At 39.5% G+C, this 112214-nt stretch overlaps 2 protein-coding genes and 1 long non-coding RNA gene across 4 annotated transcripts; 1 reads left to right on the top strand and 2 right to left on the bottom strand.

Annotated features, from left to right (window-relative positions):
* Positions 1–2890: 2890 nt before the first annotated feature.
* Positions 2891–31223, bottom strand: IFITM10 (interferon induced transmembrane protein 10). Its single transcript, XM_070735693.1, has 3 exons — positions 30924–31223; positions 29270–29702; positions 2891–3900 (listed from the first exon to the last, which is right to left on the bottom strand). The coding sequence occupies exons 2-3, from the start codon at positions 29480–29482 to the stop codon at positions 3751–3753; spliced, it is 363 nt and encodes a 120-aa protein (XP_070591794.1). The 5' UTR covers positions 29483–29702; positions 30924–31223; the 3' UTR covers positions 2891–3750.
* A 2112-nt stretch (positions 31224–33335) lies between these two features.
* Positions 33336–68700, bottom strand: CTSD (cathepsin D). The gene is made up of 9 exons (XM_070765011.1): positions 68534–68700; positions 63588–63744; positions 50673–50796; positions 46544–46662; positions 45076–45275; positions 44362–44484; positions 40614–40758; positions 36002–36100; positions 33336–35217 (listed from the first exon to the last, which is right to left on the bottom strand). Exons 1-9 carry the CDS (start codon positions 68593–68595, stop codon positions 35047–35049), a joined length of 1200 nt encoding a protein of 399 aa, XP_070621112.1. The 5' UTR covers positions 68596–68700; the 3' UTR covers positions 33336–35046.
* LOC139174570 (uncharacterized) lies at positions 68624–102093 on the top strand. 2 transcript variants are annotated; one of them, XR_011560388.1, is made up of 4 exons: positions 68624–68822; positions 86496–86759; positions 99871–99931; positions 101946–102093. It is a non-coding gene; the product is annotated as an uncharacterized lncRNA (long non-coding RNA). The 2 variants fall into 2 exon arrangements; XR_011560382.1 differs by lacking the exon at positions 86496–86759.
* The last annotated feature ends 10121 nt before the right edge of the window (positions 102094–112214 follow it).

Raw genomic sequence — 112214 nt, 5'->3', positions numbered from 1 at the left:
AATTATTTGAATACTATTCCTCCATACCTTGCATGATAATTCTTCAAATTATATCAGATGATTATGGTAAAAACCATAATCCTTATTAATAATAAGGCTACCAGACCTAGCCTATAAGCATCCAGATGGCCACTAGATAGCAGCAAAGAACTGTAGAAAAGATTTTGATGTCATTCAACGGTCATCCAGATTTTGCAATCTGTCTCAAGGTGATGTTTAATTAGGTGTTCAGAATTATATATTCCCTCAGGATGTGTAATTGGCTCTTTTGATCCCAGTAGCCCTGTGAAAGTATTGATCTTTGTATAACAAAATACAGTAATTATGCAGTTATAAATAAAAAAAAAAAATGGCATCCTGTTAGACGCCTGCCAATCCTTCATCTTGGATTTCCTGATCCTGGCAGAGAGATGTCAAGGTGACACCAAAACTTGAGACAAGACAGGCTAAAGCAGTGTTTCTCAACTTTAGCAACTTTAAGGTATGTGGACTTCAACTCCCAGAGTTTCCCAACTAGCATCCTGATTGGAGAATTCTGGGAATTGATGTGCATGTATCTTAAAAATTGCCAAAGTTGAGAAATACTGCTAGAGAATCATCTGACAGGAGGAATGTTGCTTTGAATTTGAAGCCTGGTTAAAATAAAATCCAACAATTGGAAGAAACATCCATCTGGGTTCTGTTCCAAGTAGGGAGAAAGACACTGGAAACATGGAGACTTCTTGGAAAGATGGCTTAATGGTGGGCACGACCACATGGGTTTTTTTGGATCCTGTTTTTTTAAATGTTTTCATAATACATTGTTGTTTTGTAAGTTTGTAAATGGAACTGCATCTGCGTGGAGGGAAATATGCAGTGGAGTACCCCAGGGCTCTGTTTTAGGCTCAGTACTCTTCAATATCTTCATCAATTACCTGGACGAAGGGATAGATGGGGAACTCATCAAATTTGCAGATGAAACCAAGAGTTGGCAGGAATAGCCAACTCTCCAGAAGATAGACTCAAGATACAGAAGGATCTTGAGAGACTTGAACATTGGGTGCTATCCAACAAAATGAAATTCAATGTTGAAAAAAGTAAGGTTCTACATTTAGGCAAGAAAAACAAAATGCACAGATACAGTATATGTGGTACCTTGTTCAACAGTAGTAACTACGAGAGGGATCTTGGAGTCCTAGTGGACAACCATTTAAATGTGAGCCTACAGTCAACTCCAGATGTTGCTGAATTTCAGTTTATTTTTATTTATTTAATTTTGTCCAATACACAATAATACACAATGAAGGTAGTAGAGGACACCTTCAAGGAAATAAAATTAGAGAAGGGATAGAAGAGAGAGCATAGGATAAAATAAATCAATGAGAGAATAGAAGAAAGATAAAGGGATAGGAGAGAAGATAGGAGAAAGATAAAGAGAGAAAGATAGGAGAAAGATAAAGGGATAGAAGAGAAGATAGGAGAGACAATAGGACAGGGGTCGGAAGGCACTCTAGTGCACTTATGCACGCCTTCTTCAACATTAGCCATGCTTCCTGGGGAATTCTGTGATGTGTAGTTCAGCAGTATTTGGAAAGACATCAGTTACTTACCCCTTAACTATTAGAAATAATTACCACCTAGAGCAAATGGAGGTGAGTTTGGATGGGTAGGTAGGTGAATTATAACAAGCCCTTTACTGCTCAGCTACTCACTGTGTTGTTTGCATGGTAGTGTATGTTTATCACACTTATGCAAACCCATTCTCCATTGGTTTCCTTCCAAACAGATGGCAATCTGGACAAATGTTGAACATTCATATCATTCGAAATTTTGTTCCTTTGTGACTCCATACTGCATCATTCCAGTAGAGCAAGGGTGTTAAACTCGCATTGTCATGGCGGCATCATAAGACATATCACTTTCCCCCCCTTTGCTAAACTGTGTGTGGGCATGGCCAGCATATGATGCATTTGCCCCAGGCGCCATGGATTTAACAGCTCTGCAGTAGAGCATAAACAGCTATGTTAGGTAAGAGAAAGGGTCCCACTACAGTTTGGATTAATGTATGGAACTGCAATATCTAGACTGCAGAAATCTTCAGGATCATTGGATGCAACAATAGAACATGCTGATATCTAGCAGTAACATCGAGTAGCCCTGTTAAAAGTAACATCTAATCCCATCTCTACAATTACAAGTTTCACCATTTTAGATGTTGCCAAAGTAATAGTGTCATGCAACCACAAAAAGTGGCTTCTTTGGATAAGGGCTATTTGCAGTGGAATAAAATTAAAAAATAAAAATATTTGGACGTGTAGCAGTAGGAATCCAATGTAAGTGTTCGATCTATTTGATATGCCATACCATCAATCATTTTAATTGATGGAACTTTTCTGAAGTTAACATGCTGAATCATTTAGTATTTTTAAAGATATTTTTTAAATCCCACTTTTATTATTTTTATAAATAACTCAAAATAGCAAACATACCTAATGTTTCCTCACAACATTCCTGCGAGGTGGGTTGGGCTGAGAAAAAGTGACTCATGCTGTCTTTGATGTCTAAGGCAGGACTAGAACTCACTTCCAGCCAAGTGCCTTTATCATTAAGACTAAATTCGCTCTTTTTTGTTATCAAACAAAGTTCTACATTCATCCAATTCTGGAATAAAAAAATAATAATATAATCTGTTTTTCCTAAGATGTGGAATTGCATTGCTACATTATGCAACTTTAAAGGGGGAGGGGAAACCACTTCCCCTTTTAATATTAGAGTGATATTAACCTAATATTCAGATAGTATAAAAGCAATGTGTGTGTAGTTAATAAAATCCAACAACTTCAAAAGGATTTCAGAGGTATACTATAGTTTTTTCCCATTAGAGAGTAAAAGATGAGACAGAAACATGAAATTTGTAGTAATTATTTGATGGTTAGAGGCTTTTTTTCTTTATTGAAAGTTGGCAGCGATACAAGAACTATGTAAATTTTCAGGGTCTCCATGAGGTTCCAAAGAAAACCTTTTTTTCCTATTTACTTTGGAAAACTCCAGAACTGATCAGGAGAAGTTGAGAATAAATTCTGAGGAATCCAAATTTCCTGATGGTTGTCCTTTTGCTTTCGTTTGGTTTTTTGGCAAGCTATTTTGGGCGTAAGTCCAATGTAAAAACCAATAAAACATACATAGCAAAGGATGTTTGTTGGGGATACAGGACAGGGAAGCAGTAGGCAAAGACATAGCAGCAGTCTGGATGCAATGGATTAAGTTCCACAAAGTCATGCCTGTTCCTTAGCTCGTTCTGTCCTCTGCAATGGAATGGAAGTTGTATACAGACTTGGTCGTAGAGCCCCAAAATTCCTGTGGATTCCTCAACAGAATTACCCATCCCAAACTTTCGATCCCAATGTGTACTCAGCCTGGTTCTATAACATTCACCTGAAGCTCTGATATTTTCTCCCCTTGGGGGAGAAAAAACATTCCACCATCAAATTCTACTTCTTTTTCAAGAAAATAAATATTTTGTGTACAAAATGTAAAACTAAAAGTTTCTGCTACTTAAGTTTGCATTCCAGCCAGGCTGGGTGCAGATAGGGGGGCAGGGAGGCAGAGGGTGAGTATATGTTGAAGCTTGCAGCATACTTTTAGTATTGAGGAGAGCGGGCATCTGCCATTAAGAGGGGGGGTATTGTTGTTTGTGTCCCTTAGGTGAGAAACTCCACGGCAGCTACTTCTGACCTGGAGGGCTTTGAGCAGCAATGGCTGAGCCATGTTCTAGTAGTCAGTGAGTGGGTATCGTAGGAAGATAAAGACAAGGATGATGCAGAAAGTGGCAAGTGCCGAGCTGGTAATGTTAAAAAGGCGGGCGGTCTTGGCATCTTCCACAGCACCATTCAAATCGTTGAGGAGTTTTTTATCTCGCACCTGGAAAGAACAAGAACAAAAAAACAAAGTTGAGGATACAATTTAAAAAATAATAATAATAATAATAGGAATCTAAGAAATAAGGTTGAGTTTAATACTCCAAAACAAGACCATGTTTTCATGGCATCGGACCAGAATATCTCCGGGACCGCCTTCTGCCGCACGAATCCCAGCGACCGATTAGGTCCCACAGAGTTGGCCTTTTCCGGGTCCCGTCGACTAAACAATGTTGTCTGGCGGGTCCCAGGGGAAGAGCCTTCTCTGTGGCGGCCCCGACTCTCTGGAACCAGCTCACCCCGGAGATTAGAACTGCCCCCACCCTCCTTGCCTTCCATAAACTCCTTAAAACTCACCTCTGCCGTCAGGCATGGGGGAATTGAGGCATTCCCCCCTCTCCCGGGCCTATACAATTTATGTATGGTGTGTATGTCTGGTTTAATAGTGGGGTCTTTTAATGTTTTTTAAATTTATTAGATTTGTTGTGAATTGTTCTATTGTATGTTGTGAGCCGCCCCGAGTCTACGGAGAGGGGCGGCATACAAATCAAATCAAATCGAATCGAATCAAATCGAATCAAATCAATCAATAATAAACAAACAGTCCAGGACCATTATTATTATTGTTATTATTATTATTTTGCAATTTCTGACTTGAACCCAGCAAACAAAAACACCTTGAAATTTGCTGCTAGCATCTCACATCCAGCAATATTTCCTCTGGCTGGAAACAATAGCTACTATTTTCAGTTTCAAACAGTGAAGGCAGGACTGCAGTATTTGTTTCCTGTATAGGAAAAAGCCATCTCAATAAGAAGGCGGAAGGTGATGAATTGGGAACAGTGGGATCAATGACAGAGGTGAATGGTACTAATTAGTTTTGCTTAGAAGAAGAAAAAATGGTAAGGGTACTGCAATTCTTAGCAATTCAAAATCTACTGTTTGGGATGTAGATCATGGAGTGAAAATGAGATGTGGGTGAATGCAGCGGTTGCTCCTGGTTCAGTCTGATCCAGTTTTCCGAACCTGTAGCAGCGGCGGTGGGAGGCTCTGCCCAGACATCTGGGATGCTTCTGCACATGCGCAGAAGCATCGCATGCATGTGCATAATTCAGTAGCAAAGTCATTTAGAACCCACTACTAGGTGAATATGCCATTAACCCGCTCCGAGTCCTCAGAGAAGGGCGGCATACAAATCTAATAAATTATTATTATTATTATAACTATTATTAAGACCTTGACATGGACTGCGGTGTCATGTGGGAGAAGAAACCCACTGTATACTCACTGAAAATATGTTTTATTTTCATGAGATCTGCCACTTCATGGACTTGAAACCTAGAAATGCCTCCTCTTCAAGTTATTTCAATCCTGAATTCTGTATTTATTTGTGTGTGTGCACATTCTGTTCCTACTAGTTAGGCAACTGCACTCCTTTTCAAAGAGAAGGTAAAACATGTCACAAGTTTTCCTTGCAATAAGAAGCTATTGATGGGACTAACAAACTATTATGGGAATTGAGCTAACAGGACTGTCTGCAGAACATCTACAGTTTAACAGGGACAGAGAAAGATAAAATTGTTTCTTAGAATGGATTTATATAGTATTCTGCACATCGAGATTATTCTTAAGACATGTTAAAGCAGCATATTTTGGAGTCATTCTTGTGAAACAGATATATTTTAGAATAACAGCTTGAAAATGAATAGAGTGAGAATCCGAAGTTGTACCACTGAGAATTGTTCCAGGTGCCCATACTCAAAAGGCATGTGGATTTAAATTAAGGTGGTGTGATTTCAAGTATGCCTAAGAATTTTGTGCATTGTACAATTCTGCTATACTGCTTCGTCAAAGTTTTTGTCAGCTACATTCCTCTTCATCAGCCATAAAAGCATTTGTCACAATTGGCAGATATATATAAGGAGGGAACAGTAATAAATAAGGTCAAGTGGCAATAAAATAGCAAAGGTACAGTTTGGGACAACACATTTAAATCAATGCAGAAGAAACAGAGTGATCATTTATAACAGCAGGAATAAACCATTCATTCTAGCTTTATTACGTTCTAGCTTTATTACAAAATTTGTGAAGTAGATGAAAGTAATTATTGTTGTACTTCATGGTCAGACTTATATAACTGGACCTTTAAAAAAATAATTCTGTAGCGTCCCATTGGAATTTCAAGTAATTAGTGATTTGGAGACCAGTTTTTGTCATAATGTCCTTGTTTATCTTGAACTCTCATAAGTTCTGTGGCTGCAACAAATTAATATGACAATCTGTCCCCCCCCCCCTCTCAATGTGAATTTAATGAACAACCAACCTGGCTCTTAGCATGATTGGCCAGTTTCCATAAATCAATTCACAAGGTCAAGAGGGGAAGTAGTATACTGTATTCTGGAAAGGCCGGAAAGAAGCTAATTGATTCCAAGGGGTCTCTCTTACTCCAAATACCCCAAAGACCCTTGCCCCACAATATAAACGACTGAGCCATTCTCTTTCCTATTCAGTGGGTGCAAAATACCAGCAGAATTATTTCTGAGAATGGCAGAGTTTGCATTGCAACCATCATCCACGCCACACAATTTTAGACAATAAAATTAGCTATCTGCTCTGGTCCATTAAAGATACAGTAATAGATTCCGACTTCCAAAAAAAAAAAAAGCAAAATGTTGCAGCTAAGTATATTTGCTTTCTAGTGCCTATCAGCAAATAAATAATCAATACAAAATGTGATCTGGGAAATTAGCCTCAGTGGAGTCGGCTTGAAGCTTGCAGCATAAATGTGTGTTTGCACCTCCCTCACTTTGCTGAGGCAAAAATCTCTGAGAGATTGCAACAGTATTTTATCTATTCCCAAGGAATGCAGAATGGAGAACATTAAAGCAAGTCCTGAAGAAAGCTTATCAATATTCATGTAATTGAAAATGGATAAGTTGCAGAGAAGCTCTTTGGATCTCCCCGAGAGGGTGATACATTCCTGAAGGTTGAATTAAATCATTTTGTCACTCTGTATCTTGAATCTGCTGCTCGATGATATTATTTCTTTGGCTTTATCTAACAATAACAAATATTCTGGAGAGGGACATATGATCGCAATTGATTCATTAGTCTCCACCAGTGCGATTGTCAGATATTAGAAAGGAAAGCAGCCTGGCTGGAGCCAGATGAATCTTTAGCAATGTTAATAAAACAACTTGCCAGATTTTAGCTCTGATTCCAAACAATTCGATCTCTAATCTCAAGCCCTGATTTAGAACACATTTAGGAGTCAAAAAGCAGGGGTTCTGGTGGCATAAAAGGGATTTGGAGGCAGGACCAAAATTAGAATGTACTATATTTTTTGGAGTGTAAGATGCACCAGAGTATGTTGTGAGCTGCCCCGAGTCCTCAGAGAGGGGCAGCATACAAATCCAATAAATAAATAAACAAACAAACAAATAATAATAATAAATAAGTTTGTAATTCTGAGTGGTGTTTGTGTTGAAGATAGAAGAGAGAAGGCAAGTCTTTGGCCTGGGAAATAAAGAATTTAGGCTTTGAACTTTCAACTATCTGAAATCTCAGTCCCTTGTACTGTTATTGGAAATGGGCAATGTAATCTTAACAGTTAGGTGCTGTTTTCTTCCCTCAGTTTTATTGCATATCTTTACACTTCAGAAAAATAAATAAGCAAGTAAGTAAGTAAGTAAAGAAATAAATAAATTTTGGGGGAGGAAAATAGGGAGGGGAAATCTACCTACCAGGTATTCATCTGGTTAGCGTCCTTAGTCTGTTCAGCTTCAGCATATCATTTTATCTCCTGGTTAGGGCTGAAAAAGCCTTAACTTAACTTTAAGAACATCCCATGAATTTCTTTTCAACAAAAACAAGAAAGTAGTTTCCTTTTACCTTAGATTAGTGCAGTGCTTCTCAAATAGCGGGCCTTGCTCTCTGGGTGGGGGAGGGTGAACAATGCCAGGCCGTGTTCTCTTGGGGGGCGCGTGACTCCAGGGAATGTGCTTTTTTTGCCACAGGGGGTAGGATGCGTGTCCTATCTGACACTAGTACCATTCCTTAGCATTGTGTCCAGGGCAGTCCATTCTAAAAGAAAATGTCTCACAAGTTCAATCCAACTTCTCAAACTCACAAGACACTTTCTTTTAGAACAGGCTGCCCTGGACACTACGCTGAGGAATGTGACAGAGGTACCAGTACAAGTGTCAGGTAGGATGCCCGTCTTGTTGTGCGGCGCAATTTGGGGGTGGGAGGTCAGAAAGGTTGGGTTGTGAGATGCACATCAATCTAGAGTTGGGCAAATGTTTACTTCTTCCTGGGGGGGGGGGGCGTAACAGAAAATAATTGAGAAGCACTGGATTAGTGTAATTTATTTATTTATTTATTTATTAGATTTGTATGCCGAAGACTCAATATATAAAACAGGCCGTTGTGTCACCTTAACCATTTTTAAAAAATTGTAGTTAAAATCTTGGCTTAACATTAATGTGTGAATTAAAGGGCGGCATACAAATCTAATACAGTGTTTCCCAACCTTGGCAACTTGAAGATATATGGACTTCAACTCCCAGAATTCCCCAGCCAGCATTTGCTGGCTGGTGAATTCTGGGAGTTGAAGTCCAAATATCTTCAAGTTGCCACGGTTGGGAAACACTGATCTAATAAATAGTACTAATAATAATAAAACCTGCTTATGGGCACTCTTAGCATGGCTGTAACTGAACACCAATAGCGAAGAGTATTCAATTTTTTTCGGCCAATGGGCACATCTGGAAATTGGGGACTATATTGTCAGTACTGTGGCTGCAGGGAGTGAGGGTGGGAGCTTGTCCATTCATGCTAGTAGAGTCATCCCCCCCCCTCTTTCTTGTTCTCTCTCTGGTCTGCAGAAACATGGATGGCCAGGGTCATTGTTCTGGGATCCCATAATTATGACTGTAAATCATTACTCTAAAACATTATTTCAGATTGAAGCATATGCACTGAAAGATTATAGATATAGTAGTTGAATTTTATGGCTAGAGGCCTTTTGTTATGGACAAGGAACTGACTTTGATTGTTGTTTTGCTTAGTGTCTTCCACTGGGTGCACTGAACAAGGCTAAACACAAGGTGTCAGTGGTGGAGCATGTATAGAAAACCCTTGTTCTGTAATGCAGCAGAACAGCATAGATCAAATGATTATTTTTTATGAACTCCAAAAATAATTCCACAAGTGCATACACCTTACTTCTTTATCATTATCCCTGCATTCACACGTTTCCCTGAAAGAACAGCCTCCAATATACAGTATTTTATGAACTGAGAAACTGTGTTTCCCCTCTAAGGCTTTATTGTTATTTATCCCTGCCACCCAGGAAGGAAATTTCCCTGGAATCAAATTAGGATTTGATTTCCTTTGCTGGCAGCACCAGCATTAGAGGTTCTTCTTCCTTTAAGAGTTCATGTCAGCCTTTTGAAGGATGCCAGATCGGGAAGACTAAAATATTTATTTTAGAAAATATTTTACTGAAAGAGTAGTAGATCCTTGGAACAAACTTCCAGCAGATGTGGTTGGTAAATCCACAGTAACTGAATTTAAACATGCCTGGAATAAACATATATCCATCCTAAGATAAATACAGGAAATAGTATAAGGGTAGACTCGATGGACCTTTTCTGCCGTCAATCTTCTATGTTTCTAAGACTAGAATCCATAGAAAGGCTAGAAACAGAAATCTGGCAAGTTGGGATAAGAAGTAATGGGTAGAAGATCATTTAAGAGCAATCCAGTCTAGAACTAAGGAGAAATTTCCTGACAGTGAGAACAACAATTAACCAGTGGAATGACTTGCTTCCAGAAGTTGTGGGTGCTCCATCATTGGAAATTTTCAAGAAGACAACAGGCAACCATTGGTCTGGAATGATACAGGTAGTCTTCGAGTTACAAATATGAACTCCCTCTTTCGCCCATACGCTCGCTAATCAAATATGCAGGATGTTAAGCAGTGGTGGGTTCTCAATGAGTTTGCCACTGGTTTATGCACCAGCAACACTTCTGCACAGATGCGTCCCGGGTGGGTGGGCGGAGCCTCCTGCCACCACCACTACCAGTTCTAAAAACCAGTGTGAACTGGGTGCAACCATCGCTGATGTTAAGTACACATCTCAGCATGGGAAAGGAGGGGCTACTGATAGGACAGGACACCTACTTAAGACCATCCGAGGCCTGCCCCCATCCCACTGGGATACCCCATGCTCCCCACAATTGCTTCCCCACCCCCATTCTTGCCATCCTGGGTCACTTGCCTTATGAAGATCTAGCAAGCTGTTTCCTCTCCAGCCTCTCTGCCGCGCAAGATCACGGCCACCAGAAGCTTCCAGTCTCAGCGCACAAAACATTTGCATGCCAATGGGGGCTTTGGAGCAGTGAAATCATGCTGCCTCAAAGTGTCCTATCGGCTTGCAAACTCTTCAGAAAAGAGTCGGTTTGCTAGGCAAGAATGCACTGGCCTCTCCCAGGCTCCATTTTTGCTGGCAAAGGCTTTTGGCAAAGACAACCAGAGCCTGCAGACTTCGGCAAGGAAACAGCAAATGGAGGGAAGGCCTGAAGTCTCCCCTCCATTTGCAAAGCCTTTTGCTGCAGATCTCAGCCAGGCCTCAATTCACCAGACACTTAAAGTAGTGTGAGATCAGGCAAGATCAGTAGCATGAGATCTCACACTGCTGATCTTGCGTCATCTTGTGGTGCTTTTATGCCTCTGTTATCTGTGAATGCACCGAAGGCCCGAAGCAATGAAGCAGGAAAAGAAACCGCAGAAGAGACAGCTCGCTAGATCTTTGCAAGGCAAGTGAGTCTCTACAAGCCCAGTACCTGCGGAGAGGCAGATGAGGAGGGGGCAATAGGCAGGGTAAATATTGCAGTGCCTCTGCGGTCATTTGTACAGGTGAAGGACCACCGTGATGCTGCAACATTCGTAACCCAAGGACTGTGTCATAAACACTTTTGCAATTTTGAACAGTCGCTAAGTGAACTCTTGTAACTCAAGGATTACCTGTATAGGGCCCTCGGGGGGGGGGCGGACTAGAAGACCTCTAACGTTCTTTCCAACTCTAGTTTTCCTGTATCTGCATCTTCTGTTATTGATTGATTGGATTTCTATGCTGCCCCTCTCTGAAGACTCCCTCTCATATCCTAGTCAGGAACCTGGATCTCTTTTTCGGACAATCTCCTTTCGGTTGATGCAATAGATTCTGACTATTCACTTATAAGCTATTTTCATAGCATTTTTAAAATTCTGATATATATGTATGTGTGTGTGTGTGTGTGTGTGTGTTTTCGTAGATTTTCATGGGTATATGTATGTAGATTGTTCGCATAGACACACAAAATATTACATGGGGCAAAACCCGAACTCAGAACAATATATATATATATATATATATATATACACACACACACACACATACATACACATACATTATATATATATATATATAATTTTCAAATTCAGCAAAAAAAAGTGACATATATGTGTGTGTGTGTGTGTGTTTTAATGTCGGATCACCCTGGTATATTGAAGGAACGTCACAACTCCTTTTTGCCTCTAGGCCCAACCCAGCTAAAAAAACATTTGATACATATACATATATACATATACATATACATATACATATATACAGTGATCCCCCAATTATCGCGAGGGTTCCGTTCCAAGACCCCTTGCGATAATCGATTTTTCGGGATGTAGTGGTGCGGAAGTAAAAACACCATCTGCGCATGCGCGCCCCTTTTTCCATGGCCGCACATGCGCAGATGGTGGAGTTTGCGTGTGGGCGGCGGGGAAGACCCAGGGAAGGTTCCTTCAGCCGCCCAACAGCTGATCTGCTCCGCAGCGCGGCAGCAGCGAGGAGCTGAAGATGGGGTTTCCCCATTGCCCAGGCAACGGGGAAACCCCATCTTCGGCTCCTCGCTGCTGCTGCGCTGCGGAGCAGATCAGCTGTTGGGCGGCCGAAGGAACCTTCCCTGGGTCTTCCCGCTGCCCAGGCAAAGGGGAAACCCCAAGATCGCTTGCCGCTTGCCCGTTCACCCGCCCGCCCGGCTGCTCACTTGCCTGTTCACCCGCCCGCCCGGCCGCTCCGCTTGCCCGTTTGCCCGCCCGCCCGGCTGCTCGCTTGCCCGTTCACCTGTCCGCCCGGCCGCTCCGCTTGCCCGTTCGCCTGCCCGCCTGCTCGCTTGCCCGTTCACCCGCCCGCCTGACTGCTCCGCTTGCCTGTTCGCCCGCCCGCCCGGCTGCTTGCTTGCCCGTTCACCCGCCCGCCCGGCCGCTCCGCTTGCCCGTTCGCCCGCCTGCCCGCTCGCCCATTCACCCACCCGCCCGGCCGCTCCGCTTGCCCGTTCACCCGCCCGCCCGGCTGCTTGCTTGCTGCTCGAGAGCAAGAGGGGGAGAGATAGAGAAAGAGAGAGAAGGAAAGAAAGAGATGAGAGAGGGAGGAAGAGAGTGTGAGAGAGGAAGAAGCAAGATAGAGAAAGAGAGAGAGAAAGAAAGATGAGAAAGGAAGGGAGTGACGTCATCGGGTGGAAAAATCGCGATATAGCGTTTCCCAACGATCGAGATCGCGAAACTCGGGGGATCACTGTATATATAAAAAGGGAAGTCCTATTTGTTATATCCAAGCCTTCTCACTGTCAAAATATCATCATTTTAAAATTGGCTATTTTAATTTTTTTTCCCCTGTGAATTTTATTTTCTGGACATCATTATTTTATAACGTTATTATATTTTAAAAATATCTATGGTAATTTCTATTAGAAGGCATATGCTTTTTTTGGTCATTATTTTTATGGATTTATATTGGGAGCTGTCATGGTTTGGCTAGTTTTAGAGAGAGCAGGCTAGAAATCTGTTAAATAAATAGGAAAATAAATCACTGGTGAACTTGGTGCTGTTTGGCGAACATTCACCTCTAACTCTTGCTGCACGTCCAAGGATGCAGTTTGTGTTTCCAGCTCACCAATTTTTAAAGCCTGAAGTTTATTTCAGGCCATAGAGCAACATCCTGTGCATCCTAAATATGTGGAATCTTTCACTTCGTTCTTCTGTAACGATGGTCCTTGCTTAAAAATTTAGTCTGCTTGCTCAAAGAAGAAAAACAACTCACAAATGTTTATACAAATGCAAACACAAGATTCTTAATTAAAAAAAATTCTTGCATGGGTATCTGAGAGGGGTGATTTTTCTTGTAGAAAATAAAGGAAGTTGCCTTTTGTTTTGCCTTATCCAATGTCCTTTCGCAGCATCTGTCCATTCACAATCCAGAACTGCTACAGTAAATGGGAATCAAACTATCAAGGGACATGGAAAGTACATTGATGAAGAAGTTCAAGCCTCATTGGGGAGAGGAAAAAGGGGAGAGAGAGAAAGAGAGAGAGAGGGAGGGAGAGGGAGAGGGGGGAGAGAATGAATTAAGAGAAAGGTGGAGAAAGGGATAGAAGCATCCTTGGTTTGCTTTCATAGCAACATAGCTGTGATTTTCTGATGATGTGGCTCCCTTAAAATTGGGGAAACAACAGATACTTCTAAGCCGTGGAAAACCAGCAACTCCCACTGAGAGGATTAGTTGACTTTGAAAATGTGGCTAATCTGCTTATTTCTCTTTGTAGATTAAAATATCATAACTGATGGTAAGAAAAAAGCAAAATCTGAATTTGGAATACATTAATAACTGTAATTTGCAATGAGATTTTGAAAGAGGGATAATTAATTGGCAGTGACTCAGATTGTACAAGAAAATAACCTTAACGTGCTAGCAGACCTAATGTTAAAGCCAGAGTCACCTACACAAAAGATTTTAAAAGTGGTTGTTCTACATAATATACCAAGAAAAAAAATCTCTCTCTCTCTCTCTCTCTCTCTCTCCCACTTTTTCCATAAGGGAGAAAGACAGATTGAACCAGGGAGAGAGAAAAAGTATTTTAAAAGTGACTGGAAAGAAAGGAAAGATTTGGGATGGATTTCAGCAATGGCTATTGGCTTCCAAATGATGAGCATGATCATATGAGGAAACTCCAGTCTTTTATAATGCATGCAATATGCCCAATGCATCTTGATTAAGGACGGAGCTCTTGATGTCCAGTTATGAATGCCATTTTAAAACCAATGACTGTCATTGTGGGCTTCCCTGATAGTGACAAGAGGCACTTGACCTTTTCTCTATTAAAGTGCTGGATGCAGAACAATGTATTAATGTTATGAGAAGAGCAATTTTGCTTTAATTTTTTAAGCCAGAAGAGTTCTTCAACAGAGAGTAGTTTTTGGCTTGCCAGGTACTAAAGATCCTAGCTTCCACAGAATAGCATGGGTGAAACTGGACTTGGGCTGGGCTTCTTATATATTGTCAAAATGTGGCAAAACTGATGACGTTATATTTAGATTTAATGGAGGATGCTATGGTATGCATTGGTAAGATTTAAGTTTGTTTGTTTGTTTATTGGATTTATATGCTCCCCTCTCCGAGGACTTGGAGCGGTTTACAACATATAAAAAGAAATAATAAAATACAGTAGGCTAAATCCAATTAATTAAAACTAAGTAAACTAGTCTAAAATCCCCGATTATGTTTAAAATATCGATCATACCCATTCAGAAAACACCCATACATATCATTCATCAGCCAGGGCCTAAGATCTAATCGCCCCGAGCCTGGTGGCATAAATAAATCTTAAGACTCTTGTGGAAGGCGGGGAGGGTGGGAGCAATGTGAATATCTGGGGAGAGGTTAGTAATGTAGCCTTAATTTTTCTGTACTACTAAAACTGAAAGCCTTAATTCTCCAAGGGCTGTAGATGAATCTTCTCATTTAGAGACAATATCTGTATCTTCCTAAGGGGCATTTCTTCTTGGTCTTGGGAGCATTGTGTATATTCTCCTAATGAGTTCCTGGGCAATGGAGGTTGCTTCCCTGGAACTTGCAACTTTTCACTTGCATCCCAGATACCCTTAATCAGCAATTCCATCTAATAACAGATTCTGGGAATTGTAGTTCAGTATTACCAGAAGGCTTTTGATTCCCTGCAGCTGGTTCCTTTTCTGCTGAGATGGCAGTGAGTTCTTCTATCCATCTTTGCAAATGAGTTTGTCGCTTCATTTCTCCCAGTAGCATCAAAGGCAAGGCAAATTTATGAACACAACGATACATCCAACAGAAGATGCTTTATGAGTTGTTTTAAGTATTCTGACAGAAGGGCTTATTCTTCAGTCTGCCTATGTGCACAGGCATTGCAATCTTTACTGTCATTGCGAGAGCCTGTGTTCTGTAAATATCTGTTGGTTGGGCAATAGAAGGAGCAGAATTAGAAAATTTTTCCTCTAGCTTAGAATCAAGTTCTTTGAAGTTTCAGACTCAAGTCTCTGCTGTGGGTGAATCTGTATAAACGTTCAGCATGTGGATGGACACTTCCGATACAGAAAATGACTGCATTCTTGTAATCTTTTGGTTCCTCCTTGCATTGATTACAGCAAGTAAGAAAGAAGCCGATAGAAGATACAGTAGTACCTCTAGATACAAGTTTAATTCGTTCCAGAACGGAGCTCGTATGTTGAACAACTCGTATCTGGAACAAATGGCTTTAGACTTTGTTTTTCCCCTCCGAGATAACCAGAAGCAAGGATTCTTGCGCCACCTAGTGGAAGCTCAGCTCGTATCCCGAATTTGAGCTCGGGTGTTGAAAAGAAATTTCGCTCTCGTCGTGGCTCGTAACTTGGAATACTCGCATGTGGAGCAGCTCGTATCTAGAGGTACTACTGTAGTTCCTTTTTCCTTCAATAAAGGTAAAGGTAAAGGTTCCCCTTGCACATATGTGCTAGTCATTCCTGACTCTAGGGGGCAGTGCTCATCTCCGTGTCAAAGCTGAGGAACCAACACTGTCCGAAGACGTCTCTGTGGTTTTGTGACCAGCATCACAACATGCACAGAATGCTGTTACCTTCCCACCAAAGGTGGTCCCTATGTTTCTACTTGCATTTTTAATGTGCTTTTGAACTTCTAGGTTGGCAGAAGCTGGGACAAGTAACAGCAGCTCATCCCGTTACACGGCACTAGGGATTCGAACTGCTGAACTGCCGACTTTTTGATCAGCAAGCTCAGCATTTTAGCCACTGAGCCTCCACGTCCCTTTCTTCAATACTTTCCCCCAGATGGGGAAAGCCTTCCACAAATCATCTTTCAGTAAGAAATTCCAAAGTTTGCAGGCTTTTTAAAAAACATCACTTCTATGAGAACTCACAAGTGAATGGCTTAACTCAGTAGATAACTCATGTTGCCTGTAGGATGACTTTCCAATTTGTTGATCCTAAGTCCAAGAAGGAATAGGAGTCAATGCATCAATAACCCTTTTTAATCCAGCAACACCAATGCAATACTAACAAGTTATATCAGATTTTTAAAAGCATGGGAGAAGCTTTTTAAAGTGGAAAGTGAATATATGTAGAGTTGTGGGGAAAAGGCATTTCTGCTCCGAAGCCATATCAAAGATGCGCAAATCTTTAAAAGAAGCAAAATCATTTTTCTGCTTTTTCTAGAGATTTAAAAATAAAAGCAAACTGCAGCTATAGCAAAAAAGCACTGATTACTCAGAGCTATGAAAAAACTAATTTTGGGATGGAAATTCAGGCAAAGCTTGCCAGCCTTTCATTAGACAAAATCAGGTGTTATTAGTATAAATGTGCATGAGTTTAACCATTTTTTAAAAAAAATTGAAGCAGCGGGGCTTATCTTATAATTATCTCTGAAATTACTATATAGCAGCATGCTAGAAAAATTACATTGTATAAGTGATAAAATTCCATTTGCTCTTCCTGAAAATGTCACGATTTCTCTCACAGCTGTAGCACTGTATGTTGATGTATAACATAGAAATACATTTTCAAATCAATTGATTCATTGAAATGCACCCGGAAAAACATCTACATCAGCATAGCAGTATTTCTGAAACAATATACTACATTAAAAATCCCTCCCTCCCATTGTCTTGATGAAGAGTCATGAAGGTTACAAGAGTCAGCAAGAAACATTTATCTGCAGACAAAATTATTTATCTATGATAAATATACAAAAATTTAAATTATTAATTAAAAATTACAAAATGCAAAGGTAATTATAATAGTAATAGTAAAGTAAGTAAAGGCATAATAAAACCAAGAATAAAGATAACATAAGCAAATTAATTTAAAATAAATTCGAGACCAAGTAATGAAATAATAAACTAGTCAAGTCAATGCTCTTCTGTCTTCAGAAGCTACTAGAACATCAGAAGGAGATGAACAGATGAATTCTCAGGGGATGCTAATCCATAATCAGGGGATGCTAATCCATAATCAGAAGGAGATGAACAGATGAATTCTCAGGGGATGCTAATCCATAATACCAGGGCAGAAACAGCGTCTCCTGACTTTCTTTCAGTTGTTGAGGACATCATCTTACAGTACTAAAGAGCACACCCCCACACCTTGTAGGCAACTCACTGCTAAGAAGATTGAGATTACCAAGTTGTTCCAATAGGAACATAGCGTTTTCCTTGGGAAACTAATGCCATGTAGATCGGGACTACTTTTATTGTAGCAGCTATAGATGCATCCCTTTGGTGTCACCTGGTGATTGATGGATTAATCAGTTGATAAAATCATGTACCTATTGAGCATCCTTCAAGTCCAACACTTCTTTCTCACAAACTAAAAGACCCTTTCTTGAACTATGGCTCCAAGAACACATTCACCAGATGTATATTGGCTGCACAAATCCAGGTTCCTGCTGCCTTTCAGTTAAGGGAGACATGCTCTTGCCTGCTATGAAGTGGTCAATAGATTGACAGCCTTTTGATAAAAAAAATGATTAGAAGAGAAGATTGGCTTAAACCTTACATAACCATCTGACATGCAGAAGGCATGGCAACCGATGTTTCCCATGGCTGGGGATGGTCAAGTGTTAGCTAGGGGAACATGCCAATCAGTGCCCTAACAATATTGCATGGAAGAACTATATGTACATCAGCACAGCATGTTAAAGGCAAGGACGATTCATGCTCACATGACTTCTTCCCTCCTCTTAGATCAGGCAGGAGTCTCCAACCTTGGCAACTTTAAGAGTTGTGGACTTCAACTCCCAGAATTCCTCAGCCAGCAAAAGAATTCTGGGAGTTGAAGTCCACAAGTCTTAAAGTTGCCAAGGTTGGAGACTCCTGTCTTAGATGGAAAGAAAGCTCTCTGGAGATGAGTGTGGATGAGTCCACAGATCTGCTGTTGACAGATCTGAAGATCTCTTTCATGACTCTCACTTGGAAAGGGTTTTGGTTAGAAGCCTCCAGCACTATGAGGCTCTTTTTAATCTCTCTGATCGCTCTGACTGGTGTGAATGGTTCCTTCTCCCCGTCTCTAATGATGACATTAGAGACAGATTCTTTATCAGTTTATCTTCTTAACTCCAGATCTCAGGAGGTTACTGAAATTATAGTACAGTACTTTACAATTATGAACACTATCCCTGCCCCACCTGTCTATGTTTACTTTGCTATCTGCAGGGCAAGCTTGATGTTTCTTAATTTCTATAAATCTTTGTTCTTCAAAGAAATATGATAAAATTATGAGAATTTTGCCGACTGGGTTTCTTCATTAAGAACTTGCTGCCAGCTGGCCTACCACCTGCGAACTCAAGAGCTGCACACTCTTTTTATTTCTCATAGTGAAAACTGGAAAGTCAACATTCACTAAAACGGTATAAGTACTCACTTATTAATAAATAATTTCATTGGACTAAGTAAACAACAGGCTTGACTTACCCTGCATATTTCCTGGGTATCCTAAGTTACAATTCCAAGAAATCTAAAAATCTAGGTGGTTTATATGCTTGGCTCCTACATGTAAAAGAATGTAATAACTGGTTCATATATGCAAATTTATTACTAAGGGATTGTGTGATGAAATTACATATCACCCACCCCCCAAAAAAAACCCTCAAAAGAAAAAAAAGAAAATTGTCTCTCAGATATATTGCCTTTAAATGGACACAGTTCATACATTCAGATGAAAATAATTTATATGATGAAGCTTGAATTCATCTTTACGTTTAATACAAAACACAAAAACTATTACAGGAGTCAATAAAAATCAGCAGGGAAGATGAATGTTTAAGATACAGTCCTGAAGAAAATTATTCTTTGAAGCTGCTAGCTGTCCTGAAAAGGAATCCTTCATTGGCATAATTTGGAATTGGAATCTTATATACAATCCTCGGAGAGGGGCTGCATAAAAGTCCAACCAACCAACCAACCAACCAAACAACCAATATTTCCTATATTTGTAGGAATGAGTTCTTCAATAGGGGTTGGATATCAAGAATTTGCAGCTTGGAATTCTAGAAGTTGGAGTCCAGCACATTCAGAATGTATACTGCTAAAGAGGGTGGCTATATACACTTAGTTGGGGTGCAATTATAATAATGTAAGCTTTTGTATGGAGTCGAGCACATTCAAAATGTATACTGCTAAAGAGGGTGGCTATATATACTTAGTTAGGGTGCAATTATAATAATGTAAGCTTTCGTATGGCCCTAAATATGATAAAATGACCAAAAGATCATTTGGCCTGACCTTTTGTTCAAAGATAAGAACTGATTCTCTAAATATTGAACTATACAATCTAAACATATAAACAACTGATCTGGAAGAAGAATTATCTTTAAGGAAGCCATGAACAGACAACCTTAGATTTGAAATATAGGATTAGCAGCAATTTCAGATGAAGAATGGTACCACTTTGAGCACAGTACAAGATTGGATCCACAGAGCATACAGAGGTTACTTATTTTTATACTAGGATTCTGTGTCAGTCTGAAAGCGGCCCCCACAAACTCAAGTTTCAGTTGACGGCAGCACTAGTGGACAATTGAGCTAATTTATCTCAGGCTCAATTGCAGTACAGCTGAAGTTGCTGACATGTTGCAATTCCATTTAATTTTAGGAGATAAACTTTACCTTACCCTTCCCTTTGGCTACTATGAATCACTTGGTCTCTTATTGGTTGGATTCACTCTGAATGTTTAGTGAATACAAATAAAAAAATATGGTCATTGAAATGTCATGGTCCAAACTAAAATCAGTGAAATGAACAACTTATCTATAATTGTAAACTATAACTACTTTGTTAAAGAATCATTCACTCTAACTTGATAATTGCTGCTGATATATAAATTAGACTTTTCAATTAAGATAATAATTTGCATTTTAAAATTTATTTTATTTTGTTTATTTAATAGGTTTATTTGCTACCTAACCAGGCTTGCAGACTCTGGGCAACTTACAACATTACATTGTTGGTGAAGCACATCCTTTTAAATCAATTTCTTCCTGACTAAATAGACATCTGCCAGGTTTTGAAGGACATGACAAAAATGTCATCCTGTTAACAAAAGTTAATCGAGATATCCCTGGACCTAGAATTGCATTTGCAGAATGTACAAACATGCTTTAGCCATGAATATACAAACATGCTTTAGCCATGAATATACAAACATGCTTTAGCCATGCCAGTTCCACCTGCTGAGAAAACTGAAACTTTATTAGGTAGAAATAAATATGTTGCAATCAATCTATCCTTTCTCTCTCTCAATAGGTATTATGGGCAGCTATGGTATTTTTACTGTGGAGTTTTCCTGGATAATTACCATACCTTGGAAGTATCCACTAGAAAACTAGTGGTGGGTTGCTCCCATTTCGGACCGGTGGCATTGTGGCGGAAGGCTCCACCCACCCGCCCAGGATGCTTCTATACATGTGAACCGGTAGCAAAAGCATGTAAACAACTGCAGAAAAAACAATTGCTGCCAACCTGCCTTCCATTGAGGACCTGCCTATTGCACGAGTCAAAAAGAGGTCTGTGAAAATATTTACTGACCCCTCGCATCCTGGACATAAACTGTTTCAACTCCTACCCTCAACACGGAGGTACAGAGCACTGCACACCAAGACAACTACGTAGACACAAGGTTTTTTCCCAAACGCCATCACTCTGCTAAACAAATAAGTCTCTCAACACTGTCAAACTATTTATTAAGTCTGCACTACTATTACTACTAGCTTTTTCTCATCATTTCTATCACCCACTTCGTCTCACTTATGACTGTATGACTGAAACTTGTTGCTTGTATCCTTAATAGTTTTATTAATATTGTTTCCTCATTGCTTATTTGACCCCTGTGACAATCATTAAGTGCTGTACCTCATGATTCTTGATAAATGTATCTTTTCTTTTAAGTACACTGAGAGCATATGTACCAAAGACAAATTTCTTGTGTCATAACTGGCCAATAAAGAATTCTATTCTATTCATTTAGAACCCACTACTAAAAACAACATACAGAAGATCCAAAAGGAACATGTTTCATTTCTCCTTTGCTTTCTTTACTGTTTTCCTGTTGAATGAAATTCAAAATATAGCTTTTGATTGATAAAAGTATTCCATATCTTCCAAAGAACTTAAATGGAAATCACCATTGCCTCTGCCCTGCTATCAGAATGCATTGGCTAAATTATTCTTCTATACCAGGGGTAGGCAAAGTTGGCTCTTCTATGACACGTGGACTTCAATTCCCGGAATTCCTGAGCTAGCATGATTGGCTCAGGAATTCTGGGAGTTGTAGTCCACAAGTCATAGAAGAGCCAACTTTGCCCACCCCGGCTCTATACCATTTAACCAATATATGTAAATGAAGGTGATGCTGAGAGATGGCACTATCAAGCATATTGGGGGAGGGGGGAGAGTATTTCCCCCCAAAATGGATACTATCACCTCCTCTAGGGTACTTGATATGTGATTCTATTTCCTATGCTTCTTTCTCTGTCTTGAAGATTTTTATGCCTTTAACCTTGGTCATGCAATTTCTTTCTGTATTTTTGAAGATATGTTTGCATTTTCCCCTTTCTCTCCAGCTTTTACTCTCCTATAAAATCAGAGCCTAAAGATAGAAGAGCCCTAAAGGCTTTCTGCAGAAATTACTGATAAAAAATCTTCCAACTTTATGCCATGTAGAATGTCATAATAATTGATCTTAACAATCCATCACAGTGACAGTTATAAAGACGCAAACGTTGTCTAGCCTAGCACATGTTCTTGCTAACATTTCTTATATTGTGTTTAAATGCAAATAGTTATATTTCTCTGGTTTGGCAGACTTGACTTAGTGACCCATTTATCTTTGTCAACTTGAGTCAATGTTTTTCAGAGCTGTTAGGATGGCAAAAGTTTTGTTCACTATTTTGCTCAGGAGAATTTCTAATTTTATTTTCCCAATAGGTTTTACATCTGAATTATATTTTTAAAAATGGCAAGGTACTTTCTTCCATCTTTCTAACTTTATGAAAATTGGAGTTAAAAATAATACTTTGCGCCTCTGCCTCGCGGATCTTTGGACTTGTTTTTCCTTCAAAAGAACTTTTTGTTCAAAGTTTTCTTTATGTTCATAATTGTTTTTGTTAGAATGAAAAAAAATATCGCTGCACTCTCTTTTCTTTTCTTTTTCAAAGTTCCATTTGAAGTTTGAGTTTTGGATAACTTCTTTGGGGCTTCTACATATATCCAAATTTACCATTTATAGTCAGTCCATTTTCAATTCCTTTCTCATTATGCATATGTAAAGTTTTCTTTCAGCTTCATTTTTAAATGGTTTAAACCAGAGGTCTCCATCCTCTGGGAGTTAAAGTCTACAAGTCTTAAAGTTGCCAAGTTTGGAGACCCCTGGTTTAAGCAGTGTTAATGCCATGCTTTCGTGGCATTAACTACCCAAGCTCCCAAAGCCTCCTGCTTCCAAAAAGTATTTATGCCCAGACTTAGTACTATGTTTAAACACCCAGGCAGTTGTCTAAGACATCAAATTTTAAAGGATGTCAAAATTGAAGTCTTCCAAAATATACAATATGAGTATAAAATTATATATTCTTTCCTCATTCCTTTAGGACTTTTTCTTTTTATGCTTTTCAAACACGTCCACCTGTAAAGTTGGAAGTGACATATGACAACATTTGGGCACTGATGTAATTAAAATTATTTACTGTGATTCATACTATAAAAAGTTGAAAAAGATAAAAATTTGTTCAGGGCTAAAAAATTTAAATATAATATTCAAATAATAAAAAATAGAAGATACAAGTTGGCACCTCTTTGAAATTCCTTTTAAAAAAACAAAACAAAAAAGAAGATAAACCAAACCTTAGGGATGCTAAAATATGTCTTTGGCTATTGTATCAAAATGTCACGTCTGGCCCTGTTTGTGCATGTTTTGAACACAAGAAATTATGTCTCGAAACAGATGAGAAATGGTAGTGTTCAAATTGGATTTAATTTGTAGCAGAATTCTTCAGTCCTAGAACTTCATTACTATCTCTGAGGAGTTTCAGAATATCTCAGTTTCTACAAAATCCCTTTTCTCCACTATAAAAGAACTAGACGTTATTAAGATCTACTTAGAGGCTTAGAAAAAAAAAGTTTGCAGAACATATAGGACGATTCTCAGATACTTCCTCCCCTTCATCATAACAGATTAACATTCAGTCTTCCCAAACATAAACATTTGTTCTTCTGTTTGCTACATGTTTAGCAAACTCCTCCTCACAATGGGATTTATTTATTGAAAAAACTCTGTTTTTTTTATTTTATTTTACAGTGTCAAATATTCCATGTCTCCTAGTTGTTATAATTCTGGTAGAACACCATTCATGGCAGAATCAATTCCAGTTTGATGAGATCCTCTATTAAGGTTCTTTGATGGGTCCTGTAATGGTAGATATGTAACTAGCAAAACTGAGTTGTAACAACACTTTTATGTACACTGAGAGCATATGCACCAAGACAAAATCTTGTGTTTCCAATTACACTTGGCCAATAAATAATTCTATTCTGTTCTGTTCTTCTCTATTCTATCAACAGCATTCTCTGGTGAACAGCACCAGTACATTCTGAATAGCGACATTAACTTCTACTTGTTTGCGCTCTACCTTGTAGAAAATCAACAGTGCCAATTCTGAGCCACGCAGTATTGATCAAGATGCTGCTGCTATTTTTTTAAAGCAACTGAGGGCAGGACACAGCATCTTCTATTCTTCTTACAAAAAAAGAAAAAAAATCCAACCTGAAATCCAATTCTTCTATCCTTCTTTTCAATGAGGGCAGGATTCCCTCCCTCCCTCCCTGAAATAGCAACTTCTGGGTGAAAATAAGTGGCAGCATTTTTATCTATAAATTGGCAAGGGATTAGGGAACGGCAGAATTAATCTCACCTTCACCACTTCATTTCACCTTTCTTCATGCAGCAGTTGCTGCACTTGGGAAAACTTAACCAAATATAAAAAGGATATTGGTCCTGTTTTCAGTAACAATCATGCTGCTACTAAATTGTTAGCATTCATTTGCTTTTCCATTAAAAGTTAATGAAGAATTAAGAGATACTGTGAAGGACAGGATTATAGGACATATACTGTATGTCTTGAAAAAAATGACACTGAATACACAAAAAATGGACCAAACTATAGAATATTTTGACCATATTTGAGACATGGATGAACACATTTAAGGCTTATGGAATCTATTTTGACATTTTCCAGAACATTATGACCGAAAGCCTGATACAATAGTAATATAATCAGAACTCAGTTATTCAGCACCTGCAAAATTGTTTTGATGTCATAATTGAATGGAACTCAAAATTCTGCACATCAAATATATTTCTTGTTGCCCTCCTCTTCTTATACTCATCATATATTTTGGGACAAGAGAGATTATTATTATTGTTAAATAACAGGAAGTCAAATAGTATTGAATGACTGCAAATCCCCAAAAATCTACCAGTAAGTATTAAATTATCTTCCACTGCTTAGGTTGTTTTTAAAATCTAACCCTCCTTTGGCGTACAATAATTGTTCAGGTGTCTTTGCTGATAAGCTTTAGATTATAGCAAAATGTAATCTTGCTTTTCCATCAGTCCAGGTTATTTTAAAATTCAATAACTGAATAACCTAGCCTACTCAACATAAAGCCAACTTTTATAAAGACACTGAACACAAACGCAATAGCGCTTCCTATTTTCATGGTCTCTTTGCTAACAGTAGTGTAACGTGAATGAAACTATTTTCACTCAATGTTCTTACAAGCCCTTTGGGCAGAGACGTTTATCAGACTTTAAATTTTCACTTTTACCAGGCAAACAGATTTCTTACCCTGGCAAAGATATTAGAAACTGCTACCATTACACTATGTTGCATAGCCTTAGCAAAGGTCACAAAGAGGAAATATCAATTAGCTTCCCTTCTGTCTACTGCAATGTCCTGGGGATGAGCTGTTGATCACATGAATATGTCCATATTGTATTCCTAATAACCGTACAGACATTTGATTTCTTTTGCAACTTTCCAATCTGATCTATACTTTTTAGGGTGTTTGTAATAATCACCCATCCATCTACAAACCAGTCCCATGCCTATTTAAAATTTCAAGCTCAGTCAGGGCTACCCATATTCTTGGTATAACTTGGGATGGTACTTGGGGGAAAAAGAAATAAATCTGATGAGATTTTTATCTGAGAAAGACATAAATCTGAGAAAGAGAAATTTATCCAACAGCCTTAACACAGTTCCCTGTTATGATGTACTCTTATATGCTCAGTAAAGATTCTGCCATGCTTTGTTTTAAAATTTTAAGTTTTGCATGGAAAATGTTATAAATGCAGAATATTTTACATTTGAATTTGTTTCAAAGGTTGTATAGTCCCTCATTGCGCCCATTTATCCTTCAACCAATAAGATGTATATTAGAACCATGAGAATAAAAAAATAATTTATTAAGAATGAAGACATGCCATAAGAATAACATTTACTACCTGTCAGGCAAGAACTGTAGGGCCTAAACCTCAGGTGCCTAGGACTGTGTGTATCCATGGCTTTAGAAGGAAGTCAAAATGAATAATATACAGGCAGCTGTAGGTTAAGAACATTTGACTTAAGCACAACCTCTAGATATGACAGACTGCCTATTACAAAAAAAATGGTGGACAGCATTCTCCTTCCTCAAGCTGATGAAGTGCTGAAGCTGTGCAAGGCTTGTAGGAACCGCTAAAAACCGGCTATACTGTATTTTAAAAACATGCAGCTTCAGCACTTTGTCAGCTTAAGGATGGAGAATGCCACCTGCCATTTTTATTAATAGACAACCCATTTATGAGTTCCCATTTAAATACAAATTTGAGTTCAGGATTTAGGGAACAGAACTCATTCTTAACCCACGGACAGCCTCTATGAACTTAAAATTGACCCAGGATAATTATTGCATGCCCTTAGATAATACAAGAGTACTTTATTTGCTACATTTCAGTTTCAAATGCAGCCATTAAGATGAAATCTCTTTGCTCCAAGACTGAATTTGGCTCAGTTAAGACCCTAATATGTTCTCCAAAACACTATAACCAAGTTTTTGCATGGGCAAAAAACGAGTGTGGACTGAAGAAATGTCCAGCATGAAACACAAGGATGTAACCTGAAATCGTTTGATAAGAAAACATGACCTGGATCCACAATGCGTTATGTGACCAAGAGCGATAACTTACTAGCCAAGTCCATGCATGGCCTACAAGATGGATTTGTATGGAAATTCAACTGTCTCCTCAATGCTCACAGATGCAAATTCAATACAACAGACTATTTGCAACTGTTCCATATTGCTATAAGAAGAGCATTGCATTGATCCATTTATCCACAGAGGACTGCCACAGTCACACAAGGAACATGAGTTAGGGCATGTAATAATACAAAAGCATGAGCTGCAATATTACACTGGGAGCAGGGGACCTTGTGATCAAAATGACTTTCCTGTATTTGTCAAAGACCATAAAAGTCTTAAACTGAATGCAAAGCCAGTTTTCAAAAGATGCCAGTTGTAATCCATGTATCTTGGGAGTTACCTGCAAAAGAATGCTAAGCCTGAACACTACAGCTGTTGGCTCAGCACATTAAACACACACTCAACCTCCTGAAATCTCTTTTCAAGAGACTACAGTAAAGCAGACTAATCACATATAATGCAACTGAGGAATGTAGGCCAATCATTGAGCTTCCCCCTCCCCACTCCACTCCAACCCCAGGCCAAAAGAATTGAAGACCATAGGAACCCATCAGTCTAAGTCAAGTTTGGGGTAACCAGCTTGTACTGCTAAAGAGACAGAGTGCTAACTTGGAAATGATCCCACTGCCCTCTTGCACAATTTACAGTTGCTGGACACAGGCAATTAATTGATCCGTTTCTGGGATGAAATAAATCCTGGGTTACACAAAAATAGTACTGTATACATGCTGCCTCTGAAACATATTATATATACTTTGCTAAGGCCATTATCAACTCCTCATTCCAGTTTATTAAAAAAAGCAAAAAAAAAAAGGGGGGGAGAAGTATATGGAGGGGTAAAAATTACCATTCTGTGATCATTGACAGATGATAATAATTTGCTTTTTGGCTGCACTCAGCAGTGAAATTCCTGGAGTCCAGCTGTCTCATATTCCCCCTGCAGTTATGAGAAATAATTACAGCAGGTTTGCTGTGTTTAGAGGGTTATACTACATTAAAAAATATTATACAAGATAGAGAAGCTCTGTGGTCAGATCATCCCCTCTTTAATGAAACTATTTCTAATTTTGTAACGGCCAAACAAGCCAGAGTTTTCAATAACTATGTAGCAGTCTGCAGGTTCTCTTTAAATGAACTCTCTAAATGAGTGCATGCTGTTGATTTCCCATTTTTTAAACAAAACTGTTCCAGATCTATATTTTCTGATCCGTAATGCATGTCTTATCCATGCATCCTCCTCGCTCTCCAATAGCTTCCATTATTCTTGGTAAGAGTTCTGCCAGAAGGTCTCTATTTCTGACCTTGTCCTTTATGAGTCCCAGGGGAATGTCGCCTGCTTCTTCTTTGCCTGGGTGATATGAGTGCCTATTCTTATTTTCCCAGGGAAGAAGGTAGTACAGTATATGGAGGGAACAACAATGGTCTTATAAGAGGTTTAGAGGTCCCCCAAAAGGCAGGCTTAGAAGCTGATAAGTACAAATCTCTGCTCAAGATTTCCAACTGCTCTTTCTGCCCAAAGGATCCTTTCCATCCATAGCCACTCAAATTCTAGAAACAAAAATATTTCTTCCTAAAGATTAGGATCCAATGATTGACTCTATAGGACTATCAGATCTGTACTGCAGAACTCTGGATGATCACTAGACAATAGCAATGGGCTGGCGTTTTCTGAATTTGCCAGTTGCCATCTAATAGTCTTCCAGATGTTTTTAAACACAAGGTGGCAACCCTAATCTTAAGTTCTTTTGCCCATTAGAACATTACATACAAAACATTTTATGGGGTGACCAAAATCAAAAACAATAGATTTGCTGACCACAAAAAATGTATAGGACCTGCAATATTCCTGCCCTTTAAGATGAAAATTGTTTTGTCTACATATGCAGTGAAAGTTTGGAAGTGCAGAAGAGGAATAGCGGCAGAGCATGAAATATTTTACAAGCAGAAGATCTATGTTTGGTTCCTGAATTCTTGAGAGATGTCCCAGGCAGTTGCTACCAGTTAAGATGGATCCATTGCTAGATGGGGCATTGTCTAATTATATGAAGCAACTTCTCCAATGCTTCATAAACAAGGAGAGTTAATGAGAATGCCTAGCCCTAAGGCAAAATCTCTCTACTAATGTGGATTCTCTTGAAAGCTGTACTTTTGTTATCAATGTGGATTTTTGTTTTTGTTATGTAGATCTACTCTACAAGTTTAGTATAAGGATAAATAAAAAATGCAAACTGATGAAAGGAATTAGAATACAACAAAGGGGTCCCTCTGATGCTGACAATAGCATGAAGAAATTGTATCCCATAAGGTAGAAGATATATTTTTAAATCCCACCCACTGAACTTGTTCTTACCATTTAACCCACCAGTTATAAAATTAATCGATCTTCCTGGTTTGTCATGAAACAGAAAGAAGTAATTAAATTGCAACGAGCAGTTTAATTTATTCTTGTAGCTATCTAGATGGTTTATTATTTCATTTATAAGTATGCTTCCAGGTTATCTTCTTCCCTCTCCCCCCTCCAAAAATCAACAGCATTCCTCTTCATAGTATTTTTGTATCACAGATCTAAAATTTTCCTACTAGAGAATAGTCCATCTTAAGAAGTGATATACTTCCTCCTTCTTGGAACAAGGTTCTCATTTCCAAACTGGAGTAAATTAGCAACAATTAGTTGAGTCTTGTTAAATGAACAGAGACTTAACTCCAACAAGTTTAATCATGCAGGACTGAGATTCATACTCACTTTCAGAGAATATGCCAAGGCAATGAAGCCCAAACAGCAGAAATTGAGGTATACAAAGTTGAAGATGGACCAGAGATAATAATCATTCACTTCAGTGGTGTCTGGGTAGATTTCAATTACAGCAGTGGGATTAGTCATCGTTTTCTTCTCCACGGAGTGTTTGCATTGCACCGGTGGTCTCAGGCTGTCCCCTTTGCAGGTCTTGCTCTCCATCAGGCACACGGCAGAAGTAGGCGACAGCACAGGGGACCCTTGCTGTATGGGGGGCGTCTTGGAGATGCAGGCGAAGCACCCCTGCGGGGGTACATGAGGGGGTCTTCGAGTCCAGAAAGCCCCGTCAAGGGGACATGGAGGGCCCAAGGGGGGTTCCTGTGGCCTCTCCGTGGTGGCAGCCCCCAGTTTACACAACTATATCCAAGGAAAGTACGTTCCCCTGAGAGAGGTAGGGATGGAGAAAGTGGGGAGGGTCAGGAAGGGAAAAGATGTGAGAGATATTAAAACAAAAAAAAATACCAGGATGCAGGAAATCAGAGGCAGTGGAAAAGGCAAAAGAAAGAAGAGGGGGAAAAAAGAGACGGATTTCCAGGCAAGGAGAAAAGAGGAGCCTCTTTAAACACATGTACCACAAAGGGAGTATTCTCTAGCAGACAAGAGCAGTCATTAATGTATGCAGCAGTGTTAACAGTTCCTGGATTCCCTGCAGCTGGGTGTCCCAGCTCCGCAGTAGGCTTGGCTCGCCCTCCCTCCCTTGCTTCCCACACAAAACAGCCTGTGGGGAGTTCATTAAATTCCCTGGGAGAAAGGCAGGGAGCTTTGACACAGCGTCACATGCCTTCGTCTTCTCCTACTCCTCTCAGCCCTTTCTTTCCCCCTCTGCTCTGTTTTGGTTTCCACCTCTCTCTCCCCCCCCCCAATTAAAGTCCTTTGCAGTCGGATCGGACACACAAACAAGAGCAATTCTCAACCCTCGGCAGTCCCTCGTGTAAAACATAACCAGGGGTGGGGGTTGGATTCGCATCCTCCCTCCCCCATCTAGGGAAGACTTCCAAAGGGAGAGAGAGAGGATCCAGGGTGGGAAAAAGGACTCCTCTCTCCCTGCCACGAGACTCAAGTCCTCATCCCCCCCTCCCGCCTTCCCAACGCCCCGCATATCTCCCTCTGACCCTTTCCCGTCTACTCTTCGCCCATTCTCTTTCCGCGGGGCCTCTCCTGTCCCGCGTCGGGTAGCAGCCCCCCCACCCCCGCGGCCGGATGGGGCAGACGAAAGCCTTGGAACCGATTGCACAAGCTGCGACAGAAAAGCCCGGCCCTCCCTAGGTTTTTTCCTCGGCTCTTCCGTCGGTCTCTGCCCATTTTTTCCCCCTGAGGGTTTCATCTCGGGCTATAACGTTTCTGCTTGACTTTTCCCCTTCTTCCCCACACCCGCCTCTTCACCTGTCAGCAGTTTCTGCCTTTGGACGGCGTCGGCGAGGAAGGAAGAGGAGGAGGAGAGGGGGGGGGGGAAGCCCCGGGAGGAGGGGATGTGTAAGAGTGAAAGAAGCGCGCGCGCCTTCTCTTCTCCCATATTATCCCCCTCGGCTTTTGCAATTACGAAAGGGAGCCCGCCCGGCGCCGGAGCCCGTCCATCCGTTGAGCGGGGCGAGAGGATACTTACGGGTGGGGAGAGAGGGAGGGAGGCGGGCAGTTGTGCTGCATCTCCGGCTCGACACTGCCGCGCTCTCTTCTTTAGTAACTGGAGTTCGCGGAGGCGCTGAGGGAGGGGAGAATGAGGAGCGGGCGGGGGAAAGAGGTCAAACGGCCTCGCTCCGGCCTCAAAGGCTTGCGCGCACCCGTTCCAGAAGACCCCGAGGACATTTTCTTTTTGTTCCCCCGCCTCACCAAGCCCGCTATTTCTAAGAGTGCGCGGGGTATTTCCTTCCCCCGCTGCTCTCGGCTCCAAGCGCGCAATATGTGCGTGCTCTCTCGCTCTCACACACAGAGAGAGACAGACAAGCTTTTTTTTTGGCGGGGGGAATCCCACAATAGAATAGAATTTTATTGGCCAAGTGTGATTGGACACACAAGGAATTTGTCTTGGTGCATATGCTGTCAGTGTATATAAAAGAAATTGTCAAGTCCTCCCCTCCCCTCACAACCTACCTGCTGGAAACGGAACCCTCCCGCTCTTGCCATGCATCATAGTGACCGGACTTTTTGGGGGGAGGGGGTGGAATTTGAGAGCGCTTTGAAAAAAGCAGGCGAAAAGGGCGATGGGGTCATCCTGAGGCTCGCCCTCAGCGCCTACGCCGCGCGTGGCTTAGCAACACGGCAAAAAAAAAAAAAAAAAAAGATTAGCGGCTCCTGACCGTCATTCGCGACCTCTTTACAGTGAGGGGTTTGGGGATGAGGGGGCGGCGGAGGAAGAGACTCGAAGTGAGAACAAACGGGGCGCCGAAGGGAAAGAAGCGCGCGTCGTGCTCCAGTCAGGGGGGGCCTGGATAGGAATCGGATCGATATTGGCTCCAGGCTGTGTCAGCGCGCACGCAGGCAAATGCAGCCACGGTTTGAATCTCAACAGCTCTCCTCCATTGTTTTATTGAAGGCGTTGGATGAAAATAAGTTCTGAAGAACTTGGGGTGACCTTAATGAGTTCTCTAATAGCGGAATACATGGGGATTCAACAGGTTGTCTCCGCACTCCACTGTTGTTAAATAATGAAACGCAGCAAAAAGTGCTCAGATCGACAGGAACACAAGTAGTAGGCCCTGCAGATGATTTCACTAGATGTGTACTAATATGGTCAGGGAGTCTCTAGTTCAGAGGTCTTCAAACTTGGCAACCTTTTAAGACTTGTGGACTTCAACTCCCAGAATTTGGGGGGCCCTGCTCTAGTTGGCACATGAAAAGGTATCTTCAACAAAACCAAAGAGCTCTTCCCACAATATCTTAAGCCTGAGCATTGTCTTATTTTAGTTCCTAAATTGTAATTTTTACAAAAGTTTGTAGAAAAAAATACCACTGTTATAGTAAGTAATACCACTATACACAAGTATAACAATCTAGACATATTTAAATTGCATTTTATTTTCTCATCACAATACACTAATAATATATATAATAATACTGTATAAGAATAACAGAGAGTTTCTAAAACAGTAAAATGTATTCAGGTGATGAAACAAAAACATTCTTGCTTATAAAGGTAACTTTGAATCTGATTAGTTTTTCATGTAATAGTCATAAAAATGTATTTGACTTTTGAACAATTGGAGAGGAGTAAAGTCAGTTTCAAAATATTATTTGTAATAAAAGTACAATATTGCATTTTGATAAGCCATTAATTTGATATGTTTGTAATCTAGAAAATGAATTAGTCCAAATAGTGTTTCTGGAATGCAATTCATAGATGTGGATAGAAAAAAAAACTGCAGTCAAAGCAAAATAACTTATTTTCTTGAATCATGCTTGGTTTATATTATGTTCCTGATATGAACTGCCAGGAGTCTTGCAGATTTTGGTGACACATAAAGTGGTTGGGATCACACAAGATACTAAATCACAAAGGCATTAATGAATGTTTATTGAAATCAAACTTCCAATATTGGGCAAATGTCTTGGTTGGTTGAGAATGAATTTTGCTCTTTTCATTTTTCCACATGCAAATTACCTATTTAACCTTCCTTTTATTAGGATTTTCATTTAAAAATACTTAAGATTAAGTTTATGCTTAGGACTGAGCTGCACAATCTAACCATGGTTTGAGAACATCAATATTCTGTAATAAATTAATTGTAGCTTGTTCAGTCAGTTTGTTGGGTTTTATCCAAAAAAATGGTCAGATCAGGGGAAAAAAGTAAATCAAAATTCTGAGTTTATGCAACAAGATAAGCTTAGAATAAACAGGTTTCATAAAACAAATCTTTGTTTCATTTTTTTTTCCTGGGAAAGGGTTCATATGTCATGATAAAACAAGTATATACAATATTAATTTGATATGATATATGAATCAGGTCAGTGTTTGCACCAAATCATGTATTCCCTTTAAAGTTTCTTCAGACTACTTTTTAAAGAATGACATGATAGTATGTGGCAATGGAAACTGTTTATTTTTAATTTATTTGATTACTAGTTGAAAAGAGAACAGTTATGAAACAGATTGTATCTTTTGAACAGGCAAAAACACAATAGCATTTCACAAATTAGAGAAAACAAGCAAGTTAAGACACCAGGGGAATGACAACAAACTACTAATCCAGCAGTGTGAGCTGTATGCCAAATTTACTAAAACAATTTCCAATAAGATGTGGTGTAGTTTATTCTTCTCGAGAATGTGGGATCTGCTATATAACAGCTTTCTCCTAGTTCACACAATGGCTTAGGCTTCCAATATCATAATCGTATAAATATTGGTAATGGCAATGGAAGACTTTTACGCATCCAACATTAAGATGCAACGTGTAACACTGCCAGTCTAATCAGTCAATCAGTGCTAATATATTTTATTATGGCGGTGTCATTCAATCCCACATTTGCACAAATCTTTAAGACTCTTTTAAGATGCTTATGCAAAATCAGGGTGCTACTGGCTTTACCTGAAACTGTCTTAATCTTAATCTCATTCCATTGTCCATGGATTCTCATAGCCTTGTGATTGGGCTCAAGTATTATGAAACATTTCAAATGAACTAGTCTAGCATTAACAACGGCCCAGCTCTGTAATCTATCAAGTCTCATTCGCTCTACAATAGTTGATCATATGACTTCTTAGGCCCAAAACAACAGCTAATATAGAAATCTTTCTGAAACACCTGATATAGAAATCCATGCAAAAAGAATTTGGCTATATAGAGGTATTCATAGAATTTCAATCCCCAGATTAAATTGCTCAGAGTTGAACATATTTTTCTGAGTTGCTTACAATATTTTTCTTCACAACAGAATGCAATGGTAGAGTCAACCTCTCTAAATAAAACTTGTACTGCATATTAATGATAAAAGATTAAAAACATCTTCAAAAAAATGAGCCAAAATGTCTCATAAACTTTTATGTGAAATACTTTTTGGGAAAAGTCAGATAACTCTGTTCTCATATCTTCAAAAAGACATTAGGAATTACAAAAGGTTTGGAAAACTGAAGAGCAAAATATTCACAAAAAGATCATACTATCTGAGTTGGGAAAACTTAGACTAAATGGCCATTTAACATTTATCTTTACTTTCACTTTACCATTTACTTTTCCCATTACAATTGCTATTTGGGAAGCATTCATTACTTACCATAACCATGTTTTATAAAATGTGTTAATTCAGAACCACTCTGTTACTTTCCATTCATATATGACAGAGATGTAACCAGTGTATATATTTTTTTAAGGATCAACTGCAATTATACCTACATATGTACATGTATATGATGGGAGAGTTGCTAGGAAACTGTATCCAAAAACATAGATAATTTGTGGGACAGTGAGCAGAGAACAAAGTTTCTTATGCAACTTATGCTCGAAAACATGTGAAAGGATCATGCTTCAAAGAACCAGAAATCTGAAAGTACATACAATATTAGGACTCCCCAAAATTTGTAATTTTATTAGAGCCTTTATATGGTATATTATCAGAAGGATGACAAATAAACTTTGGAAGATCAGTAGTAATTTTTTTTTAATTTAAAAACATTTCTTCTCATTTCTACTTTCTTGATTTTGTTCTGAATGCAATCAGTCACAATATAAAAGCAAAGCATGATGTGCTTGGGAGTGCATTTGTATTGAGACTGCGGAAGCAATGACTAATTGCTTTTACACCCTGCCAGTAGACTTTGCAAAACCAACAGAGTCATTATCTCGATCAAATACTGTGTAATAGGGCCCAATGAAAACATCACCAAGAATCCAAAGTGGTCCACCGGGTGGTGGGATATCCAAGCCTGAAAATCCACTCAAACAAAGAGTTTCTCCTTGAACAGTAACCTGTAGAAGAAGAGGAAAAAGTAAAATGAATAAGGTAATTTGTTTTATAACTTTATTTTTTGTATAGAATTAATTCTACGGTAAAATTTAAACAATTTGAATTGAAAGCTTTACAATCTCCAAATATATATATAAATAAACAGTGAACAATTGTTCTTAATGTCTATGGAGATTCTCATTATCCAAGTCATGGTTGTTTCAAATGTACTTTTTCCAAAAGGCAACTGGATTTCCTTGTTTTATTCCTTTGAAAATATTTTGCTTCTTATTCAAGAAGCTTCTCATATGAAAAGTTAAACATTCTCAAAGGGGGGGAAAACCAATAAACAAAGACAGTCCTGTTGCCTTTTGGAAAAAGCCGCTTTGGGACATCATTTTTTAAAATAACTGTGTCAAGAATTCTTAAGGAAAAACCATATTTTTATTCCTATGTTTCAAGGACTGAAAATGCTATTTTAGTTTTTCAATTCATAACATTTTCTTACTGCTTAATACAGATTTGTCAACTAACACAAGATAACATGCACTTAAAATTCTTCTAGATCTTTTTTCAAACTCATATGTAATATTTGTTCAACATTACTCCTGTCTTATCTCAGTGTATAACCACACTTAGGATTAGTCCAGTGTACTTTCTAGTACTTTCTACTACCTTCTTAAATGTGCAGAAGCAATTCATTATATGTCCAAAACAGCTATCACAAGGTACACAGGGCAGAAAATATGCTTAAAATAAGCTAGTAAACATTAAGAAAAAAAAATATCAGAATGTCACGGAACTTACTTTTAAGGCATACTGATCTGCAGAAAGAACATAAGGCCGCCCTCCCAGCATTAAAGTCACAGTGGGAAGTGTAGAAAGCTTATCACATTGGAGCATGTACTGCAAGCAAAACAACAGAGAAGAGTAAGCACCTGCTAGACAAATACTGGGGTATTAAGACTGGAGAAAAATCGTCTCCTTTCTTGAAAGGTGATAGAAGCCAGTAATTAAGATGGCCTTCTCCAATACAATAATTAAATTAATTTGGGAACCACTAGTTTGAGAAAGGCTGCCTAAGAAATAAATGGCTTGAGCCGTGATGGTGAACCTATGGCATGGGTGCCACAAGTGGCATGTGAAGCCATATGTGAGGGCACACGAGGCATTGCCCTATATGCATGTGTGCACTAGCCAGCTGATTTTTGGCTTTCTAGAGGGGGGGCATTTTTGCCCTCCCAGGTTTCAGGAAAGCCTCTGGAGCCTCCTGGATGGTGAAAAATAGACCCATTGGGCCTACGGGAAGTTTGTTTGTTTGGGCCTGGTTTTCGCCCTCCACAGGCTCTGCAGGCTATTTTGAAGCCTGGGGAGGGCGAAAGACAGCCCAAGGGGCCTACCGGAAGTCCGGAGGCTTCAGTGAGGCCTGTGCTCATATGCGCCGGAGCAGGGGGTTGTGCGTGCACTCACCAGGGAGGACGACACACGCACGCACAAGGCTAGAGGTTCACAAATACTTGTTCAATGTACTGTTTTTAGAGTCTAGTATACCTTAGGCAGAATTGTAACAATAAATAAACAATTATAGAAAAAAACAATAAAAAGAGTCCTAGGCACCTGGACAAATACAGCCTCTCAAACAAAAAAGCAAAACCAGCAGGGCTTCCCAAACACCTTAATCCAGAGCCTGAAGAAACATATTTTTAAAGACTTCTAGAACATCATCACGGTGGCACCTACATAGATCCCGAGGTTGGGAGCAGCATTTTAGAGTACAGGAGTCACAAAAGAGAAAGCATACTTCCTGGATCCTGTTTGACTGTAGACTCCTGGATCCCAACGTGGGGGCCCATGCCCCACAGGGGGACAATTTCATTTTTAATGGGGGCAATTGGAACCTTGTTTAAACCTAATTAGTGGCCTTTTAGACTTCCCATATAGTTCACTTTTTGAATAATAAGAATTATATGTCATGGGGGGAAGGCCTCAGGATTTTAGAGATGCTTAGGTAGGGCATGGCCAAAAAAAGTTTGGAACCACTGCTGTAGTCACTCCAACTCTTCCTAGACTCATTGGTGGCCCATTACAGGAGATAGGTTTCATCAGATAACAAGGCCTTAAGCCATGAAGGGTTTTATAGTTAATACCAGCATTTTGAAGTGCTTCTGGAAGCTCACTAGTAAATAGTGCAGCTTAAGAACAATGGTGCAGCTTAAGAACTGAAACACCCAATCATTTTCCAATGCCACTGCATTCTGGAGTACTTAAAGCTTCCAAGTCTTCTGCCAAGGGCAGCCCCATCTACAGCATGAATTTCCACTTGTATTTTTTCCGTCTTCGCACATCCATTAACTATTCTCACTCATAACTGGCATTCATAAGATTAGCAGCTGCTTCCCAGAGGTGGTATCAATAAATCTGCCTCAAGCAGGATTTTTCTGATTACGGCATAGAGTTTAATATATAGCCAAAGTAGCCCCCTTTAATTCCTCCCCTTCTGAAGAGAGATTTATTTTCTAACATCCACTGAAAAACTGGATATGAACAGGAAATGATCTAAGGTAATTTTGTCCCCGAAGCCTTTGATTAAAGGTTGTAATGCTTCAAGAATCTGTGAAAATCCAGAAGAAGCAAAGATAAATCATTGCTTCAGAACATCCATTTGTTTCAAAGGAGCAAGCAAGCCAAATTAGTTAGAAAACTAAATTAGGAGTTTATGCTTTATTTTACTGCATGGTTAACTCTAGCGTCTCTGACATATACTGTCCCTGATATTTATGTTCTCTGTAGTCGCTCAAGTAAATTATGTGTTTTATGCAGCTTGGCACCTCTTTACTCAACACAGAGTTATCTTCTGTATTAGGAGATCTATCATCTTTTATCTGCCAAGAATTTTCTATTGTTATTTATAATTTTTCTATGTTGGGTCTTTTTCAGATGTGGCTTTTGGACAGCTCTCCATCTTCATCTTCTTTGACATTAAAGGTTTTACCTGTAAATGAATTTTAATTCCCCCCCTATTTAAAAAACATAATTTTATTTATTGCTTTAAGATTGATCCCCAAAGAAGGGAAAACTAATTTCCCTAATTACATGAATTACGGTAGATGCTGAGAAAGGGGCATTAGAGAATATGTTTCTTTTTAAATTATTTTTCCTCAGGGTTGTTGCATAGGCAATGGAGATCCTCCTTCCCTCATGTGCCAGAGCTAAAAGGGAAATCATGCCTTTATTCCAAGGGGCTCATCTTTACTGCTACTTAGTAGGACGTATGGGATGAACTGAAAGTAAGGGCCAACCCAGAATAGCTTTTCTAGCAATACAGAGAAAGACTTAGAGCAGGGGTCCCCAATATCCAGGCTGTGGACTGTCACCAGTCTGCGACCCACCTGTATCTGGGCTGCACAGGTGAGCAAAACCTTATCTGTGCTCATGCAGGATCCAGGAGGGCACAAAAACCCGTTTACCTGGCTTTATTGGTTATGACCTATAAAGCTCTTCACGGCACCGGACCAGATTATCTCAGGGACTGCCTTCTGCTGCACGAATCCCAGCGACCAGTTAGGTCCCACAGAGTGGGTCTTCTCCGGGTCCTGTCAACTAAACAATGTTGCTTGGCGGGACCCAGGGGAAGAGCCTTCTCTGTGGCGGCCCCGACCCTCTGGAACCAACTCTCCCCAGAGATTAGAATTGCTCCCACCCTCCTTGCCTTTCGTAAGCTTCTTAAAACCCACCTCTGCCGCCAGGCATGGGGGAATTGAGATACTCTTTCCCCCTAGGCCTTTATAATTTTATGCATGGTATGACTGTATGTATGTTGGTTTTACAATAGGGGTTTTTAACTGTTTATATTGGATTGTCATATGCTGTTTACTACTGTTGTTAGCCACCCCGAGTCTACGGAGAGGGGCAGCATACAAATCCAATCCAATCCAATCAATCAAAATCACTCTCCATGAAATCGGTCCCTGGTGCCTGAAAAGTTGGGGGTCGCTGGGTTAGAGTACTCCTATATACTATTAAGGTATGACAAGATATCTTGCCTTCCCAGCTAGAAGACATCTTGAGGGACAACATATCAGACTCAGAGTAGATAACTTAGCCATTAAGGAGACCAACTAGGGGTGAGATTGAAAAAAAACTTAGCGACCGGTTTGTTGCCTGGTTGCTGGCTTTCATCGAGTCTTCAGGAAGGCAAAGATGCCCTACCGGAGGCGAGAAATGGGCCCGTTTCCAGACTTCTGGTAGGCCTATTTTTCACCCTCCACAGGCTCCAATGAGTTCCCTTAAGCCTCCAGGAGAGAGAAAACAACCTCCCACAGGCTCTGGAGGACCTCTGGAGGCTGGAAATAGGCCTGTTTTTGGACTTCCAGTAGGCTTGTTTTTCGATCTCCCAGCACCTCCGTGCAGGCCCTGCCATTTACGGGGCATTGAAATGGGCTGCATGGAGACTCCTGGGAGGGGCAGGATGGGTGAGGTCAGTCAGTCCTTGGAACAATGGTTCAACAAACCAGATTAAAATTACCATCTGGTTCACCCGGTCTGAACCGTCTGAATCTCACCCCAGCAGCTCATCCAGTCAAATTGAAGACATCTTTAAAAAAGAAATCAAATTCTGGTTCAAAAGAATGTGTTTCCAAGGGACTACTATCATTCATTTCATTCATTCCTGTAATGTGAGTTTACTTTGAATGATTTTTTCCTACATTTTTAAATCTCTGAATCATTTCATGGAGGGTAGATCACAATTATTCTGAATATTCAAATGTGTCTTACAATTTGTGCCTATGGTAGTATAGTCTATGATACTAGTAATTTTATTTTATTTTTGTTTTTTTTTAATTCCTAAATGAAATCTGGGTTTTTTTGTCATTCTGAGGGACTGAATGTTGATGATTTCACTAAATCCAAAGATTTTTATTCAGTATTTATTATTTCTACATCTCAGCAAAGAAGTCTATTTATCCAAAAAATAAGGAATTATATTTCTCTGTCTTCAAATGTTATGCGGAATAGAAATATTGAGCAGGTATTATATTCCGACCAGAAGAATTGCACTAATTCTACTTTCCTTTCTAAAACATTAGAAGCATAGAAGAGAATTTATTATGGGTAGGACTCCATATTTTGGCATGGGAGGCAAATTACAAAACTGTCAAATAAATTATTCAAGATAACAGAACTTTGAACGAGAAAGAAAGCTATCTTTTGACGGCAAGTCAACACCAGTAGAGGTATCTGAACCTAACCTAAATTTAAACCAATGTATAAATAACAACATTTGATTAATTGAAGATGAATGCTTAACATCAAATTCAGACTGAAGTAAAATTAGTCAAATAAACAAGCAAACAAACGCACAAGTTAGTAAGTTCAACATCTGAAGTACCACAATACACTAATTCCTGTCTGAATTTACCTGTCCTTTAATGATTGGCTTAGCTCCAATGGCTTTCTGCAACTCTTTAATTTCCTTAGCTGGCCCTGTAATAAGTGATGTTCCTGTGTCCACAATAGCGTCACAGCCATTCGTGCACAAAGTTAGACCATTGTCAACCTCAACCCTGGAAGGAAAGGTAAATTTCAGTTTTGTTTTGTTTTTCCTTAAGAGACTAGGAACATAAAATCAAATCCTTGCAGAGTTACATTGAATACAATTACTAGAGCTGCATGCAGGGGACAAGCTTTTACACATGTTCCAACATAATATATGTAGCTCACGGTTAAACCATGGAGCCTTTGGTGCTTTGATATTGTTTGCCTGCAGATGTTTCATTACCCATAGTGTGACAACATTAGTGTGAGTAGGTGTGGAGTCTGTTCCTTGTTCATATACAACTTGTCCTGCCAGTGTTGGTGGGTGTTTTCTTTCTGGTAGTTTCTTGATAAAGTTTTTGGTTTCTGTTTGACTGTCTGGTGTTAATCCCTGCTTATCTAGGTTTTGGCTGCTAGACAGGATATGTTTTGGTATTTTTGTTTTCTTGTTAACTTTTTTATTCTCTTTTGAATGGTGTGTAGATATGGTTTAACTCTATGAGGATCCGGATTGTGGGGGCAATATGTTGGCTCTGTTAAAAAATGCTATTGCTAACATGTTTTAAGACGCCCTGAGTCTAAGGAGAAGGGTGGCATAAAAATTGAATGGATGAACAAATGAACGAGCGCATAAATAAATAAATAAATAAATAAATAAATAAATAAATAAATAAATAAATAAATAAATAAATAAATAAATAAATAAATAAATAAATAAATAAATTTAAAAAAAAAATAAACCTATTGATGGCCAATTTGTCTTTTTCTAGGAATTCCCTAGTATTTTTGTATTTGGCTTGTCTAAGACAGTGAACGCGAACCTTTTTTTCCTCGGGTACCGAAAGAGCATGTGTGCATGTTATTGCACATGCGTAAGTGCCCACACCCACAATTTAACGCACAGTAGTGGGCACAGTAGGCTCGTGTTTCACCCACTCCAGGCTCCAAAGGCTTCCCTGGAGCTAGGGGAGAATAAAAATGCCCTCCCCCACCTCCCCCGGAGGTTCTCTAGAAGTCAAAAATGCCCTCCCAGATCCTCTATGTGAGCCAAAAATCAGCTGGCCGGCACACACATGCACGTTGGGGCTGAGCTAGATCAACGGCTCGTGTACCAGCAGATATGGCTCTGCATACCATCATCACTGGTCTAAGATGCTAAACATTTTCCAGTTGAAACTAAGTTTGAGTCTTTCTATATATTGTAAAATAAATGAGTTTTCATTGTATCTTCTGACTATTAGTTGCTGTTCATGAATACATGCTGCTAATGTTCTGTCTGCCTGTCATTTCAGGATTCAAAAAAATATAAGACAGATACAGGGTGTGTGTGTGTGTGTGTGTGTGTGTGTAGTATAGTATAGTATAGTATAGTATAGTATAGTATAGTATAGTATAGTATAGTATAGTATAGTATAGTACAGTACAGTACAGTATAGTATTATTATAGTATTGTTGTATACTGTATGTTGTAAATATGTTTTTTTGGTTCTTGGGCCACTGGATCTTTTGGCTTGCTTAAAATGTTTAGGAGGGCTTTAATTGGTTTGAGTGCTACAGAGATGAACTATGTGAGCTGTTTATCATGTATGGCATTATTCTTTTCACAGCTTATCCTAGCTGTGCTATAGGAATGGTAAGGCACTTTTCAATAAAAATTGTGTAGGTAACCATTCTGTTAGAAGGTATTATATAGGCCAGTGATGGTGAACTGGAGCCATACCTGCTGGCACAAGAGACACTGCCCTACCTCAGCTCTAACATCATGTGTGTGCCAGCCAACTGATTTTTGATTCACACAGAGGCTCTGAGAAGGTGTTTTTGACATCCATGGAGCCTCTGGGCGGATGGGTGAAGGCGTTTTACCTTCCCCTGGCTCCAGGGAAGCATTTGGAGCCTGGGAAGGGCAAAACATGAGCCTTTTGGGCCCATCAGAAGTTGGGAAACAGGCCATTTCTAGCCTCCAGAGGGCCTTCATTGGTTGGGGGAAGCTGTTTTCACCCTCCCCAGGCATTGAATTATGGGAGTAGTACTTGCGCATGATATGATAGTCTGCATGCACGCTCTTTCGGCACCCGAGGAAAAAATGGTTCACCATCACTGATATAGGCGGTCCTTTTTTTGAAGTCCCAAGTTGTTGCAGTGTGTTTGTGTCCATCTGAATAATGTTCTTACACGTAGAGCTCTTAATTTTGATAATGGAGCCCTTGGTTAGTGTGGGCTGTTTTTGGATGACTTGAATTTCTAGTTTGTTATTGTTTTCTCTTCTGAGGAGGATATCCAGGAAGGGGAGTGTGTTGTTATTTTCTTTTTCCCCTGTGAATTTTATTTCTTTGAGGATGCTGTTGATTGTCTCATGCACCTTTTTAATTATGATGGTGTTATCTATATACCAGATCCATACTTTTGGTTTCTGTATGGGAGTGCTTATAAACAATGCATTAAAAATCTCTGCCATGAGTCTTGATCACCAGTGTTAGGTTTCATCTCAGTAATTAGTTGCTGAGTCCTGAGAAATCACTGCTCTCTCCCAACCAAATCCAAAACCACTAGGGAATTCCTAGAAACTTGGCATTCAGACAAAGCAGCCATCAATCAATATACTAAGAGATCAAAATATTTCTTCTCATTTCTTTTTTTTTAATAGTATAGGGGTGGGAGTAGGACTAAGAACAACTTGCCTAACAAAGGTTAAGAACTGTATATATTCAAACAGATACAAATCTGGTATTAAATCTTTCTTTTTTTCTAACAGATGTATGAGACATCAATATATATACTAAAATTAGACTGGCTTTCTTAAAACCTCTTTATTTTGATTTATTCAACACTTTCTCTTATTTATCTATAATCTTAAATATTAGATATAAGGAAATGAGCTACTGAAAATATATCTAGTTCACAATTTCAATACAGATCTACCGTACACCCGCCCACCCTTTCCTTCCTTCTATTCTTCTCTTCCTTTTTCCTTCCTTTCTTTCTTTCTTTCTTTCTGTATGTTTGTCGATTTTTTTTGGTCTATTTGTCTTGGTCTATTGTCAAATGCATACCATTCAGACTATAATTTGACATGATTATCGTTTTAATCTCTAATTACCTATTTTTTCCCCGTGTAATTTGAAATGTTTCTACTGTTAATTGTAATTAAATGTATTTATTGTATATTTGTAAATAAAACTTTTTTAAAATTGTAAAAAAAAGAAAAGAAAGAAACTGGATGACTGAAACAAATTTAACACACATTCTTCCCTGTACTTAACAAGCACAATAGGCAGCAATAAACTGAAGGCTGTGGTAGTTACACTATTATGTCACAGTGAAGACACCTTTCACTATGGTGAAACATTTAAAACCATTCTTTCTCTTTTCCACCCCAATTCTCCTGCTGTAACAAATTCAGTCTAAAAAGAATCACACTCTTTAGACATTGCCACCTATGTTACTAAATATTATATGCCATAAGGCAACATTTGGCTATATATTTTGGACTTATCTAAACCTATAAGATATGGAAAGGGTTTTAACTGGGAGATGCTCAGAATTGGTTATAAAACGGGTGGCTTTATAAATATTTTAAATAAAGAAATAAATAAAACTAGATATACAGGATAACCAGAGCAAAGAGAACTTACTTATCCATATGGACTTGCCAATAAGCTTTACGAGATACATTCACCCAGTTGAAGTCTCCAGAATAAAACTGGGAATCTGTTCCTCCAAAAAGCAATTCCCCTCCAGTTTGGCCTTTTGGATCCCTTGAAGACACAAGGGAAGAAAGAAAGAAAAAAAGAAAGAAAGAAAGAAAGAAAGAAAATCAGTGCAAACAAGGAGGTAGCCTATGAGCCGCTATATAGAATTTACAGAAACCATAAAGAAAAAAGAACACAAACAGACCAAAAGGTTTACAGATCATGTAGGATCTGACATACTTTCATATAATCCTAGCAAAGCAATATAATTAAATATAACTTGAATGTTGCTTCAAGGCTATCAAGAACTTGGAAATCCTAATGACTCTCATTAGTAAGTCCAAACTGAATTCAATAGAACTTGCTTCAAAGACAAGAGATATCTGTTTAATTATTTATATAATAGGGGATGTGCTCTGATTGTTCAAGAGCCTACAAAAAGTTCCAAATCTGTATCTTTGTAGAAAGATCACTTTGTTTAAAACTCTGCATAAAATAGGCATAGTCTCCTAAGAATATCTTGATTGATATCTATTGACAGTGAGGGTATTGCTTTGAAAATTGGTGGCTCTCCATTTATTATGCTCTTAAAACTGGATATATAGCAAGGGTGAACATAAAATTAGACAAGACTTTATCTACCAGGCTGAGACTCACCTGTTTAGATAAAAGGAAAATATGTTCTTTTCCAATAATTTCTGTCCCATTACATTATCAAAGAAAGGTGCTACTTTGTCCACAGAAATCTTGGGGTATGCCATGCCAAGAATGCCATCAAACTTTGCAGCAATAAAAGTGATGCCAGGCTGTTTGGTAGCTTCACCAAACAACTGGTTCTTGACACACAGGTCGCCAATCTAATAGGAAAACCAAAAGAAAGGAAGGAGGAAGTCAAAATACACGTTTAAATCAAATCTGGAAATGGTAATATTCAGTTGATACACTGCAATGAACACTGTATGATATAGAGCAACCAAGACACAAATACTGTATCTAGAAATGCCTAAATGGATTGCTCAGTGCTTTGCACTCTATGTAGGGTAGCAGTATCTTCATAACTAAACCACTTCTTTCAAATGAATTGGATGGCTATGTTGCTAAATCCATTGTTGGGAATTGTAGTTCAGCCAAATCTAGAAACTGCATATTATTCATTAACCGTATAAACTCATATTACTTTGTTAGAGACTTTAAAACTTTGAAATAAGATTCCACCTACCCACCCCACAAAGAATCAAACTACTAAATAACTTTTTTGGTTATTGATTATGGATGAAAAGAGAGATTCACATTTTGACAACCCTAAAATCCAATAAAAGAAAAGAAAGATTACGCAGGGGGGAAAAGTCCATGAAGAAATATTACCTGGATTAGGAAACAGCACAAGCAAGGAAATGTACAGGATAGAATAAGCTAATTATTTAATCCATTAAATAAATAGTTAGTAGTGGGAAGACATAAAGAAAGATATATCCATTTTTTAATTCTAAGAACTGGGAATTTTAATTTTTTGAGTGAAAACTCCTGTTATCCTTTCCAAAGGAAGGTAAAAGGTGACCCCATATTAGATTATTAAAAGGGAAGAAAAAGCAGGATGTATCCATAATAAAATTATGAGTAAGGCAATAGCTTAGATTCATATTACTTTAGCTGCGAGAGAAATGATCCATGCTTTCTTTGCAAAAGAGAGCTACACATTAACTTGAAAATGTGTTCTTTTAATCCAATATTTCCCCATCATGAGTTTTCAGCCCTTTATTTGTTTTTCTGTTATAGATGACTAAAAGTGCAGTGGCAGTATTTGGAGAAAAACCAACCAAGCTTGTAAGGAAGCTTGAGCTCATTTCTTATCAAATGACAAAATGGAAAAACGTTTTTTAACAAAAGGTCTTAATAGCCTCTTATATTTGTTTGTTTGGGTTGGGTTTTTTTTCTGAATAAGTAAGATGTTTGGTAAACATTTAAAATAAGATGATACAATCATGGGATATTTATACACACTTTCACATATTTCTCAGAACCGCAATGAAGTAAAGCTAATTACAGTGGGAGAGGGGGTAGTATTTTGGTTAAAGAATTTGAGCCTTTTATGACTTAAATAATGAAATGCTGTCATTGTACTAACCGTTACAGTATCCTGGCTGAGATATCCTGAAAGGCTTCCAGTACCATAATGGATGGCAAAATCTGTACCGTTTTTTACATAGGTGCTAGATTTTGAAGAATCATACTTATGATGTATCACTGCGGAAAGAACAGAACGACCGTAAGATGACCACATGCAGGAAACTTAATATACACAATTTATTTGACTGTATGCTCTAAATAAAAATCATGGAGACTCAAATATAGATGGTGTTCTCCCTGGCCAGCTGGCCACCCAACAAGGCATATACAAACACACACCACACACACACACACACACACACACACACAGAAGCTTGCAAAAGGCAAAGATTTCTTTATGTACGAAATTGGAAAAAAGCCATAGCAACTGCAAAAAGAATACTGGTTTATGGGTCTAAGGGTCAGGGTTAATTACTCAAGCCATCAACAAAAGTCTCTCTGGTTTACCTCAGCCAATTACTCATTTGGCTTGAGTGTCAGAGTTCCAAAGTTGTCCAAAGGAAAAACTAAACCACAAAGCATCAAAACCTCTGTCTTTCTTAAATCCAAACGATAATTTCCCACACCGCCTTCTGCAAGCCCTTCCCTTTTTAACCTGCTGCAGCTTCCTGGATTGCTGACAGCTGTGCCTTAGAATCTCCATCTGTGTCTGCGCAACTGCTCCTGGCATCCCAGCATTCTACGCATCCTGACATTGAGGATGCTCTGCAGGCCTCTCTGCCTCTCCGGCACCTTCCACATTCCCTTTTCCTTCCCCTTCACTGTCTGACTCCTCGTTAAGCCAGGAGGGTCTTCATTGATCTGACGGACCAGTCTCCTCTCAAAATCAGTGCCCAGAGGAGCTGGCCATGAGCCAACAACAACAGATGGGGAAAGCAAGACAGTAGCCAAATTAGTAGTACAGATAGTCCTCATTTAATGACCACAAATTCAGCAACCATGCAAAATTACAAGGGTGCTTGAGCGAGTGGCACTTATGGCCAGTGCTTGAAGTGGCTACAGTAGTATCCCCTGCAGGCCCTTAATTGCAACTCAGTTGCTTGGCATTCCACACACAATTATAACATTGTAGCATACTGCAGTCATATCATCACTCTTTGCAACTTTCATTGTCAATTTTTAACATGCAGAGTAAATGGGGAAGCCAGCAGGTGGTCACAAGTAGCAGCCACATGTTACTGCGCTTAGCAATGTTGCTGGATTCACCTAACAAAGGCAATGGGAAGTGCCAGAAGTTGCTAATAGCATGGTGATGTGTCATCATGCTTTATGCCCACACTGTTTAGCAATAGAATTTCCAGTCAAAATTATTGTCATTAAGTGAGGACTACCTGTACTTAGTTCTTGTAACACTTTTGAATTTGCTTTCCACATTGTAACAGACAGATGGTAAAGGAGATGTATTTTGTACATTGGGAAGGAGATGTATTTTGGTTCACACCATTTAATATCCAATAAGGAGAATGTACTTTGTAAATTTTAATTCTAATTCAATCTTGTGATTAAAAAAAACCAGAGATATAAAATGAATATTTTTCCTTAACATCATCATAACCCCCCCACCCCACCCCAAATAGACAGACACAGACATCTCTTATGGCTTATTTTATCTACTTTTCAGAACTTAATCTGAAGGATTGAACTTTAATTTAAAACACTGGAGAATTGCATACAAAATGTTTTATTTCATCTACATGAAACTAAGGAACAGTTTAAATTATATAATTTTAAAACATTCCATCCCAGTTATTAATCTGCACTGTTATACCTGTTCTGCCACATCTTAAGTAGAGAAAAATATCTAGAACAAGTATTATTTGCCTTAAAAATATGGACCAAAGCCATATTCTTTATTCAATTTGTGTAGTGCTTTATTCATGCCCTCATAAAGAAAATCACAGAGGACAAAAATGGCTTTTAGAGTCTTTTATACTCATGAGATTCAACATTTATAAGTTTAAACCTGAAGTAGCTCTGTCCTTTTCAAGTGCCATTTGCTGATAAATACCCTCTGCTTTCAAGTATCCTCTCGATTTAAGGAGTGTTTTTTCGAGTAGGGTAAATAACTACAAGAATGTAGCTTTTTATTTGGAATCATTAATGAAGGCAACGTTTTAAAAGCTTTCCTAAGAATTCAGAAATTAAATGGAGAAATCCTTTTTGGGGGGCATTAAATTAGGTTTGAAGAGAGTAGTGCGAGAATTGGCTAACGTGGCATATATTTTTTCAAGACTCTCCAAATTAGAGAAAGTGGAATATGTATACAGGAATTGTATTTTTTTAAGACAATTTGAGAGAATTTGAAACAGTTTACCTTCTTTGTTGTTCACCTTTTTCAGCCCTGATCAAAATTATTTAATTATGCTTATCACAAATCGAACCTTTTCCTTCAAACAATCATTAGCTATCTTTAGCCCAGTACAATGGAAGTAGAGTTGTATTACAGTTTCATCAAGTTTTGTAATTTCAAAAGAGAATGCTTAAGTCTGAAGCTACAAATATGAAAGATAATCTCTCTTTAACCTACATTTTAAACCATCTAGTTAATTTGGAAGGATGCATTGGCTTCATTTTGTGTGTTGTAACTCTTATTTTTTAATCCAAAAAGGTTGGGGAATGGGAGAAGCTGCACAGAACAGTTTAGAAGATGTGTTCATTATGATCTCTAGTGGGGCATGGATTTGCTTCAGAAGTTCATCACAAACAGAAAATTCTCCATTTATTTGAGGAATTAGGAAACACACTTCAGTGAATTTAAGAGACATAAAATACTTAGCAACTGTCAGTATTCAGAGAAAAACAAACAGAATAATTAAATCAGGCATTGCACATTGCTGAAAAGCTGTGGAAACTTTAGATAACGAAGTAAAAAGCAGTATGTATATACAATATGACAACAGCTAAAACACTTCATAAACCTCCAACAAAGGCAGAGTAACAAACATAAAAATACAAAAGAAACAATGGTATAGTGCTTGATAAGGGAATGCCTTCCAAAATAATTCTATCTTCGACAGCTTCCTAAAAAACAGCAGAAAAATACAGGGAGGAATTGATCTTCATAGAGAATTATTCTGGAGTATTATTATTATTTCTACTGAAAAGTAGCGCCTTTTATCCTTGGCCACTTCTTGGAAGCCCTCCAAATCTCTTCCACTGAGTTGACCAACAACTTGGAATTAAACTGGAGAACACATAAGAGTTCAACTGAAAGGAACAGAAGAACTCCAAATTGATATATAAAAATCCATTCCATAAATTGGATATAGCCCAGGAAAGCAAGTTGAGCATCTCTTCAGAAGAAATGAATTTCTTATACAGTTTCTGTATAAGAAATTCATTTCTTCTGAAGACTCCCTCAAATTTTATAAACTGGATGGGCTCTTAGCTAGGTACCAGCAAAAGTTCAGCAGCTGGGCTGAGAAACAGTACACAGAGAACCATGGTTTTCATATACAGTGATACCTTGTCTTACGAACTTAATTGGTTCTAGGACAAGGTTCGTAAGGTGAAAAGTTTGTAAGACGAAACAATGTTTCCCATAGGAATCAATGTAAAAGCGAATAATGCGTGCAAATCCTTCAGATAATCCCAAACTTTAGAAGGGAGGCGAACAGAGGGCAGGGAGGAGCAGCGAAAGGGGGCGGGTGGAAGAAGCAAGGTTAGGCTAAAGGGTGAGTGGGAAGAAAGAAAGGCAAGGGGGCGCTCCTCCCTTTTCTTTCTTCAAAAGACACCCTTTCAGTGCCTCTGTAAGCACTCCGTTCTCCTAGCTTTGTTAATGCAAACTCTTTCCGTCTCCAAGCCGCCTCTCCCTTTTCTTTTTTCAAAAAAGAAAAAAAAAGAAACCCCTTCATCCCAGCAGCAGCGGCTTGTGTTCATAAGGTGAAAATAGTTCGGAAGAAGAGACAAAAAAATCTTAAACACTGGGTTTGTATCTCGAAAAGTTCGTTAGAAGAGGCGTTCGTAAGACGAGGTACCACTGTACTTTGCTGAGCAATAAAGGAATAATTTTGTAAGAATGTCATCCTATATTGAGAGCACATACAGGTAAATTTATAATCGTAAGGGGTGGTCTTATACAAATCAGCCAACTATGAATTTTTACGTAAGCAGGAACGGATACTTACAGCAGGCAATATCCAGCAAGCCACAGTGAATAGATGGCACCCAGAGGTTTGATGAGCCAGTATCAAAGACTACAGTAAACTTCTGTGGTGGTGTCCCAATACCTATCTCCCCATAATACTGTGCCTGAAAAAGAAAATAACATGCAAGGACAATAAATAACTGAGTATTCCTCAAGTGAGAGACAGAGAGGGAAGAGGACTGTTATATAACTCTATATACTGTAGATCCAAAATATGCTTCATCCAACTACACTGCTAACTACCTTGTTCATTATTTTAGAGAACATATGAATGTCAGGACACTCCAATAATAATCGGTCTGAGAAATGAAGAGCAAAATCACACTTCAATTATTAAGATTTATAGAAGGGCAGCAGTAGGAAAGGATCATTAGGATGCAGGTCTTAATACAATGTCAAACAACACATTTGTGACATGCAAAGTCAAAAAACCCTTCACAGTTAAGTGTTTTTCTAATATTTTATGAACAAAAAGCATTATGTATGCACCCTGAGTTGTATAAAATAAATATGGGATATAATAATAACGGCAACAACTATCTATTCCCTCTGTCCTGGAATGAATTGTTAACATCCATTTATGTGGAAGAAAAGACAAGTAAATCTTCTCACTACCTAAAATTCCAGCCACTATGAAATAATCATTTATAAAAACTTCAGCTTGTTTGGCTTCTTGGGCACCAGGAGCATACAAGATAATGTTGGAAAAGCAATATATAGTGTATCATACTACAATATTTGTTTAAATAAAAGCAGACTAAAGGAAGAAGACCTAATTTATTGCTTCAACAGGCTTCACTTCAAAATATTAACAGCACATTTTGCAGTGTTTTTTTCTCCCAGAAAAGAGTAAGATCTTGAGCTTCTTGCTTTGTTGAATTTTTTCCCCTTTCTCGACTCTCTCATTCCTTCAAATTAGATACTGCTTTAAAATGCACTCTTCATTTGGTTTAAGACCTTTGCTGTTTATTCCAACATTTCTATGTTCAGAACTATCACATAGCAAACGTCCATGCAAAACTGTGCTACTTTCAACAGCCTTCAACTATTACTTAGCAAATGTGTATTTCCTACTGTCTGGAATAGAACTGGCACTGCCAAAAGGAAACTTAGTCTGTTTGGCCAAAGTTCAATGTGGAAAGGTCTCGTTCCAATGTGGAAATGACTCATTACAAGCTACACCTGTCTGTATATTGTTATACAAAAGAAAAGAAAAGAAAGAGCCAGGGTGGCGCAGTGGTTAAAGTGCAGCACTGCAGGCTACTTTAGCTAACTGCAGTTCAGCAGTTCAAATCTCCTCCCCAAGCTTGACTCAGCCTTCCAGCCTTCCGAGATGAGTAAAATGAGGACCCAGATTGTTGGGGGCAATATGCCAGTTCTGTAAACCGCTTAGAGAAGGCTACAAAAGCACTATGAAGTGGTATATAAGTCTAAATGCTATTGCTATTATTTGCAAGGACTACTTGGTAAGAGTGGCCATGTGTTGAAAATCACGGCTCTACAGGGAGTCCTCAAATTATGACCATTTGTTTAATGATGGCTCAAAGTTATGACGGCACTGAAAACAGTGACATGGTAGTTCTCACAGTTATGACCATTGGAATGTCTCCACAGACACAAAATCAAAATTTGGGCACTTGGCAATTAGCCAGTATTTATGGTGGTTGGACTGTCCCAGGGTCATATAATTGCTACTTAGGACCTTCTCAGAGGGCTTCCAACAAGCAAATTCAATGAGGGAAATCTGATTCACTTAAAGACTGTGGTAATTTATTTAAACGATAATAAAATTGGGCACGACTCATTTAACCAATGAGTTAAATGAGTTGTGCCTGTAATGAATATTTCGGTCATATGAAGGAACTTAATTTTCGGTCATATGAAGGAATACCTGTACTGAAAGTGTCAAAATTGCTCTTGTGTATTCCTGTCCATCAGTAAAATACATAAGTAACATTAATACCAGCAATTTTAAAACTATGAATAGGATTAAAATATGTCTTTAAAAAACCCTAAGAAGGAACAGAAATAAACCAAATGATAGATTTGTGCATCTTATAGTCCGAAAAATAGAGTAAATCATGAATGGGAAGTTCATTTCAATGGCAACTATTTTTCTCCCCCTAGGCTGTTACAACTGTATACATGGTATGTTTGTATGTATGTTTGGTTTTTATATATTAAGGGGTTTTAATTTGCTTTTAGTATTGGATTTTATTGTATATTTTCATGATTGTTGTTAGCTGCCCCGAGTTTTCGGAGAGGGGCGGCATATAAATCCAATAAAACTAAACTAAACTAAACTAAAACTAAAACACTGACTCAGTCCACCAAGCAATGCATTTTTAAGTGACAATGAACAGTTGTGAAAACTGAACAATGATACAAGTGAGGAAGGAGGCAGACTTTTTAAATTACGATTTTTAAAAAAAAACTTTTATTACAGTTATCACTGATTAATGGCTCAAGTAAAATCGACTATTCTCATAAAGCAATGATTGGTCACATTTTGGCCATGTGAGATGGAGAGAAATGAGAGAACTAGAAAAAAAACTATTATGTTTGGTAAGATTGTGCGAAAAAAACAGAGGAGGACAGAATGGATAAAGTAGATAAATGAGATTAAATACATTACTGGAATGTCCTTAGAAGAGCTACAAGTTATTATTAGACACAAGGCAAGATAATACGCATTTGTTCATACAGTCACCAGATTTGATAGCCTTTAATCAACTATCATAATCTATTGCATAACCAAAAAAAGCAAAAACAAAACAAAACCCCAAGGGCTTCACAATACTTCAAATTCAAAGGGGGAAAAGGTTCTTCGGCTTATACTAGGGCACTGACGCCAGAGTTGCAGAACGATTCCTGGGAAAGATGCAAAATTTGGTTTAAAGAATTATTAATTGCTATGTGTGCACCTACGTGTGTCCTGAAGTAGTTATTTTTCTTTCAGATCTACAGATCTGCCCATCCCTATGGTGCAAAACCATGTTATCAAGCTGTTAAACATCTGAAGAAATAAAATGAAATTGAGAGTTTTTTCATCCTTTTCCTTTGATTCAGCTCTATTATTTAAGTTCCTTTGAATATGCACCCACTTCAGAAAAGCACTAGGATAAGCAAGCATTTCAAATACATTTGAAAATCATTTCCCCAAATATGGATATCATCTTCATCTTCTCAGATGACATTTCTAATATGTTCTAGCCCTGTAAGCCAAATGTTGACTAAGCATGGCTGATTATGAAAGCCTCATTATAGTATTTTTACCCATGTGAACAATTGTGGGGGTGGGCTGGGTGTGGCTGAGACAAGAACGCTTTCAAACAGCTTCAGCAAGATTGCTAAAGTTAATTTATTTAGCAACCACAGTGATTTTTCAGTAGCTTCAAATGAAAGATTTGCTAAGAAATCATAGTGCCATGTTTTAGTAATTTTTTAATTTATTTTTTTTCTATTTTTGACAATTTTGTATCACACAAATTATCATTTAGAACCGGAGTCTCCAACCTTGGTAACTTTAAGACTTGTGGACTTCAACTCCCAGAATTCCTCAGCCACCAAAATAATTTTGGGAGTTGAAGTCCACATGTCTTAAAGTTGCCAAGATCGGAGACCCCTAATTTAGAGAAAGATGGGTTATGATGGATTAACTGATGTAATGCTTTACAGAAGACTGATCTCTTACTGAAAGGTTGCTGAAGCAGATGCTTATCAAAGCTTCTCTCTGAAATAGTCATTGTGGTTTATGAGAAAATTGGATGACATTATACATCTTACCCATCCCTGTCCTGATAAAGATCTTTGATCTCTGCTAAATGCAAATTTAATAAGTTTCTTGGGCTTCTAAACTGAGTTCTGATTACTTTGCACAAAGCAGATATGGAACATGGAGCGCAAGTTAGTTGGATATTAAATGAGTTAAGCAATGTAATATTGTACCATTTATTTAGGATACAAGTGGGAGAAGAGCAGATTCCAGATTCATTAATCAACCCATTTTAATGTAATTCTAAATTGTATTAATCCTCCATTAACTGAAGGAGTGATAGATTCTTTTTAAATATAGAAGGTGGATATACCACATTTCCTACACGTTCAGAACTTGCTTCAAGGATTATTATTACAATTAAATCTATGAAAATGTAGAAAACTCATGGTCAATGACATCGGTTAATGATCGGTATAAAACATAAAGCAAGTTTTTGTCTCTTATTTTATTAGAGATTTATAGTGCAGCTTTCTCAAATCAATCCATTGCATTTAGTTTTAATGAAGCAGTCACTGTTATTCCCAGATCAGGCAAACAATCTACTATGTATTCAAACTATAAATTCTAGTTCCTTGGAGACTGGTTATAACTGGAAGTCTACTTTGGCATATAGTATTCTTCCAGGTATAGTGCATCTGTCTAGGTTTAATACAAGGCACTAAAGCATTTGAGTTACATTTTAGTAAAATAAAGATGTGCTTACTTTGATTCAAAATCTAAAGCATACATGTTCTTGATTATATCCCTATTGTTTGGAATTTATCGACTACCAAGACGACATGGGAGTTGGCTAAAATTATATAACATTAATAAGGTTGACTCTGCTTTCCGTCCTTCTGAAGTGGGCAAGATGAAGACCTGAATTTTTGGGGGCAATAAGATGACTCTGTAAACTGCTTGGAGAGGGCTATAAGCCCTGTAAAGTGGTATATAAGTCTAAGTGCTATTGCTATAAGAACGATAAATTTACATCTGGGTTTCCAACAACATGTTGCCAATCTGTGTAAAATTTGCATTCTTCTACAAAAGGACACATATTTTAACAAATGCATTTTTCATTTTATAATAATTTCAAGGATTCCCTTTTTAAAATCCTGTGGTTGTTAATTCTGAAGTTCGGAGGAATCTTGAATACTATTATTGCATATATTTGTATTTTTCTTTGTTGATAGCTTAAAATTGTGTAAAGAATGAAAATTTAGAAGAATAGAGCCTCACCCATGCAATGGAGAAGAAAAGACCAGGTATAGTAAATACAAACAAGATTGTTTCAAGAGCTAACACTTTTCCATTCAATTCAAAAGTGTAGATTTTTAAAATTTTAACTAGGAGATTGGAACCACTTCAGCAAAGGAAAAGGAGCTGTGCCAGTACTTTAGAGAAAACTGAAGTACATACACCATTTATCTTATTCGTATTTCAAATGATAGCATGTCAGTAATCGGGTGTGGTAAAGAGAGGGGGGAGAAATGCTTTTTTGGAGAAAGGTTGGTCTATTATACTTGTATTTAAACTGCACATGATTGCTTAGTGCACTTCAGATTATGTTTGCCATTCTTCTGAAAAGCAAAGGTACAGAGAGCAATTTAGCAAGCTCTCCTTGTCTTGACTTTCAAAGTTGCTTTCCTGTGTGTAATAAGAGCAAAGCCAGCTTGTTCTGCAATTCCCATGCTTGAACAATAGGCAGATTTGGCCTTTTCAGCGGATGCTGTGTTCACCAAAGAATTGCCAAGGGGAAGGAGAAAGGCTTTTACAACATGATGTCAGGATAGGTGTGGTTAATTCAGAGGTGAACTAATAATGTTTAAAAGCAACTTGTCCTGTAGCCTAGATACAAAGCATTATTTTTTTATTACTTTATCTAATTTATATGCCGCCCAACTCCTCAATGACTGGGCGGCTTACAACAAATAAAAACAATATTTAAAAGGACAATTTAAAAATATTGAATGGCCATCTGAAGGGTCTCAGAGGCAGATAGAGACTACAGTATATGCATGTAGACCAAAAGACCACATCAAAGCACAGATGAATATTGAGAATCAAGCATCATGCATTTGGTTAATTTGGTTATGTAAAAAGCAATGTTAGCTATGCCTGGATGAAACATATGCAGACAAAAATAAAAATAAAATTAATTAAGCATTGGACATAATTTATTTTTTAATTTATAATGAAATTTATATGCCACCCATCTTGTTTCAAAGCAACTTACAAAGATAATACTTATAATCACCCCACAATACTCTCAAACATTATCCCCCATTACATATATTTCACTATAGGTTTTTAAAGATACAGAACTGTAGGTTGCCTTTCAACCTAAACACGATAAAAATGCAACGCAAAGCAAAAATGTCAGCATCAAAACCACTTCTCCTAATTGCCTGACAGGTTCCTGGAATACAATGGTGTCAAGATTTTCAGCATCCTTACAACAATTTTAAAACCAGACAAGTACTGTATTGGAATAGCAATTATAAATATTACAATTTTGTTCATAGCAAGTTGCATGGATGACTTGAACTCTTGTATTTTTAACTGTCCTTTTCTGAATTATTTCTTGTTTGTTTTTTTGGTTAAATTGCTCTTCATATCTTGAAAGCCTTATGACTTGAATAGCAGATAACAAAATTTTTAAAAAAGTAGAAAAGCAAGCAGAATACTGCCTGATCTGCCCTCTGTCTTATTCTCTCTAGAATCTCCACCCACCGGATGCATGAATAAGCAAAGGTTTTAGCAATGGGCCAGAAAGATACCCAGAAATCTATTTGCACTATAAAGTACATGTGAATTTTGACAGCCTCCAGACCCTGTTGGGGAGACAAATTGACTTAGATTCTATGCAGATTAAAATGTGTCTGAAGCAGAGCCAATTCCATTCTTGCAAATGAAGTATGACTACCAGTTGAAGAGCAAGTTGGTACTTGTTTTATATAAACATAATGAATAGTATGAGAAAGAAAGGAGTGTGAACAGATAATTTGTTAAAAACCTTAAGGTTAGGAGAGGTTTTAACATGGCTTTGGAATACCATAACTAAGCTACCTTGTTTTATGCAAATAATAGCAGCATGAGATCTACAATGTTTGAGAATATAGTTGGCACTGGCCATTGAGGCATTTTTTATTTCTACCTGCTGGTATATGCCACAGAAAGAGTGCCAGGATAGAGGAGTTTAGGCTGATGTTCCCTTTGTCCCTACAATGGCATTCATCCCAATTAACGTCACAGCTGTCAACTCAATTATCTCAAAGCATTATGGGCTGGCCTATAAATTTACAAAAACAGATTGTGAAGATATGCTTCAAAACACTTGATATAGATATATTTGTGTCTGAATATCATCTAAATCATTGTACGTCTTCCTTGGAAAGGTATCACCTCAACAAGAAGGTCTTCAATAAAGACTTGGACTGTATATAATTGCCAAATGTGATTTAATATACTATCTCCTTCTCCCCATCCAAGCCATAGACCAATTCAGTTTTTCCTTAACAAAAAACAGAGCAAGAATATATTGAGCAATTTTACTTGGTACATTTCCACACCGCACGTAAAACTTGATTAGAGGATTCCATACCATTCTTGTAGAGCTCACTTGGAATTGTCAAACAAAACAACAAACCACTAGAGAAGAAATATATCTGATAAAATACAGGCAGTCCTTGAATTCATTAAGCAACTATTGGAAGTTACACCACCACTGAAGAAAGTGGCTTGCAACCGCTCCTTGCACTGATGGCCATCGTACCATTCCCATGGTTCTGGGATAAACATTCATGCACTTGACAACCAGCATGTACGGGGATTATCTGGAAAGTAAGGTTACAAGACACGTAGCTCTCACAGGGAATGTTCGTGGAAGAAGTTGGTATTACTATCGTGTAGCGGGAAGCCAGCAGAAGAGAACAAGCAGTTTTAGTAGTCAGTAGATAACTGACTGGCGTTGTGATGAAGACTAGAGATGAGCATCCTCATTTGGTTTCCCTATAAGTGTGAAGTACGCACTGTAATATGCTACCTGAATGGCAAGGGCATGAACGCTGCTGCGATGGGTGCCCATGATTTGTGGCAATGGGTGCCCAAGATTTTTCTCACCGATTGCTGAGTTTGAATTTTTTGGCTGAAGGAGAATGGGTATGGCGCCAGTGCATTGATTGACGTTTACTTTCTGGAATATGGTGATAAGCCCAAGATTTATCTCCTGTCCCTATACAGTTGAGAAAAGCCTCGCTTTTAATCTCAAAACGGTCAAGAAATTCACAGGTGGCACTGACTCTGTCGATTTTGTATGCTTCAGTAAGCATCTTGGGTACCCATCACAGCAGCGTTCATGCCCTTAGCATTCAGGTAGTGTATTACAGCACATACTTTGCACTTGTAGGGAAACGGAATAAGGATACTCATCTCTAATCTTCACCACAACGCCAGTCCATGATCCACTGACCACTGGCATTGCTCCTTCTCTTCCTCTGGCTTCCTGCTACATGATAGCAATACAACTTCCCCGCAAACATTCCCAATGAGAGCTATGTGCCTTGTAACCTTACTTTCCAGATAATCCTCGTACCTACAGTGGTTGGAGGATCTCGAGATCATATACCGTATTTTTCTGAGTTTTTAAGATGCACCTTTTTCCTTCCTAAAGGAGGCTGAAAATTTGGATGTATAGCTCTGAGTATAGCTTTTTTTCAAGTTTTTTCCCTAGCCCTAACAAGGTGTTAATGATCTTACTGACTCTTCCCAGCTTGCAGGCTTTTTTTTTCATTGCTATTCTCTGCAAAGGAGATTTTTTTTTCTCCCAGCCCTAAGTCTTGGCTGGCTTGTTTTCATTGCTACTCCCACCGAAAAATATCTTTTTCAGTCCTGACCAGGGGATAAAATAATGTGATGAAGCTGACCAGACTAAGGATGCCAGCCAGATGAATACCTGGTAGGTAGATTTCTCCCCCACCCTATTATCCTCCCCCAAAACTAAGGTACGTCTTATATTCCAAAAATACAGTAATTGCCATTGGCGATCTTCCCTAAAGTCCATGGGATAAGCTGGATTTACTTAAGGACTACATGATTCACAACAACCATGGCAAAATACAAAATGAAAAAAGATTTTAAAATTGGGCATGACTCACTTAAACCCTTTGTTTAGCCACAGAAATGCTGGTCCCAATTGTTTAGCCACAGAAATGCTGGTCCCAATTGTAGCTGTAAATCAAGGATTTTTCCAAATTGGAGGTACAGTCCATTTAGATCGAGATGATGGGAAAAAAGAGGGGGAGAGAAGAAAGACATGCTTCATCCCCCACTCCCCCCAGGTTCAAGCCCCATCTGTAGCTATTAATCTCTTCTCCCAACACACTGCTGGTTCACCTGTATGCCTCATAGGAATATTGAATGGTTTCAAAAGGAAGAGGAACCTCATGAATCTCACTGCAGTACATATCACTTCCCTTCCCAGATCAAATAAGTGGCAGTTTCTGTTCTGTCGGGCTCTCTGGTAGAATCCTCCCAAAAATTCACAGGTACAAATTTCAGACACACACACGTTTGAAAATTCAAAACAATGTTCTTTATAAGGAAAATTCACTTAAACCAAGCCCTCTTTTGGTATAGCAAAGAGCACTCGTCTCCAAACAAACTGGTAATTTGTACAAGTCCCTTATCAGTTCTGTGATACTTAGCTTGCAGCTGTGAGGCAATTCACAGTCCTTCTCCTTTCACAAAGTGAAACACACTTTGCTCTGGTTTAGTTTCAAAGCGGGGAAAAATCAGCACACAAAAAGTCAAAGTCAGTAAAGCAGTCACGAAACACAATGATCAGATAATCCTCCACAATGGCCAAACCCACAGGCTGCTCTTTATAGCAGCCTCACTAATTACCACAGCCCCACCCAACCACAGGTGGCCTCATTTTCTTTGATAATAATCTCTCAGTTGTTGTTGTTGCCTATGCATCGCTCTCCGCATGCGTGGCTGTATCATTAACTCTTGTTCTGAATCCAAGGAGGAGCTAGATAATTGATCTCCTTCTGAGCTGTCTTCCACACTCTCCTCCTCCCTGTCACTCATGTCTTCTTGGTCAGAGGAGCCTTCATCAGCAGATTCCACGGGGGGGGGGGGGGACAAAACAGGCCTGCAGCATGTGGATGTCTCCCCCACATCCACAGTCCTTGGGGCAGGAGCAGGGCCAGAGCTAACCACAACAGTTTCTATTTAACAGTTTAATAGAATGAAGGCAGGCCTCTCAGGAGCAGCAGCAAAATCACCAGGAAAATGGCAACGACTTAAAATTTAAGATATATCTAAGAAGGGCAAAGGATAAGCTGAACAAACATTTTGTTTGTGAAAGATGACAAGAGCCAAGTCACAAGACACTGTGACAGATATAGACAGACTTCAACAGAGATTCACATGAGGAAACTTGTAGACTATGGATTTAGAAATAAAATCTCTCAACACCCAACCCTGAGCTTCAGGGTATTATTAGCTCAAGAACAGTAAAGAATGGTCTTTACTTGTAGCCATCAATTTTGTGGTGCCTTAGTTTCACAGATTAAAAAAATGACCGAATTTTTAAAAATGGTATGATGTTGAACCCATAACGGCACCTCTCCATACCACTAGCATTTAATGGAAAGAATTTCCAATAGCATCTTTTCTCATATTAGGTGATATTAGCTTGGAACAGTATCTGATTTCAACAGACAACCTGGCTGTTCCAGCATAACTACAGTTTCATAAGGATTCTCTCTGTAGCAGCTCCCCCTCCAGCAAAATAATATTAAGAGAGAACAATGATTTGCCTTATATAGGAATTGACTACTGGGAGAACAGGCATGGGAACTGGAAACCAAGAATTACTATGTAGAAATGACAGGTTGAAAGAGACAAGTTCAATTAAACCAATCCCTAGTGAAAAAGCTTTTCAAAGCTGAAGATTTGGAGATATTGCCATCTAGATTTTTGAAAAATAGACATGACACACCAACAATTTAACTCTAATCATGTTTCCTCCCAATAAACCCTATTGACTTCACTGGGACTTGGTTCAAAAAAGCACACTATTCATAGCAATCTGGGATATCCAAAGTTGCACACTGAGACTGACTCAAGAACCCAATTCATTGACCTCATTATAATGAAACAACAGATGTGCCTGAAATTTCTACCTTTTCCAATCATATAATTATTACATGCTACAATTGGAAGTTTTTTTAAAAAACAACAGTTCAAAACTATAAAGCTACCATTTGCTGATTAAATAAATGCAGCAGTCAATTTTGTTTAAGGTTGTTTATTTCAAAGCACAAAATTCCAAATGGTTGGAAATCCATCAAATGATGGCCTGGGTTGTTAATTGCATTTTGCAAAACATAAATGTCCACCTTGAATTATTATATATATTCTGATTACTTTCTCCAGTGGTTATTATATTTTTTTATCAGACACAAACCTGTTTATGGTTTGATACAATGCCACATTTATAATACAAATCTGATTTTAAGAAGTTAGGAACCTGCTCTTCTGCAAAAGCTTGATAGACTTGCTCCATAATGGAACTAATTGCTGGGTTTTTTTGATACTAACCAGCCAAGTTTTCAGAATATTCTAATTCTGAACCTCCTACACGAAACAAAGTGCTGGCCTGTAGCGTATTATTCAATTTTGTAGCTTTTCTTCTAAACTATGATTTAACTGCTTTGAATTAACTACAATTGACAGGTTTCCATAGTAAACTAAACCATAATAACTATTTGCACAGCACATTAAGCCAAAATCAAAGAAAATGTATTCTGTAAAACTAGTCACTGATTCTATCCAACTCATAGAATGGATTTCCATAAACTACAAGGCGTAATGTTATTTCTTTGGGAGTGTTGGTTGTTTAAACCCAACCACTATGGCTTATTCTACAAATGTTAGTTAAAGTATAGCTTAAGGTGACATTTAAACAGTAAAAAAAAAGCATTTTAAAGAACATTAGTTGTCACATATTTATATGTCCATCAGTTCACCGTGGTTTAGAGTTGCAGTCTCTAATCAAAGTGTTTATGAGCAAATTCCACTTTTGGGGTGTTGAAAATGGTTTGTAGCAAGGTTTATACCAGGACATGGTGCATCCAGGGTATTTAGGAGATACCCTAGCTTATCATAATTTAGAAAACTGTTGTTGGTCTTATCCATATATTTATTTATTTTTCCACTGACAATGAATTCAAGAATCACCTGACTCAAAAGCATTCATAAAACAACTGAGATCTAATTAATTATAAGAAAAAATTCCCATTAGCACAGAGCCTGAATATAGTTTTCCTTTAATTATCGCCTTGCTGGTAAACTTTGAGTTACATCTTTTGCTCAACAGGGATAAGGAAACTGGACAAATAAGCATAGAACAAAAACAATACAGAAATAAAATAAAATAAAATAAATAAAATATGCAGTTAATGTTAAGGTTTCTCTCATTCTTTACTTCAGCCATTTCACTGCATCAGTTCTTTTTTCACTTGAAGCATCTTTTGAGAGAATGGATTTTGATTCCCGAATGTTCCACAAAATGTTTCTGTGGGAATATTTTTCACAAGGAAGTGGCACACTTTGGGATTTATGAGACAGTAGTGTGGATGGCTCACATCCCAAATTTGCCTAAAGGAATTAAGTTGAGCATGTGTAGCATGAGCTATGAAATATTAGCTGCTGGCGGCTCTAAAACTGAAGCGCAGATAACCATTACAGATAGTTGGCCAACGGAAGGACATTAACTGGTCCACATAGGCATTAAGACTCATTAATTCAACATTCTATGTCACACAGTAGCCAATCAGATACATCCAGGAAGTTCAAGAAGTTGATAAACCTCTTCTAGTGATGCTCTTTAGCCATGGGTATTTATTAAATTTGTATGCCACCCATCTTGCTATCAAAGTATTTGAAGTATGCTGTCCATGAGACAGGAGTTAAGAGTACAGTTCTTAATACTGGTAGCTGTTGATATATTTGTACAGTCCATTAATTTGCTTAGCCTTACTGTGATACCACATCGATTCTTCTCATAGCTAAAAGACCAAAACCAATAAAGTTGATAAAAGATAAGGAAACTGCCACCCTACTTACATCCATGTAATTCTTCAGAGCCTCTGGGGTAGGTATTTCTGCACCGGGACCTCCAAATTTATACTTCAGCATTTGTCCCAACTCAGTCAAGTCTTGGATATTGGTCCCATATTCATTGTAAACGCTACGCATGGAAGGGAATTTCTTCAGAGGGATTCTGTCCAGGAGAAATGATCAAACAACAACAAAAGGATTAGCCCCAGCAAATTTCTTTAATATCTTATTTTTCCTGAAATTCTTCAGGAAGAATAGGAAGAGTGTAACATTCGCACCACAAAATAAGTTTTTAAGTACAAGTAGCCCTTGATTTACAATTCAACATTATAGCATTCAAAGAAGTGATTAAGAACCAATCATCAAACAACAATCATAGAACCCACCACAGCCACATGATCAAATCTAGGAGCTTGGCAACTATTTCCAACTATTGCCACATCTCATTAACCTGGAATCACTTAATGACCATGTCAGCTGCTTAACAACTGCAGCAATTCGCTTAACAACCGCCCCACAAAAGGGCATAAAATTGAGCATGACTCACTTAATGAACTTACATAGCAATGGAAATTCTGATGCCAATTGTGCTGGTAAGCCAAGGACTACCGACAGCATAGAAGCAATAGTTTTCATTTTTTTTAAAAATCTAAACCTAAGCATTAAGTTCAGTTTGTCTAGTAGACACATTCTCCACCAGGATTTACAAGCATGGATCTTGTGAAGTTAATGGAGCCTTGCTAGTTTACCCTGCAGCAATTATGGGAACCTCCCTACAGATCAGGGTTTCAAAGCTTCATTACTCCCTTTTATTAACCTGTATTTGCTAAAAGGCCAACCTCTGAAAGCTTCCCATGTTAGCTTTAATTACTTTGGACTGACATCTTTAATCTGTTAAATGTCACTTTAAAGTTAAAACATTACTTAGAAGGATAAAATTTCAGGAAGATCAAAACTTATCTAAAGACCAAAAGGCATCCTCCTGACCTACAATCTGTTTCGTGCTTTGCTTAACCCTCATATCACAATCAGTGCTATATATCAGTGTTTCTCAACCTTGGCAATGTGAAGATATTTGGATTTCAACTCCCAGAATTCCCCAGCCAGTGAATGCTGGCTGGGGAATTCTGGGAGTTGAAGTCCAGATATCTTCAAGTTGCCAAGGTTGGGAAACACTGATATATATGATGTTATACTGCACATATAATATCAAAACAGCAAGAATTACCAACAGGTTTAACAGGAACCAACAAGTTTACAAGACAGAGAAATCAAGTTGTCTTTATGGTATGGGGAATGGTTTTAGTTAAGTGGTATTATTCACATTTTAAAACGCAGGCACACTCCTCAGTGAAAGAAACCCAGACTTAACTGGAAGTAACTTTTGTCATTCGTTCTGTACGGTAGTCAATATACAGTGATCCCCCGTTTATTGCGTCCCCAACCATTGCGAACAGGGTACTTCGCTATTTTTCAACCCGGAAGTCAAAATACCATCTACGCATGCGTGCCCGTGGGCACGCATGCGTAGATGGCAACCGGGAGATCAGCTGCTGGGAGGCTTCCCTGAGTCTTCCCCCTCTTGCTGGCGTCAGCGAGGAGTTTCCCCACCGCCCACGCAAACTCCTCGCTGCCGCCCGCCCTTCGCCCGCCCACGCCGTTCATTCTCGCCACTTTCGAGCTGAATCCGGGAGCGAATTCGCTCCCGGATTCAGCTCGAAAGCGGCGAGAATGAACGGCGTGGAAAAGCGGTTCCTTGCCGTTCGTTCTCGCCGCTTTCGAGCTGAATCCGGGAGCGAATTCGCTCCCGGATTCAGCTCGAAAGCGGCGAGAGCCAGCGCCCCCCGGACCCCCAACCCGGGTTTGGGGGGCTGCTAGGAAGCCCTCCATGCCGGCGGCAAACAGCCGCGCCGCCCCCAATCTTCGGCTCCTCGCTAGCGCTGTGGGAGTAAAAACACCATCTGCACATGCGCAGATGGTGTTTTTACTTCCGCAGCGCTACTTCGCGAAAACCCGCTCGTTGCGGGGGGTCCTGGAACGGAACCCTCGCAACGAGCGGGGGATCACTGTATATTCAAACATAAGTAAGTTCAATGGTGCTTAATCTCATAAATGAGATTCAGGCTGCAACATTAATGACTACATTTACTTCTACTGGTTTTTCATTAATGTCAGCGGGTTTCAATGGCACTGCCTTTTGAAACCTGGTCCACAAATTTTATGTGATATTGGAAGCCTGCCATTATGTCGCCTTCAATTTGGGCCATGTATCTAGACTATCCTTTCCTCTGGCAAATAGCAGGTGGTTTTGAAAAGTGGATGCTATCATCATCATTATCATCTCACTATGCTTCTTTTTGAAAGGAGCCAATTGTCCATGGCAATTGGAGACTTTGGGGAAAGAATAGGATTTTCTTCTTCCCCAATAATAATAATGCTAACTATCTGATCTGGTATTTTTTTTTAAAAAAAAATGTTAAGGGTTTTTTTTTGCATCAAATACTGGACACTTGTGCTAATCATAGAATACATCAATTTTCAACTTTAGTATTTCACTCAAATTACTTTATTTAAACAAAATGCCAGTTGCTAAGGTTTTAAAAACAGGTATCAGAAACAAGCATGGTTATCTCATCCCTGGAATGCTTCGTCAGCCTATGATAATATATTAGGCTGAAAAGTAAAATTGAATTGGATGTAAATGAAATAAACAGTATCATATCAACTACAGAGTATTTTTCTAATTCCTGCAGACAACAAGGAAGAGTTATAGACTTTACTCAAAGTGACCTTTCTTGCCAAGGGAGATGCCTAAATATAACTTAACTGTGCTATTAATTTTGCAACTCACATCTGCAGAATTAACGTGAAACAGTGCTCTCTCCTATATCCTAAGAAATAACTGCACTTATATAAATATAAACTGAAGTATTAGCTTCATGGAATATCTGAGTAGAGTTATAGTATTCATCTGACCAACACAGATCTCAACACTACCAGACACATAGATGGTACTTTCTACCATTAAAATACACCACCACTAATATGATTGTGTTAATTTTTACGATAATGCTATCTTTAATAGGGGGTTGTATGATGCACATTTAAAAGCAAGAAGGTATGAGGGAGGGTTAAAAGAAACTATTTTGTAGCAGGTGGAGTTAGAAATTTTTTTAAAGATGAAATTTACTTTTGCAGAGCCAATCAGTAGACAGCTACCAGAGAACTTGCACTATTCACTTGGGCTGTTCCTCTTGCCATTTTTTGGATGTATTAAATTCATATCTGCTCAAAAATTAAATTCTCTTCCTCCACACAACCAATGAAAGACAAGTGTCTTTTAACTTTTATGCAATTCAAGTTTTGCAATCCTTTTTCATCTTTAAACCACAAAATAGAGGAACAATTTCCATCAGATCACAACAACACAAAAATTATTGAACAAGTGCACATAAATACACTGGGCAAATGTTTCCCTTCCCATGCCAAGTGCCTAATGGGGAGGAAAAATCAATGTATTAGATTATGGTTGACTTTCGGAAAATTTTAGAAGCATATTATCAAAAAAAATGCATGGGTGCATGAATCAGGAGACAAACAAGTGTTCAAAAGCCACAAAGGGGTGGGGAGGGGGGGGGAGAGAGAAACCACAATAGAAAGTGGGAGGGGGGGGGTCTTGCATGCTGTGGACATCATTAACAGCCTGCTTAAAATATTAACATAACCAAGGGTTTTGTTTGTGTTTTTTAAAATTAGAGCCAAAGTCTACAACCTGATGCCCTCTAAGGCTGGTCTTTAACTTGCTATCACAAGACCATCAGGGAAGGGTTTTTTAGCTTATAGTTAAGAGACCTTAGGGAAGATTCCTCAATATCTTTAGTTTGTGGACTTCAACTCCCAGAATTCCTGAGTTAGCATGATTGGCTCAGGAATTCTAGGAGTTGAAGTCCAAAAGTCATGGAACTTTTGCTTACCCTTGGCTTAGATCAGTGTTTCCCAACCTTGGCAACTTGAAGATATCTGGACTTCAACTCCCAGAATTCCTGAGTTAGCATGATTGGCTCAGGAATTCTAGGAGTTGAAGTCCAAAAGTCATTGAACTTTTGCTTACCCTTGGCTTAGATCAGTGTTTCCCAACCTTGGCAACTTGAAGATATCTGGACTTCAACTCCCAGAATTCCTGAGTTAGCATGATTGGCTCAGGAATTCTAGGAGTTGAAGTCCAAAAGTCATTGAACTTTTGCTTACCCTTGGCTTAGATCAGTGTTTCCCAACCTTGGCAACTTGAAGATATCTGGACTTCAACTCCCAGAATTCCCCAGCCAGCATTTGCTGGCTGGGGAATTCTGGTAATTGAAGTCCAAATATCTCCAAGTTGCCAGGGTTGGGAAACACTGGCTTATATCAAGCATATTGAGAATTAATCTGAATATTCAGAAGCAGGGGTGCAGTTCTGAAAGAAGCCGGCAGCAAGGAAGATCAGTCAGCGATTCCAGAGGATCCTCTCTTGCACCCCAATTTCCCTTTCAAACAAATCGTCCTCATTCAAGTCCGCTCAGGAAAAAAATAACTTAAAAAAAATTCAACAGAGCATCCAATGCAGAGGGTGCGATAAGGCTCTTCTAATTTCCAATCAATCGATGGATATCTAAGGGTCGGCAAAAATTAAAACATGTTGGCTACTTTGAGACACACCTTCCCAAAAGAATGCAAGGGAACCCAGAAGAGTTTAAAAGATGCCCACAGCAACAGAGGCCACAATGGAGTCCATGCCTCTATTCAAGGTTAGATCGCTTAGAGAGGGCTGTAAAGAAGTCCAGAGGGCGGTTGATACAAGTCTAAATTCTATTGCTATTTCTTTTAAGCGCCCAAGTCTGTTGGCGGAACTACCACCCCACCCTCCCACTCGGGGATCCTTTCATTAAGCACCGAGAGAAAGCGCCGATCCTCACCTGATCAGCGCCGAACAAGCGGCCACCAGAGAGGCCAGCAATATTAAATCGCGAAGCCCCATCGTAGCGAGATCGAGCTAGATCAGGCGAGCAAACACCACCACCCGGGATCTGCTGAAGATGACTGAGCAGCCCAACCGCGTGACTGCTTTATCAGCTGACCCAGCCTCCCTTTGCAAGTCGGGAGCATGTGATCGGGGAAGGAGGCGGGGTTGGATTTAACCCTCTAAGTCAGGCCGGTCTCAGAGCCGGGAGGCGATGCAGAGTCGTTCCAACGCCGTCGGGAAAGGTTGGTGCTTCTGGGTGTTGAGCATGCCCGCACATCTCCTTTGGGTTCAACCGGCTGGGTGGGTGCTGAGAAGGGCATTCTGTGTGTGGAGCACGCCCACGCTGCAAACTAGCACCGTAGGACTCAGGGACTAACCCGTTTAGCGAGAAATGAATCCTTTTTTTTTACAGTGGCTTCTTCGGAGCTTATCGTTTTGCCGCTCTTGAGGGCCCTTCATTCACACGTGCTATTTACACGCTGGTCTACACGCAAATTTGAGTTGCATTAACAGAGGGATACAATATAAGACTAGGGAGGAACTACACTGCTCAAAGAAATAAAGGGAACAGTTAAACAACAGAATATGACTCCAAGTAAATCAAACTTCTGTGAAATCAAACTGTCCACTTAGGAAGCAACACTGATTGACAATGAATTCCACATGCTGTTGTGTACATTTAACTTTGTACAGAACAAAGTATTCAATGAGAACATTCATTCAGATCTAGGATGTGTTCTTTGAGTGTTCTCTTTATTTTTTTCAGCAGTATAATATCACTTTATAAAGCCTTAGTTAGACCACACTAGAGTATTGCATTCAGTTTCGGTCACCACACTTCAAAAAAGACATTGAAACTCTAGAGAAAGTGCAGAAGAGAGCAACCGAGTTGATAAGGGGACTGGAAACGAAAACATACGAAGAGAGGTTGCAGAAGCTGGGCATAGCTAGCCTAGTAAAGAGAAGGACCAGGAGAGATGTGATAGCAGTGTTCTAATACATGAGGGGCTACTACAAAGAGGAGGGAGTCAGGCTGTTTTCCAAAGCACCAGAAGGCCAAGCTAGGAATAATGGATGGAAGCTGACCAAAGAGAGGTTTAACCTGGAAATAAGGATAAACTTTCTGAGGGGAGAGCGATCCATCAGTGGATCAGCTTGCCTGCGGAGGTTGTGAGCGTTCCAACATCTGAGATTTCAAGGGGAGATTGGACTGCCATTTGTTTGAAATGGTATAGGGCACTGATGGTGAACCTTTTTTCCCCTCGGGTGCTGAAAGAGCACATGTGTGCACTATCACAAATGTGTGAGTGCCTACACCCATAATTCAGTGCCTGGGGAGGGCGAAAACAGATTCCCCCATCCCCCGGAGGCCCTCCGTGTTATATATCACAACTGGAACCCCGAAATAACTCTTTATTGACTTAACAAGGAAGTACAGAACAGCACGAACTAGAACTGAACAGCAAAGCAGAGACTGGAATAAAAACGCATCAGCCGTGCCTGACAGCTCTTATAAATAGCTGTCAGGCGTGGCAGCCAATCCGGGCTCCAGAAACTCCCACTCCTGGAACTGGCCAATCAGGAGTAACCCCGGCTGTTGCTAAGGGCGCAATACCTCAGAGGCCAGAAACAGCCTGTGTCCCAACTTCTAGTGGGCCCAGTAGGCTCGTGTTTCACCCTCTCCAAGCTCCAAAGGCTTCCCTGAAGCCTGGGGAGGGTAAAAACGCCCTCCCCCATCCCCCCGGAGCCTTTTGGAAGCCAAAAATGCCCTCCCAGAGCCACTGTATGAGCTGAAAATCAGCTGGCCGGCACACACGTGCATGTTGGAGCTCAGCAAGAGCAGATATAGCTCCGTGTGCCACCTGTGGTACCCGTGCCATATGTTTGCGATCACTGGTATAGGGACTCCCGCCTGAGCAGGAGGTTGGACCAGATGACTTACAAGGTCCCTTCCAACTCAAACAAATAAACAAATAAATAAATATTTCCCCATATTGTTGTTTGTTGACTTCTTCAGCCAGCCAAGGTGTCGAGGAAAGAAGGAATTCCGTCACCACTAGTCACTAGCCATGAGTTACGGACAGGAGCCCTAAAAGTTGGTTCAGCAGACTTGGATCACTGGGGTCAAGCAGTAACCAAGAAGCTAGGATGAGGTACAACAAGGCATGCAACGAGTTTTCCCTCCTTGAAGCTCCTCAGTTCTGTTGGCTAACTTTGCTCACTTGTTATTGTTCAGCTCACTGTTTTCAAGGTTGGCAATTTTAAGGTGTGTGGACTTCAACCCCCGGAATTCTCCGGCTAACATACTAGCTGAGGAATTCTGGGGGTTGAAATCCACACATCTTTCAAAAGTTGCCGAGCTTGAAAAACATTGGTTTAGTTCACAGGATTAATTAGGTAGATGCAAATTAACAATAATAATGCTGAATGGGGACAACTCTAGATATTAGGGGAACCTGATAAACACGTCACCTACCTTCTCTTTTGGAGAGCTGACTTGCTTATGTGGCAGAGTAGGTTGGGTGAAGACTACCACATAGGGTATTTGCTCTACATTTTACAGGCCTGGTATGAAAACCCATTAGTGACTAGCTCAATTGGAGTTAAAGGAGCTTCGATTGATGGACACACCACTTTATAATTTTTCTTAATTATTTTCATCTATGTAAAAAAAAACAAGGAGAGCCCCACCCTGAAGCCAGCAACTGTAGAATCATACAGGACTCCTAGAAATGAGTTTTTCCTCAAACTTGTGAATTATAATTAATAGGAGGGTCAAAATTATTTTCATCTTTCAGCCCTGCGTTTAGTAATGTTATTTGCACTTATCATAATTTCAAGGGGGAATGAATGCAATTTGCTGCGACAGCATTATCCCTGCATTGAGATCAGTACTTACTATCCCATAGTCCTTTGAAACAATTTAGGGAGGGTTCGGCATTCTTCCTTTCAGAAGATCTTTCTGCTCAATTCTATCCGCTTAGCAGACAGAGTTATATTTTATTGAATATTCTAAATAATTGTGATCATTATTTAACACACATGATCTATTTTAGTTTCTTATTTTTACTGCCTTTATCTTGTTCCCAGCCTATGACAGAGATCATGCTCAGTTGCTATTACTTGTTCTGGATATAGTAGTATTTTTCTATTATTATAACCCTGCCTATGGACAAGCTTAAAGTGAGATGGCCAATACTACAAGTCCATTTTGCTGTCATTCTAAAGTTCCTCCTAATGAGAAATTGGAAAGAATTAATTGAATGTGAATGTTCCAAAAAAAAAGAAAGAAAAGAATTTGAAGTAATGCAGGAAATTACAAAATGGTTAACAGTATTTGTTCTGAGTAAATTAATGAAAACACTTTTATGATATTGGAAAATGTACAAGTATTACGGAATGTGAGGAGAAAGAGTATCTTGTACATTCATTGTGAAACATACCATTTGCATTTAAGGTTTCCCAAAAAAATTAGGACATTCTCATCTCCAGAATCCATGAAAGTTGATTGGGTTGTTCTCTTTGGTTGATTGGGTTGTTTTATAGGAAAATAATTGCAAATGACTAAAAACTAGTCGACTTCCGTAGTAATATTGCATAACATCAGGATTCCATGATCATTCCTAATAATGGTGTTTGACTGAATGTTTTGTTCACCGTATGATAATAGATTAAAGTTTATTAGTCCAAGGATGACACAGCATGGATGCCTAAGGGGCATTCTGTGAATATCAGAACTATAATTTGGATATTGTGGGTTCCCAAAATAAGCAATACCATTCAAATATTGCAACAAATGTGACAATTACTGGGGAGCCTATCAGGTATGTTGAATATACTCAGTTTATACTCCAAGATATTGAATCCTTGTATAATGAGTATAGACTTGTGAGAAGTTTTATGTCAAAATGTGTTTTATTCTTTATACTGCTTTCATCTTCCCTTAAAACACTAACAGAATCCACAATGTACTGAGAATCAATGTCTCCATTAGATAATTGACAGTCAAGCTGAAACTCAGTTAATCAAATAAAAATAGCAATTGGGAAAGTGTTTTACTCAGACTTTCTCAAATCCCCAAATGAGTTACCCAGATCTAATCCACATATCAAAGGATAAGGTCTACAAATACTGATAGGGTTAATTAAATTCGTCCACCCAGCGGAAATACACATTCACAAAAATAAATATAACAGATGACACACATACGTACATGCCCCTCAAGTATCACCCTGTAATCAGCATATAGATACACTTCTATACCCAGGACAAACTCCCCTATAAAATTCTGTCGCTGAGACCCCCATTTCTCAGCAGCTGCTCCTCCAAAGGCAAACTCTTTGCTTTTAGGTATAAATATTATTTACTCAGAGCTGTCTTGATTTCATTTTTATTTATTCTTGGGCAACCCTGGCTCAAGTTGGAACCCCAAATTATTTTTCTGACAGAATTCCGGAAAACTAGAATTTCCCAGAGCCCTGAACCCCAGGGTGCTACTGCTGCAATATTCTTGGGCAAAAGTGAGTCTCCAACTTTATTTTTTCTCTCACCATTGCCAAGGTGGTTGGCATGTAAAAGAGAAACGTCCGGGTTCAAAAATGGGAAAGTCTAGTCCTAATTTACTGTAAAGTTGACAAGGAGATTGCGTTTAGCATTCAGTGAGTTCAAGAAGTTAATGGACTAGGAACTAGTTTTTACCAGCTTCTGAGATTTACTATTATCATAGGTTACAGTGCCCGTAAATACTTTATTTGTCATATATCTCATAATGACTAGCATAAATATACAGATTACTTCTGAATCATATCAAGAGTCCATCTAGTTAGGCGTGTGCTTCCCACTGCTGGCAACCAGATGCACATGGAAAGCCATCAAGTAGGACATGAATGCAACAACACCCTCTCATTTATGTTACCAGCAACTGCTACTGAGAAGCATTCTCCCTCCCACACCGAAATAAATCTACTCGAACCCACTCTTCTAATTTCCTGGAATAATCCCTGCTAAGCTCATAGCCTGGCATGAAGCCAGACAGCCTGGAGGCACTAAAGTACCTGTACCATAAAGTGCACATATGCCTTAGCCATGCTGCTCTTGGAATTGTCCCCAGTTGAACATTTTCTTCCAGATATAAAGCTAAAGGGAAGTAAAATGAAATCAAAGTTTTATTTTTGTTGATTGTTTAACAATGAAAATGTACTAGCACTTTTGAAGACTGTTGGATTTATTTATTCATTCATTCATTCATTCATTCATTCATTCATTCATTCATTCATTCATTCATTCGATTTTTATGCCACCCTTCTCCTTAGACTCAGGGCGGCTTACAACATGTTAGCAATAGCACTTTTTAACAGAGCTAGGCTATTGTCTTCACAATCCGGGTCCTCATTTTATCCACCTCGGAAGGATGGAAGGCTGAGTCAACCTTGAGCCAGTGATGAGATTTGAACCGCTGACCTTCAGATCTACAGTCAGTTTCAGTGGCCTGCAGTACAGCACTCTACCTGCTGTGCCACCCCGGCTCTGGATCTGCCACAAATGCAAAAAAACCCCAAATAAATCTGGATTGGTCTCAGATTTTGACATCCCAATGTATGTGAGGGGGAGGCCTTGAAATCAAGCCCATCCTCCAGCTTTTCTGGATCTTAGGTAGTTCAGATCCTGCTTCTACAGAGCAGGCTTGTGGTGAGATATACACAGCAATTAGTAGAAATAATCTGAACTCACATGGAGAATAAAAAGGGTTGCAGTTGATAAGTAAAGACACTAAGTTTTCATCTCAGAATTTGTGTAATATAGTGATCTTCTGAGACCAGCTGTTGTTAATATAGTTCTAAATTATCTATGTAATTAGTAGTCACCTGGCCACAATTGGAATGTAGCAACTAAGAGTAAATAATGTAATCTGTAGGACTTAATTACAAGGCAGTTTTGATTCTTCCATTTACAAATGTCTAAATAGTTCTTGTGGCCTAGTTCAGCAAATAATAGTTAGCCAGCTTTGTTCCAATGATATAAGAAAAAGTACTGAGGAGTTTATTACAGCTGTTTCTGGGACAGCTGGTTTAAGAGGACAGAAAGTTTCATGTGATCAAGGATTAGATGAAGGAATGAACAGGCATTGCCAGTACATGACTGATGATTTGAATTTGCAAGAGGCTGTGCAACTGGTTTGAAACGTGTAAGAAGGTTGGAATAGTAATAGAATAGGGTTCTGATATAAACAGTCAAGAGTTAGAAGGGAGTCTGTTGGTCACTTATTTTATAAAAGGCAAGAGGAACCTTGGATGTCTTCTAATCCAAACCCCTGCTCAAAGCAGGAGACTTTACATCATCCTAGTCCAGGGGTAGGCAAAGTTGGCTCTTCAATGACATGTGGACTTCAACTCCCAGAATTCCTGAGGTAGCATGATTGTCTCAGGAATTCTGGGAATTGAAGTCCACAAGTCATAGAAGAGCCACGTTTGTCTACCCCCTGTCCTAGTCAAATGGTTGTCCAGTCTAATGTTGAAAACCTTCAGTGCTGGAGCACCCCCAACTCCTGGAAGCAAGCTATACCTGTGATTAATTATTCTCAAAATTTCCTCTTACTCTCTTTAATAAACTTCCACCCATTACTTCTTGTCTTGGCCTCCGGAGCTTTGTAGAATAAGTCAATACTCTCTTCTCTGTGACAGCTCCTTCAATACAGACAAGGATCATTGCCCCCTAATCCCTCTCTTTGATATGCTTGACATACCTAGCTCCCTCAACCATTCATCATATGATTTAGCCTCCAGACCCTTTACCTTAGTTGCTTTTCTGTGCACTCTTTCTAAGGTCTCAGCATCTTTTTTTTTGCATTGTGACCAGAACTGTACACAGTAGTCCAAGTGTAGTCTCACTAGTGAAGTATATAGTGCAGCATTCCAATTCCAGAGTAGCCAATGTTGGCTTGTCTCGGTTAGCTAGGCTATGAAACCTTTGACAACACCGAGCAGAGAATTTTAACAGCGTGGATGTGTGATAAAGCCAAGACACAGACTTAGTTAAATAAGTATTATTTACATATAAACAAAATATAAACAATCCAGAATAAGCACAAAGCAAATAAAGAATAATACGCACTGAGCAATTACAAGATTAGCACAAAGCAAAATACAATATAGATAATAAGTATGAAGCTTATACAATATAGATAATAAGCACAAAGCTTATACAAGAAGATAATAAACATGAAGCTTATACAATATAGATAAAAGCACAAAGCTTATACAAGCACGAAGCTTAAACACGACTCCCCCATCTCTTAGGCAAAAGTAAAAGAAGTGACCGAGCAAAATAATGAGCTTTTATAGCTTCATTGAGGAAGTGACGAAACAGCCTTGAATATTAACTCTTCAAGTACAAGTTAACCCTTTAAGTGCACATTAACTCTTTAAGTACAAGTTTGGTACAAGTGTATAATATGCAGTTTACAATGGCAATCCCTAACAACCATGTACCCTGCACTAACAGCCAACTTGCATCTAAGCCAAACATCTAGTTTCTTCTGTAGTTCTATGACATTGCCTACATCTCACCCCCAGCCCATGAGTGAGACGATTTAGGCATCCTTTACTATACCAGAGTTAAAGTAGCATTTTCCCCTTTAAGGTGACAGCAGGGACATTTCACAGATGCAAAGGTGAAATACTCCCAGTTCGGACCGGTTTGGGTGTACCAGTAGCAATGGCTGCCAGTGGTTTGCCAAACTGCCAGTGATGGCTGGCTGGCCACACTCCCAAACTAATCCCCTGGTCGCCGCTTGGTCACCCTGCAAGCAGATGTCCCGGGACTGCACATGCAATAGGACGTAAATCTGTACTGGAAGAGGGCTGCAGGAGATGCGATTTGCATGTGCAGCAGCCCAGGACATCCACTTGCCGTTTCTCGTCTTTTGGGTCTGACGCACTCTGCTTTGCGGGGCCTTTGGCCACTGGCTGCCTGCTTGCCTTCCCCTTTGCCTCCACTCTCAGACTCAGCCCATAGCAGCAGTAGCAAAGTAAGACCGACACGAATGGGGGCAAGATCCGCTGCATCTTGGGTCCCAAAGGATAGGTTGTGCTCTCCTGCCGCCACTGTTGCAGCCATGGCACCATGGCCACACAGGAAAATTATTTTATTTATTTATTTTATTTATTTATTTATTATTTAGATTTGTATGCCGTCCCTCTCCGCAGACTCGGGCTGCCCAGTGAGGCTTTGTTTGCATGTAGGTTGGTGTGGGGAGTGCATGTCCCTCCGTTCAGCGAGCCACGCGTGGATGGCTTCGGGGAGTCCCCATCTCCTTTCTTTTCCTTTTGCCCTCATTCTTCTCTCTTAAGAGCACACGAGAATTCCAGCCTGCCTCCTGCCCTGCCATGAGATGGTGAGTGAGTGGTGAGTGGCAGGGGAGAATAATTGACAGCCGGACGAGCCTCTCAGAGACACCAATCTGGGGCAAATTTGGCTTTGAATCATCCACCGTTGTTTGCTTTGGCTCTCTGAGCATTGCAAAGCCAGCAGCTAGGTCGGGAAGGGATGCTGGCTTGCAGCAAACCCACCACCATGAGGCCTGTCCATGCAGTAGGCTGCGTTGCTCCGGCCCCAGCAAAGAAGTGCAGAAGTTCAAGCCCATCTCAGAAGTTCAAGCAGGCAGAGTGAACGAGACAGATCGGCAGCAGCAGCTTGTGTGGAGGACCCCCTGCCCTCCCCTCACCTGCTCTCCATGCATGAAGATGATCTGCTGCCTGTCCTGAACTCTTCACCTCAAGTCCCAGCCCTGGTGAACCACACTTCTTTACTAGGAGCCCAGCAAAGAAGCATGGTTGAGCAGAGCTGGGACAGTGCAGCCTATTGTGCACTGGTGGCGGGCTTCATTGCATGCCAGTATCCCTGCCCAGCTGTGGACTTCACGACACAAAGTTCTAGCCCATAATACATCCCACATCCTGAAGGAGAGAATTGGCATGTCCCCCGGAGACAGCCAGAGCAAGGGCAGGCGGGAGCATGCATGAGCCTGGTTGGTGCTTGTCTTACCTTCCTGGTGAGGCTCAGAGACATCCTGGCATGCCCATCAGCCAGCTCTCGAGGCAACGCCATTATCTCCCTGCCCTGCCAAGGCCCCCATCAGCCCTGGAGCCTGAGGCTGGCGGAGCTCTGTAGGTGTGCGCCCCGATGCTGCCCAGTATGGCACATTACAGGACGTGCCACTGTCAGGCTGAAGCGCTATTGCCATTGCCCCTGTCGCCTTCCTGGCTTTTGCTCTGGGAATTTCGCAGGACAGGCAGCGTCAGGGCGCGAACTTACACAGCTCTGCCGGCCTCAGTCTCTGGGGCTGGCAGGGGCCTGGGTGGGGCAGGGAGACAGTGGAGCTGTCTGGAGAGCTGGTAGATGTGCTTGCCAGGTGGTCTCTGAGCCTCACCAGGAAGGTAAATTGAGTGCTAGTCAGAGCTCTTTTTTCCTTCTCCCACTGCTATGAAGAAAGAAAGAAGAGAGAGAGAGGGAGAGAAAGAAAGAAAGAAAGAAAGAAAGAAGAAGGGAGAGAGAGGGAGAGAAAGAAAGAAAGAAAGATTTATGACTACAATTGGGCCCAAAATTTTGGTTGCTAAGCAAGAGCGTTGTTAAGTGAGTTTCACCCATGTGATCACATGACCATCATGCACGCCCACTTGGAGCCACACCCATCTGAACTCTATGCCATGCACCCCAAAATAACCCACACCTACATAATCAGATTTCACCACTGAGTAGATGCCATCTGAGAGATGCTTATTGATTTCTGGTCTTGATTAATTTTGTTCCCCGCTATACTGCTCTTATCACTTTTAAGGACTGAGACATATGAATTGCATGGAAGTATATTTTTTTGGGTTTTGAAATACTGTGACAGTAAAATGGTGTAACAGTTAACCAGCAAAACACTTTGTAAAAAGTAAGAATGAAGTAACTGTGAAATTTTGAGAACCTGGTACGAAAGGAAGGAAAGAGAAATCCTAAATGCAAGTTATAATTCAGCTCCCTATGTAATTTTATTTAGACATTTTATTTAGGCTGAGTTACAACAGAACAGGGTGTAGGAGAAAATACACAGATTAGATACTAATCATGCTGGGCAGAGTCCCATAACTACATCTGCCCAGTTCATGTGATAGTGCTATGATTGATGGATGTTTTCCTGCCATAGGGTGTCAAACTGAAGAGGGAGGGCAGAAAATGCAGAGACATCAACCAATCAACTGGCCTGCTATGAGCAGCAAACACATTACGCTGGATTTCGCTTCTGAGATATATTTAGCTGTAACTTAAAAGATTTTTGGCTGCTGCTCACAAAGATAACCTTTAATTTAACTTATCACAGACAGTTTTATATGAATCTTCTATTTTTATACAATGGCAATTGTGTAGTACATGTTGGCTATGCAAGAACATACAAAAACATGGAATTGTTGTTGAAGCACATCCAGTACACCGAGAACAACTGGAATATCCTTGGAGATCTAAAAGTAGTGGCTCTGCTCCTAGGAATGCAGGTATACCAAGTATTGCTTGTTACACATGCTAATAGGACAGCCATGCAAGAGAATCACATTTCATCAAAAAGAAATGGGCACTTTGAAAGAATTTGCTTCTGGAACAGAAAAACAAAACTTGACACATGAACCACTTGCTGACCGGACAAAGATATATTTGCCTCTGCTTTACATAAAACTCAGATTGATGAAAAGTTTTATGAAAGCGATGCACAAAAATGGTGAAAATTTTCATTCCTTGGGACATACGGAATTAAGGAAGATATTTTTGTTGGTCCATAGATCAGATACATCATCAATGATGAGCAATTCAAAGAACTGTTAGTGGGACAGATAGTAAATCACCTGAAAAACATTCAAGGATGTCATTAGAATTTTCTTGGCAACTAAAGAGCATCAAACTGCCTTCAGTTAGTTGTTGTTGTTGTTGTTGTTGTTATTATTATTATTATTATTATTATTTATTGGATTTGTATGCCGCCCCTCTCCGCAGACTCGGGGCGGCTAACAACAGTGGTAAAACAACATGAACAATCCAATTAATAAAAACAACTAAAAAACCCTTATAAAAAAAACCAAACATACATACAAACATACCATGCATAACTTGTAATAGCCTAGGGGGAAAGGATAACTTAACTCCCCCATGCCTGGCAACAAAGGTGGGTCTTAAGTAATTTGCGAAAGACAAGGAGGGTGGGGGCCGTTCTAATCTCTGTGGGGAGTTGGTTCCAGAGGGCCGGGGCCGCCACAGAGAAGGCTGTTCCCCTGGGGCCTACCAAACGACATTGTTTGGTCGACGGGACCCGGAGAAGGCCAACTCTGTGGCCGCTGGGATTTGTGCGGTAGAAGGTGGTTCCGGATATATTCTGGCCCAATGCCATGTAGGTCTTTAAAGGTCATTACCAACACTTTGGATTGTGACCGGAAACCGATCGGCAGCCAGTGCAGGCCGCGGAGTGTTAAAGAAACGTTGATAAACTTATAGCATGCAAGACCATGAAATGCAAAATGTCACTGAAGAACAGTTTTCTGCATTCACACTTGGATTTTTTTCCTGAAAATCTAATTGCAGTCAGTAAAGTGTAATTAAAGTTTTCACTAGGACATTGCCACAATGGAAAAACAGTATCAAGGCTACAGTCCTATGAGCCATAAAACACTGAATACAAATTTAAATCAGCAGAAGAACCTTGTTGAATTCATGTAGCATGTTAAAAATATGTGATTAAATATAGTCATTACAAGTGTCTCAAGATTCCTACATGATACAATCCTACATGATACATTACATGTGTTTTCAGTTTGAAGGGAGTCTATCATAATCATTAAATGTTTTCAGGAAACAAAACTTTTTGGGAAAAAAAGTTATCTAGTGTTATCAGGAAACACTGTCTCAGTCTATGGGGAAAGCAAATTCCATATTGTGTAGTGTCTGCTGGTTTTCAGGTAGATGGACAACAGAGAGGAAAGTCTTTATGTTCAGACTGAGAATACATCAAATAAACTTTGTGTCTTGAGCCTCTCCTGTATTGCTTTCTTATTTATGATAACACAATACAGTGATCACAGAAGCTTGTTTCACCCAGACACTTTGGTTTAAGAACATGGGAAAGGTCATAGTTTTAGCCTGCTTTGGGCAGTCTCAAGAATTAAAAAGGGGTAAGAAAAAAGCAGATGCATCTTTTTCAGATCTCCACATAGCAAGAAACAGACCAGCTCCTCTCAAATATTGGAAAGATCTGGGTGACACTAGCTGGCAGCAAAAGGCTATTATCTCTATGCCATTATCTTGTATTATCCATATTTCTGCAATTTAAATAAGGTAGCCTTGTTCTTTTTTGTTCTTCTGTCACTTAACTACAAGCAGGAAGTTGTGGCTAGTAACAGTCATTTCCTCTTGTCTTCAGACCATAGTGCAATTTTGAAAGATTCTCAGAGAATCAACAAATGACTTTAAAATTTATTTAAAATTCAGCTGATACAATCCTAGTCTGCACCAATAGAGTTGATCTTAACAGTGTTAAGATCACATGCAGTGATCCTTTCCCCCCTACTTTTTAACATCTACATGAAACCGCTGGGTGAGATCATCCAAGGACATGGGGTGAGGTATCATCAGTACACAGATGACACCCAGTTGTACATCTCCACCCCGTGTCCAGTCGGTGAAGCAGTGGAAGTGATGTGCCGGTGCCTGGAGACTGTTAGGGTCTGGATGGGTGTCAACAGGCTCAAACTCAACCCTGACAAGACGGAGTGGCTGTGGGTTTTGCCTCCCAAGGACAATCCCATCTGTCCATCTATTTCCCTGGGGGGGGAAAATCTTTGACCCCCTTGGAGAGGGTTCGCAACTTGGGCGTCCTCCTCGATCCACAGCTAACATTAGAATGCCATCTTTCGGCTGTGTCGAGGAGGGCATTTGTGTGGAATCCAGGAAGTGATCACCTTGGCGTCCTTAGCAATCTACCGGTGACGTCAAGGCTCCGCCCCTGGAATCTCTTCGTGGGAGGGATTCCCCAGCTCCTTCAAAGGGAGGTCTTCATGTAAAAATAAACATTGTTATTTTTACGAAAAAGGATGCCGCAGTGATGCTGCAAGCAAAGGGTGGTCCTTTCATGTAAAAATAAACATGTGGGTGGTCCTTTCATGTAAAAATAAACAGCCCTTTGCTTGCAGCACCGCTGCGATGTCCTTTCACGTAAAAATAAACATTGTTATTTTTACGAAAATTAAATTAATACTTCTTTGTACTACTTTAGTAAGGCTACACTTGGAATACTGCATTCTGTTTTGTTTACCCATGTTACAAAAAAAAAATTAAGTTGAGACTGGGAAGAGTGCAGAGGAGAGCAGTAAAGATGAGCAAGGGATTGAACTCGAGGCTAAACCTTAATGATGAAATGTCTAATTTAATGAAGGGAAGGATTAGGGTGATATGATAGTAGTTTTCCAACATTTGAGGGATTGTCACACAGAAGAGAGGGTCAACCTATTCTCTAAAGCAGTGTTTGCTGCATTCACTGGCTGGGGAATTCTGGGAGTTGAAGTCAAAATACCCTCAAGTTGCCAAGGTTGGAAAACACTGCTCTAAAGCACCTGAGGGAAGGACAAGAAGTAATGGTTGGAGATAAAATGGATCAGAGGTAGTCAAGGGAGAATTAAGAGGGAGAAAAAGAAGTAGAGGAAGAAGGGAGACTAGGGAAATAGGAAAATGGGAGAGAAGGAGAAAGAAGATAGAGAGAAGAAATGGAGGGGAGTAGTATGAAATATGAAATGAAAACAGATGGGAGATAAAAGTATAAAAGGTACAAATTTAGGATATTTGTTTATGGTATTTTGGACAGAAATGTATAATTATGTATGTTTTGATATTATGGTATATCTATGGATCAGTAGTAGGTTGCACCCGGTATGGGTGAGATTGGTGATCCGTGCCTGTGCAAGATTTGGCTACTGTGAACACGCCAGAAGTAATCCCTTCAATCTTTCTTAATGCAATTAAGTTTTTAGTCACCTATTCCTCCTCAATATCCCTCCGTGAACCTGTTACATTTTCCCTGAAGGCTGTTGCCCAGAACTGGATAAAATTGAGGTGGAATATGACCAATGCAAAATAAAACATAATATTTTATTGTAATCGAGACACAATATGGCTTCAGCATATCCACAATCTATTAAGGAAGCTACCCAAAAAAATTTGTACTGTATATACTTTCCCATTTATATTGGGTAGCTGGTGCAATGGTTAGTTGTGTAATATGTTTATTTTGAAAGCCTGTACATTATGAGATTTTTTTTCTGTTTCCCAATATTGATATGTTTTACCATTTAAGGGAAAAAAACCATATTCAAGTGCAGATCTCGTTAAATTCATATTTAGCAGATAATGACCTGTACTGGTGAGATGATGAATGGAAGGCATAAAACATTTCAACCAAACTGAAATCATAAATATACTTCACAGAATGCATGCATGCATTCATATACATGTTCCTATATCTAACAATGTTAAAGAAATACAATTACTGCCTTATTGTCTTCCATGGAAAGAACCAGCTGGCCTTTCTAAAATTTCAATCTCTCTCTTTTTTTTTAAAAAAAAAAGTGTTTTTTTTTTAAAAAAAATCACCATCTTTAATAAACATCCATACCACGCGGGGGGTCCTCTTCACCGGTGCTACCGGAACGCTCGGATTCAGATTCTGCACATGCGCCAGAAACCAAATCTCGCATGAGGATGTGTGTGTGAATGAGATTTTGGCAATTTTCACTGATATGTTTTCTTCCGCATGTGTGCGGTAGCAAAAAAAATGCCAAGAATGGGCGAAATCTCACTGCCAGTTGCCTTATATTTTCATTCCTTTCTTCCCTTCCTCCCTCCCTTTCTTCTCCCTTCCTCCAAACCTCTTTCCCTCTCCTTCCTTCCCTCCCTCTCTCTTTTCCTCCTTCCTTCCCTCTCCTTCCATCCCTCCCTCTTTCCCCTTCCTTCCCTTTCCCTTTCTCTCACACTCTGTCCCTCCCTCTCTTTTCCTTCCTTCCTTCCCCCTCCCTCCCTTGATTCCTCCCTCTCATTCCACTTCATCCCTCCCTCCTTCCTATAAGGCAACTGACAGTTGGAACAGAATTATTTTCAGGTGATGAAGGGGAGTAGAATGTCTAAACCCGCAGGCTGGATGAGTCATACTCTGGCCATGCCGATACCCAACTGGCAGTTGGAACAGAGTTCCTTTCAGGTGGGGAGGGGGAGTAGAATGTCTAACACCTTAGCATCAGATCGTGTTATTAATAATAATATAAGAAATGCTAATGATCTGATGGTCATTTTGAAAAATCCTTTCTTAGTGAGCACCTAGAAGCCAAAAGGAACATACCAAATTCCAAGTTTGTAGGCTTTATGGTTCTGGAGATTTCACAATGATGCATGAGTAATATTTGGCTTTTATATATGTAGATTAGAGATCAGATACAGACAAAAGACCATTTGTAAAGTTTTTGGCAAACAGTGATTGTTAGATGTTGCAAGCAACTAAGCCAAGCTCCACCTTAGAGAATGAATTTTATATACAGTATTATTTAGAGTAAAATACGTAGCATATTTTGGAGTGGAACTATATGGAATAAATTCTAGTAACAATCAATATTAATGTACATTGCTGTAGATGTCACTGTGAGGTGTGAGATGTGATGTAAATAAGAATTCATACACATGCTTCGATTGATTTCAGTTTTACTCTCAGATAAGTACGTGTAAGCTTCCAACCACAATGTCTGAGTCTGGTAGTCTAGACATCAGTGTGGCTGTGCATTTAAAAGTCACTAATTATACAGGATAAAGTAATAAATGAAATAGTACCAGTAATACATTAATTGAAATTTAAAAGATTTGAATCAGTGCTTTGTCAAAGCTTACAGAGTCAGACATTATAAGTGATTATATATGTTTGCATTTATCTATCAAAGGGATATTTAACTCAATCTAAACTTGAAGTGTAGGGGAATTTTTTAAAGTAAGAATCAATTTTATGAATATTTCCTTTAGTCTTCATGAAGTTTTCCATGATATGAAAATGACAGTTGACATAAGTTACAAGCTGAAAAAGTTACAATTATTCTAATGTTCTTTGCAATCATTGCATTTCCCTCAAATTTAGTTAGAAGAATATTGATGGACAAGTACCTCTGGTTTAACAACTGCAATTGGGACTAGTGACACAATTGATAACTGTTTGCTAGGTGGAAATCACATGACTTTGCATACAATTTTAATTCAGCTTTTTCTTGCTTTACAGGTCACCTTAAGACTTGTGGACTTATAATAATAATAACAACAACAGAGTTAGAAGGGACCTTGAAGGTCTTCCAGTCCAACTCCCTGCTTGGGCAGGAGACCCTATACTACTTCAGACAAATGGCTATCTAACATCTTCTTAAAAACTTCCAGTGTTGGAGCATTCACAACTTCTGGGGGCAAGCTGTTCCACTGATCAATGGTTCTAACTGTCTGGAATTTTCTCCTTAGTTCCAAGTTGTTTCTCTCCTAAATTAGTTTCCACCCATAGCTTCTTGTCCTACCCACAGGTACTTTGGAGAATAGTCCGACTCCCTCTTCTTTGTGGCAATCCCTGAGATATTGAAACACTGCTATCATGTCTCCCCTAGTCCTTTTTTTATTAAACTAGACATACCCAGTTCCTGCAACTGTTCTTCATAAGTTTTAGCCTCCACTCCCCTAATCATTTTTGCTTCTCCTTTCTGCACTTTTCCTAGACATCAACATCCTTTTTACATTGTGGTGACCAAAACTGAATGCAGTATTCCAAGTGTGGCCTTACCAAGGTATTATATACCGTAGTGGTATTAATGCAGCCTAGAACTGTGTTGCTTTTTTGACAGCTGCTGCACGCTGCTGGCTCATATTTAAATGGTTATCCACTAGGATTCCAAGATCCCTCTCACAGTTACTACTGTTGAACAAGGTACCACATATACTATACCCGTGTATTTAGTTTTTGTTGCCTAAATGTAGAACCTTACTTTTTCACCATTGAATTCCATTTTGTTTGAAAGCACCCAATGTTCAAGTCTGTCAAGATCCTTCTGTATCTTGAGCCTATTTTCTGGAGAGTTGGCTATTCCTGCCAGTTTGGTGTTATCTGCAAATTTGATGAGTTTCCCATCTATCCCTTTGTCCAAGTCATTGATGAAGATATTGAAGAGTACTGGGCCTAACATTGAGCCTTAAGGGAGTACCTCCATGTTGATGCAATTCCGTTGAGCACTATGTGTTGAGTGCAGTTGGTTAGCCAGTTTTGAATCCATCTGTGGTATTGCTGTCTAACCTACATTTTTCAACTTTATCTAGTAGGTAGGTTATGGTCTACTTTATCAAATGCCTTACTGAAATTAAACAGCATTCCACTGCTTCACTTCAATTCCTAGAAATCCCCAACCAGCCATGAACTGAAATTCACAAGTCTTAAGGTGGCCCAGGTTGGGCACCCCTATTTTACAACCTCAAAAGGGTATGACACCAAAGCCAGGTGAGCTCAAGCAGCATAGAAGATTTATGGAACTGAACTTGGGAAGCTGGATTTTTAAAAAAGCAAATCTTATTGCCTTTTTTCTCCATTCCCCTGTCCTTTGGAGTGCTCATTCCAGCACTGGGATAATGATCAAGAAAAGAATTGATGTTTATATTTACATTCACTGGAGAGGAAGGAAATGCAAGAGAATAAGCAGTCACACAATGGGAAATACACACCAAAAGGAATACACATTAACACCAACTGCTTGCCTACTGCACTTATGAGCTTCAGTGACTTAAAAGGTAAACAAAAGCCTTTACTAAGAAACTGATTAGAGTCTTGTCAATTTCAGGCAGTAGGTGCCAACTGGAGAGAGGTTGCTGATCAGCTAATTAAGGTCACAGAACTGAGTTTAGCATTTTTTGAGGCACTTGATTGGAACAGAAAAGCAGCTCAAGGAAAAATAGTTTTTATCTGAGGAAGAGTAAAGGAAAAAAAATGGATCAGACACAAGACAAAACATACTGACTGCTGCACACCTGACAGAGAGAGTTGAATATTATAAATGCACTGCAGGCACTGATTGCAAAGTTAATGTTTCAACTCCATGGCAGTGGTGAGTACTAAATTTTTTTATTACTGGTTCTGTGGGCGCTTATTTTGTGGGTATGGCTTGATGGCCATGTGACTGGGCATGTGTAGATTCCTGGTCATGTGACTGGGTGGACATGGCTTCCTGGTCATGTGACTGGGTGGACATGGCTTCCTGGTCATGTGACTGGGTGGGCATGGCCAACTCAATGTCACCCATGTCAAGGAGTGCCTTGCCTGGCCCCTCCCCTCCCCTCCTAGCCATTCCTTGTCACATCATCCTCAATGGATCTATAGTCCTTAAAAATCTGTTCACCATTTTTCAACTTTATTATCTATGCAGATAATGGACCAGTGAAAGGAGGAAATGGCTCTGCCCAAGAGTGTTGTTGTTGTTGTTGTTATTATTATCATTATCATCATCATCATCATCATTTATTAGATTTGTATACCGCCCCTCTCCGAAGACTCGGAGCGGCATACAGAGTCCTTTGCCCAAGGGGGTGATTGGCAACAGGCTTTTAAGGGAATGCCACAAAGAAGTGGGGGGTGGAGCAACACATTTTCCAAAGCACCAGAAAGCAAAATAAGAAGCAAAGGATGGAAACTGAACAAAAAGAGAAGCAACTAAGGAAAAACTTCCTGACAGTGAGAAGCAATATAGGTGCAGAAATATTTCAGTCATAATTTCACATATAAAATAGCCATTCATGTAATACAACCTGCATTTTGTTCAAAACAGTAATTAGTATTATGACTGATGTTTGACAGCAGGCTGAAAAGTCAAAGATCACAGGAGTGTGTTTTTCTTTTTGTATGCAAAACATCACATACCAGGAAGAGCCGGGATGGCGCAGCAGGTAGAGTGCTGTACTGCAGGCCACTGAAGCTGACTGTAGATCTGCGGTTCAGATCTCATCACCGGCTCAAGGTTGACTCAGCCTTCCATCCTTCCGAGGTGGGTAAAATGAGGATCCGGATTGTGGGGGCAATATGCTGGCTCTGTTAAAAAGGGCTATTGCTAACATGTTGTAAGCCGCCCTGAGTCTAAGGAGAAGGGCGGCATAAACATCAAATAAAATAAAATCAAATAGCATATTAAACTGGACCAAATTGGCTCCAATATTAGTATGGGTATGGTTCTAGTCCTTAGTATGGGTATGGTTCTAGTCCTCTAAACCAGTGGTGTTAAACTTCATTTCATTGAGAGCCGCATCAGGGTTCTGTTTGACTTTGGGGGGTTGGGGTAAGCATGGCCAGTTCGATGTCACTCAGGTCAGGGGCACCTGTGGTGGCCCGAGTGCTTTGCCAGTGAAAACTGGCTCCCGCACTGTTTTCAGCTGTGACAATCTCCTGCAACCCTCTGCAAGCGAAAAAGGAGCTCAGAGGGACCGCATGCAGCTTTTGCTGGCAGAAGCACCGTGGGCCGGTGTTTCCAGTGCAACCCCCTGGGCCAGATCTAACCACCCTGTGGGCTGGTTCCACCCACCCCCCACCCCCAGGCATTGAGTTTGACACCTCTGCTCTAAAGTGGTTGGCTAATTTTGGCTAGTGGAATTTGAAAATATGTATCAACCAACCCATGCTGGATAATTGTGGTAAGCCATAACTTCAGTAAAGAAGGTATATGTGCATCTGTCTCCATATCTGTTGATTGATTGGTGCCATGAAGTTGTTGTTGACTCTTAACAACCACATAACAGAATTTCTCCATGATGATTTGTCCCTAACCATGGCTTTTAGGTCTTTCAATGGTGTATCCATCACTGAGTATCTGCAGTGCAGCTGGTTGTCATCGTCTCTTTTCCAAACATTAAAGAAGCTAGGTCAGGATGTGTCTGAAGTAGCTCTTATTTCTTTATATTCTTTCTGAGTTGTTTTATATTGCTTGAGAGATGAGAGATGGGAGCTAGCTGAGGAATAAATTGACTTGTTTGTTTTTCTTGTTTTCTTCGGTCACAGCTTGAAAAAAGTAAGAGGATATTATGTCTCTGGAACTCCACTGTAGAATATTTGTCAGATAATCTCTCTAGACCAGTGATGGAGAACCTTTTTTTCCCCTTGGGTGACAAAATAGCGTGATCGCACACTATCACGCATGTGCGAGTGCCCACATCCATAATTCAATGCCTGGGGAGGCCGAAAACATTTTATCCAGCCCCCCAGAGGCCCTCTGGATGCTGGAAATGGCCTGTTTCCCAACTTCTAATGGGCCTAATAGGCTCGCGTTTTGCCCTCCCCAGCTTCCAAAGGCTTCCCTGGAGCCAAAGGAGGGTAAAAACGCCTTTTCCCATCCACCTCGGAAGCTCTGTGGAAGCCAAAAATGCCCTCCCAGAGCCTCTGTGTGAGCCAAAAATCTGCTGGCCAGTACACACATGCACATTGGAGCTCAGCTAGGGTAACAGCTCGTGTGCCAGCAGATATGGCTCCATGTGCCATCACTGCTCTAGATGTTGAAACATGTCTTATTACGTTACTGTTAAAAGAAGTGGTTTGTATAATCCTAATAACCTTGGATGAAAAGATAATAATAATTTGTTTTAGTGAGTGATCTGTTCTTCTTGTAGACTTTTGATGTTATGGTTCAAAGAGAGCAATTTTCTTTGTTCACTCTTGCTGATGATCCTGCATGCAGACATACAAGAGGGAAAATTGTAGCCTTGACAGTCCATCATTTCACCTGCATTAATTTTCATATCCTTTTTGCTAATAATAATGGCTACTGAATTTCTCAATGTTTTTCTTTTTTGCATTAGAAGATCTGATGCTGCTCTGATGTGAATTGACTTTGTCCAGGCGAGTTGACTAATTTCTAGAAAAACAATATTCACTTATGATATTTCTACTCTGACATCAAATTTGCCTTGGTTCTGGGTTCTTAAATTCAGTGTACCAATAGTGTTAAAATCTTTGTAACACTGAACTTTCCTATGGCCACATTAGCAGGTGGACATCCTTTAAATTATAATTCAGCCATTTCATAATTGTTATTGTTGTTCAAATTTACTTTCTGACATTTCCCAGTAACTCTTTGGATATCTTCTGATCTATGGTAAGAGTGGGGGATGTGGCTGATAGCAGAGATGGGTGTTACATACTGTAACAATTGGTTTGCCCGAAACTGAAAATGTGAGTGCATGCGAGAGAAGAGAGTATCAGAAACCTGGCAATAAATAGGATGGGATAGCACCAGGGCGGGTGGGCGGGCCCAGCCACTGGTTGGAACTACCAGTTTGTCTGAACCTATCCAGACCGGCAGTAGCCCACCACTGGCTGATGGGATCACCAATGGGATGCACATGCACTTTTACCCCTAACAAGAGAACAATCCATTTAGAGAATTGCTACATGTCTTACACTTTTTTTAAAATAATCCTCAATATTTTATTATTATAAGCCATCTACAGAAGCTCCATAGCAAGTTAGGTGGCAAATAAATTTAACAAATATCTTTCAATGGGTAAAAATAACAGCAGTGAGAAGAAACATTGCAATAAAATAGTGGTTTTATTATTGTTGCTACTATATTGGTATTACACTGGTAAAAAAAAATAAAGGGAATACATAAAAGTCTATGGGGAAGGGCGGCATACAAATCTAATAAATAAATAAATAAATAACTTCAAGTAAATCAAATTTCTGTGAAATCAAACTGTTCACTTAGGAAGCAACACTGATTGATAGTCAAGTTCACATGCTGTTGTGCAAATGGAATAGTTGTGCAAATGAAATATTCAATGAGAATATTTCATTCATTGAGATCTAGGATGTGTTATTTGAGTGTTCCCTTTATTTTTTTGAGCAGTATATATCCAAGCATCAAGAACTGAATAAGTTATAAATTTGGATATTGTAATTCTTTCATGGAGACGCGGTGGCTCAATGGCTAAGACTGAGCTTGTTGATCAGAAAGGTAAGCAGTTTGGCGATTCAAATCCTTAGTGTTGCATAATGGAGTGAGCTCCCGTTACTTGTTCCAGCTTCTGCCAACCTAGCAGTTTGAAAGCATGTAAAAATGCAAGTAGAAAAATAGGGACCACCTTTGATGGGAAGGTAACAGCGTTCCATGTACCTTTGGCGTTTAGTCATGCTGGCCACATAACCATGGAAATGTCTTCGGACAGTGCTGGCTCTTCGGCTTTGAAATGGAGATGAGTACTGCCCCCTAGAATCGGGAATGACTAGCACCTATGTGCCAGGGGTACCTTTACCTTTAATTCTTTACCATTTTGAACTTGTTCTTCTTTGAATTTGTAAGGAGACCAACTTCTTTACACTCAAGTCTGACTTTGAAAAGTTATTTATTAAAATATCTGCTGAGCTTATTCTTGATCTTCAATTGATGAAAAAACACCACAGTGTAGAATAGATCATAAGGAATAGAAGGAAAACAAGTAAAAAAATTAAGAAAACACATGTTTGGAATAATCTCCCTTTTTCCTCTTGGTTGCAAGGAAATTGAGATTACCACTTTTTTCGGAGTATAAGACGCACCTTTCCCCTCTCTAAAAGAGACTGATAATTTGGGTGCGTCTTATACTCTGAATATAGCTTCCCCCCCCCCCTAGCTAGCTACTAATAACCTTCACAGCTCTTACCTTGCAGGCTTTTTCATTGTTTCTCTCTGCAAAAAATGTTTTCCAAGCTCTAAGTCTTTGCAGGGTTTTTTTGCTCTAACTTGCTCCGAATAAGTTTCTTTCCAGCCTTAACCAGGTGCTAACGATGTTCCCAGCTCTTACCGGCTTGCAAGCTCTTTCATTGTTACTCTCTGCAAAGAATGTTTTCCAGGCCCTAAGACTTTCCAGGTTTTTTTTCATTGCTCTAACTTGCTCCAAATGTTTCTTTCCAGGTGATAATGATGTTCCCAGCTCTTACTGGCTTACAAGCTCTTTCATTGTTACTCTCTCTGAATAAAGTTTTTTTAAAAACCTTAACCAGGGGATAAAATAATTTGCTGGCTAATAATCTGGTAAACAGATTCTTTCCCCTATTTTCCTCTCCAAAAACTAAGGTACATCTTATACTCCGGTGCGTCTTATGCTCTGAAAAATACGGTATGTACGGTATTTGCTACTACTCACAAAATTATTTAAGTGTGGTTGAAAAAGATTCAGTTGGAACAGTTGAAGTGACTTGAACTCTGAATGCTATTGTCCTGTTCAAAGATCAGCATCCTTTGAAGAGAGACTGATACCGTGCTCTGGTCCTGGCTAAGACACAAACACTTACTCTCATATGTCTTAATGGCTCCATTTATAGTCTTATTTAGACCAGATGCAGAACATTTGCCTAACAGCCAAATTAAGACTATTACTGTATTTGCAGAATCATTATGTGCTTTTTCTTCAGAGCACTGAAGTCTGAAAGATCCATTATGCAGAGGGAAATGGAAAGGCTATGTTGATAATAAACTAATGGTATGTTAGACAGAATGATGAAGGGCTAGAAAAAGTTGAATTGTTGACCAGAGTAGCTTTCAAACAAAATGATTAGTTTTCGTTTCAGTATTTGCACCTGATGTTAAGACTTCCTGTTGCATTTTGGTGCCTATGTCACAGGTTAAGCAATAGCCCTTATGAAAAGAGAAACTCATTCTATAATCAGGATCTAGCAATACCATAAGGATGGATAATATATGGAATTTCTTGGAGATTTCCAACTTGCCTAAATCAGACAGAATAGTTTCAGAGTCAGGAATATGGGAGTTGTTATCCTACATATGGAGGATCATTAACTGGCGGGTGCAGTAGGAAGTTGCTATTAACAACTGCCTTTACAATTTGTGAATCTGGAATCTCAGAATGAACGCTTGATTTTCTTCTGGAATAGAAGGCTGGTTTGAAAGCAGTCGTACTTTGCCTAGCTGAAATGCAATTAAACTACTGTCATCTAAGTACAAGATGCAATCAGACTACTGTCATCTAATAAATTTATGTGCTTTTCTTTTTATCGACTGTGTCCTGACAACATTTTTTCCCTTGTATGTCCCCATGACATTGCCTTCCTCTGCTACCCAGTCTGAACCAGCTTTAAATGGACCTTAGCTGTATCAATATTAAAGCAGTGTTTCTGTCTTATTTCTGTGCATTTTTTATCATGGATGTAATCTGATAAATTCAATCATCATTCCTTCAGCAGTTGATCCCCAAGGATGGGGTTGACCCCTGTCCTATTTTAGGACACCTTAAGGCTGGTATAGTCAAACCTCCTCCATTCTTGTTCCTGGCATGGTTCTCCAAGTCTTCGGAGAAGGGCGGCATACAAATCTAATACATTATTATTATTATTATTATTATTATTATTATTATTATTACTACTACTACTACTACTACTACTACTACTACTACTACTTTAATTTGGACAGCAGAAGAGTCCGTTTCCTTCAGACTTCTATTTCTTCCAGGCTTCTGAGCTGATGTATTTTGGTGACCTGGCTTTGAAATAAAGATAATAATAATAATAATAATAATAATAATAATAATAATAATAATAATAATAATACTGTAATAATAATAATAATAATTATTATTATTTATTAGATTTGTATGTCGTCCCTCTCTGGCTCACAACAATACACAATGTACAAATCTAATGCTAAAAAAGCAATTTAAAACCCATATTATAAAAAAAACAATCACACAACCTAACAGGCCATACATAAAACCATAGTAGCTAGGGGTATATCAGTTTCCCCATGCCTGGTGACATAGGTGGGTCTTCAGGAGCTTTCGAAAGGCAAGGAGGGTGGGGGCAGTCTTAATCTCTGGGGGGAGTTGATTCCAGAGGGCCGGGGCTGCCATAGAGAAGGCTTTCTCTCTTTCTTTCTCTTCCTGTTTCTTTTTTCTCTGTCTCTCCCTCCTTCCTTCCCTCCCTCTCTTTCTCTCCCTTCCTTCCTCTTCTCCCCTCCTTCCTCCCCCCACACGAACCCAGCCCCTTTCCTGGGGCTCAGTAGGTGCTCCGGCCCAGGAGCAGCTTCACCTGGAGAGAGAGGGCAGGGTTTCCGCTCCTTCTTTGGGTTCAAAGGCTGACGGACGAGATGTCTGCAGCACAGGAGCCGCCCAGCTTCCCTGCCCTGATGGTGCCTGGGTGGAGGCGAAGGCTGGAGAGGAGGCGGGGCAGGGGAAACAGGCAAGCAAAGACCCTGCACAGCTGGCCGGAAGTAAGCGCAGAGACTTCCGGCCAAACAGGGTTTGGGCAGGGAGGGGGAGGCAGCTGTGGAGAGCTCGGAATCCCCCAACCAACCTATTCCCAAGGGGGCTGGTTGGGAGGGAAAAAAGTGGGACATTTTTCAAAGGGCGCGGGATGCGGGACAAGTGATGAAAAAGCATGACTGTCTTGCTGAAAGCGGGATGTCTGGCCACACTATGCTTCTGGCCTCCAGAGGGTCTCTGGGGGCAGGGGATGCTGTTTTCACCCTCCCCAGGCATTGAATTATGGGTGTGGGCACTCACACATGCACGATAGCACACACACACACTCTTTCAGCACCTGAGAGGAAAAAGGTTAGCTATCACTGATGTTTATAGAGTATCAGAAAGTCTTATTGATTTCCTAATTACAGGTTAATCCATCTATTTTTTAATAGGTCAGATGGTGGGATGTACACAGTAGACTACAAATTCAGAACTCTTCATCAAGTATATCATATAGGATTTACTAAAGTGATAACCCACCCACCCCCCACTTTAAGACTGTCATATACTGCAGATGAGTTCTGCCATTTTGGAAAATGAAACTTCCTCATTTCAAGTAAAACAGAACCTGAGTACTTTATACATTTTTAAGTCAGATGGCTATGTCATTTGTAAAGCTCACACAATGCATAGCAAAGTAGTGAGAGCATCAAGGACTGGGTGAAGATCAGAACACACAAGATTTGGGGTCAATGAAGCCCTAGTAGTAACCAGGCTTGAGTAATGTCTTTGGATCTCACAACACTTACCTGTCAGAAGCAAAGTGATCTGAATCAATGAACTCGGTCAGGATCCCATTGTTGTGCCACAAATAACTGAATTAAGCAGACATTAAATAGGTAAATAATACATTATCATTGTATAGCAATACTCCATCTGCTAATGCAGTTGCATTTTGAAGTTAGGGAGAAAGATTGACAATAATTTCTCATATCCGCTTCATAATAATCAAGTACTGAAGAGGAGTGAAAAAATAAACATGTTTAGCCCACAGTTAAAGAGCAAGCAAACAAGCAGTACAGGTTTCTTTTTTTCTGTTAGCAAAGATCTGGTAGTTACATTTTGTCCTCTGTTCACAGATTTATGTAAGAAAGCCTTCATTAATTAAGGCAAAATGTCAACTGTGCATTAAGAGTTTAAAGAATAAACTGTATCATATGCGGGAATTATGATAGGACTCTGTACAGTATAATTGTAAAGATTAAGTTGTAAGTATGACATATTTTCATGGTAAATTTAAGAAAGAATTAAATCTGAACTGTATTCAGTTGGTGTTCAACGATTTAACCACCACTGGGGGGGTGGGGGTGGCAATATGCATATAGCTAACATGATTTGAAGTCTACATGATTATCAACCTTGCTTTAATCATGTATTAGTATACACTGGTTTTTTTCAGTGATTTGGCAAACAGAAATCTATAAGGAAAGAGAGATTCCAGGATTTGAATAACTAACTTCAGTAGAGTGTTATGATAACATGACAACCAGTAGAGGTTGGAGACCAACACTGTGAAAAGGTTATCCTACTTTCACTAGAAGTTAAACTAAGGCACAGCACATTGAAAATCAAATAACTTACACAATTCCGTATGTTCTTGACTTAAAATTATAATATAGCTCAAGGGATAAACCTTTGGGTTTGACTGTGGAAAGTCCGGGTTCACAGTTTTAAAATAGAATAGAATGGAATGCAATGGATTAGATTAGATTAGATTTATTGGATTTATATGCCGCCCCTGTCCGCAAACTCGGGGCGGCTCACAACAAGGTAAAAACAATACATAATAACAAATCCAATACCCAGCAATCCAATTACAATTTTTAAACTAAAAAATTCATAAAAAACAACCCCAGAATATTAAAAACACGCATACAGTCAACCTAACACCAAAACAACATGGGCAAGGGGGAGATATTTCAGTTCCCCCATGCCTGACGGCAGAGGTGGGTTTTAAGGAGTTTGCGAAAGGCAAGGAGGGTGGGGGCAATCCTAATCTCAGGGGGGAGCTGGTTCCAGAGGGTCGGAGCCCCCACAGAAAAGGCTCTTCCCCTGGGTCCCGCCAGACGACATTGTTTAGTCGACGGGACCCGGAGAAGGCCAACTCTGTGGGACCGAACCGGTCGCTGGGATTCGTGCGGCAGAAGGCGGTCCCGGAGATATTCTGGTCCAGTGCCATGAAGGGCTTTATAGGTCATAACCAACACTTTGAATTGTGACCGGAAACTGATCGGCAACCAATGCAGACTGCGGAGTGTTGGAGTGATATGGGCATACTTAGAGCAGCCCATAATTGCTCTCGCAGCTGCATTCTGCACGATCTGAAGTTTCCGAACACTTTTCAAAGGTAGCCCCATGTAGAGAGCATTCCAGTAGTCGAGCCTCGAGGTGATGAGGGCATGAGTGACTGTGAGCAATGACTCCCGATCCAAGTAGGGCCGCAACTGGCGCACCAGGCGAACCTGGGCAAACGCCCCCCTCGCCACAGCTGAAAGATGTTTCTCTAATGTGAGCTGTGGAATGAGGAGGACGCCCAAGTTGTGGACCCTCTCTGAGGGGGTCAATAATTCCCCCCCCCAGGGTAATGGATGGACAGATAGAATTGTCCTTGGGAGGCAAGACCCACAGCCACTCCGTCTTGTCTGGATTGAGTTTGAGTTTGTTGACACCCATCCAGGCCCCAACAGCCTCCAGGCACCGGCACATCACTTCCACTGCAATGGAGTGGAATAGAATAGAATAGAATTCTTTATTGGCTAAGTGTGATTGGACACACAAGAAATTTGTCTTTGAGGCATATGCTCTCAGTGTACAGTATATGAAAGAAAAGATACATTTGTCAAGAATCATGAGGTACAACACTTGATGGTTGTCATAGGGCACAAATAAGCAATCAAGAAACAATCAATATTAATATAAATGGTAAGGATACAAGCAACAAGTTATAGTCCTAAGTGGGAAGAGGTGGGCGGGAGGAGATGGGTGATTATTCAAGCATAGACTGAAAAGCTTTGAGCAGATTGATATCTTTTGAGTACCTTTTCTTTCTCAGAGTAAAGGAATGATGTCCTACGAGTTGCAGAACAAATGAATAAATTCCAAGGAATGCTACCTGGCTGATAGGAAAATCTGGGATTTGGGATAGTTTAATTTTCCATAAGGAAATGTTCCCTTAGAATGAAGAAGGATTATTGGGTTGGCACTGGTGGAGAAATCATAAAACACAAGAAAGAGAAACTGGCTTTTTGCAAAGCTTTAAAAAAATGTGACTATGTACCCAAGCCAAGGAAGGGCTTGTGAGGGCTCTGTTACTTGGCTTTACAATCAGTTGATTAATCCTTATTGCTGCTGTTTATTTATTTTGTGGATGTTTTTATGGTTTTGATGTCTTTTACATTGTAAAATAAGCCATCCAGAGTCACTTGATTGAGTTGGGATGGAAACTAAATAAATAAATAAAATAAGTACATAAATACAATATACTGGTATTTAGAGAGAGCTCTAGCTTTCAAACTTTATGGTTGAATCAAGAAAAAAATGGACTGGTACACTCAATTTGGGTTGGAAGAGGTTTAAATTGACTGATTGATTGATTGATTGTATTTATATACTGCTCACTCCAAAATGGGCTCAGAGCAACTAACAGCAATCATAAATACAACAGCAATAAAAAAGCAGTAAAAATGTAATAATAAAATATAATAATATAATAATAAAATCAACAGTGCAATAAAAAAAATATAATTAAAAAAACCCCATACATACTGTTGTGATTCCGTCCGAGGCCCCTCAGGGAACGGCTGATCTTCTGTCGGTTTCCTGCTCAGAGGGGGAGGATGAGGAACAGCAGGTGCAGGCAGACGAGGAGGAGGAATCCCAGGCTGAGGAAGAGGGGGAACAGCCAGAGGCCCCCGAGAGGGAGCTCTCCCCAGCAAGCAGCCTGGATTCCTTAGAGGAAAATGCACAAGCAATAATCGATCTGCGACAGAGAAGAGCAACACAAAGAAGGGACCAATTAGCCAGGTACTTTCAGCACTAAAGAGGCAACAGCTGGGTTTGGGTGTGGTGCTCTCTGGAAAGGCTAAAAGGCAGACCCACCCTTCCTGGCTTGTGGAGTATTATCTTTGGGAGTCCTGGGACCTGGCTGTGATCTTTGGCGTCTTGGAATTCTGGTTTGTGACTTTGAATACAGAAACCTTGGGGGGAAAAGGTGGGGGTCTTATGCTCTACAGTGGTGGGTGTGCCAGCAAGAAGTTTGCTGTATTGTCTGGACATCAGGACTCTGCTGTAAAGTCTCCTAGTCTGCCTGTTGGGAAGAACAGGTTTTTCTCTGTGTTTATTTTTCAAGCAATAAAGTACTTTTGCTTTTACCAGCGTGTCTGGCTGTTTTTTCCAGTTGGTGTTGAGGTCTGGGGGAACCCAGACAGAACACATACTTGCAATCAATCCTAATTCAAGGCTTGCCGGAAAAGCCAGGTCTTAACGGCTTTCCGGAAGACTGGTAGGGTGCGAATCTCTGGGGGCAGTTGATTCCAAAGGGTTGGAGCCGTCACAGAGAAGTCTTTGCTGAGTACTACCAACCAACATTATTTGGTGGATGGGACCTGGAGAAGGCCAACTCTGTGGGCCCTTACTGGCTGAAGCGAAGTGTGAGGGAGGAGGTGGTCCCATAAATAGTCTGGCCCTGAGCCATTTAGGGCTTGAAAGGTAATAACCAACACTTTGAATTCATTTGGAGACTGACTGGCAACCAATGCAACTCACGTAAGGTTGGAGTAATACAGACATACTTTGGTACACCTGTTATTGCATGCGTTGCTGCATTTTGCACCAGCTGAAGTCTCTGAATGCTTTTCAATGGTAGCCCCATGTAGAGCGCATTGCAGGAGTCAAGATGAGAGGTGATAAGGGCATGAGTGACTATGCGGAGCATCTCCTGGTCAAGGTAGGGCCACAACTGGTGGACAAGATAGACTTATGCAAAAAAAAAAACTATCCACATTGCTGAAGACTTGTTAGTTACATGGCATATCCAGATAAGATATCCTGAAGCCCCTACAGCAGAAGATGCATCAGGGACAAAGTCTCTGTTGCATAAATAATCTCCAGGGATTAAAGAGAATTGAAGATCAAAGATTTGCCAGCCAAAGAAAAGCCAGCTGACAGTCTGAATCACAGAGGAAAAAATGCCATCAGCATCTATAAATTCTTCCCAAGCTCTGAATTAGGAAGTAGGTAGAATATACTGTAGAAACAGAAAAAGTTATGCTCTCGGTTCATATATATTCAAGTAGAAAGTATGATACTTATATGAAACTAGGTAGATGGAAAATTTCACTTACTCTTCAATTTGGAAATTCAAGTGGTTATGCTCATCTAAAATGGGAAGAAGAAGATGGGTTGTCATTCTAGCTTAAATAATTTGTTAACTCTGTTAGGGAATGTAACTTGGGAAGCAAAGTAAGTGTGGAACGAAGACTGTTTGCTTGTGTATCTGAATGTTTAAATACAAGGAGGGGGGGGGGAAATCCTGAAATATTATTTTGTTCTGAGTTACTATCAAATTTTGTGACCCTCATGAAAGCTTCAATAGTAAACATTTACTATTTTTGTAAAAGAGGATAAATGAGCCTAAGAAATTAAAAAGCCATATGGTCAACATTAGTGTTTGATAATAAATGTTTAGATTTAGCCAAAAGGTGTGTTGTAAAACCTGCTTTTGCTACTTGAATTTATTTATTTAACAATACTTATAGAAGAGGATAGTTGTAACGCAGGGTTAACCTCTGGGATTCTTGGTGCTCTTTGAGATGGGTTGATTTCTTACAAATGTTTCATTAACAAACTAAGTAATAATATTGTCAGTGAACTTGTGGTAATTGAGTCTCTGAAGCTGTTTGTTTTTGGAGACTGCTTGTATTTCTTTTTCTTATTGCTCTGTAGGTGCAAAACAACGGCCTTATTTAATGTGACCCCCTCTTTGCTGTGGAGGAAGAAGACACAGGTATGTATACTAAGTTTGTGTGAGGAATGTTCTAATCACCCATTAGACAAAGTTGTTCAGATCTGCTCAGAGTTAGAACCCTATTGGATGAGTCCATGTGAGTTAACTGAGGCATTGTCTTGTCCTGTTATTTGGAATCCTGAACGGGTGGACAACATATTTCAGACTGCTAATCTGGCCATTTGTCCTATAGATTGGTGTCTCACCAGATCAATTAAGGCTGCCTAGAAGATGATATATGGGAATGCATCCTTGAGTAAAGGATGAATCTTCCCTGAAGAAAGCATGGATATGGCTCCTCTTTTTGAAATAATTGCTGGACCCAAGAGTTTCATCTAGTCTCCAACTTTGCTTGGTGCTCTGAGCCAGTGTTCCCTCTAATTTTTTTGTTGGGGGGGGGGGAAGTATACTGTCTGAGCGGCAGTCCCTTTGGGACTGGGCGGCACAGAATAAATAAATAAACAAACAAATAAATAAATAAACAAACAAACAAATAACCCACCCTGTTTTGCCTCAGAGAATTTCAAAATAAAATACTGTACTGTGTGTCTATAACAGTGAGATCATAATAGGGCAACTCTATCAATATCAAAATGCCACTTAAATAGTTGAGCTAGTTTCAAACTAGATTTTGATTTTCTTTCTCTCTTCCTTACTCCCATTCTTTTTCTTTTTCTTTTCCTTCCTCTCTTTTTTCTATCTGTTTCTCTCTCTTCCTCTCTCTTTCCTTCCCTCTCACTCTTTCCCTCTCGGCTTCTGGGCAGGTTTGGAAAACTCTGAGTTGATGATTATTTTTAAGTGAGCGATTGCTCACTGCTCAGCTTAGAGGGAACCATGGCTCTGACTTATTTTCAATGAATCCAAGATCTATTTGCTACCAACAAAAAGAAATTAGAAACATGTTTTGCTCTTATCAGGTGCATTGTAATTTACTTGAAGAACATACATATTCATTTTTTTCCTGATGAAATTGGTACAATAATAATCTCCAGTGCAAAATTATAGAAATAAATTAATTGTGACAACTGAGTCAGAAGTGCACAAGTCAGTTCATACAAATTGCTAGGCAAAATAATAATTAGATTCAAATTACATTACAAATCTGAAACAGTTGCAAATGGAATAGGCAAATGCTGTAAACTCTCAATTTTTATGTACAAGGCACAACGCTGTGAGACTAAGGGGTGATTTTTTATTTTACTAGTTCTTTTTTATTGTCCTCTTTCTATCCAAGGGCTCAGGACACACAGAATCAAATTAAGATTCACAATTTTCACTTTCTGAGCTAAAATCTCTACTCAAGTATACACATACCCATTTATGTAGCCCAAAGCCTAGTAGTGTCTCAACAAGATTTGAGTTCTACAAGAATCAGAGCAGGACATCTACTAAGTGGAGTATCTAATTCCCTGTTACAGTGAAAGGCTATAGTTCCCATTTACTTTTATAAATTTATACTGTAGTTTTATTTACTTGAACACATGGCATAAGGAGCATATAAGTCTAGCGACCACCCATAAGCAATACTTATGATAGTTACTTAGTCACATTGATCTTGGAGATTGTCAAAGCTGTTTTCTAACAACTGGACTAACCAGCTATGTAAGCTCTTAAATTGTTCCAGGAAAAAAGAACTTATCTAAGACTTGTGGCTGGTACTCATTAGTCCTTTCCCATTAGCAATTCTCAAAGAGAGTATTACTCCCAAGGAGCCTGCCTTATAATCTCATCTACCAGTGTATTTCATCTTATTGCTTCTCCACAAGGTAGCCATTATCCCCTTGAGAATTGAGAGATTGAGATTTTGGGGCACCAGACATAAAGATGAATAGGGTAAACGTTACTCCAATGCTTTGTTAGTGCCTGGATCCATGAGTAAGGGAGCTCCTAAAGGCCATCTTCTTGTTCTACATCTTGCACCTTTCTCAGGCCTGAGATGGTCGTGACAAATGAGAACAATATTGGATTAAAATATAAAGAGTTCTAATTCCATTTCAATTGTATATTTTAACAGATTAACAGAGTTGGAAAGGACCTTGCACATCATCTAGTCCAACCGCCTGCCCAAGCAGGAGAAGCTACATCTGCCTCTACCTAGGATCGAATTCACAACCTTCTGACTGTGAGGCAAGAGCTTCACCTCTAAGCCACAGCAGCTTATGGTCATAAATTATTTATTTCTTTGGTTTTTTTTAAAAAATAAATATTAAATATTATTCTACAATAAAAAACTATGTTCTTAAAAAAATATTTATTTGTATCCCATTGTGTTTTTTTTTAACAAATAACTCAACGCAGTGAACATATCCAGAATAGCTTTTTCCTCCTATTTCCCCCACAACAACACTGTTGAGGTGGGCTGGCCTAAGACAAGGTCATTCCAAGGTCATCCAGCTGGCTTTCAGTGTTAAGGCAGAAATAATAATAATAATAATAATAATAATAATAATAATAATAATAACAACAACAACAACAATAATAATAATAATAATAATAATAATAAAAATTAGATTTGTATGCCGCGCCTCTCTGAGGACTTGGAGTGGTTCACAACAAGACAATATACAATATACAAATCTAATAGTTAAAAAACAATTTAAAAACCCTTATAAAATAATCATAGAGCTCAAATATACCATACATAAATTATAATAGCTAAGGGGTATATTAATTTTCCCCTGCCTGGCGACATAGATGAGTTTTCAGAAGTTTACGAAAGGCAAGGAGGGTGGGGGCGGTCCTAATCTCCGGGGGGAGTTGGTTCCAGAGGGCCGGGGCCGCCACAGAGAAGTCTCTTCCCCTGAGCCCCGCCAGATGACATTGTTTAGTCGACGGGATCCAGAGAAGACCAACTCTGTGGGACCTAATCGGTTGCTGGGATTCGTGCGGCAGAAGGCAGTCCCGGAAGAATTAGAACTCAGTCTCCCATTTTTTAGCCTGATGCCTTAACCATTATAGACCAAACTGGCTCTCCTAATATTTTAATACTTTTATTTATTTATTTATTTATTTATTTATTTACAGTAGTTAGTTAGTTAGTTAGTTAGTTAGTTAGTTAGTTAGTTAGTTAGTTAGTTCGTTCGTTCGTTCGTTCGTTCGTTCGTTAGTCCAATACACAATGAGGGGTTTAGTGGGTATATATCTATATACACATAGTAAAATACATGATGAAGGTTATGGAGGAGATACTCATAGTAAAATATATCTAAGAAAGAATAGAAAAGAAGATATAGTGATAGAACATATCAATGAAAGAATAGATGGGGATGACATTATGGAGTCCGGTAATGAGTTCCACGCTTCGACAACTCGGTTACTGAAGTCATATTTTTTACAGTCAAGTTTGGAGCGGTTAATATTAAGTTTAAATCTGTTGTGTGCTCTTGTGTTGTTACATTTAATTAATACTTCATACAATTAATAGAGCCGCCTCCAGTCTTCGGAGAGGGGCGGCATACAAATCTAATAAATTGAATTGAATTGAATTGAATATCAACTGCAATACCTGTAATAAAAGAATTCCTAATTGATATACAGCATTGACCCATCAAATATGCTCATCTGTTAATACCCGCTTGACTTGGAACTAGCACAGAAAGAAATATTTTGTAATAGGCACTGCAGTCTCCAAGAGATGATACAGAACAGGATGGGGAGTGGGGGGGAGGAGAAATTAAAATGCATGTCTGGAAATAAGATTCTCTGTCTTGTTTTAAGAGCATCAGCAAACAATTGTCACGAAGGTGTTAGTCAGGTTTGACCTAATTATAAGTTATAAGACATTCAATTACTTTAGCACCTGCAGATTCATTTGGTAACAAAGACATTCCCTACCCTGACAAGCTGGTTGCCTTAATTGAAGACTGGAATGAAATAAACAGGAATGGAAAAGCAGAAGGCACTGTGCCTAATTCATATTCCAAATGGCAGAGGTCAGTATGCAGCTTTGCAAATAGGGATTAAGAGCTTTCATAAGTGCATGGAAATCTATTTCAGTTGGATAACATTTGTATAAGGTGGTGTAGGGTTTCCTGCCTAAGCAGGGGGTTAGACTAGAGCAGTGTTTCCCAACCTTGGCAACTTGAAGATATTTGGACTTCAACTCCCAGAATTCCCCAGCCAGCGAATGCTGGCTGAGGAATTCTGGGAGTTGAAGTCCAGATACCTTCAAGTTGCCAAGGTTGGGAAATACTGGACTAGAGAACCTCCAAGGTCCCTTCCAACTCTGTTATTATATTCTGTTCTGTTCTATGCTACACTACGCTACAATATTCTACAATGATCAGGTGAGAAGACCCACAAGGCAATTCATAATGGACTGTTGCAAAGTACTATGGAAGAATAAGAAAAATGGTTCCTTTGCCGAGTAGAGATAGTTCTCCATTTACAACCATTTGTTTCATAACCATTCAAATTTATAACACCAAATTTATAATAATTTATTACTGTTTTTCACACAACAGTTGCAACATCTCCATGGTTGCATGATCAAAACGTTGGGCACTTAGCAACTAGCATGTATTTATGATAATTGCACTATGCTGAGATCATGTGAGTCCCATTTGTAACTTTCCCAGCTGGCTCGGACAAACAGATTAGATTAGATTAGATTATTAGATTATCCGTGACCTACATTGGCTGCCGATCAGTTTCCGGTCACAATTCAAAGTGTTGGTAATGACCTTTAAAGCCCTACATGGCAGTGGACCAGAATACCTCCGGAACCACCTTCTACCGCACGAATCCCAGCGGCTGATAAGGTCCCACAGAGCTGGCCTTCTCCAGGTCCAGTCAACCAAACAATGTTGTTTGGCGGACCCCAGGGGAAGAGCCTTCTCTGTGGCAGCCCCGGCCCTCTGGAATCAAGTCCCCTCAGAGATTAGAACAGCCCCCACCCTCCTTGTCTTTCACAAATTACTTAAGACCCACCTATATCACCAGGCATGGGGGAACTAAGACATCCTCCCCCAGGCTTTTATATTTTATGTTTGGTATGTATGTGCTGTATGGTTTTAATTGCTGGGGTTTTATATATGTTTTTTTAATATTGGATTTGTTTTACTGCTTTTTTGTTTTATTGTTGTGAGCCGCCCCGAGTCTTCGGAGAGGGGCGGCATACAAGTCCAATAAATTATTATTATTATTATTATTATTATTATTATTATTATTATTAGAGTTGGAAGGGACCTTGGAGGTCATCTAGTCCAGGATTGAAAGTCAATGGCTTCACTTAATGACTGTGTAATTCCCTTAGCTGCAGTGATTCACTTAATAACTGTGGCAAAGAAGGTTGTAAAATGAGGCACAACTTACTTAACAACTGCCTTGCATAGCAGCATAATTTTTGGGCTCAATTGTAATTGTAAATTGTGGACTGGCTGTCATTAAAACGACAGGAGAAAAATGTAGTGATTCTTTTTATAACCAGCTTATTCTGCTTCCTTCAGCATTTGGCTGGTAGCAGCTCTTGATGAAAAATTTCCCATTGCTTTTTAAGATGCTATAAACACTTGAATGCTTAGCAGCAGAATATGGTGATGAGCATCAACATACAACATCAAGAAATGTGAGGGCTATTCTGAAAATGTACATGTTGCTGATTCTATTGACTTTTGTCTTTGAGTGCCCCGCCTCTTTTTTTCCTCCTGAAAAAAAATTGTTTCTAGGTCAGAAATAAGCAACCCACAGTTTCTGGGTCAGATCTGATCCCCAACAGCTTCACAGTTTGGACTTCCCAAATCATGAAATCGTTAAAATTCAGCAACAAAATGATCAACAGAGTGATCAATGCCTGGAATGCACTAACTGACTCTGTGGTTTCTTTCCCAACCCCCCAAAACTTTAACCTTACCTACCATCCCTGTCCCTTACCTACCATCCCTGTCCTATTGTCCAAATTTACCCATACCTACATTGCTTTGCTTATATTCATACTCTACCTATTGTCTTGTACTCGTTTTGACAAATAAATAAATAAATAATAAATAAAAATAAAATGGTAGTTGTGTGATTTCGAGTCAATGTTTGAGGTACTAATGCCTTTATTCTTACTAAGAATACCTTTATTTACACAATAAAGCCTTAGTAAAACCACACCTGGAATACGGCATCCAGTTTTGGTCATCACGCTATAAATGTTGAGACTCTACAAAGAGTGCAGAGAAGAACAACAAAGATGATTAGGGCACTGGAGGCTAAAACATATGAAGAACGGTTGCAGAAACTGGGCATGGCTGGTCTAATGAAGAGAAGGACCAGAGGAGACATGAAAGCGATTTTCCAATATTTGAGGGACTATCACAGAGAGGAGGGGGTCAATCTATTTTTCCAAAGCACATGAAGACCACTCACAGAATAATGGATGGAAACTGATCAAGGAGAGATTTAATCTAGAAATAAGAATTTTTTTGACAATGAGAACAATCAACCAATCAAGCAGCTTGCCTTCAGAAATTGTGTGAGCTTCATCACTGGAAGCACTCAAGAAGAGACTGGACTGCCATCTGACAGAAAAAATGTAGGATCTCTTGCTTGAGCAGGGAGTTGGATTAGATCAAAACACCCCTATCTAGAAGCAAGCCGGGAACCTAGGCTATAGGGAAAGGGTAGAGAAAGGCTGTAAGCATATTAAATTTTATGGAATAAAATTTTCTTGCAGTAACAGATGGATATTATTTCATGGGAGTTTTCAACTCCACCCAAATGTGTTGAAAAATGGCCGTATTTCTTCTGTGTTATTCCTGGATAGAACCTACAACCTGCCAGATGCCCAGGAGCTCAGCTGCAGCTGCTAATTATTGAAAAGTTGCCTATGATTGCTGCAGGTTCATAGCCCAATCAAAAAAATTTCTAGGTCAAGACTTTCCTAACCTATTGGCTTGTCAGTAAGTTCCATGACACCTTCCATAATTTTTCACGAGTTGGAGAAAACTGGTTAATATATGAAAAGGTTACATTAGAAAATTTATCTGGAGAAAAGATCTGACACATATGCTATAAATTCAGTCACAGCATCGGTTGGATTAAAGCCTATATTCCTCAAAACTAAGGAAGAAAAGCTTACAAATTAAATATAAAAATATTATAATTCTATTTCTACATTAAGTGACCAGAAGCTATTATATTTGGGCTTTGTAAAAGGAGAGCTGTATTGGTCTCTGAGTTTGTTGGGGTCTGTGATGATGCTGTTGGTATAAATGCAGGGGCAGAGTAAATAATAGCACCATTTCAGGCCTCAACAATTTAATTCATAATATTAAAAATACCTTTACATGCTCTTCTTCTAGTTTGATATGTGAACTTCTGCCAGGAATCCTTGTTTGAAAATTATATAGGACAAAAAAAATCAATGGATACAAGTTTGAAATGAGAACTCAAAGCAAAGACAAAATAATCTCAAGCTTGTACAACTGAACTTTATATGATTACACAAGATATTTTATTCCAGATACAATCATAGTAAGGCCAAAAAACAAAACAAAAAACCGCAGCTTCTACAAAAACTAAAAATCATGTTCTTTGTGAAGGCATAACTCAGGTTTAAATATTATTCTTTCACTCATTTTTGGTTGTTTTTTCTCCGAGCTACACCTAGAAAATGTCTATAAACTGGTTATGATCAACCTCCAGAGGCTAGTTCACACATGGTAGCAAAAACAAATCCATCCATCAGTTCTGCAATGTAAAAGTCATTCAGAGTTTTACATTGGTACTCCTTATTCAGTATGTTCTGTCAGATAAGCAAATGAGAAAAGTTGCCTATAACCATATTTGAGGCTACCATACTTGGGATGCAAGCATCTCTAGATTGCAGCAAAAAATAAAAAATACAGAATTGCTTTGGTACTGTCTGATGTATATTCAGTGTGTTGCTGCTCTTACATAGTAGTCATAGCTGCACAGGAAGTAAGTGACAGCATAGTATTAAGGGTGAACAATCAGGATTAAAAAAGATTGAAGTGCTACATTGTAGGATATGATGTACTTGTGTCATTTGATTTACTTTGTGGTTATCTTGTACTTCCATATTTAACTTATTATTTGAAACACTCACTGTGATGCAAGAGAACTTCCTTTATCAACACATTATTGGTAAGCCACACCTGATTCAGAGCTTCTGAAACTCAATCTAATTAATTCTTACACCAATCCTAATTATCACCAATAACACTGCTACCCTCCAAAAGGACCTTGTCTTTGTGTCAGAATGGTCAAACATCTGGCAACTCCAAATATCAACCAACAAATGCTCTGTCCTACACAGTCAAAAAAAGAATCAGAACACCAAATATAAGCTGAATAGACAAGATCTTGCAGACAACCCTCACTCCGTAAAAGACCTTGGAATACTCATATCAAATGACCTAAGTGCCAAAGCCCACTGCAACAACATCGCCAAAAAGGCTTCAAGAGTTGTTAACCTAATCCTACGTAGCTTCTGCTCCTGTAATCTCACACTACTAACCAAAGCATACAAAACTTTCGCCAGAACAATCCTTAAATCCAGACCAATCTTTGAATACAGCCCACACCACATTTCAGATAAAAATACATTAGAAAGTGCCCAGAGATACTTCACGAGAAGAGCCCTCCACTCCTACTCATAAAGATAATATTTTACGCAACCAGACTTGAAATCCTAGGCTTAGAAAGCTTAGAACTATGTCACCTTTGATATGACCTAAGAATAGCTCATAAAATCATCTGCTACAATGTCCTTCCTGTCAACAACTTCAGCTTCAACCACAACAATAAACAAGCACACAACAGATACAAACTCAAAGAAAACCGCTGTAGAAAATACAACTTCAGCAACTGAGTAGTTAATGCCTGGAACTCACTACCTGACTTTAGTTTCATCACCAAACCCTCAAAACTTTACCTTTAGACTATCCACTGTTGACTTCACCCGATTCCCAAGCAGTAAGGGGTGTGCATAAGTGCACCGGAGGGTCTACCCTCTCTGTCCTAATGATTTCCTCTTATTAGTATCCATTAGTATCCATTAGTACCCATCTCATGTATATAAACAGTGTTATATCTATGTACCCTACAATATGTACTTGAAAGAAAGAAAGAAAGAAAGAATGAATGAATGAATGAATGACTAAATAAACAAACAAACAAACAAATAAATAAATAAATAAATAAATAAATAAATAAATAGTTATCCATCTTTTTTGTAGTATTAAAACTTTCAGGGGCTTCTTTTAGCTCTTTGAAATCTGGCCAATGTCATTTTCTCTTTCCCACTCCTCCAGTTTGCTAAGTGATACTAGAACTATATAAACTGTCTACTGCCTATTGCCTACCAGAACTATAGAAACTGCCTAGCTTCCATTTTCTGGTCTCCACCCAAGATACAACCAATGTAGATACTTTAAAGATTCCTCCAGAGGAATTTATGTGGCAATTATAAAATTGTATACAGAAGATAGTTGCAAGACCTTAGAAACATTTTGCTCAGAGGTGGGTTCCTCCCATTTCAGACCGGTTCTATAGAACTGGTAGTAACTCGGTGGCCTAGGTTGCTGGAACTGGTGGCAACCCAGGCCTGGCACGCTCCTGAGTCAGTTCTCTCAGCGGTGCTGTAGGAGCTGCCATCTTGTTTTTTGCTTCTGCGCATAAGCTTTTTTTATAGTACTGCACGTGCGCAGAAGGTCATTTCTGGGAAGTCACACACATGTGCAAAATGTGCACTCCCATTGCGATGCAAACCACTAAGGAAGGTAAGATGAACCCATCCCTGATTTTGCTTGATAGATTTGCACATACAGTATATGACTCTATGTATTTCCCTGTGATCCCAAATGTTCTATAAATTCAGATTTGATGTTCAATGTTAAACAAATAAACCTACACCATATATACAAAAAAAATTGTTAACTGTCATATAGGCCAAAATTGCTGTTTGAGGATCCCTTTGTATCACTTTGACAATTTATTTATTTGTTTGTTTGTTTTGTCCAATACACAATAATACACAATAATAATAGAGGATATATACAAGTAGAATATATCAAAGAGAGTATAGAAGAGAAACATAGGAGTAAAATATAACTAGAGAGAATAGCAGAAAATATAAGAGATAAAAGGGGTACAAGACATAGAAGAGATATAATGGATAGAAGAGATAGAAAAGATAGAAGATTGATTGATTGATTGATTTGTTTGTTTGTTTGTTTATTTATTTATTTATTAGATTTGTATGCCGCCCCTCTCCGAAGACTCGGGGCGGCTAACAACAATAAAGAAAACAATGTAAAAAATCTAATATTAAAAAGTAATCTAAAAAAACCCAATTTAAGAGACCAATCATACAAACAAGCATACCATGTATAAATTCTATAAGCCTAGGGGAAAGGGGAAAAAATTTCAATTCCCCCATGCCTGACGACAGAGGTGGGTTTTAAGGAGCTTGTGAAAGGCAAGGAGGGTGGGGGCAACTCTGATATCTGGGGGGAGCTGGTTCCAGAGGGTCGGGGCCGCCAAAGAGAAGGCTCTTCTCCTGGGTCCTGCCAAATGACATTGTTTAGTCGAAAGGACCCGGAGAAGGCCAACTCTGTGGGACCTAACCGGTCGCTGGGATTCGTGTGGCAGAAGGCGGTCCCGGAGATATTCTGGTCCGATATATGAGATATAGGAGAGACTATAGGACAGGGAGCGGTAGACACTCTGGTGCACTTATGTACGCCCCTTACTGACCTCTTAGGAATTCATAGATAGTCTAAGGGTAAAGTGTTGGGGGTTAGGGGATGATACTACGGAGTCTGGTAGTGAGTTCCACGCTTTGACAACTCGATTGTTCAAGTCATATTTTTTACAGTCCAGTTTGGCACGGTTAATATTAAGTTAATATACAAGGACAGTGACAGAGCTGGGGGCTCAACTTGTTGCATTGGACATTACTGAAAAAAATAGACTTCAAAATGCTGAGTCATAAAAGAGCTTTTGTAGCTATTTGTGGTTGATTCTATTTTTGTTCTTAGTTTTTGCACAGTCATATATCTTACAGCACGGGTACCACTTTAGACTGCAAACATTTACTGTAAATGATGTGGTCCTCTGGATTTTGGCTTCCCAGATTTGGCCACATTTCTTTCTCATTTTTTTTCTGATAAAATGGACAAAATATACTTTCTGTTGCTAACGGAGGAAATAAAATGTTACTACACTATATGTCTCAAACCACATTTTCTCAATTTTGGTTTGCTTTGCCACTTGACAATATTCTCCCAGCCACCACCCAGCTTTCAAAATAGCCTTAAGTTTCAGCCAAAAGTTAATAAAGCAAAATCTTTGGGCAGCATCAGTGCAGACATTAAAAAAATATCTGATGGATTACTAAACTCTGTTTTTTAATGTATTTTTTTGTCTGGAAGGACATTTCTTATTTATAATAGAATTGTGCAATCATTTGTGTAGGCCACTGTTTCCCAACCTTTTTGGAGCCGCGGCACATTTTTCATATTTTCAAAATCCTGGGGAACATTTGGGGGGGGGGGGGCCTAAAAAAAGTTTGGACAAAAAAAAATCTCTCTTCCTCCCTTTCGCTCTATTTCTCTCTCCCTCCCTCTTTCTCTCTCTTCCTTCCTTTCTCTCTCCATCCCTCTTTCTTTCTCTCTTCCTTCCTTCCTCTCTTTCTGTCTCCTCCTTCCTCTCTCATCTCTCTTTCCTTCCTCTCCCTCCCTTTCTCTCTTTCCTTTCTCTCCCTTTCTGTCTATCCTTTCTATCTCTCACCCCTTCTCCCTCTTTCATTCCCTTTCTCTCCCTCCCTTTCTCTCTCATTCCTTTCTCTCTCATTCCTTTCTCTCTCATTCCTTTCTCTCCCTCTTTCCTTTCTATCTCTCTTTCTTTTTCTTCCTCCTTCATATCTTCTTTCTCTCCCCCCTTCCTCCCTCTTTCCTTTCTCCCCCTCCCTTTCTCTTCCTTTTTCTCTATCCTTTCTACTTCTTACTCTTTCTTTCTCTCCCTCCTTCATTCAATTTTCTCTCCCTCCCTTTCTCTCTCTTTCCTTTCTCTCCCTCCCTTGTTCTCCCCTGGGGCTGCCTGTGCCTGCCCTGCACCACCCAACACGGACGGATAGCCCCCGGTCGTCGATTCGTCGCCCCCCCCCCCACGGAGGGAGATCAGCCACTGGAGGGAAATCGGGCTGGTGGGGGCGGCGAATCCACCTCCCCACCCGGGTGGAGGGAGATCGGGCTGGCGAGTGCGGTGGATCCGCATCCCCAGCCGCGTGGAGGGAAATCGGGCAGGCGGGCGGGTGGCCGCGGCTCCCTGCGCG

This window comes from Erythrolamprus reginae, chromosome 1 (genome assembly GCF_031021105.1).
Source record: "Erythrolamprus reginae isolate rEryReg1 chromosome 1, rEryReg1.hap1, whole genome shotgun sequence".
Classification (NCBI taxonomy): domain Eukaryota; kingdom Metazoa; phylum Chordata; class Lepidosauria; order Squamata; family Dipsadidae; genus Erythrolamprus; species Erythrolamprus reginae.
The sequence above is the reverse complement of the archived record's forward strand: the minus strand, read 5'-3'. Positions and strand labels throughout refer to the sequence as shown.

Bases quoted from the DNA above. Each gene is read 5' to 3' on its own strand.
- IFITM10 (XM_070735693.1), bottom strand. From the start codon at position 29,482: ATGGAGAGCAAGACCTGCAAAGGGGACAGCCTGAGACCACCGGTGCAA. The intron at 3,901-29,269 runs GTGAGTATGAAT...TGTTCTTTCCAG, and splicing joins CCTTGGCATATTCTCTGAAA to GTGCGAGATAAAAAACTCCT.
- CTSD (XM_070765011.1), bottom strand. From the start codon at position 68,595: ATGGGGCTTCGCGATTTAATATTGCTGGCCTCTCTGGTGGCCGCTTGT. The intron at 50,797-63,587 runs GTAAGTAGGGTG...TTTCTTTTTCAG, and splicing joins CTCTGAAGAATTACATGGAT to GCACAGTATTATGGGGAGAT. The intron at 46,663-50,672 runs GTAAGTATCCGT...TTCTTTCCGCAG, and splicing joins CTTGCTGGATATTGCCTGCT to TGATACATCATAAGTATGAT.